Source organism: Zosterops lateralis, assembly GCF_965231275.1.
Source record: "Zosterops lateralis genome assembly, chromosome: 28".
Lineage (NCBI taxonomy): Eukaryota > Metazoa > Chordata > Aves > Passeriformes > Zosteropidae > Zosterops > Zosterops lateralis.
The window spans coordinates 6,303,554-6,441,321 of NC_139788.1; the positions used below are offsets into that span (position 1 = coordinate 6,303,554).

Below are 137,768 nucleotides of genomic sequence, written 5' to 3' on the forward strand. Positions count from 1 at the left end.
AAGGGGACGCCTACCCCGGTTTTGTGGCCGTGGATCACGTCAACGTGAACCACGTCAACCAGCCCTACGCCACGGTGAAGGCTCCCTACGGGCTGCAGTTCAAGCAGCATCCCACGGTGAGGCAGATCCTGGCCTCGGAGCTGTCGGAGCGCAGCCGCACCATGCCCCGCACCGTGCCCGGCTCTGCCATGAAAGTGGGGTCTCTGGAGGTGAGCGGGGGTGGGGGGCGGTGTGCTGGTGCCCGTGTGGAGAGGGATGAGTTTGCCAGGAATGTGTAGGGTTGCATGAATTCCCCCCGTGCTCCCCCCGGCCATCCCACCTTTGGTGGGATGACCTCTGTGTCCCCATCCGGGCATGGACTGGGGCTGGCATGAGCCCCTAAACCGTGTTTCGCTTGATCCCGGCAAAGACCTTTCCCTTTTCTTCTCCATCTCGTCCCCCTGCTCCTGCCTGTGCCCCTTCCAGAGGAAGAGGTTGCGGTACTCTGACCTGGACTTTGAGGTAAGTGCTGCCAAGGAGGTGGCACTAGTGCCATCGTGGGGGACTGACCAGTTTGTCCCCACTCCCTTCACCCCACTGGCAGCTCCTGAGCTCAGAGGGATTTAGACTAGGCAGTGAAAAGCGTTGGATTAAAACACCGATGATGAGCATGGAGTGGGCTCTTCTGCTTGTCTGAGATGGCCCAGGAAGGCAGGGATGGGGACAGGGACAGTGCCAAGGGACAGTGGGCAGCACCGATGGCCACAGGCTCTGCTCTGCCCCCGCAGAAGGTGATGCACACACGGAAACGCCACTCCGAGCTCTACCACGAGCTCAACCAGAAATTCCACACGCTGGACCGGTACCGGGCTCCATCCACCGGCTCCTCCAAGGTGAGGAGGCCCCATCCTGCCCTGGTCTACACCGTGCAAACCCTTTACCTCCTCCTGCATGGACTGTGGCACCCTGGGGAGATTGAGGGCACCCAGGGGCGCTGCTGAGGCTCAGGGTTCGGGTTTTTCCGCAGCGAGAAAAGCGGTGGAGCGTCTCGTCAGGAGGAGGGGACAAGAGCATGGGCAACGTAAGTCCTGAGGGTTGTCCCTTCCCATCCTGGAGAGGGCTGGAGGTGGCTGTGCTCCGGGGCTATGGGACAGAATCATCCGCAGCTGCCCCTCGCCCCGCAGGACGTGACCAGCCCCGAGGAGCAGCGGCCGAAAGCTCCGGCCGCGCCTCCCAAGCCATGGAGTACATTCAAGGCGATGACGCTGGGCTCGCTGCCCAGCGCCCAGCGGGACCGGCTGGAGCTGTGCCGGGCAGACTGGGACAGCCCCTGCGCCGGCCTGGACGGGGCCGACGGCGATTTCCAGACGGAGGTGTGAGCCCCGAGCCCCATCGCGGCCGCCTCCGCCCTGTGCGCAGCCCCGCCGAGCCGACACACGCTCTGGGTTTGCTCCGTGCTTCGGGGGCAGCCGGGGGGTCCCTGCCTGGCCGGAGCCTATTGTTCCCACCCTGGGAGAGCCGCCTCCCACTCGTCCTCGTGCGGTTCCTCTTCCCGCCACCCGCCCCGGGACGCGGGTGTGGAGGGGACCCGCCCCCTCTCCTCCCCGCTCCCCAAAATGCTCACCCACGCTCACGCCTGCACCCTCCCCCCGGGGGCAGGACCGGCCGTCGAGGCCCTCAGACCTTCGTTCTTTTCTACCGGGATGTTTCTTCACACGCCGTGCACCGTGTGCACGCCAGTGGCCGCCCCCTGGGACCCCCCCTCCCCAAAACCCGGGACCCCCGCGGCCGCCCCCTCCCTCCCAGCCCTCCCCACCGTCCCCACCCCACGGGGCAGGTGCTGTCGTTGTTGGAAATAAAAGTTCACTCTCTGTGGTGCCGTGGGGCCGCGGCCACCGCCTCGTGCTTCACCTGGGGGTGGCTGTCACTGTCACTTCCCCACCCAAAAAATTACGCCCCAAGCAGGGCTGACCCTGCACCCACGTGCTGCAAATGAGCACCTGATCACAGGAGCCTGGAGCAGTAATTATGTAGTAATTAATCTGTGAGCAAATGAGGAAATTTGGAGGCCAGAGCAGCTCCAGGTGGGAGCTCCAGGCATCCAAAGCTGAGGGATGCAGCCTCTGGAGATGGAACTGGGGCAGCAGGAGCAGCAGTTGTGATGGGAATTCTTGAGCAGGAGCTGTGTTGGGACAGTGGTGCTGGACAAGAGGACATCCCTGCACACCTAGGATGAGAGATTTTGGATCAGGGCACCAAAACCCTCTTGCCATGAGTGCTGTGGCTGTGCCATGGTGGGATCAGATCCTGCTCGTGGTTGTTCCTTCCCTCTGGGAAAAGCCTCCCAGGCTTCCTGAGGGCTTCCCTTGGACAAGACAGGCTTGAAAGGGCAAAGCCCAGTTTGGGCTGGTACCTGGTTTGGACCATGGGACGGGACAGGAGATGCTGCTCCCATCCCCAGTGCACCTGTTCTGGGGACACTGGGACACAGGATGTCACCCTTGGAGTGGGGAGGCCTCTTCCTCTCCCCACCATGGTACTTCCAGTTAAGATGGAAGTGCCAATTTCATAACCCAGTTCATCCCAGCAGCACCCAGTTCAGGTTCGGGGCATGGGAAGAAGTGATTTGGGGGTTCCAAGGTGGCGATGGGATTGAAGGAAGGAGCCAAATTATTCCACTGCCACCTCCTAAGGGGACCCAGCTGCATGGGGATGAGCATGAGGACTTTGGCTGCCCATGCCAGGGGTCAGGCAAAGGATGGTGGGTGACAGGTCCTGCACAGCCAGGGGCTTCTGTGGGGTTCAGCCATGGGTCCCAGCCCCATGGAGGGTCAGAGGCACCGTCCCCTCCCTGCAATGTCTCTAATTCTGGTGGTAAAGGTAGCCACATCCTCAAGCTCTGGTTTCTGGGATCCCCTCACCTCCCGTTTTGGGGGATCCGGGGCCTGCTCCAGCTCCCCATCTCTCCTTCCCAGCCAAACACAGCCCTGAGAGGCAGAGTCGGGGTTTCCTGGGGCATCTGTTGGCAATTAGCAGCTTTTATTACTCATGGAGATGCTGGATGGGGCAAGGGAATGGAGCCCAGGCGAGAGACACAGGCTCGTGGTGTGTCCCAGCATGAGGGGACAAGGGACAGCCCCCAGCCCTGCGGGATGGGGGGCACAGGGTGGGTCAGAGCAGATTCCAGAGCTCTGGAGCCATTTTCCATCTGCAGCTTCCATCAGAGCCAGGCTGTGTCCCCCCAGCGCCAAAAATGTGCAGTTTGAGGGGGCGGAAATGATGGAGAGGAGGCTCTGAGGCTGCACAGGGGGACGAGGAGCTCCGGGAAAGAAATTTCACCAAAAAGAGGCAAAAGTGCTGTTCTAGCACTGTGGACACAAATGGCCCAGCGAGGCTGGAAAGAATTCCTGCAGGCAGTCTCCTTCCTGGCTGGAATTAGGCGAGGAGGAGGGGTGGAATTGTGCCTGGATTGGTGCAGAAATTAATGCTGAACCGCTGAAATCCTCACCGCAGGAATTCCCTCCTGTGCCTCATCCAGGCCAGCAGCTGGATGAGCCAGCGTAGTCCAGACGGTGTCATCCCAACCCTCATTCCCTGGATTTGGGGAGCCTTTGGGGGGTTGAAGCTGAGCTCGGAGTGAGAAGTGGAGAGCCCCAGGGTGACACAACCACCGTGGTGACGCTTTGGGCTCTGAGACAAAACCATCTCCAGGCCAAAAATTGTGGGGCTCTGCTCTAGCTCGTGTTTCTTGGCAGGCGGCGCGGCAGTTTCTTGGAAGCACAGCATGCCTCTGCTTTTTCTGTGCTGGGATGGTAGGCAGGGGCTCTGGGATCTGCTTTCCATCCCCCAGCTCGGCTCTGCTCCAAGCCGCAGTTCTGGAGAGGCGGGATCCAGCTTCTTTTTCCCCTCTGGAAATGCCGATCCCGTGCACTGGAAGAGCAAGGGGAAGCACGAGCTGTGTGGAGAGGAGTTTTCCACACTGCTGTCACCCCTAGGGCTATCAGGGTAGCTTTCGTGCCTCAGAGTTGGGGACAACCAACCCTGGGAACTGAGGGAAACTGAGGCACGGGAAGAGTGCCCCCATTGTAATCCTTCCAAAGTGTTCTGCAGATGAATTGAGGAGCTGGAGAGAATATGATAAGGCCGCTCTTCATCCCTGCTCTGCTGTGGGGTTAGGATGGGATGTGACGGCCAGTTTTGGGGCCGTGTCCCCCCACCCACAGGACACAAAAACCCCCAAACCCCCACCAGCCCCAGGCTCATTGCTGCTGGATGGCCCCAAAGAACAACTGAAGGTGAACAATCATCCTAAACGCTGGAACGAGAGAAGTTTTGCTGTGTTTTCCTTCCCACTTGCTTTAATTACCCTTAATTACCTCAGCGGGCACCTCGCGGGAGTGTTGTCACCACGTCGTCGAGACACTGGCGGGGCAAGCAACTGGCGGAGCCGAGCCACTGGGGTTGCCCATGACAACTTATTTACTGCCTCTGCCTCAGCAGCAGTTGTTAATTAGCGAGTTTATGAAGATCGGTGCGTCCCTGACGCGTCTGAAAAGCTGCAGCCTAAATAGATCCATCACAATTCGGGAGAAAACGCAGCTGGGAGCCATCCTGAGGGTCTTGTGCCATCCCAGTGCTGGGATGCAGCCGTGCAGATGCCACAGGATGCTTTGCACCCCTCAGACCCAAATTTGCTTTGAGCTGGGCTCATTCTTTGCCTGATTTTTGGGGGAATCAGGGCGGCCTGGCACATATGGGAATGGGAGGATGGAGCAGAAAGGGGCAGCCAGGCCCCAGGGCAGCATTCCAGGCCCCGGGGCAGAATTCCAGGCTGGCACATCCCATCTGCGCAGGGCTGGGAGCCGGGATGGGCCCCGGATTCCCCCAGGGCTTGGCAGGGCTCTAGGAAATCAGCATCTCTGCTGCTGCTGCTGGGGACGTGGGAGCAGCAGTGGTGCCAGCGGCAGGGAGGGTGGTGGCGGCGATCCCGTCTCAGCGCTCTGAGCCCCGGGCACCTCGCCCTGAGCCAGGCTGTCCCCAAGCCACCTCAAGACGCAGGGAGGAAACTCCAGTTCCGTGTCACACCCAGAGGGCTGGCTGCCCCCATGCCTCGGAGCTGCTCCTGGGGGTGCTGCCAGTGAAGGAGCATCCTTGAGGGACACTCTCCTTCCGTAGGGGACAGGACATCCTGGCATTCAGCGATGTCACCACCGGTGCCAGCACTCGGGTGCCCTGTGGGGAGGGACAGTCGCTCCTCAGGGATGGCAGCCAGGGAACGGGCGACACCCCAGCCCCGGGATTGGGGTTCCCCTTTTCTGGTCCGGGATCCAGTGTTGGAGGGGGAAGGAGGGTGGGGAGGCGCCCGGGGGCGGAGGAAGAGGAGGAGGAGAAGGGCGGGGATGCGAAGGCGGGCGGTGGCCCGGCCCCCCCGGCTTGGGGGGGGGTGGTGCGGAGGGCGGGCAGCGCTTGGGGGGGCGGTTCGGGCCCCCTCCCCCGGAGAGAGGCGGGGAAGGGCGTGGGCGGCGCGGCGGCTCCCGGTGTCCCGCGGCGGAGTTCCCGGTGTCCCGCGGCGGAGTTCCCGGTGTCCCGCACCCCCCCGAGCCCCGCGCAGGTGAGCCCCGGGCAGCCCCGCGCCGGGGGCGGGCGGAGCCTGGCAGAGCCCGGCCCTGCAGCGGGACGGGACGGGCCGGGCCGGGCCGGGACTAGAGGGGAGATTCCCCGTTAATCACCGGAGTTAATCACGCCCCGGGGCCGCGGGGACCCGCCGGTGCGAAGGGTGCGGCGCAGGGAAGACGGACAGCGGACGGGGGGAGCTGGGGAGCGGAGTGGGGGGCGTGGAGGGTGCAGGAGTGGGAGAAGGGCTGGGTGTAGGCAGTGCCAGGCCAGGGGAGCCGGGTGGCAGCTCAGGGGACAACCGCTGAAGGGGCTGTAGTTGGGGACAGGGGGTCTGGGAGCCTGGGAAAGGCTGGGGGTGCGGGAGAGGCCCGAGCAGGCAGGGCAGACCCCGCTGCCGGGGGATGAAGAACAGGGATGCACGTCCCGCTTTGGCAGCAGCCCCTGGAGCCGAGTGTGTCCGGTCTGTCCCGGCTCCCGATCTTGCCTCGTGGCAGGAAGCAGGAGGGCGGCCGGGTCGGGGTGACCTGCAAGGACACCCCGGGATCCACACGGGACCGGGAGATAAAGCGGGAGGCAGCGACACCTCTGTGGGTGGGTGGACGCAGGAGGTGCCCGGCTCCGCTCTGGGGAAGCTCAGCCACCGCATTTCCAAATGCTGGGAGTAAATCCAGGTTCGACACCCAGGGATGTTGAGGCTCGGGGTGGGTGTGGAGCAGATCCATTGGGGGCCCCACTGACCCCCCAAAACATCACTGAGCCATGGCCAGGAGGGTCAGTATCACTCTATGCTGGTGACTTTCCTGGTGTAGGCCACCTCACGGGCTGGTGGCCACCAGGTGCCCACTCCGCTGCTGCCCGGGGTCTCTCCCTTGCAGGCCCTGAGCCTTTGCCACGGGCACCATGAGGGGTCTCTGGGCCCTGGCGCTCGCCGGGCTCGTCAGCGCCTGCCAGGGGAAGGAGCTGCTGCCAGCGGAAGGTGAGGAGCACCGGGAGGGAGGAGCCACCTCCATCCTTTGCCTGTCCGTGAGACGGGAAGGGAACGGCTGGGTCAGACCCAGGGGTAGCAGAGCAGGTCATGGACACACCGTGAGCTGTGCCAGGTCCCCACGTGCCAGGAGTGGAGCGGTGGCTGCGGACTGAGCACGAGGGCTTTGCTCAGCATCCCCTGCGGGCAGGGGGCTGGGGAGAGCTGAGCAGGGTGAGCCCGGCCGGCGGGAGCCAGCCGGGGACACCCTGGCAGCGCCCCCGAAGACCTGGCCATCAGGGAGGGATAGGGACACTGTCCGGCCCGGCCGAGGGACACTCGGTGACAGCTGTCACCCAAGGGTGGAGCCGGGGCCGGGCGGGGTAGGTGAGCCAGTACTGCTCCGGGCACGGTGAGGATGCACAGAGCTCCCGAGGGAGGTTTCGCCTCCATCTGCGAGTCGGGAGGAGGTTTGGCCGCGATCCACACGATGGTGGAGGGCTAAGAGGTGCCTTAGTGCAGATAGAGGACGATGGCTGAGCCCAGCTCTGCCGGAGTGTCCCCGCTGTGGGATGAGCTCCGGGGTCCAGGGGAGGAGCCGTTGGAAGCGACGCCGGGGTTGCATCAGGCTCGGTGGGGGTGGAGCGGTGGCTGGGCCCGGGTTTGCCATGGAGGGGACTCTGTCACCCGCTCCTGCGTGGCCTCCCGCGTCCTGGCCTTTCCTGAGGGACGGAGAGTTGGACACGCGAGATTCTCTTTTGGGATCAGCAGCAGGGCTGCCAGAGGCTTCAAAAGGATCACGCTGAGGTGATTGATGTGTCCCCTGCCCTGCCGAGGGTGATGTCAGCGGGGAGGGGAGACTGCCCCCGGGCTGTGGCATTCACAACTCCCGCTGCTGTGGCCGTGTCTGGGGTCCCCAAGGCTACAGCCTGTCCCCACACCTCTGCTGGCCCTGTGGGCAGCCTGGGTGATGCCAGGCTCTTGGACAGAGGTGGACAGGGGCTTGGGGAGGCTCAGAGACCTCCCCAGGAGCACCCAAGGTGGGAGAATCGTTGGTGCCCATCCTCCTCCAGGGCCGGTTTGTGCGGAGACAAAACAAATCCCTCTCTCTCTCCCTCTTTTATCTCGCACCTCCCGACATCTGGCGCATCTGGAGGTGGGTCGGTGCTGCGGGGGTCGTGATTTATCCTCACAAACAGCGGCAGCACCGCCGTGACCGCTCCTGAAACGGCATTTCCTGCGCCTCAGCCTCCGGCTGGATCTTCACTCTTGTCCCCGAGGGCCGCCAGCTCTGAGCTGTCCCCGCGCTGGGACAGGAGCGGACAGCTCCCGGTGGCACTGTGGGTGTCCCTGGCGCCCCGCCGAGTTTCCTGATGCTGATTCCAGCCGCGGGCTGTCTGGAGGGGAAACGCCAGAGCTGGGGAAAACATTTCACCTGTGGGAGGCAGCAAGGCCAGCTCTATCCCCTCCGAGCTGCTCCTGTTCCAGCTTCACTCCTGCCGGCTGCCGGGAGCTGGGGCTGCCGTGGGAGAGGGGTTTGCTTGGTCTGTGCTGCCTCGGGGGATTGGGCCCAGCTCCTGGCAGCACCCCAAGACCCTCCTGGGCTTGGGGAGCTCCGTGTGGTCCCACCCTGCTTGTCCCACCGTGCCTGGGGACACTGCAGTGACACTGGTGTGCTGGTTTGCCTCACAGGGGAGCTGTGCCCGCAGCTCTGGGATGAGGATCTGACTGGGGACAAATATGAGAATGTCACAGGTAAGGAAAGACCCTCTTAAGGATCCCCTGACACTCCAGGATGAGCTCTGTGTCCTGCCTGGGGACTGTCACCTGTCCCAGGTGCCAGATCTCATGTCCCCCGCTCTGTCCTGCAGGTTTTAACCTGATTAAAAGGTTCGACCTGCTGAAGATCTCATCTATCAAGAAGATCCAGAGCTCCCGGGGGCCGGCAGTGCTGCGCCTGGGCACCGTGCCCCTGGTCCAGCCCACGCAGTGAGTGACCTTGGGTGACCCAAAGGGTGGCCTAGGGTGACCCCTGAGGTGGCCCTGAGTGAGCCTCGGGTGACCCAAAGCTCCCCCAGGCACCATCCCCGAGTTGTAAACTTGAGGTCTGGGTAAAGCTGAGTGGGCTTCACCCTTAGCTCATGCCAGGGGTGCCAGGCAGCTCTGTGTCACCCTTGGGGACACTGGGGACAACCCCGGGGCTGCCCCAGCATCTTCCTCCTTGAAAGTAAACCCTGGGTTGCCACGGTTCTTCTGGGTGCTGGCCAGACCTTGCACAAGCAGGGCCCTGTGGCTGCTCTGTGGTTGCTCTTGGCAGAGCCCAGACAAGCTCCAGAGGCTGCTCAGCCCCAAGCAGCAGCACTGTGGGGCTGCTGGGGGGGCACAGGGGGGCTGGCCCTTGTCTCCTCCATCTCAATGCCCACAGTGCCAGGGCTGGCACGGGCAGTGCAGCGTGGCAGAGTGGGACCTGATCCACATCCTCGGGACATCCCTTCATCCCCACATCACCCTAGGTGCTGGCACAGAGCTGAGCTGGGCATGGGGCTCTCCAGAGGGCCAGGACATCCAGCCTGGGCAGCCAAATCCTGGGATGGATGGACTGTGGATGCTCCAGGCTGGTGTTGCTCTTGGCCATGGGGTTCTGGAATCTCAGATCCAGCCTTGGGGAGTCTGGATGTGGGGACAGCCTGTGAAATCCTATGGGTGCGCACCCACCTCAGTGCCCAGTCAGGGTGTCCCCGTGCCGCACGGGGAGCAGAGGGGACCACTGGCCTTGTCTCAGTCCCCATCCCTCGGTGCAGCTCCAGAGCAGTGGCTTGGAAAGTGGTGGGTGTGAGTCAAGGCCGGGAGTGGAGCAGAGCTCAGAGCAAATATTTCCAGTGGTTTTATGGGCTGTGGGCTGTGGGGAAGGGCTGCCACAGCTGCCTTGGGGATGATGGATGCATCTCCTGGCTTCCCAGGGACTAAATTTTGGGATAAGAGCATGGCCCTGAGTGCTGCAGCCACTCCAGCAGGGGCATCTTTGGGGTGCAGAGTGTGGGGCAAGAATCCACTGTGGTGGCATTTGGGGTGACAGATCATGGCAGGACAAACGGGGGGTTGTTGGGGTGATGCTGCCACCTGAAAGTGCCCTATGCCTGTGCTGTGGGGTTTGGGGTGCTGTAGATTTTGGAGTGCCCTGGGGTTTGGGGTGCTGTGGGGTTTTGGGATGCTCTGGGGTTTTGAGGTGCTGTTGGGTGTTGGGTACTGTGGGGTTTGGGTTGCTGTGGATTTTGAGGTGCCCTGGGGGTTTGGGTACTGTGGGGGTTTGGGGTGCTGTGGGAGTGTGGGGTGCTGTGGAGTTTAGGGTGCTGTGGGGTTTAGGGTGCTGTGGGGTTTGGGGATACTGTGGATTTTGGGGTGCCCTAGGGTTTTGAGGTGCTGTGGAGTTTGGGTGCTGTAGGTTTAGGGTGCTGTGGGGTTTGGGTGATATGGGGTTTTGGGGTGCTGTGGGGTTTTGGGTTCCGTGGATATTGTGGTGCTGTGGGGTTTGGGTTGCTGTGGATTTTGGGGTGCCCTGGGGTTTTGGGGTGCTGTGAGGTTTTGGGGTGCTCTAGGATTTTGTGGTGGTGTGGGGTTTTGGGGTGCTGTGAGGTTTTGGGTGCTGTGGGGTCTTGCCCTGGCCACCAGCCTTGGTGCCATCCCCAGAGCACCCCACAGCCACCCCAACACTGTCCCCACAGACAAGTGTTTCCCCGGGGGCTGCCCCCCGCCTTCACCATGGTCTTCACCTTGCTGCTGAAGAAGAACAGCACCGGGGAGCACTGGTACCTCTTCCAGGTCACCGACCGGCAGGGATACCCGCAGGTAAATCCCGGGAATGGGGCGGGACACCTCAGGGGACAGCCAGGAGGATGTCTCTGAGCGCGGCGCTGTCCCCTCTGCGCCCAGCTCTCCCTGTCCGTGCACGGCCCGGAGAAAAGCCTGGAATTCCAAGCCAGGGCGCCGAGAACCGCCTTCATCAGCGCCGTGTTCGCGGGCAAAGCCGTGGCCTCGCTGTTCGACGGGCGGTGGCACAAGGTGGTGGTGGCCGTGCAGGGCCACGCCGTGTCTGTGCACCTGGACTGCTCCTCCATCTCCTCCAAGCCGCTGGGACCACGCCGAGCGCTGGCCCCGGAGGGAAACACCTTCCTGGGGCTGGACGCCGTGCGGGGCACCCCGGTCCGGGTGAGTGAGTGGCGGCCTCGGGATCGGGGCAGCTCCGCCCCGCCCGTGCCGGGGCCGGCACTGACCCGCCGCCCGCTTCCCGCCGCAGTTTGACCTTCAGCAAGCTCAGATCTACTGTGACGCCGAGCTGGCCAGGCAGGAGGGGTGCTGCGAGATCTCGGCCAGCGGGGTGAGTGTGCCCCAGGTGTCCCCTGGGTGTCCCTGGGTGCCCCTGAGTGCACTTGAGTGTCTCTGGGTGTCCCTGAGTGCCCACCCCAATCCCGGCCGGATCCTGGAACTGCCCAGTGCACGCTCAGGGATTTCCTCACAGGGGACACTGAGGTGCAGGTCTGTCCCCTTTGTGTTACCTCCTCGTGCTGCTTGTCCCCACGGCTGTCCTCCGGCAGCCTCCTCGCCACCCCGTTGTCTCCCCGCAGTGCCAGACGGAAGCGCCCAAGACTCGCCGGCAAGCGGAACTGATGCAGAGCAGCAACCTCATCGAGATGGTGCCGCAGCCCGAGGGCAGGGTGTTCACCCGCTGCTTCTGCCTGGAGGAGCCGCTGGGCAGCGTGAGCTCCGGCAGCGCCACCTCGGCCCCACCCCTGGCCCCATCCCTGGCCCCATCCCCACACCCAGTCCCATCCTGGTCCCATCTCAGTCTCCATCCCCATCCCTGGCCTCATCCTGGTCCCCATCCTCACTCCTGACTCCACCCCGGGCCCATCCCAGTCCCTGTCCGCATCTCCATCCCGGGTTCCCATTCTGGATCCCATCCCATCCCTGTCCCTGACCCCATTCCTATTCCCATCCCGGTCCCCATCCCGTCCCCAACCCCATTTCCATCCCCATCCCATCCTGTCCTCATCCCTGGCCTGGTGCAGCCACGTTGATCCAGCCCCTGGAAAATGTCAGCCTCACTTTTCCCCCACCTCTGTGCAAGGCTCGGGAGGGAGGTGTGGGTGCCTGGAGGGAATAAGGGGAAGGAGGGAAAGGCTCCTGTAGTCCCACCGCTGCCTCATCCCTGGATGCCCAGGCAGGAAAACCCAGGATTCATGGACAGGGAGCACCCAGGGGTGGGATAACCCAGGGAGGCACCACCCTGTGCTCTTCCCTCCCTACAGGAGCCGGGGAGACCCTCGGGAAGGACCAGCCTGAGGGATGATCCCAAGGACAAGGTGAGGGTGTCCCAGTGTCCTGGAACACCCAGATCTGCTCCAGTGCCATCCCAGAGTGCCACCAACTGTCCCAGCCTGGCTGTCCCCGTCCTGTCACACTCAGCTCTGCTCCAGTGTCACCCACTGTCTCAGACCTGGCTGTCCTGGTCCTGGCACACCCAGCTCTGCTCCAGTGCCACCCCAGGGTGCCACCCACTGTCCCAGCCCCAGGCTGGCTCTGTCCCTGCCGCATTTGGGAACTCCCAGCTGCTTCCAGGGCTGCAGGGACGCTGGGAAGAGTGGCTGCTCCTCTCCCCCGAGCAGGAATTGAGGCCCCACTGGCTCAGTGCTGCTGCTGGAGCCATCCCAGCCGTGGCCAAGGGCCTCTTTGTTCCCTCCGAGCATCTTCGGGGCATTGCCAGGAGCTGGGGAACGTCTCCAGCGCTCCTGTTCCTCATCCTTGAACATCTCTGGGATCCGTCATCCCAACCACGGGGACTCACTGCAGTGTCCCAGGGGTGCAGATCAGGGATCATGGGGACACAGCCACATCCTGCCTGTCCCCACTGCCACAGGAGCAGCCTGGAGAGGTTGGGCTGGCCATAAACCTGCAGGGAGAGCCGGGCCAGCACCTCGGCACCTCCCCAGGGGGGAAACACTGTGGCTTTTCCCTCCTCCATTCGGGAATTCCCTGTGCCCAGGGAGCTCCAGGGCTGGGGGAGCAGCTGCTGGGGAATCCCCATGGTTGCGGGGTGCCCAGAGACTGTGGCTGTGGGGTTTGGGGTGCTGTAGGGTTTTGAGATACTGTGGGGTTTTGGGGTGCTTGTAGGGTTTTGGATGCTGTAGGATTTGGAGTGCTTCAGGGTTTTGGGTGATGTAGGGTTTTGGGTGCTGTGGAGTTTTAGGGTACTGTGGGGTTTGAGTGCTTTGGAGTTTTGGGTGCTGTGGGGTTTTGAGGTGCTGTAGGGTTTTTGGGTGCTGTGAGTTTTGGGTACGCTGTGGGGTTTTCGAGTGCTGTGGGGTTTAGGGTGCTGTGGGGTTTTAGAGTGCTGGGGATTTGGGGTGCCACGGGCAGTGCATGGAGCTGCTGCAAGCTTCCATCCCTGTCTCTTCCAGTGCCCTCCCTGCTCACCCCAGATGGCATCAGGAAATGTGAGTGTGGCACTGGGCATGGGCACCCTGAGCTGGCTGAGCTGGGGGGATGACAAAAGCCACCCAGGTGCTGTCACCAGCCCCCCACGACCCCATAGCTCCTCCTGGCCCAGGGCCCTGCAACATCTGGAAGGCCCCTGATCCTTTCCAGATGTGGCCTCATTCCTACAGCACCCACCAGCTGGGGGCTGGGGGGGATGGCAGGGGGGTGGCAGGTGTTTGGGATGCCTCATGGCCTCTGGTGGCACTTGGGGACAGAGCGTTGGGAGGATGGGGACCGTAGTGGGCTCAGGGCTCTGGTGTTTGAAGCCCCCATGGCCTCTGGGGACACTTTTCTGCTGTCTCCACAGGTCACCCTTGGTCCCCCAGGCCCAAAGGTAGGTTTGTCACCCCCCAGGTGACAGCGGGAGTGTGGGAATGCTGTGACAGAGCATCGCTGGCAGGAGCTGGGGGCACACACGGGGACATGGGGACACCCTGTGGCCGTTTGTCACCCACCCTTGTGGCTGTTTGTCACCCACGTTTGTGCCCATTTGTCAGCCATGGTTGTGCCCCTTTGTCACCCACCCCGTGCCCCTTTGTCACCCTCTCTGTGCCCGTTTGTCACCCTCCCTCCTCTCTTGCAGGGCACCAAGGGCGAGCGGGGCCTCCCTGGCACTGCTGGTGGCAAAGGGGAGAAGGGTGACCGTGTGAGTGTCCCTGTCCCTAGTGTCCCTGTCCCTGGCCTGTCCCCTTCTGCTGGGAGGCTGCTCCATGGGGCTGCTCCTGTCCCCCCAAACCCCCCAACACTCATCCCTGAGCCACCTCTCCCCTCTCCGCAGGGCATGGACTGTGTGCGCACCCACCCTGGCAGCCCCATGCAGGTGAGATGCCCCCAAACCCTCCCCAAATCCCCTCTGCCCATCTCTGCCTCGCCTCTCACCTCTTCCTCCTCCTCCTCCCAGTGTGCCGAGGGGCCGCGGGGTGAGAAGGGGCAGCGTGGGCAGGTGGTAAGTGACACTCAGCTGTGGGGACAAGGTGTGAGGACACTGTGGTGGTCCCCCTGCCCTGGGTTGGCCATGGAGGGTCCAGCTCTGTGGGTCCAGCTCCATGTGGGCATGAAAGGAGCAGGAGGTGCCCACCTGGGCACCTGCAGGAGCCCCCCTGGGCACCCACTTTGTTTTTCCTGTGCAGGGACTCCCGGGCCCAGCTGGCACCGAGGGGCAGAAGGTGAGTCCACCCCACCTGTGGGTCTTGGCATGGCAGCAGGGACACCTGGGATGGTGGCAGAGCTGCCAGGACCTGCCAGTAGCAACCTGACTAGCTTGGGTGACACCGTGGATGACACCTGTCTGTCCTGCAGGGCCAGAAGGGTGACAAGGGTGACGGGGGACTGCAGGGCAAGCCGGGGCGCCCTGGGCGTGATGTGAGTAGTGCTGGGCACCCCCTGGGCATCTCCCAGGGCAGGGGGGTCTGGCCACAGGAGCCTTCACCTTCACCTTCATCTTCACTTTTATCCAGGGCCGGCCTGGAGAGATCTGCGTGGTGGGGCCCAAGGGCCAGAAGGTACCTAGGGGGGTTTGGGGGTGATGGGGTGGCAGATGGGGCACCTTGTGGCACTGCCATCACTGACACACACCCCTCATTGTCCTCCAGGGTGACCCTGGCCTCGTGGGACCCGAGGGACTGGCCGGTGAACCAGGACCCCCAGGCAAGCCAGGCTCTCCAGGGATTGGCCTTCCAGGGAAGCCGGTGAGGAGCCATGCACCAAGGGGGTGTCCCCATGGTAGGCATTGACACCCTACAGCCAGAGTGGCTGAGCAGGGCTAACACCATCCTCTGTCCTTTTCAGGGTGACCCTGGTGGCCCCCCAGGTCTGAAGGGAGAGAAGGTGAGTGGAGGGAAAGGGATCCTAGCTGCCAGAATAGAGAATTCCACCCATTCCATCCAGGGCTGAGCTGGAGCCACCAACAGCTCAAACTCCCTCTGGGTGGCCCAAGGACCTGGCTTGAGGGGCAGGAAACCCCCCTGAGGGGACAGGGATATCACGCTGGGGCCCAGGCCTGTGGTGTTCCCCCTTACTGAGCTCAGGGTTTCCCATCTCTGGCTCCAGGGCAGCCCGGGAGCTCCTGGACCCGGAGGATCGCCTGGGACACCCGTGAGTAGCGGGAGGCAGGAGCCAAAACCCGGGGTCAGGGCCGGGTTTCTTGGCTCGGGGTCGAGGCTGCTTGGCCAGAGAGGTGACTGGAGCCAGAGGGCTTTGAGAAAACCGGGAGCCAAGAGGGATTTGGGAAAACCAGGAGCAAAAAGGGATTTGGGAAAACTGGGAGCAAAAAGGGCTTTGGGGGAAGCCAGGAGCCGAGAGGGATTTGGGAAAAGCGAGAGCCAAGAGGGATTTGGGAAAACCGGGAGCCAAGAGAGATTTGGGAAAACCGGGAGCCAAAAGGGATTTGGGAAAAGTGGGAGCCCAGAGGGATTTGGGAAAAGCAGCAGCCTCGCTTGAGGCCAGCAGCATCCTGTGACATGGCTGGTGGCCTATTGAGAGGCAATGGGTGGCATTGATGAGACACTCCGTGGCCTCCCTGAATCAACCCCGTCCCCACTTTCATCCTGCAGGGTCCCCCCGGAGACCTCGGGCCGAAAGGAGACAAGGTGGGTGACAGGGACAGGGTGGGTGCTGTGACATGGTGGCCTGGGGTGTCCACGGGCGCATCCCCTGCCTTGGGGCTGCCTGGGGGTCACCTCCCAGCCCCCCAGCCTCTGTCTCACCACTCCACCGGGCAGGGTGAGCCGTGCGAGGCGTGTCCCACTGTCCCCGAGGGGATGCTCGGTGCCGCCGGAATTCCCGGACCCCGGGGAGAGCCTGGAGCGCCTGGCAGGGACGGGATCTCGGTGAGTCTGACCCCAGGGATCTGCGGGGTGAAGGTGTCACCTCACTATCCCTGATGTCCCCTCTGTTTCCTCCTTCTCAGGATACACCTGGCCCCGTGGGACCCAAAGGGGACAGGGTAGGTGACACGGGGAGGACTGGGTTGTCCCCAGCTGGAGCTGGGGGGACACCGAGCACTGCCCAGCTCCTGCTTTTCCTTCCCAGGGAGATCCCGGCATCCAGGGGATGAAAGGGGAGAAGGTGAGTGTGTGACCCTCCGTGCTACCCACCTGCGCAGCCACTGCAGCCCCTGAAAAACAGGGGAAATCCTCAATTTTGGGCAAAAAACCCCGAAATTTGGGAGCTGGTTAAAGCGCCTGTCTAGTAAACAGGAGATCATGGGTTCAAATCCCAGCGGTGCCTTTTACCCTGGCACCCCCTTTTTTTCGGGGGGACACCCCTCCTTTAACGGGGAACACTTCATTTTTGGGAAGAAAATCCCGAATTTTGGGGAGAAAACCCCGACTTTTGGCTGGGAAAAAAACCCTGAATTTTAGGGGGGGAAACCTCTGAATTTTGGGGAAAGAACACCTGGATTTTAGCAGTTTATTTGGTTAAAGTAAACCAAATAAAAATCCCCAAATAAGCTGGAATTTTGTGTCCCTCCTGCCATCCCAGGGGGACTCGTGTCTGTCCTGTGATCTCCGTGTGCTCGCCGCACTGCACCACGGCCCCACCGAGGGGGAGCCGGTGAGTTCCGGGGCGGGGCCCCCTGTCCCATGTTGGGGTGACGCCCAGGGGTGCCCTGGGTGCTATGGGTGAGTGACCATGTGGGTGTCCAGCAGGGTGAAATGGAGCTGTCCAGGCTGGCTGGGGTCAAGGGCGAGAAGGTGAGTGACCCCTCCAACCCCGTCCCCTTTTCACATCCCTGGGGATGGATCGTCCCATGGGGTTGGGGCAGGCTTGGCTGATCCTGGCCCTGATTCTGGTCCTGGCCCTAATTCTGATCCTGGCCCTGCTCTGTTTCAGGGGGACAGTGGCCGTGTAGGACCCACAGGCAGACCGGTGAGTAGGGACACTGCGGGGGCTCAGGGGGTGCAGGAGGGGTTTGGGGGCTCAGCCGAGTTTTAGGGACTGCGGTGTCACCTCTGCTGTGGGTTCTTGGTGCAGGGAATCCCGGGACAGAAGGGAGATCCAGGCGTGCAGGGGCTCAAGGGAGAGAAGGTGAGGCCAGCACTGGGGACACCTCTGTCCCTGTCACCTTCCCAGCTGAGCATGGGACAGCGCTGAGCTGGGGGGAACAGGGGGCTGTGAGCCTCCTGCTCCTGCAGTGTGGCGGGCCCCAAAGCCACCTCCCAGCCGGGATTGTCCCCATTGCAGGGCGAGCAGTGCGGGCAGTGCCCTCCTGCCCTGCAAGCCCTCCAGGGAACAGCGACAGTGGTGGCAGTGCCGGGGCCGCCGGGAGAAAGGGGTCCTGGTGGCCCCGCGGGCAGAGCGGTGAGTGCTCCCCGTGCCACTCGTGCCCGCTTTTTGGAGGCAATGCCCCACCCTGACCCATTCGTGCGTTTCCTCAGGGCAGACCCGGCGACGCTGGCGAGAAGGGACAGAAGGTGACAGGGGTTTGGGGGTGGCTCCCAGTGGAATTGGTGGTGGCAGAGGGCACTATGACCCCTGTGTGCCGTGTCTCCGTGCCAGCTTTGTCCTCTCTTTTCGCCAGGGCGACGCTGGCAGCCCCGGGGACCCGGGCACCCCGGGCATGGCCGGTGTCCCCGGGCTGTTGGGTGAGCCTGGCATCAGGGGACCCACTGGCCCTAAAGGTGACAAGGTGAGACTCCAACATTTTGGGCAGCTGTCACCTGTCACCACGGTGTCACCCCCCCTTCTACTGTCCCCTCCCCGCAGGGTGACGCGTGCCAGCCCGGCCCCGCCGTGCCCGGGGATCTCTCGGACGTGTTTGGCATCCCAGGAAAACCCGGGGACAAAGGGGACCAGGGCCCGCCGGGCATCGGCCAGCCAGGCAGACCCGTGAGTGTCCCCTCCCCATGGTCACAGCGCCCTGGTGGCACCATGTCCTCGGGGTGACCCTGCTGTGTTTTAGGGGAAGCCGGGGCTGCCGGGAGTGCAGGGCCCCGCCGGGCCCAAGGGGCTGCAGGTGAGTGAGGTGTGGGTGTGGGGTCCTGGGACACCTCTGTGTCTGTAATGGGGTGCAAGGACCAGGTGTGGGGTCCTGGGGACACCTCACTGCCTCTCTGTGTCCCTAGTGGGGTGCAGGGTGTGGATTTGGGGTCCTGGGGACATCTCTGTGTTCATAGTGGGGTGCAGGGTGTGGGGTTTTGGGGACACTTCACTGCCCCTCTGTGCCTGTAGTGGGGTGTGGGGTTTTGGGGGACACCTCACTGCCCCTCTATGGGGTGCAGAGGTTGGGTGTGGGGTCCTGGGGATGCCTCACTGCCCCTTTGTGTCCTTAGTGGGGTGCAGGGATGGGGTGTGGGGTTCTGCGGAGACTGCCCCTCTGTGTCCATAGTGGGGTGCAGAGTCTGTCCTGGGGGTCCTGGGGACATCTCTGTGTCTATAGTGGGGTGCAGGGTGTGGTTGTGGAGTCCTGGGGACCCCTCACTGCCACTCTGTGTCCCTAGTGGGATGTGAGGTTCTGAGGACACCTCATTGCCCCTCTGTGTCCCTAGTGGGGTGTGGGGTCCTGGGTGTGGGGTTTTGGGAACACCCCACTGCCTCTCTGTGTCTGTAGGGTGAGCCAGGACCGCGAGGGATCGGCCAGCCAGGACTGCAGGTGGGTTTTGGGGTGCCTGTGTTGTCCCCTGCTGTCCCCATGCCACCAGGGTGGCTCTGGTGGCTTTCACACACTCTGCTTTTCCCAGGGAGACCCCGGTAGCGCCGGACCCCCTGGACCCCCGGTGAGTTTGGGGGTTTGGGTTGGGGTTTTGGGGTGCTCAGCCCTGGGTGATGGGGCAGCAGTGGGGTCACACCCCTGCCACCCCCTGTGTGGCTCTGGGGACAGTGTTGTCCCCTCACTGAAGGGAACCAACACCCTGTCCTGCCCCCAGGGCCCCCCAGGACCTCAGGGACCCTCGGGGATGGCGGCAGAGAAAGGAGCCAAGGTAAGGGAACATCCCCCAGCCCTCGGCATTCCCCGTGCTCCCCATTCCTGCTGTCCTTCCTCTGCAGGGATCTCCGGGCCCCAAAGGTGCCACGGGACCCCCTGGACCACCAGGGAGCAGCGTCACGGGGCCACCGGTGAGTCCTGTGCCCTCCAGCATGGGCGATGTCACCCTCCCACCACGCCACCTCAATCCCGGTCAAACCAGGGAGTTTCCTCACCCTCCTCTTCCTCGCAGGGCCCCGAGGGGCAGCGGGGGCTCCCCGGGTCCAGCGGGCAGCCGGTAGGTGCTGGGAGGCACCGGGGGCTGTGCCAAGGGCTGGGGGTGATGTTGTTGTACACTATAATGACACAAAAATTCTGATTTTAGAAGGCTGAAAATTACTTCTTTATTTTTGGGATGTGTCCTTTTTTTATATACTATTTTATATATATCTAAAATGATATATAAAATATACTGTATAAAAAATACATATTTTATACAGACCAATTTGATTGGTGACAAGAAAACAAACTTCCTCAATCCCTAGAAGGTGACATCAAAACTAGAGGGACATTAAAAAAATATATATCTCTCTTCAACAAAAAAAGTGTAAACCAAGTTTACAGTTACCAAAACATGTTTCTTGTTTACAGAAAATTCCTTGAGAAAGGAATTACAGAAACCAAAACGTGTCAAACACGAACTAAAACAGCATGTGGGTGGTCACGCACGGTGGGTGGGGGGCACCGGGGGCTGCCCTAATGCCCATCTCCGTTTTTTTTTTCCTCTGGCAGGGAGAAAAGGGCGCCCGGGGAGAGAAGGTGAGTGTGGGTCCGGGTGGGGCTGTGCCCCCCGTGCCACCCCCTGCCCGCCCTGCCCTCACCCCCTGTGCCCACAGGGAGACCCCGGGGAGTGCTCCTGCCCCTCCAGCCCCCGCCAGGACCCCAATTACAACGGGATGCCGGTGAGTGTCACCTCCCCCGGCTCTGTGTCACCTTCACGAGCACCTCCTGGCCCCGTTTCACCCTCCCGAATCCTCTTCCCTGTCTCTCCTCCCCAGGGAGCCCCAGGATTATGGACCGGGATGTCCTGGCAGCCCCAGCCTGGCCCGCAGGTCAGTGTGACCCCCGCCGTAACTCTCTCACCCCCACCCCGTCACCCCTCTCCTCTCTCTGATTGTTTTTTTGGGTCTTGCAGGGTCCCCCCGGAGCTCCCGGCCCCCCTGGCCCGCCCGGTGCCCCCGGCCGCCAGGTGAGCAATGGGAAAGGGGAGGAGCAGCAGAGGGAGAGCGGGGCCGATCCTGATCCTTTAGGGCAGGGTTTGAATATTCCCTGTGGGGTTTAGGGAACGCCGGGACACAATGGCTTGCCCGGACTGCCCGGACCGGCTGGAGACCTGGTAGGTGGTGACAATTCCCATGGCGATGTCCCCTGTCCTGCGGATAATCCCTCCCTCCTTCCATCATTCCATCCCTCCCTCTTTTTCCAGGGACCTCTGGCCGTCATGGCCGAGAGGAACATCGAGGTGCTGAAGGTGAGAGGGTGGGTTTGGGGTCACCCTCCTGCCCTGGGGGACCCCTCGGGGCACCCCTGACTCCCCTTTCCCCTGCCCCCAGATTCTCTGTGGGGACTGTGCCCAGCTGCAGGCAGCCCTGGAAGCTCCTGAGGGAGTGGAGAAAGGGGATGGGGGCATGCCAGGTGCCCCTGGCAGCGAGAATTGTGCCCAGGTGAGTAATCCCACAGCTCTGGGTGGGAATTCCAGTGCCCGACATCCCCCGAGCCCTGCGGGGGAGAGGTTGGAGAGACACTGCCGAGTCTGAGGGAATTGGATTTTGTGGGATTTGGGAGAAGAACTGCACTCTGGGGGCTCTGGGAATGCGGGCAGGCTCCCGGGCACAGCCCCAGGGGGATCCTGAGGAGGGACAGGCTCGTCCCCTGTCGCAGCCGGGTGACTCCGGGGTTTTCTTCCAGTGCTTCGCGCAGTTCCCGAGGGCAGAGGAGGCTCGGGTGAGTGTCCCTGGTGTCCTTGTCCCCAAGGATGGTCTCTGCTGGGTACCCAGGGCTGTCCCCCAGCTGTGGGGGCTTTGGGGAGGCTCAGCGGTGGATGATGGGCCATCCCGGGGTCCTGATGTGTCCCCACTCCCCTCAGGGTGACAGCCCTGACTGTGCCGGCCATCCCGGGCTGCTGGGAGCACCAGGAATCCCAGGAGAGAGAGGAGAGCAGGTAAGTGAGCTCCAACCCATACCATGGACCCTCCCCTGCCATCCCAGCCCTTCCTAGGGGCTGTGGCAGGTCCCGTAGTGCCCCTCGGGGCTGTCCCCACCTCTGTGGTCACACCTGTCACCCCCCCAGGGGTCACCAGGACTGCGGGGACCTCCAGGACCACCCGGACCCATCGTGAGTACCCCAGCGTGGGGTGGGGGGGTGGGGTCCTGGGTGGCTCAGAGCCCCTCAAAGCAGGTTGCCAAAGAGGCCTGGCACCCTGCCCTGAGGCCGTGGTGACGGGCAGAGGGACGTGGCCGTGGCGAGGCACAGCTGTGACACGGCATATAGCATGGATGTCCCCACGGAGGCTAGAGGAGGAGGTGACAGTGCTGCCAGCCCGGAGGTGGAGCAGGAGCTCTGTGGCACACCCAGGGCTCAGCCCAGGGCCTTTTTTCCAAGCTGTGACCTCCGTGTTTCTCCCCTCAGGGCCCCCCAGGCTTTCCTGGAACTCCGGGCGCCCCTGGACTGCCCGTAAGAACCCAGCACGGCTCTGCTCTGTGCCCCTGTGTTGCTGCCGCTTGGTTTGGCTGTGTCCCTTATCCCCTTGTCCCCGCCGGGAGCAGCCGCAGCACAGCTGCCTCTCCCTTTCCACTCCATCTCCATCCCGCCATTCCCTCTCCTTCATCCCAAGGCAGGACCCAGGGTTTGATCGTCCTCGGCTCAGGGAGTTGGTGCTGGCACTCGCCACCTGCCGGGTGCCCTCAGCACGGCAGGACCTGGCACGGCTCCGCGGCTCCAGGAGTGCCAGGGACACGTCTGTGACCTGTCACAGCTTCTCTGATGGTCACCAGGGACAGTCCTGGTGGGGGCCATGAGGATCCCGTGTGTGGCCGGTGCTGCCTGGGCTCATCCTCCTCCTCCTCCTCCTCCTCCTCTGGTCACTCCTCTGTGGTCACTCCATCTCCACTACCATGTCCATCATCATCTCCATCTTCATCCTCATCTCCACCTCCATCATCTCCATGCTCCTGCTCCTGCCCTGCTCCCCACAGGAGCTGGTGGTGGGGCTGTGCTGGTGGCTCTCAGAGGATCCCACGCTCCTGCTCGTGTCCCCTCATCCACTAATGTCACTGTCACCCCACGGGCTCTCTGGGGCTCTCTGTGGGCCATGCTCTGCAGTGTGCCAGCGTGTCCTGTCATTCTCTGTCACCTCGGCATCACGTCATCCCACTAACCCACCCCACAGGGATGTCCCCATGGCGCTCCAGACTGTCCCTGTGTCACCCTGGGAGGAGGACGGGGGGCACCAGGCTGGAGCTGAGGGCTGGAGCTCCCCCAGGGCTGAGCCTTCCATGGCCCCAAGGTCACAGCACCAGGGTTTGAGTGTCCCCACCATGCCTGGGCACTGACCCCGGTGCCTGCAGGGGTGCAGGGAGCCCAGGCCCGGTCCCAGCAGGCTGGCAGAGGTCACAGACCCCAGGGGCTGTGCCCAGCTCCTGCTGCCAGGTGGGCACAGCCCAGGAGGGGCTGTAGGAAACCCCCCTGCATCTCCTCTCTTCTCCCCACCAAGGGTCTCCAAGGGGAACGCGGCCCTGCTGGGCTGGCCGGAGCAAAAGGGGAGCCGGTGAGTGCTGTGGGATGAAGGTACAGGGGGACATTAGTGGCCCATGGGAATTGGCATCTGCCTGGGGCACCGTGGGTGGCTCAGTGTCATCATCCTCACACACAGGGACCTCCAGGACAACCCGGATACCCCGGCGCCATGGGGCCCCCTGGCCTTCCCGTGAGTACTGGGGGGACCAGGCAGCCCCTGCCAGCCCCCTGTCCCCTTGGGGGTCCCTGTGGCCCTCCTGGGGCTCACTGAGACCCCTCATGTGGCAGCTGGGGGACCCTGGCAGGCACAGAGTACTGTGTTCCTGCAGGGCTCATCCCTGTCCTGTCCATCCCATCCCACCCCACACATTCCCAGCGCCCTGTTCATCCATGCCACGGCCATCTGCACCCTGAGCGTGCTCTGTCTGTATCCCCATGTCTCCTCTTCTCTGCCCCAAATCCCATCCATGCCCCAAATCACATCCATACTCACATGCCACCTGTGCCAAATATCCCATCCCTGCCTCATATCCCATTTATGCCCCATGTCCCATCCCTGCTCCAAATCCCATCCATGCCCCATATCCCATCCTTATTCCAAATCCCATCCCTGCCCTAAATCCCCTCCCCTCCCCTCCCCATATCCCATCTTGGTGCCATGTCCCATCCAAAGGCCCAAATCCCACCCATACCCCAAATCCCAACCCTGTGCCCTATCCTGTCCATACCCCATGTCCCATCCCTGCCCCATGTCCCACCTTGTCACCTCCCTTCCCCAGGGCGTCAAAGGCGAGCGAGGGTACGTGGGCCCCCCTGGAGAGAAAGGGGAGCTGGTGAGTCCCTCAGGACCCTGCTTGGGGTGCAGTGGGGCTGGGGGCTACCCCAGCTGCCCCCTCCCTATGGGGCTGGAATCCTTCCAGCCCCATCTCTCTGATCCTATTCCCATCCTTCCCAGGGACCCCCCGGCATGGATGGGCTGCCCGGTCCTGTGGGGCCAGCGGTAGGTGCCCACCCTGAGGGCTGTTTGGGGCTGTGGGGGGGCTGTGAGGTACTCCCACCACCTCATCCCATCTCTCCACAGGGTCCCAGGGGTGAGCGGGGGTTCCAAGGAAGTGCCGGAGAGAAAGGGGACCAGGTGAGTGTCCCCAAAAGGAGACAGGACCCTCCAGGATTCCCACGGGGCAGGGGGTGGCTTTGGGGTATGGCTCAGCTCTTATCTCTCCACAGGGTTTCCAGGGCCAGCCTGGCTTCCCAGGACCACCAGTGAGTGAAACCTACTGGGAATTTTGAGTGCATCCCACTGGGATTTCCAGCTGCTGGGAGATGGTGTCCATCCCTAGCTATGTGTCCCTGTGTCCCCACAGCACCAGAGATTGGGGGACAAGGGGGACACAAGTGGGATGAGATGCAGGGAGCAGTCTCAAATAAATCCCATTAAAATAGGCTGGGAAAGAGCAGGATTTATGGGATTTTTGGGATTTATGGGCTGGGCCCTTCTGCTGGGATTCCCCCCTTCACTCAACACCCCTCTTCCCTTTAGGGTCCCCCTGGTTTCCCAGGAAAGGTTGGTCCAGCTGGGCCACCAGGGCCTGTGGCTGAGAAGGTGAGTGCCAGGGACAAGTGCCACTGGGCAATGGCCCTGTGGTGTCACCACTTGTCCCACGGGCTGTGCCGGTGACCTCCTGTGGCTCTGCAGGGCAGCGAGGGCATGCGAGGCCCCACGGGGATGCCAGGACCCCCTGGGCCCCCTGGACCCCCAGGAATCCAGGTAAGATCCCCCCATGTGTCACCCTTGGGTGCTCCTGGGAGTGCCACTGGCTGTTCCCATCCCTGGGGACCTGTTCCCATTCCCAGGGATCTGTTCCCATTCCCTGGAGTGCCCTGAACTCCCCAGTGCAAACCTCCCTGTGACACTGTCACCTTGTGCCCACAGGGCCCTGCTGGCTTGGAAGGATTGGATGGCAAGGATGGGAAGCCAGGACTGAGGGTGAGGCTCTGGAGCTCTCCAGGATTTGGTGGGGGGCAGCCACCCCAGGACACCCCCAACCCATTTCTCTTTCTCCCCAGGGTGACCCTGGTCCCCCCGGGCCACCAGGGATGATGGGTCCTCCGGTGAGTGACAGCCCTCCTGTCACCTCTCCCTAGTGCTCCGTGCCTGACATGTCCCTACAGCCAACATTGGGGTCCCCTGAGCTGGGATTGTCCCCCCACATGTTCCTGGGGACACTGAGCTGCGGGTGGTGGCCCTGGACCAACACTGCAGGGTCACAGTCACCTGCTGTGCCACTCTGGCAACCCCACCTAGCTCTTTTCTCTCTCCAGGGCTTCAAGGGCAAGACAGGACACCCAGGGCTGCCAGGCCCAAAGGTGGGCGATAGTGACACTGGGTGGTGACATCTCCAAGGACCTCGGGGCTGGCCAATCTACTCATTGCTCTGCCCTTGATGTCCCCTTTTCCTTTTAGGGTGACTGTGGCAAACCTGGCCCCCCAGGGAGCACGGGCCGGCCGGGAGCAGAGGTGAGTGAGGGGTGGGGGTGACGCCTGAGTGGGTTGGACACTTGTCACCACCCTGCCTTCCTTGTCACCATGCCCCCTCCCTTTCCTCCTCACCTTGCCTTCCTCAGGGTGACCCCGGACCCATGGGACCCCAAGGCCGGCAGGGACCCCCAGGGCTCATCGTGAGTTGGAGCTGCCCCCCATGTCACACCCATGGGGGGGTCACGACGGGGACTCCCTCCGGTGCAGGGAGTGGGGACATCACCGTGACCCCCAGCTGACCCCCCCCTCTTTGTCCCCAGGGTCCCCCTGGCAGCCCGGGACAGCCGGGTCCCGCTGGCCTGGCTGGTGTGGTGAGTACTGCCAGGGCTGGACCCCTCCTTTTGGGATTTGAGGTGGGGGTGAGCAGGTTTGGGATCCCCCATTCCCGCCCCGCGCTGACCCCGGCGCTCCCTCCTGCAGGGAGTGAAGGGCGAGCGCGGCTCCGTGGGTGAGCGGGGTCTGCCGGGAATGCCAGGACAGCCGGGACCGCCGGGACACCCGGGACCACCGGTGAGTGCACCCTGTACTCTGGAGCAATGGTGACACTGAGGGGTGTTCCCGTGGTGTCCCCACCTCACGCTGCTTCTCTTGGACCTCGCAGGGAGAGCAGGGACCAGACGGACCCGTTGGGAAAGAGGTAGGAGCGGGGTTTTCTGGAGCTTTCCTGCCCCACTAGTCACAGGGATGGATTGTGGCATCCCCTGGGTGTCCCCAGGGTGGGGACATCCCTATCACGTTGCTCCTGTTTTCCAGGGACCTCCAGGAAAACCGGGCATTGCGGGACCGGCCGGACAAAAGGTGAGGGGAGCCTGGCTGTGCCACCAGGGCCACCCGGGTGTCCCACAGCTGTCGTGCCCTCCCAGAGCTGAGCCTTTCCTGTCCGCAGGGTGACGCTGGATCCCCCGGCGAGAGGGGGTACCCCGGAGAGAAGGGCAGAGCCGGGATGCCCGGGGGTCCGGGGAAAAGCGGCTCCATGGGGCTTGTGGGACCACGGGGACCCGCGGGAGAGAGGGGACCCCCGGGCTCACCGGGCCCCGCGGGCAGCCCCGGGCTACCGGGACCGCCGGGGATGATGGTAAGGACAGGTGGCCGTGTGTAGGGGCAGGGCCCTGTCCCTGTGGCTGGGCGCGGTGGCCGTGTCCCCTCGCCTGTCCCCTCGTGTGTCCCCGCAGGTAGATGTGGTGAATTACGACGAGGTCAAGAGGTTCATCCGGCAGGAGCTGAACAAGATGTTTGACGGTAACGGGGGCGGGGTGGGGACGAGGACCGAGGTGCCACCCGTGTGTCCCACCACGTGTGTCCCCGCCGGCGCTGAGCTCGGTCCTTGTCCCCGCAGAGCGGATGGCGTATTACACCTCCCGGCTGCACTTCCCGGTGGAGATGGTGGCAGCCCCGGGCAGGCCCGGTCCCCCCGGCAAGGACGGGCTGCCCGGCCGGCCGGGACCCCCCGGCTCCCCGGGGATGCCGGGGCAGATCGGCAGAGAGGGCCGGCAGGGTGTGCCGGGTATGCGGGGTACGTGCTGCTCCCTCAGGGCGTTCCCGGTGTCCCGGAAGCATTCCCAGTGTCCTGGGAGCGGTCTCAGAACGTTCCCGGTGTCCCCAGTACATTCCTGGTGTCCTGGGAGCATTCCCGGTGTCCCTGGGATGTTCTCGGTGTCCCGGAAGCATTCCCGGTGTCCTGGGAGTGTTCTCAGAACGTTCCCGGTGCCCCTGGGGTGTTCCCAGTGCCCCTGGGCTGTTCCTATTGTCCCCATCATGTTCCCGGTGTCCCTGGAGTACTCCAAGTGTCTCTGAGTGCTCCCAATGTCCCCATCATGTTCCCAGGGTCCCCGTGGTGTTTTCGATGTCCCTGGGGTGTTCCCAGTATCCCCAGGACCTTCCCGGTGTCCCCGGGGAATTCCCAATGCCCCTGGGATGTTCCTAGTATCCCTAGGTCATTCTCGGTGTTCCTGAGATGTTTGAGGTATCCCCGGGACAGTCTCAGTGTCCCTGGGATGTTCATGGCGTCACCAGGACATTCCCAGTGACCCCGGGGCATTCTCAGTATCCCCAGGACATTCCCAGTGACCCCAGGATGTTCCTGGTGTCCCTGGGATGCTGCAGCTGTACCAGGCTCTCACCTCTCTCCATCCTCCTCTCTCCCAGGTGAGCCGGGTGCCAAAGGAGAGAAAGGAGAGAAAGGCGTGGGGCTGATGGGGGACAGCGGCCCCCCGGGACCCCCAGGTGAGCCCCCCTCACCTCCTCATGGCCCCCAGCCCCACGCTGGGCTTTGCTGACACCCCATCACCCTATCACCCTTCTTTCTTCCCATCACTTCCAGGTCCCCAAGGGCCACCAGGCTACGGGAAGATGGGTCCCCCGGGCCCCGTGGGGCAGCAGGGAATCCCCGGCATCCCCGGCCCTCCCGGTGCCACGGGGCAGCCGGGCAAGACGGGGCACTGCAGCCCCGCCGAGTGCCTGGGGGCTGTGCCCATGGAGCAGCCGCTCTTCCAGCCCAAGAACGTCAAAGGTCCCTTCGGCTGAGGGGCCCTGCTCCCCCCTCCCCCGTGTCCCCCTCCCCGAATTTGCTGTTAATATTGTTAATATTGTTTCCCCACTGTGCCGGGGCCGTGCCCGTGGCGGGGTGGGGGGGACCGGGGGTTGTTGTACAGCTGCGTGGCAATCGCGGGGGTGGGTGGATCCTGCCCCAAAAAAATACACCTGTGCTGGTGCCTCCACGCCTCCCGGTTCCGTCACTGGACACGGGTGGGGCTCTGCCGCCTCCCCAGCCCTGTCACCGGGGGATGATGCTCGCACTGGTTCTGAGGCCAGTCTGGCTGGGGGACGTGGTGACCCTGAGCTCCCCGTGACCCTGGGACTGATGGGGGAATCCCAGTCCTGATCTCAGCGGATCCTGGCTCTTTCTCAGGGGCAATCCTAGCCGTGCTTTGGGGATATCCCAGCCCCACTCTCATCCCAGCACATCCCTGGATCTGTGATCTGGTAGGATCCCAGTCTTCCCTCTGGAAGAATCCCAACTCATTCCCGCAGACGTCCCAGCTCTCAGCTTGTGGAGATTCTCACCCTACTCTCAAGCTGATCCCAGCCCTGCTCTTGGGTTGAACCGGATCACGCCTGGGAATCCCAGACCACCGTCACAGCCCAGCTCCTAGAGGGATCTCGCTCCTGCTCCCAAGGGAACCCCAGGCGTCATTTTGTGGGGTCACAAGCCCCACTCCCAGGCTGACCCTGGCCGCAATCCCGGGCTGATCCCGGATGAGCTCCCGGGGAATTCCAGCCCCATCCCGGGAATCTCCCGGCGCCATGCCCTCCCTCACTGTGGACTCCACGTCCCCAGACGCCACTGCCGCTTCAAGGCCCCTTCGGGCGCGCGCTTCCCGCGCGTCGCCGCTCTGCCTCCGCCCCACCCGGGGGGCGTGGTCACCGACCAGTGTAACCAATGGGCTCTGATTCTTTCTATGGCGTCACCTGGGCGTGACCGGGGCGGAGGAGCCACAATGGCGTATCCGGGGCAGGTGCGGGACGGGGACCGGAATCGGGACGGGGACCAGGAGTGGCGGCGGGGAATTGGGACCGGGACAGGGACCGAGACTGGGACTGAGACCGAGACCGGGACGGGGAATAGGACCGGGACGGGGAATGGGATCGGGACCGGAGGACTGGGAGCGGCGGCGGGGAGCCCAACCAGGACCGGAAGGCGGGGACTGGGGACCGAAGAAGCAGCGGGGAGTGGGACTGGGGAGCGGGACCGGAACCCGGAGCGGCGCCGGGGACCAGGAACCATGATCGGGACTCTGACCAGGACCGGGACTCTGACCCGTGGCCTGGATCGGACCAGGGGCTGGTCTGGGGATGGCGGCCAGGGGAGGCGCGCAGAGGGTCCCGGCCGAGTGACACGAGGTCTGTCCCCGTGCCCATTTCGGTGCCCGGTGCCCGGCTCACACCGACTGTGCCCCCTCCCCAGGGCTTCTCCGGCGCAGGACACCCCCCCCCGGTTGGCCCCTACCCCGGGGGTCCCTACGGCGGGGGGCCACCCCCAGGACCCTACGGGCAACCTCCGCCGGGAGGTCCCTACGGAGGTCCCTACGGCGGCCCCCAGCCCGGGCCCTACGGCGGGGCGGCCCCGGGAGGTGAGTCCGGGGGTCTCCCGGGGCAGAGGTGGGGAGCGATGGGGTCCCTAGTCCGACACCCGGAGGAGTTGAGGGGGTCCCCAGTTCAGCAGAAGCCACCAGGAGAATGAAACTCGATGTCCCAGTTTATTACTTTGAAATCCTGGAGGAGGAGGAGGAGAAGGAAGAGGAGGAGGGAAAGGAGAAAGAGGAGGAGGAAGAGGAAGGGCCAGGCAGCCCTAAAACTTTACACCCCACATCCATCTCCTGGTGCTGCCGGCTTTGTGGGGCAGCCCTGTGCCTCTCTTTCCATTCCAGAGCTCCACCAGGCTCTCATTCCCATCCCATTCCCAGCTCCAGCCTCTCCGTGCCTATCTCAGCCCTTCCTGCCCTGTTTTCCCGGGATTTTTCCGGGGCTGTAAAACCCGTGGGAGGAGAAGCTCTGCCCGGCCCTGGGAGCCACTCCCTGGGCTGGGGCTAGCCCAGCCCGTGGCCTGTCGGAGGGGAAGGTGACAGCGCCGATGGCCTCTCCCCACGCAGGGAATGCTCCCCCAGGGGTGGATCCCGAGGCGTTTTCCTGGTTCCAGTCGGTGGATACGGATCACAGCGGCTTCATCTCCATCAAGGAGCTGAAGCAGGCGCTGGTCAACAACAACTGGTCCTCGTTCAACGATGAGACCTGTCTGCTCATGATCAGTGAGTTTGGGATCTCCTTCCCCTCTTCCTGCTGTTAATCTGGTTTGCTTGGGTTTTGGAGTCAAGCCCATCCCGGTAGAATTCCCCTTTTCCCCAGGCGTTGCTCCCAGCTGGAGCTAGAGCTGGGCAAACTAAGCAGCTCCCAGCTCACACAAGTGAGGGGCCCAAAATCCTGCTTGGAAAAGGAAATTGCAGCTCTGCACAAGCCCCAGATCAAAAAAAGACAGGGAAGAAAGGGAGGGAAAACCCAAAAAATGCCGAGACTGCCCCAGAGCTTTCCCCATCCTCAGCTTTTGGTGCCGTTTCTTACCAGCCTTGGGGTTTGAATGGTCCCAGTCAATCACAGCCCTGGTGAGGGGGGATTTTTGGGATCAGAGCAGGATCTCAGGGAGCTGTGGGGTGAATCCTGAGCTGTCTGGAAGTCTCTGCAGCGTTTCCCACTCCTCCCTGCCCTGTTGCTGCTCCTCCCTGCCCAGACATGTTTGACAAGACGCGGTCGGGGCGCATCGATGTCTATGGCTTCTCTGCCCTGCTCTGCTTCATCCAACAGTGGAGGAGCCTCTTCCAGCAGTATGACAGGGATCAATCTGGCTCCATCACCTTCAGTGAGCTCCAGCAAGGTGGGTGAGGACCAGAGGCACCAGCCTGACCTGTCCTGATTCTCCCTAACAGCCACTGCCTGGATCTATTCCCAGCTGGAAACTGGAATTCCTCCTGGAGTGGTCCAGGCTGGGGGGCTCTGAGATCCTTTGGGACACTTCCAAAGCAGTTTGGGAATTATCCACTGGCATGAAACTTCCCAGGGGACAGGAGGTGATGAGCTGCAGCAGGGCTCAGGCACAGACTTCCTTCAGGAAGCCCAGAATTCCCCCTCAATGATGTATGGCTTTTTTGGGAGGAGCTCTTGGGTGTGTGTAAAGGGAAAAACGCCTGGAATTTGTTTGGTTTGATTCCTCTGGAGAGCCCTGCTCATGCACACCCTGAGTAGGAAGTGTGGGAAGGGTGGTGGGAGTGGGAGATGGGGCGTGTGGGACACGGGGGAGGAGGACACACCTCACCTTTGGGAAGGGTTTAATCCAGATTTTCCTTGCTCCCAGCTTTCTCCCAGATGGGCTACAACTTGAGCCCGCAGTTCAGCCAGCTGCTGCTGGCCCGGTACTCCCAGCGTTCCCCCAGTCCCAATCCCAGTATCCAACTGGACCGGTTCATCCACATCTGCATGCAGCTGCAGAGCCTCACCGATGCCTTCCGGGAGAAGGACACAGCTCTGCAGGGAAACGTCCGCCTCAGTTACGAGGATTTCCTCTCCATGGTGGTCACCCGGATGCTCTGACATCCCCACTGGGCATTTTGGAGCTCTCCAGGAGCTTCAGTCATCCTCATCTTCCCTCTGGGATATGGCTGAGCCCCCCTCTGCTCTCTGAGAGTTCCCCCCACCGGGGCCAAATTTCCAGCTTGATCCACACCCTGAAACCTGGGGTTACCCTGGGTTGGATTCCTTTGTCTCCAGTCTGTGGGAGTGGGAATGAATCCCATGCCAAACTGGGGCAGCTGAACCAGCTTAGATCCCGTGCCAGTCCCAAATTCCAGCTTCATCTCGAAGTGCCTGCAGCAGAACATCCCTGTTTCGGGGAGGAAAAGCTGAGCCTTGGGTTTGGAAGCAGGAGGAAAGGGGAGAAAGTGAGGACAAAGCTCCTTCCTTCCCTCCCTGAGCGTCCTGGGATCACATCCTGCCCCTGGGAATGCTCTCCTGGGGGTCTGGGATCACATCTCACCCCTGGGAATGCTTTCTTGGGGGGTCTCATCCCTGTTTCTCCAGGGGCTGCAGGAATGGGATGTGCTGCTGCAGCCCCATGGGGTTGTCGCCTTGCTGTTGCCAATCCTGAAGCAAAATCCAGACAAGTAGAACTCAGTTTTCCCAGCTTTGGAATAAAAGGCATCGTGCTCTGACTGCTCTGTGGTCTCTGTGTCCAGGGTGGGGCACCAGGGGACATCAGGTGCCTCCTGTCCCCCTTGGTGACACCAGGGGACAGGTCCTGTGCCTCTCACCCTGCTCCCAGGGCTGGGCAACATTCCCTAAAATCAATTCTCTAGGAATTTCATGTCAAAATATAAAAAATGGAGAACTGGGGGGCTCCTGAGGCACAGAAAAATCCAAACAATGCCAAAGTTTTCTTCCAAATAGACATCCAGGGCACGAATCTGGAATTTGCCTTGAGGAAACTCCAGGGGATTTGAAGGAATTCTTATGGAATAAAAGGTTAAAAAGTCTGAGATCAGAGGGAAGAGCCCAACCTCGATGTTTTCTGTGACCTCGGTGTTTTCCAGCCCCAGGCAGGACTGGCTGTTCCCATCCATCCTTGAGCATTCCGAGGATATTTCTCCCCCGAGCATTTACAATATTTCTGTTGAGTCAGAGCTCAGCCCAGCTTGGGCTTGAGGCAGAGGGAGCTGTAAATATATCTATAAATATATAAGTACATATTTTAGACATATATTCTAAATATTTTATACATATATATATTATATATGTATTATATATAAAAATTATATATTATATAAAAATATGTATAAAATACATATCTGTAATATATATACACAGGCATATTTATATATATATACATGTACATATATATACATACACATAAAAACTGTTTACATGTAAATATATATAAAGGCATGTGTTTAAATATATATGTGTACATGTAAATACATAGACACACACGTATATATTATATATATATTATGTATAATCTATAATATTTTATAGATTATATAATTTATATATTATGTATTATTTATATATACTATATATTCTATATAGTACATGTAGTATATATTAAAAGGATGTGGTTACATGTACAAAAATACACATACAAAAATATATGCAGGGGTTTTTTTGCCTATATATCAATATACAGCTATATATACACATACAGAGATGTGTATATATATGTGTATATATATATATTGATACATACATATATATATATATAAAGGGGAGTGTTTATGTCTGAACACAAACAGGCACATATATATATGTGTATATATATATACACACAGACATATCTATACACCTCTATATCTCCATCTATACATATTTTAAAATATCTATATCTCCATCTATACACATTTTAAAGACATATAAAAATATATTATAAATAATATATATTTTTATAAATATATATTTTATATATTGCTATAAATATATATATTTAAATATATGCACACATCCCTGCAGTTGCAGGAAGTCACCACCAGGTGGCATCGCACTCCGCATTGTGTGTGTGTCTCCCTCGGGCGCCGCGGGGGGACCCGAGGATGACGTGAGGAAGACAACATGGAAAGGGACAGGGAGGGCCAGGAAAAGGCGACAACAGCCCGAGCGCCACCGCAGGCATGGCAGGGGGTAGCTGCAGGGGGACTGTTGGTGTCACACCTTCATGTGGTGGCACATCTCAGTGTGGTGGCCGCGGTGGCACACCCGGCTGCACGGTGGCTGTAGTGACAATACCCGGCTGTGGTGGCACACCAGGGTGCGGTGGCACGACCGTGGTGACCCCCCTGGCCGAGGTGACGACCCTGGTGGCCCGAGTGGCTGCGCGTGCCTGCGGCGTATCCAGCGCTGGCCTCAGTGACCGGAGCGGCGGGGCCGGAAGGTGGACAATGAGCGGGGCCTTATCTCACCCTCCAGCCCTTCCCGAGGCCACATTGGGCTCCCCACACGGGGGTGACAAGGGGCCACGTGTCCCCCTCGGAGCACTGAGTCCACCTTCTTGGGCTCTGAGGCTTCCATAACTTTATTTACAAAGAATAAAAAGCAAAATAAATACAAAAAAGTCTTAAAAGTACAGCCCTTGGTTGGGGGGGGGGGGGGGGGGGGGAAGGGGGGCTGTGCTGGCTGCGTGGACCCCACATGTGGCCCCACCAGGATGGGGACCACGGGGCTGAGCCCTCCCTTGTCCCTGCTGAGCCCAGGGGGGTGGCAGGGTCATAGCACCATAGGGACGGGCTTGTGGGGGGGGATGGTGGGGACCCCATCCTGGTGACACCCAGCCTTGGGGGCTCAGGGGACCCCCCCCGGTGGGTTATTACACACCCCCAGCTCCAGCACTGCCCTGCTGGGGGGAGCTGGTGGGGCCAGGACGGGCAGGAATTTGGGGGTCCCTTCCCAGCCCCATCTTTTGGAGAAGGGGGGGTAATCCCACAGTGCCCGCTGAGCTGGGGAGGGGTGCAGCTGCCTTTGAAGAATCCCCCGCCACCACCGCAGCCCAGCCGAGCCCGGGACAAGGGGGGATTAGTTGGTAAATCCCATTGGGAGACCGGAGCTGCCCCCAGGGCATCCCCCACACACGCCCCACTGCACCCAGCCGCTGTGTCAGCACAGCGGGGACAGCAGCCCCCAGCCAGGGGACACGGGACAGCGCCAGCTGCCCTGGCCAGGGGACAGAGGGGACACCGCCAGCCTCCCTGCCCGCCGTGCGGTGGGGCCCGGGGAGCTGGGCCGCAGCAGGGACAAGTGACATCATCACTTGTGGGGCATGTCCTCCATGCTGACGCGGCCCCAAACGCCCACCACGAAAGTCTCCACCTCACACTCGTTGACGCCACGGGCAATGCGAAAGTGGCCGCCTTCGCCCCATGCCGTGCCCCACGAGTTGGCCGCTGTCTGCAGAGGGGACAGGGGACACTCTCAGCATAGTGACACTCCCCAACACCAAGCTGGACCCCATATGGGAGCAGGGAAGCTGCAGCACCCCATGGCTGAGCCTCCCCAAACTCACCCCGAACACTCACCCAGTATTTTTGGGTCTGGCCATCAGGCAGCTGCTCCTCTCCCCACCTACAGTGGGACAGGACAGTGAGGGGAATCGCCCAGGCACCCCAAAACTGTGGGATTCCCCCTACCCAGCACTCCGTGGTGGGATGGAGAGGGTGTTGACCCTGCTCATTTCCTGCCCCCGGCACCTCCCCAGGGCCAGGCCGAGGTTTTGACATCCGCTCCAGGAACAGGGGAAGGAATATTTAGCCACGGTAGGAGGAAGGAAACACCGGCACAGGGTCAGCCGGCCCCGCTGCCCTCCCCGGGGTCTGAACTCAGACCCAACCCCCTTCTTCCAGGTGCTGAGCACCTCGCTCATGTCACTTGTGCCACCACCATTCTCCTTCCTGCTTCCTTTCCCAGCTTGGGGACATTTCTCTCACCCAAACCAACCCTCTCTGCCTCTCCCTGGAGCCCCCTCGGGCCACTCCCGCTCCTACCCGGTGATTTTGACCGAGTGTGTCCCGTGTCTCTGGTGCTTCGGCCCCTTCCCCTCCGCCACCGGCGTGTGCCGGTAGATCCCGCTCTTGTACATGAAGAAATCTTCGTGCACCTCCAGGATGGCTGTGGGGAGAGGGAGAGGGTTTGGGGACATTGCCACCGTCCCTAAGGAAGGAGAGAACATGGCCACAGAGGGGCACGGGGGCATCGTATTCCCAGCGGGAGGGAAAGGTGGCAGGCGGATCCTCCCCGAGGCGATGCAACAACATAAAAAAAAAAAAAAAAAAAAAAAAAAAAAAAAAAAAAAAAAAAAAAAAAAAAAAATCGAGTTAAACAAACACGGCTGCCAAGACGATGATTAAATCTCAGGAGTTAATGAGCAACCAACCCAGTGCCAGTGCCCGCTAGGGTGGGCAGCGTGACGGGCACTGGGGCAGCACTGCCCGGGCATGCAGAGGGAGCAGCTGAGGGGTGTTCTGGCTCCCACCACAGCTCCCCCAGCCCGGACTGAGTGTTTTTTATTCCCAAATTGTTTCCCCAGCATTTTGGGGCGCACAGAGGGGTGCCTCCGCCAGCCCCTTACCTTGCACGGGGCCGTTCTCCAGCAGCTCCTTCATGATCTCCTTCTCCTGCAAGCACAGAATCAGGTGGCACCGGGGGGCAGCAGGGCCGGGACCCTCGGGATTTCCCTCCCCACCCCCAGGGATGCAGCAGAGCTGCTCCAGCACCCAGTGGAAGCTGCTGTGCAGATGCCAGCTGCAGGAGCCGCTCCCCGCTGGCTCCGCAGAGAGGTTTTCCCAGGTAAAGCAGTCCGAATCAAGCCCCTTCTCCCTGCTCCCCGCTCCGCCCCTGGGCCCGGCGCTCACGCTGGAGGAGAGACGGTAGGCGGGGGTGGACTGGTAGATCTCGTTGGAATGGGTCTGGGGGTTGGGGCACCGCGCTGTCGCCTGACGCTTGCCCCGGCCCGTAGAGCGGCTGTGCATCATGCAGGGCGGGGCCGCCGGCTGGCTCTGCTGGCTCGTGAACGGGTAGCACTCGTCTGTCACCACCCTGAGCACGGGGACAGGGATGTAGGAGGGGAAGGACCACCCGGCTCCATCTTCATCCCAAACTCCACTCCCATCCCCACACTGAAACCCAATCTCATCCCCATCCCCATCCTCATCCCCATCCCCATACTGGACCTACTCTCCATCCCCACACCAAATCCCTCTTCCATTCCCATCCCAAGACCCACTGTCAACCTCCTCTCAATCCCCACTTCCATCTTCTCCCCAAACCCCACTCTCATCTCCACTCTGATTCTCACTCCCACCCCGATCCCAAACCCCACTCCCATCCGTATCCCAAACCCCACTGTCCATCCCTGTCCCAAACCCCACTGTCCATCCCTGTCCCAAACTCCACTCCCATCCCTATTCCAAACCCCACTATCCATCCTGCCCTGACAGCCCCCAATGCCCACCTGTCCAAGGGACAGGATGAGCACGGGGATCTTTTGGGCTCTCCCCAGGTGACCAGAGCTTCAACTCCCCTTTATCCCACCCCACCCCACTCACCCCCTCCTCCTCAGGTACCACCAGGCGCCGTCCAGGCGCCCCCCGCTGCAGCCGCGCTGGTTGCGGGTGTCACAGGACAGGAGGTTCTGCGGGGACAGCGCGGGGGTCATGTGTCCCATGGAGTGGATGGAGATGCGGTCCGAGGCCACGGCTGCGGAGGGGCGGGAGGTCAGGGGGAGGCGGTCCCGTCCCTGTCCCCGCTGTCCCCGCCCAGCCCGCCCCGTCCCCGCTCACCGGCCGTGGAGAACGCCCACGAGCCGGCGCAGTTTCCCTGGTCCAGCGGCTCGTGGATCATCCCGGGCCACTTCGCGGCGGCATCGAAGTGACGCGGCAGCACATCGTTGGAGTCCATGCTCATCTGCGGGACAGAGCCAGGGAGGGGCGTAGCCCACAGGGACCCCCCCCCAGCTCCTCCTATCCCCTGAGATGGTCCCCAGCCCCACTGTGGGACCCCTGTTCCTCCTCCTGCCGTCCCGGGGTGTCCTCTGACATTGTCCCTGGTGTCCTCCAGCTGCACTGTGGGACCCCATGTCCTCCTCCTGCCATCCCAGCCATCCCTGCCATCCTCTGAGATAGTCCCCAGCCAGCTTTAGTGTCCCCAGCCCCACTGTGGGACCCCTGCTCCTCCTCCTGCCATCCTAGCCGTCCTCTGAGTAGTCTCCCCACCCAGGTTTTGTGTCCCCCAGCCTCACTGCGAGACTCCTCAGGACAGGGACGTCATCATGAGTGACAAAGATTTGGGCTCCCTTTTATCCCAGGAAAGCCACACCCCTCAATTTTCCCTAAATTTGAGCTCCACAGCCCCACCAGCTCCTTAGAGAACACCAGCACGGAGTGTCCCATCCCGTACCCCAGCAAGGCCCTCAGTGGCCACCCCGAGCTGTGGGTGACACAGCCCCTCACGGTGGCCTCTGGCCCAGCCTTTCCGTTCGGGACCGGGGACTCTGCCCCCGCCCCGGCCTTCCTGGGGAGGAGGACACGGCCACAACTCCCCCGCTTCTCCCAGCTCAGGAAGTGTCTCTAAAATTAAACCTCAGGCTCTGGAGCGCGGGGCTGGGCGTGCACCGAGCTCTGCCAGCCCCCCAGGGACCCCCTGGTTTGGGTGCCCACCCCGGGTTTGGGCACGGGCAGAGGCAAAAGCGCTGGAGCAGGTGGCTCTGCTGAGTCAGCAGCGGCGGGGCCGCCGTTCCGATGGGAAACGAGCACGGAGGAGAGGGGGGAAAAAACAACACTGGCAGCCCGGGGATTGTCCGGGGGAATTTGCTGAGCTGCTGTCTCCAAACACTGCTGTCTCTTTCCCTGCCTCCCCCCCTGGAAGCCCCTTCCCAGCGATGGGGAATCGCTGGGACAGCCAGGGACAACCCTTGGCGTGCCTCAGTTTCCCTCCCCCGCCTGGGGGGGGACTCACGTGGATCTCGTTCATGTTCATGACGGTGGGAGAGGGACGGAAGGTGCCCAGGCGGTGCCGGATCCCGTTCTCCAGAGTCATCCCCCAGAAGTGGCTGTAGTTGGCGGCTCTCCAGCTGCGCAGGAAGAGGGGACATGGGTCAAGGATCACCCTAAAAAAAGCACCGAGCGATGAAACATCCCTTCCCCACCCTGGCGGTACCCGGTCCTTACCCGTAATTGCCTCTATTGATGGCGTCGATCAGCTCCCCGTCCATCAGGCAGGCGTGGTCCTCGCACTGCCACTGCCCTCCAGGCCCGCAGGTGCTGCAGAAGGGACAGCCAGTGACAAATGATGTCCCCAAAGTGACCAGGGGGACCCTGAGTGGGCACTGCTCCTCCCAAACTGGGCAACCAGCCAGCGGCTCAGGGCTACTTTTGTCTAAGGGCTTGACACCTTAGAACGGTGGGCAGCCCTCTGGGTGACCCTGAGTGGCCCTTGGGTGACCATGAGTGGCCTCTGGGTGGCCCTGGGAGCTGTGCCTCCGCCGCAGGAGCCCCGAGGGCAGACAGGCCATGGGACAGAAAATCAGCTGAAAAGTTGCCAGGGCTGCAGACATCACAGAGGGGTTTGGACACCAGCCCGGGGCCGGGGGTTGGGGCTGGGTGACCCCATGAGTCACCCACTGTGACCGGGTCACCCCACAGGAACAGCCAAGCCGAGGGGGACTGTGGGGACGTGTGGCAGGTCCCCCGGGGAGCCCTGAGCTGTGCTCCCCCCGTGCAGCCAGCAATGCTTGGCATGTTCTCTCCTGCACATTTCCCTTTTATGGAGCTGAGCAAGGCCGCAGCCACGGCCCAGACGTCCCCATGCCAATTCCGCCGGTAGCACCTGGATTCCAGCATTCCGTCATCCATCCCTGAGTGCTCCTGGTGCTCTGTGTCACATCTGGCGATCTGGGAGCACCTCAGGGTGCCACCAGCTGGGTGCTCACACACTCTGTGTCACCTCACCAAGGTTTTTTGCCCTCTGTCACCCCCCTCAATCACCGCGGGACCCCCGCAGGGATGGGGAAGGGGTGAAACTCTGCAGGAATTCCTGTTCTCCAGGTGCCAAATGCGGGGGAGGAGGGTTTGGAAAAGATTTCCCCCCTCCCCAGGGCTGGTGGGTCAGAGATGCTCCCCCAGAGGCAGGGACATCCATGTGCATGGCTCAGGGACAGGAACGGGGACGCCCTCCATCCCTGAGCGCTCCGGGAACTCTATGTCACACCTGGGAGCACCTCAGGGTGCCATCAGCTGGGTGCTCACACACTCTGTGTCACCTCACCAAGGTTTTTTGCCCTCTGTCACCCCCCCAACCACAGCAGGATCCCGGCAGGAATGGGGTAGGGGTGAAACTCTGCAGGAATTCCTGTTCTCCAGGCGCCAAATGCGGGGGAGGAAGGTTTGGAAAAGAAGATTTCCCCTTTCCCCAGCTCGGGTGGGTCAGAAATGCTCCCCCAGCAGCAGCGACATCCACGTGCATGGCTCGGGGACAGAGACATTCTGCCGGGAATGGGGACACCCTCCATCCCTGAGCGCTCCGTGCCGCCACCCCGGAGAAACTCCAGGCTGCCCCAGCGCTGTGGGGAGGCTCGGGCTGCCTTTTCACCTGCATGCTCGCACACACACACATGTTCACACACGTGTGCCCCTGCCCTCGCACACACGCCCCAGGCGCCGCCTTTGATTCCCGCTTATCTGCCGCATCGCCCCGCCGGGTTCAACCCTCGTCTCCGGCAGCTCCTCGCCTGCAGGTTCCCCTATCCCCCACCTCCGGATGCCAGCAATACTAGCATTCCCAGATAAACCTCCAGCAGCCAACTCCGCGGACTGCCGAGCGCGGCGGCACGGCCGGACTCTGGCACCAAACCCAAACATCTCGTCTGGCTTGGGCAAGCCGGACTGGGACCAGCGTGGCCAAACCCTCCCTGGGGGCTGCTCGTGGTCCCGCCGGGGCGAGCGGCTCCCACACAGGCATGCGCTGAAATTTGGGAGGGGCTCCAGGGCCCTCGACTCCGAATTTGTTGGAGCAAAGGCGTTCAGGCAGCAGCTCCCTCCACCCAGCTCGGGCTCCGCTCTCCGCCGAGGCCTGAGGTTTACAGGAGCCCGAGGGACCGCGACACCTTCCTGTGGTGACATGCTGGTGACATGCCACAGGTCAGTCACTCACCACAGGTTGCAGTTCTCCCGGTACGTGGCTCCGGTGGGATAATTGAGTCCGGCACGGGCACAGCCTGGATGGGAATGGGAGAGCCCCTGGTGAGGGCTTGGCTGTGAGGGTCCCACTAGCACCCCCAGATTCCTGGGGGTACAAACCAAAGGGAAAACCAACGCGGTTCTTCAATCCAGGCAGGTGACCGCCTGCCCCTTGGCACCTCAAAATTATTCTGGGGGTCAGTGGCCGCCCCACGGGGCAGGGTGGGAGCGGGGCTGGCTCGGCGCCGGGAGGGTTAAATGTTCTCAGCCCGGCGGGACGGGGATAAAGGGGCCAGTTGTGCCCGGAGCTGGCTCCGCTCCGCGGGGACTTCTGAGAGCGCCTTGTGCTGTGAGATGGGGGCTGCCCGTGCCCCCTCCTCGCCCCTGGCCGCCCCAGCTGCCCGCAGGGCTAAGCCAGGGCCAGCATCTGCCTGCCCCAGACGTGACCGGGCAGGCTGGGATGGAGTCCCCGCATGTCCTCTCACGTCCCTGCTCTGCCCACAGGCGCTGCTGGAGCTGCTGCTTCCCCTGTGAGGTCACGAGCTGCTCCCACACCTCATTTTCTGGGAGTCCATCCCCATCCTGGGACACTCTGTAGGAGTTCCCACAGCCTTGCGGGATCCAGAGCAGCTCTGCAGCGAGGGCAGGAACGCGGGATGCCACATCCCTCACCCCAAAAAGCACCAGCAGCATCACACAGCACATCCAGCACCTCAGGGCCGCCCCCCAGCCCCCACAGCCGGGCTGGGCACTCCTCACCTGAGGCTTTGGGGAATGGGGCCGGGATTCCCAGACAGTATTCCCAGAAGTCGGGGCAGCAGTCGGACACGGTGCGGTTGCAGAAGAGGTCGCAGTAGCACAGAGTGTCGTGGTAGGGCACGGTGCAGCCGTCGTCGCGGCCGTGGCAGCACACGTCCCCCCGCTGGCAGTAGGAGCCCCCGGCGTCGTAAACCCCGTGCTGGTATAACCCTGGCCCCAGCTCCCGGCGGGTGCGGACCCCGGATGACAAGGCTACCTGGGCCACCTGGGCCACCAGCCAGAGGCACAGCAGGGCCCGCATGTCCCCACTCATGTCCCCACACCTGCGGAGGGAGGGCGGTGAGGTCGCTGTGGGTGCTGCTCCCACCCTGCCCAGGCTCCTCAAAAACATTCCGGTTTTGTAACTCCCCTTGTGACCGCGCAGCTCAACCTCCAAAACATTCCCCAGCATCGGAGTGGCCCCGTGCCCGCCCATCCCTTCTCCACCGGCTACAAAAACAAACCCCCCACGGGAAGGGGCTCCCCGGGACACTCGGGGGAGTTTCCCGGGTGCTGTTCCCATCGCCACCCCCAGTTCCCATCGCGGCCAGTGTGATGAGCTGCCAGATCTCAGCCCGCGGAGCCGAGGGGGACAATCCGGTGGGCACACGGGGAGGGACCCCCTCCTGCCGGGATCCTCCCGAGGCCGTGCCCGCCCCGCCTGCAGCGTGGGGACTCCCAGGACCCCGGTAAAGCGGGGAGAGGCTGACCCGGGAACCCACGCAGCACCCATGGGGATCTCACAGGGTGAGACCCCCTCCCCATTCCCTGCAATACCTGCCGCGACCAGACCCCGGGAGAGGTGCGTGGGGTACGGTGCTGAGATCTCTCACGGAACTCACGAGGCGGGACCCCCTCTCTAATCCCTCCTGGCACCCCCCAGCCCCACCCCGTCCCCCCCCTGGAACTGGTGCCATACCTGCCGCGCCCGCCGCTCCGCCGCCCCGCGCCCGCCGCCGGCCCCGCCGCTCCTTATAACCGCGCCCTGGGCCGGGGGGGGGGGCGGCCCGGGGAGGCGCCGGGGCAGCCGCGACCGGCCCGGGGCGGAGCGCAGTGGGACGGGGGTCGGGCCTGAGGCTGTAAAGAAGAGCCCCGAATTTATGGCCCCGTCGCCCGCAGTCCTCGGCGACATCTCTGTTCCCGCCGGTCTGGGGTGTCCCCGGGTCTTGATCCCCTCCCGGCGGCCCCCCGGCGCTGCCCTCGCCAAATGGGGGGTCCTCGCCGTCCTGAGGGGTTTTCCCGTTCCCCAAGTGTGGAGAGCAGGGGAAGGGCTGGGGAGGGGAGGGGGCTGCGTTCCTCCCCCTTGCAGGGATGTGGGCACAGCTGGGACAGGGACACCCCAGCCCAGGGTACGGAGTTGGTGTCACTCGGATCCAGCCCCAGCCACGCACTCAGGCACCAGAACCGGGGGGGTCTTGGCCACCCCCCAGGCTCCGGTGCCTCCCCCCGCGGCAACAGCACCTGCTGCGGGACCTCAGCCGCCCACACTCGGGGCTCCTGCTGTCCCTGCCTCGGCCGGAGCGTCTCCCGGCGCTGCCAGAGGATTATTCCTCGAGGATTCCTCACGGCAGCCAGGACGGGAGCACTGCAGGACACGGGCCAGGGGCTCCCGGCTGAGCCCAAGGACGGGACGCCCCGGGCAGGGTGGGCTTCACTCGGTGGAAGGGAGTGGAAACCCCCCAGATCCCGCCGGGTACGGGGGTGCCTGCTCCCCGGGGTGCTCTGGGGCCTGAAGGAGGGTCCTGTGGAGCCCCATCCGCAGCGAGCCCCTCGTCCAAGCGCTCTTGGAAGGGCCTTTTACTGTGAGCACGTCCTTGGGCAGCGCAGAGCTGGAGGCTGGAGCGCCGCAGGAAGGAACTGAGTCCAGCCCAGAGTCCGAGCGTCTCCAGCATGACTGGACTCGTAGGAATCCGCAGTGAGTCACGAATTCCCTCAAGACCCCCAGAGAACAAAGCAAAGCCACTGGCACAAAGGACATCCCTGGCCGCTGCTCTGTGTCCTTGAGGCCCCGCCAGCTCCCTGACAGCTCAGAGGAGCTGCCGCGGGGCGCTGCGGGAACAGTTGACCATTCCCGTAACAACCCTGTCCCCCTGCCAGCTGATAAGAGCCGCCCGCGCGGAGGCGGCAGCAGCGGCCACAGTCCAAGTGTTTGGAGCATCATCCCCTCACCCCGTTCCTGTGGCTGGGCTCCGGCGGGACGCGGCTAGTTGGCCCTGCGAGGTCACAGTTCCCTCTGTGTCACTCTGACGCTGTCCCTTGCGCGTGCGTCCCCTCTGCAGGGAGTGGCAGCCTGGGCACACGTGGGGCGGCCAAGGTGGAGGGGGGACAAAGTCCTGCCGGGGCACCTTGTGCCCATGTGACGGCCGGAGGCAGAGCCGAGGGCTGGCACACATCCCCCGCCCTGCCCTGCCACCCTCCCGCCGTGCTGGGCGAGGGACAAGGTGCCAGGACCCTGTCCCCACTGCTCGGGACCGTGGGGTAGCCCCACACCCGGCTGGGCTGGCCCTGAACACACATGGGCTCTGCCCCTGCCACCCCCGAGGGGTGAAGGGTGATGATCCCACTGTTAAAGGGACGAATCCCTCGAAACCCACTCCGCAGGGAACCTCGCGATAGGCCTGTACAGCGCTGCTGTAGATTTTGGGGTGCTGCAGCGCCCCTCAATGCCAACCCCCCAGGGATTGCACCCCACACATCGGGCTCTCCGCGGATCCGGGGCGCTGGAGTCCCCACCAAGGGGACTCGCCCCTCCCAAGGGACGGTGACATCGGCGAGGTGTCTCCTCCTGACCTGCCGCTCCACTTCGACCACGCGGCCCATCATGCTGAGCTCGTCCACCAGCTCCGCCTCCAGCGCCGCCTTCTTCCCTTTCTCCGCGGCTCTGGGGCGGTGGGAGCGGGACAGGGAGGTTCTGAGCCCTCAGCTCTCGGCTTCGAGACCATCCTGCAGCGAGTTTCTTGGCAGGAGGCAGCCAGGAAAGGCAGGGGCCGAGCCGCGGCCAGCCCCGTCTTCCTCCCGAGCCAGAGGCACGGGAAAGGGCCACCTCAGTCCCCGATGTCGCAGGGTGGAGGACGTGTTGTCCCCGGGGCGGGGGGGGGGGTGGGGTGGGGGGTGACAGCTCACGGCCATGGGGTGAAGCTCTGCTGTCTCCAGAGGGGTCTTGGGGGGGCTCCTGGGGAAGGTGACTCCACCCTCCCCTCCCTGGGGTGGCCTTGGGGACATCGCAGCGTCGCCGCCGTTTTGGCGGGGGGAACACCAAACAGGCCGGCGGGGCACAGCCCTTCCCGTGGCAGCGACGCTTCCCGTTAAGGTGCCAAAAAAGCGGCGCGCGGGTCCTTCTGTGGCGACATCAACCCTGAACCTGCCCCCACGCACAGGATGGAGCTGGGGAGGGCGAGGGCTGGGATCTCAACCCCATCTCGGTGCGTTTCTGAAGCTTAAGCGGTCAGGGAGGCGTCCGGACATTTGTGTCCCCTGGGCGCGACTCAGTGACAGGGCTGTGGTGCCACCTCTCGGGCGCTTCGGGACACAGACGGCAGCAGGCGGGCAGCCTCTACTCCAAATTTTAATGAAACAAATAAGTTAATCGAATGAGGTAACTACAGCTGGCTCGGGAGGAGGCCTGCGGGGACCAGCCAGCCCCGGAAGGGGGGGTCCCAAGGCTTAATTCCTGCGTTCGGCTGCGGGCAAAGCTGTCACATGCACCACGGCCACTCAGCCAGCGCTGTCCCCCCTTGTCCCACCCCGGGGTGAGGGGAGGGTGGGACCCCGGGGGGGTGCAGGAGGAGGGTGGGGGGCTTCAAGCAGCTCTGGCACGGCCCGCGCTGGCCACATGCACCAACGGGGAGAGGAAACGAGCAGGGTCGGGGATTCCCACTGCCCGGAGCAGAGGCAAGGGGAAAAGGGGGTGTGAATCCCACGGTCCCAGTCCCGGAGAGGGGCAGTGAGGGGAGCGGCGGCAGCAGCCCAGGATGGATCCCGGCGCTCTGGGGTCACCCCCGAGCCCGCCCACGGAGCCTCGGCTGCAGCCCCAGCCCGGCGACTTGGCACGACTCCAGGAACCAGCGCCGGAAGGGGAGCGGGGGCGGTGCGGGGAACTGGGGCAGCGCGGGAGCTGTCGTGGCTCTGGTGTAGGTGACATGCAAGGACACTGCCCTGTCCGCACCAGGCAGGTCCCCTCCAGGCCCGGCCCGTGCTCCTCGGGCCGCAGAGGAGACAGGGACACGGGCAGGGACAAACCGAGCACGGGAGGGAATCCTCTGAGCAGGAGCAGGGACACAGGGAGAGGGGACACTCCTTGGGGACAGCACCTATGCCTGTACCCCTGCCATGCCCACAGCCTCTGCTCAGCTTCCTGGCTCCAGGGCCACCCTCGGGTGGGGATTTTCCCCCTCAGGGCCTCCAGGGCCCTCCTGGGCAGCACAGTCCGGCCCTGGGAACTGGCAGGGGGTTGCTTATTGCCTATGGCCCCTGGGGTTGCTCTTCCCATGGGTGTTGCATATTAAGATATTATTGCATAAATATATATATATATCTTCTATATATATATTGCCCTGGGAGCATGCACGGGCAGGCAGAAGGCTCTGCTGTGCTTCTGGAGAGGTGCAGCCTGGGGAGGGGGGACAGTCCCCTGCTCCGCCCACTGGGCATCCCAAGTGACACGGGTAAAACCACCCTGGATCATGCCCCCACACCCCTGCTCTGGCAGCAAGAGGGAGATGGGACCTTGCATAGCCGGTGGCGGCCCCGGCTCAGCTCTGGAGGACCAGGCAGGACCTGTCATGAGGGCTGGAGATGGGGTTCAAACCAAACCCCAGGGGATGGGGCCAGCCTGGAGCATCCCCAGCACAGCTGGGGAGCGCCCAGGAGCCTGGAGCTGGGGGGTGTCATCCTGCAGGAAGCCAGGAATATCCCAGGAACACCTCGGGAACATCCCAAGAGCATCCCAGGAACACCCCAGGAAAATCCCAGGAACACCCCAGGAAAATCCCAGGAGCACCCCAGGAAAATCCCATCCCAGGAGCGTGGGCTGGCCATGCTGACAGTGCCACAGGCACAGCCGTGTCCCCACAAAGGACGACTCGGTTAAAGTACCACGCAGAGAGACAGCGAGGTGACAACGAGGTGACAACACCACGCCTCTCCCAGTGCCCCATGCCGGGCGGGTGGGGTCGGTCCCGCCGCCTTCTGTGCTCAGTCCATGTTGGCACTGGCCGACCTGGAGATGTTGAGGGTCTGCGCGGACACGGAGATGTCCTCGGGCTCCGCGGGGCTGTGGTAGTCGGAGGTGATGTCGGGCTCCCCGGGCGGCGCCCGCACCGCCGCCAGGCTGAAGGAGTTCGTGGAGCCCTTGCGGAGGCACTGCGAGTAGAGGCCGAGCAGCAGGTCCAGCTTGTGCTCGATAGATTGTACCTGCCGGGGGAGCAGGGAGGGGCTGAGCCGGGACCATAGCCCATCGTGTGAGGCGTCCCGGGGTGTTATATTGCACTAATAAGTTAGTCCGTTTTGCACTGGGTGTTTCTTGGTTGCACTTTCCCATGAACTTTTGCATCCCCTTCACCTGATACCCCCTATCTCTCCCCTCGCCGTGCATCAGCCCCCATTGGTCAACAGACCCCTCTACCCTCCCTCTCCTCATTTTTCCCCTAGGGATTAAACACCACCACCACCCCCCTCCAGCACGGGGAGTCGCTCCCTCTTTCCCTTCATGGGCTCCAAGGTGTGGGTTCTGCGTTAAAGTTGTGGGACTGTGTCCTGTGAGGTTTAAGAGCGCACTTTGTCTTTCATCTTCGTCCTAGCCCAGATTTCCCTCCGTGGTCCATAGCTAGCCTGGGTTGGATCGCAGGGGACAGGGAATTTAGGGCACCGAGGGGCTCGGCTCGCCCCTCCCAAGGGACGGTGACATCGGCGGGGTGTCTCCTCCTGACCTGCCGCTCCACTTTGACCACGCGGCCCATCATGCTGAGCTCGTTCACCAGCTCCGCCTCCAGCACCGCCTTCTCCCCTTTCTCCCGAATTTTTTTGTCCGCAGGGAGCGCCCGATCCCTGCCCACGATCTGGTCCACGCTGGGAGAGACGGAAGGACTAGAGCCCATCCATCACTCCCAAAGGCTCGGGAGCCCACCAGGGAATGTGGGAGAAGCCCCAGGGTCACCTGCAGGGCACCTCACCGCGTCTGCAGGCTCTTGATCCTGCCCAGCATGTCCAGGTGTCCAGCCGAGTACTGCTCGATGACATCCTTGACGTCGTAGGGACGCAAGGTCTCCTTGAACTTCCTCTTGGCCACCAGGAACTTCAGGATCCTGCAGGGACAGCCAGGCTAGAGGCAGGAATGGGGTGCCTGGGGGGATTCTGTGTAGGCTGGGGGACATGGGAGGGGACCGCCTCACCTGACTGCTCGGATGAGGGTCTTCACTGCCGGCATGATGTCCTCGAAGGTCAGGTCGCAGGGGGAGCTCCTCTCCTCTCCACTGTCCTCTGGAGGGCAGTCAGCTGTGGACACCAAGAGTGGGTGGATGGCACACCCCGAGGACTATCCCCAACCCTGCAGCCCCCCCACCCCCAGGGGCTCACCCTCAGCCGAGGTGCGTGGCTTGAGCCTCAGGGACGCTCGGAACCGGGTGCGGTCGTTGAAGCTCCAGCTTTTCTGCACCTTGGTGGGGCTTGAGGCCTCGGCCACATCCTCAGTGCTGGGGGAGCGGTGAAGGGGTGGCCCCAGGTGCTGCTGCCGGCGCTGAGAGCTGCCCTGGCGCTGGGAACTGCTCAGGCGGATCCGCTCCTTGATGCCCATTTTGTTGCTGTGCGGGGACAGCGGGAGGGTGGTGTCAGGGGCATGAGGACAGGGACAGGGACGGAGAGGTCCCTGGGGTGAACAGGAGTGGCTGTGCTGAGCTCACAGAGAGCCCCCAGCATGTGATGGGCGTGAGCCAGGCCAGGAGCAGGGCCAGCTCTGAGGTTGCTCCTTTAAACCCCTTTTTTGGGCCCCCAGAGCAGAGAAAGGAGGTGACAGGAAGAGAGGGGACAGATAAGTCTGGCAGCAGAGGACATGAGGTAGAGCCACCTCTAAGCTGAGCAAAGCTCTGCTCCTGCTCCATCCCTGCTGGCACGGGGTGTCCAAACCTGGCCAAGCTGCTTCATCCTCCTCCTCCAGACTGCACCTCCCAACCCAGGCTCTGCTCCTGCCCTAACCTAAGTTCTGCTCCCAAACCCAGCTGCAATTTTGGGTTGGGAGGAAACACCAGGCATTGTTTATGCAGGACCCACACAAAACTCCCATATTTTGCATGATGAGAGGCCCCAAACAGAGCTCTAGGGGACACACAGGGAAGGAGACTCCAAAGCTGGGGAGGACACAGAGTGAATCCCTGTCTTGGGTTGCAATGTGAAATGTAACCAGAAGTATTTGTTCTATAATCATCTGTTGAAACCAGCTCAGGAGGTGTTTTTGTCTCTTCCATGACCCATTCCTGGTGACTCTGGGAGGGGAATGGGGTGGATGCCTTCTGTTAATAGGCCAGCTGTAAAACCAGCTGGGGCCATGTTCTTTATCCCTTCTAGGATCCATCCTCCCTCCAGGGGATATCTGCTGCTCATGGGCCATTGAGGCTCACTGCAGATTCATCATCCCATTGGGAGATGCTCCAACCAGGGGAAGGAGCCCAGCATTCCTACCTGGATCAAACCTGAGATTCAGAACACCAGCACAGCCTGTTTGCACTGGATTCCCAGAGGGAGAGCAGACCCATCTCAGCACCACTGGACCCTTCTACAGGATCATCTCTACTCCAACAGAACCACATATGGCACTGCAGGAAGACTTGACTGGACTGCTCCCAACACCCTGACAAATGGGGTTTCGGGTCATGTTCTGACTCTGTCAGGGTTTTTTGTACTACTGCATTTTTATTTTTAATATTCCTAGTAAGGAACTGTTATTCCTATTGCCATATCTTTGCCTGAAAGCCCCTTAATTTCGAAATTACAATAATTCAGAGGGGGTGGTTTGCATCTTCCATTCCAAGGGAAGCTCCAGCTTTCCCTGGCAGACACCTGTCTTTCCAAACCAAGACAATCCCACACCTGCTGCAGGACAAGCTCCATGAAACCCACGTGTTTGGGAACATTCCTGAATTTCCTCAGCAAGAGCATGGCAGGGATCTAAGCAGGGATCCAGGCAGGGATCTAAGCAGGGTCTAGGCAGGAGAACCAGGCAGGGTCCAGGCAGAGATCCAGGTAGGGTCTAGGAAGGTCACAGGGCTCCCAGCCCTCCCCCATGCTGGCAGGGGGGCTGCCACACATCGCACACATCCAGAAGGGATGGGAAGGGCTGTGTTGGGGGAATCAGGCTGCAGCACACAGCTGGGATGGGATTTATGGGATTTATCCAGAGGCTGGAGATTGTTGCCAGCAGCCCGGGCTCATCCGTGTTGCAATGGGGAACAGAGGCAGTAAGGGACAGCCAGCTCAGCCCAGACCATGCACAGGGACCCCCAAATCAGCCTCCACCCACTGTTCGTCAGCCCCAGCCATGTCCATGCTGCAGGCACGCAGGCAGGGAGCGCAGGCAGGGAGCTCATCCATGCATCTCGAGCTTCCCAGGGCTGCTCTCCGGGCCGGGCAGGACACGGTACCTCCGTCTCCATGTGCCCCACGTCAGCAAGAGCCTCCTCTTACCACTAAAGATGGGGCTGGAGGGGCAGGGCAGAGACACAGGAGAAAAGAGAATCAGCCACAGCTGGCGGGGAGCGGAACATTGTCCTCGGGCCACCTCCTTCCCGTTCCCCGCAGTGCCACCGTGAGCGCCACGTCCCCGCCCTGCCAGGGTGGGATGTTTGTGTAGGTCCTGCATAAACACCTGGGAGGTTTCTCAGCTCTGCCAGAAGGATTTTAGGGATGGTCCTCGAGCAGAGCGACCGTGGTGGCCCCGCAGACCCCGCCGGGCTCTGGTGGGGGGCTCCCTGTGGACAGGGGCAAGCGTTACCTGAGGCGTAAACACCTGTGGGGCTGCGCGTCCTCCTCATTCCAGCTTGGGGGTAGTGAGGGCATGGCGGGGTCGGGGAGAGGGCGGAGGGACGGAAAGGAGGAGGAGGGTGAGCGGGAGAGGGGAGGAGAGAGAGAAGATGAGATGTTATGAGAGGTGATGTTCGTGGGGAGGGATGGGCGGGCTCAGGCCCCACCCCCCCCCGAGATGGGATGGTCCTTCCCCTGCTGGTTCCTGCTTGGTCACCGAGCCCAGGGAGGAGCCCCCTGAGCCCCGAACTCACCTGGAGGAGCAGGTCCTGCTCAGTCCCACACCTGCAGCCTCAGCCCTGCTGATCATGGGCGAAACTGAGGCACGAGGCCTTTCCTCACCTAACCCTGGTGCTGGCCCCATGTCCAGCATTGGTGACACACTGGGATCTCCTCTCCAGGCAGAAGGGACAAGGGACATGGGGCAGAGAAGCCGCCACCAGCAGCAGGGCAGCCTCAACCCCTCTCCCCTCTCCTCGTGGGCACCGGGAGCCATTCCCAGCTCCAGGCTCTGGGATTTGCTCCTTCCCAGACTCTGGGATTTGCTCCTTCCCAGACTCTGGAGCATTGCCCACAGCTCCATCCTGCCAGGATGGCACCACTGCCCTTGCCAAGGGATTTCCTGCCATGCTCACTCACCCTGTGCCACATCCTAGGGTCACTGCCACATAAAAAGGGGAGTGAAGTGACCTCATGGGGGTACAACATCCCAGAGTGTCCCTCTGGAAAAAAATCTGCCCCTTCTGGAGCTGGAATGGGGCTGGGAGCAGCAGCAGGAGGGATGCCCAGCAGGAGTAGGGAGCAGGACCAGTTTAGGGTGGTGGCACCTCAGGGGCTGGCCTGGTGGTGACAGTGACATCTTAGCAGGGCACAGAGGAGCAGAAGAGACAGAACAGAGAGGAGGGAGAACTCAGGGGCTGCCCCCTCCTACCTTTCCCCTGAACACACAGCCAGGCTGAAGCTTTTCTGGGCAGGGGTGAAGGAGTGATAGGGTGGTGGGGCTCTGTCAGGCCATTTTTTCACCTCTGAATTCCTAAATCCTCCGTTGCGAACCCGGTACAAATGCTCAAACATAAGGACCAGCTCTCTGAGGTCAGGGTGAAATAAAAAATGTGGAGAAATTAAAATTCCTGAAGCAAATGAAACCAGCAAAGTGAGGCTGAGCAGCCCTGGGTCCTCCTGAGCACAAGCCAAAGCAAAAACAGAGCAAAACAAAATGAAACAAAACAAACAAACAAAAAAAAATCAGCATTTTTGTTCAAAAGATGGTTTCTTAATTTGGGCTGATGGGGCTGGGGAAAGGTCCTAGGATGGGATTCCACAGAAGGAAGGGTTGGACGTGCTGAGAGGGATGGATCAGGCAAGGACAAACCTGGGACGGAGTGGGGACATGGGGACTTCACCACCACCAGGTCCTGGGTGCTGCTGGAGCAGCCAGAAGGGGAAAGCTCAGATCCAGCAGGGATGGAATCTGGGTCTGTGTGAACTCCACTGCAGGGAAAAGAGCTCCTGGCACAGCAGGAGGGGCAGCAGAGCCCCCAGTGATTCCCAGTGATCTGAGGTGATGCTCGGGAAGTTGGGACTCGGGGCTGTGGCTGTTAAAAGCCTGGAAAAATTAAGGATGGGACAGAGGGATGAGTTTGTCACATGGCCAGAGCAGAGCAGCACACTCAGGCAGGAGGGCAGGGATGCTCACAGGGATTTGGCAAACCCTCAGGATCTGGGAGAGACGTCTGGAAAACTTTTGGGGAGCCTTTGATCCACCCACAGTGGCAAAATCCTGGGGATAACAGGAGGGACACACTCAGAAACAGGACATGAGGGTCCCAGTGGATCACCCTTGTGCCCAGCTGGGTCCACACTGGAGCCAGCTCCTGTTGGGCTGCAGCTCCACCACCACAGCCGTGGGGTTCCTGAGCCATCATCCCATTCCCTGTGGGGCTGGAGGAATGCATGGATGGGGTGAGAGGGGATGGGATGGGGGCTGTGAGGATGATGAGGATGAAGGAGGGTCCTTCAGCAGACTCCCATGCTAGGAAGGTGTCAGTGCTGCTCGACCTCACCAAGCCCCTGGGGGTTCCACAAGGTCCTTCCTGGTTTCCCAGGCTGTTCATCCCCATGGAGACCCCCGCGGGCTCCACAATGTCCCTCTCGGTTTCCCAGGCTGTTCATCCCCTCGGGGACCCCCAGGACTCCCCAGCCCTCACCCCGTCAGCCCGTCCCCCCTACCTGAAGGCGGGCAGGAGGCTGTCGTAGTAACACCATGTGGCCGTCAGGTAGCCCCGGCTGACATCCGTGGAGTACAGGCGCCAGGCAGCCTGCAGAGGAGTGAGATTCCCGGGAATCGGGATCAATCCGGATGGGAGAACCCTCCCTGGACCCCTCCATCCATACTGGCCGCCCACAAGCAGCAGCGACCAGCCCAAAGGGTCTCGGCGCTGGGTGTGGGGCCGGGTTTTTGGAAGCTTTTGCAGACGAGAGGACAGCAGAGCATTCCCGGGAAAGGACGGGGTGGGACACGCCGGTCCCGCCTTACCTGGATCAGGTTGGCCGCCGGAGTCCTCCTCTTCTCAAAGTGCTTCTGCCGATGCTGCTCCTGCACTTTGAGGGCGAAGCCGGAACCCAGGATCCCCTGGGGACGGGAGGGGATAGGGCCGTGGGTGCCGGGCCCCACCTAGAGGCGGCTCTGCCCCTTTCCTCCCCTATTTTAGCAAAGGGGAGCCCTCTCCCGGCCCTACTCACGGCGGGCAGGGCGAAGAAGGAGATGCCGAGCAGGGCGAATCCGGCCGCCAGCATCCGGCCCAGCCACGTCTGCGGCGCCTTGTCCCCGTAGCCGATGGTGGTCAGGGTCACCTGCCCGGGAACACAGCACGGGGGGGGCCTGGAGGGAGCTCGCTTCCCCACCACAGGCTCGTCCCACCCTCCCCTCCCGGGGCCGGGGAGGGGCCGTGGGGTGTGGAGCCCCTTGTGCCATTAAAGGAATTTCCAGCTGCCCTGCCCTGGGAAAGCGAAGATTAAAGATACCCCTCCCAGGTGTAACAAAAGACTTCTCCCCCATAGGTCCTTGCAGACATTGTGCAGTCTTCTCTCTGGGTTTGGCAAGTGCCTCACCCATCCCTTTCCCTGTTTCCCCATTGGCTATGGGGCCTGGTGTCCTGTTCCTCTCTTCCCTATGGCCACTTGCCCCCTGCCCTGCCCCCTGTACCAGCCACGAACCTCAGACCCTGTATAACTGAAAAAAACCCGCATGGTCCCTCTCTTTTGCTCCGGATTCACCTTCAGCACATGGAATAAACGCTTGCTGGAAATTGATCTGGGGCCTTCTGCCTCTCTGCTGAGTGAGCCTTGTAACGTGTGTGGATGTGTGAGCTTGAATTGCTGCCTGAATTCTTCTCAAGCAGTTTCTCTAGGGAGAGGCTGACTGGGATCTAGAAAGGCCTTAGCTATTCCCGAAAAGACATGCTGTCACAGTGGGGGGGGCCGAGCTTACCGTGCCCCACCACAGGGAATCAGCGTAGGTGGCAAACTGGACGTTGGCATCCTTCTCAGCCAGGTACACCAGGAAGGAGGCAAAGATGAGCACCAGGAAGCCGATGTACCAGGCAGTGATGAGCTCCTGCAGGGCATGGAGGGTCAGAAACACTCAGGGGCACCTCAAGGGATGCACCTGGGTGATGCTGTTTTACATCACAACGGCACAGACTCTGAGATTCAGAAGGCTGAAAATGATTCTTTTATTTTTGAGATGTCTCCCTTTTATACTATTCTAGACAGACCAGTTCGATTGGTAAAACAAAGGCAAAACCTCTTCAATCGCATTGGTCAGACCAGAAGGACATCTAGAAGAAGTCCCTCCTAGGAAAATGAATGAATAACATAATACAGTTACAAAACACTTCTCTTGTTTACAGAAAACTCCTTGGGAAAAGAATTTCAAAAAACTAAAACACCTCAGGCATGAAACCAGGGCTACACCTGGGTAGACAGGTCCTCCACAGGTCGTGGCAGAGCCACTGGGGACACATTTTGCCCCTAGATGGTTGCATGGAAACATTGGGGAGCCCAAGAGCTGCCGTGGGGCTCGGTGCCAGCTCTGCCGCAGCACTGCAGCTTCTTAATTAAAGGCAGGGAGGGAGGCAGAGGGTGGCCCTGCACTGTGAAGGGTTCTGGTGCTGCAGGAAGGGGACCAGAACTCCTCCAGACTGCCCCTAGCATCACTGCCACCCTGGGGACCTGCCAGCAACACCTGGGAAGTGTCAACCTCTGGAGACTCTTGCGCCATTAAAGGAATTTCCAGCTGCCCCGCCCTGGGAAAGCGAAGATTAAAGATACCCCTCCCAGGTGTAACAAAAGGCTTCTTCCCCATGGATCCTTGCAGACATTGTGCAATCTTCTCTCTGGATTTGGCAAGTGCATCACCCACCCCATGGTATCCCCTTTCCCTGTTTCCCCATTGGCTGTGGGGCCTGGTGTCCTGTTCCTCTCTTTCCTATGGCCACTTGCCCCCTGCCCTGCCCCTTGTACCAGCCACGAACCTCAGACCCTGTATAACTGACAAAATTCACGTTTGGCCTCTTTGGCCTCCGGAAATCACCTTTGGCACAGGGAATAAACGCTTGCTGGAAATTGATCTGAGGCTGGGAGCCTTCTGCCTCTCTGCTGAGTGAGCCTTGTAACGTGTGTGGATGTGTGAGCTTGAATTGCTGCCTGAATTCTTCTCAAGCAGTTTCTCTAGGGAGAGGCTGACTGGGATCTAGAAGGGCTTTAGCTACATCCCGAAAAGATACACTGTTACATCAACCCAGGGGAAAAAATCCCCAGGAACATCTCTGGGGCTGTTCCTTCTTGAGTGCCAGGTCCAGGCACACGAGGAACTTTGGCCAAACAGCTTTTCCTCACCTTGCTGTGGGCATAGACGACGGAGCCCAGCAGCTTCCAGGTGCCCCCGCGGCGGTCCATGCGCACCATGCGCAGGATCTGCAGGAAGCGCATGCTGCGCAGAGCTGATGTGGCGAAGATGTTGCCTTGTGTGCCCGCGGCAATGACGGCCACCGAGGCGATGAAGACGATGAAATCTGAGGGGATGGCAGAGCTCAGGGAGGGGCGTGGGTGATCCCAAATCCTGCCATCCTCGGATCTGTTGTACTGCACTGAGTAATTAGTTAGTTTTGCGCTGGGTGTTCTTGGTCACACCTTCGCATGCACCTCTGCACCCTCTTCACGTGATATCCCCTATCTCTCCCCTCCCCCAGGGTCAGCCCTCATTAGTCAACACACCCCCTCCCCCTCTCCCCTAGGGCTTAAAACTCCCCACACGGAGGGGTTTCACCCTCTTTTTTCTCCTGGATCTTGTGAGTTCTACATTAAACCTGCGGGATTGTTTCCTACAAGGAATAAGAGTGTCTTTTGTTTTTTATCTTTGTCCTAGCCCAGGTTCCCCCTGAGGTTCACAGCTAGCCAGGGCCGGATCCTAGGGGTGTAAGGAACTAGGGCAGGATCCTGTCAGAGTCCAGGGCATCCCTTTGGGCATCCTGGAGGGTCAGGGACCTTGGCAGAGATTCTAGGACCTGAGCAAGAGGGTTTGAATCCTGGCGAGGTGGGTCTGGGGTCTGTCCAGGGGGGTTGGAGACAGTGACACAGAGCCCAGGAAGACACTGGCTTTGATTTCAGTCCACGGGAAAATCTCCCAGCATTGAAAGAAGAATTGCAAGTCTCAAAAGTGTGACAGACAGTAGTGTAGTTTATCACAAGGTGGAAAATTTTGTAGTTTTGGGGTTCTTAGAATGGAGGTGAATGGGGACAAGATGGAGGTTTTAGGGGCCCACTGGGGCACCCAAAACAACAAAGAACCAAAAACTCTCCAGCATCACCCCTGCACCCCACTGGGGCACCCAAAATGGCACCTCCTGTACTGGCCTGGGGGGTCTGGCAGGAGCGGGAAGAGGGAAAAAGGAAAAAAAAACAGCAGGAAAAATCAATGCAGCATCGCTTCAGAAGATGGAGGCTAGGGAGAAGGAGAAGAACCCAGGGCACCACCCGAAATCCTAAAAGTAATTTAAAGGGATTGGGATTTAGAGGGTGGAGGATTGGGTCAAAGCAGAAATGACCCTTTTAGTATAGGTAATGGATTTTGGCACGTAAATGTAAATAAGAGACATGTAATTATCTGTATAAGAGGACAAGGTGCCCCATTGGCGGGAAGTCACCTCATGTCCTCATCACTGTCCAGATCTTGGATAGGCACAGAGAAAATTGTGAGATACAAAATAACAAACAACACGAGAAACATTGAAAAACAAGACCTTGAAGACTCCGCTTCTTTCTTGCGATGCAGCTTGGGGCTTTCAGAGGGCAAAAGACTCTTGACCATCTGAATCTTGGGTGAAGAAGCAAACCTCAGAGGACCCCAGCCCGTACCTATCACGCAGAAGGGTTTCCTGGCGAAGCGGAAGCGGCCGCGCCAGCCACGGTAACGGCAGCAGCAGCCGGCAGCCCAGACGCGGATGATGTACTCCATGCCAAACACCACGATCATCACGAATTCCTTATGAGGGGGGAAAGGGTTGAGAGGGGCAGGGAAAGGGTGGAGGGGCTCAGATTTGAGGGGGTGCAAAGTGAATCGGGCTGAGCGCAACGCGTGGTGTCCCCAAAAACCACTGGAGATACACCAGAGGATCAGGAACCACACCCTTCGGGGCTGCCTGAGGATCTCTGCTCTCCTCCTCACCCCGAGCTGGGTCCTTTTCCTCCTCTGTCAGCATTGTCCTCCTCCCTCTCGCACAAACAAGCCCCCATTCTGCTTACTTGCAGGAAAGTCACAAGGACTTTCCCAATTTAGTCCCCATCACTCGGGAAAAGTCCCTGTGTCAGCTCTTCCTGACAGTTTGGGGGAAAGTTGCCTTTTTTAGCCCCTCATGCCCTGGCTCTTCCAGTGGTTGGGACAATGGTGGGATGGGCCACCCCCGAGCCATGGTGACACCCACAGCCAGGCCACCCCCAACGTGCCATGGGATCATCAGTGACATCCCAGCTGCTGGTGGGGTCACAGGGGTTCTATCCGTGGTCTTGCCAAATTTTTTTAGGATATAAAGCAAGAAGAGGGAATCCGAGCCCCAGCTCCGCTGCTGCATCACTCACCAGGATGAAGAGACACTGGTTGGCCAATTTTTGGTGCTCCTGGATGGTGGAGAAGACCGACAGCACCAGGCAGCTGAAGACGAGGAGGAATCTGCAAGGACAAAGTGTAGGTGGGGGCACAGGGACAGCCAGGGAACCCCAGCCCCAGTTTTACCTCCACTCACAGCCTGAACACCCCAGTCATGACCTCCACAGGTCGTGGCAGAGCCACTGGGGACACATTTTGCCCCTAGATGGTTGCATGGAAACATTGGGGAGCCCAGGAGCTGCCGTGGGGCTCGGTGCCAGCTCTGCCGCAGCACTGCAGCTTCTTAATTAAAGGCAGGGAGGGAGGCAGAGGGTGGCCCTGCACTGTGAAGGGTTCTGGTGCTGCAGGAAGGGGATCAGAACTCCTCCAGACTGCCCCCAGCATCACTGCCACCCTGGGGACCTGCCAGCAACACCTGGGAAGTGTCAACCCAGGATAAAAGTCTCCAGAAACACCTCTGGGGCTGCTCCTCCCTGAGTGCCAGGCCCAGGCACGAGGGGCTTTGGCCTATTTAAAATAAGGAGGGGAATTAAAAAAAAAAAAAAAAAAAGTCGACTCTGGAGCTGAAGCAAATGAAACCACCAAAAATACTTTTTTTTCCCCTGATCCAGCGATTCTAAAAAAGGAAAGTGGAGGGCTTGTACCACCACCAGCCCACATGACGGCGAGCCAAGGGCCACTCACTGCTCTGTCACCATCACCATGGCTCTGTGGTGGCATTGGGGGCTCTGGCCACACCACGCTGTGTGGCACTGGCACAGCCTGGCTGAGCCCTGGTGGCACCTTGTCCTCAAGCTGGTGGCACCCATCTCACCCCCAGTGCTGTGGTGACAATGCCCAGGGGCGATCCACGGGGCTCAGGAGCTCATTCTCATCTCTTTATGTTGTTGATGTGGAATTTTTGGGCAGGACCAGCTGGGGCCTGGGCCATCAGAGGGGTGAAACTTGTCCCAGGTGTCCCAACTATCCCAGCACCACTGGAGAGGCTCCAGGGGACAGAGCAGAGAGGGGACAATGCTCTGTCCCTCAGTGGGACCATCCAGAACCCCTCCCCACTGACCCCACAGCCCCATGTGGGGCCGCGGCTCTCAAACCCGGGGCTGGAGGACAAGTGGGTCCCCTAAAAGGGACACGCGGATCCCCTTTCCCCCAAAATGCTGCTGGAGGCGAAACCGACAGAAAAAAATCCCTGGGAATGGGAAAAGGGCTGGATGCAGAGCAGAGAGGAGGGAGAGCTGGAGCCAGGAAGGGGCCAGAGGTGCGACAGCCGTGTCACCACCCTGGACAGCCACAAAGGGCGATGCTGCTCTCCCGGGCACTCCCCACCCTCAAGGCAGAAGGTTGGAGCCAGCTCCTTCTCCCTCTGAATTATTAATGGGAGTTTTTTCCTCCCGTGCAGCAGTTCTGGAATTAACCCCCGCAGGGAACGTGGCATCCCCGTGGCTCGGGCAGGGAGCACCGGGCCCTGGGTTGAGGAGGAACAAAACACGGCCCAGGACCCAGCTCTGAGCTTTGTGCATCATCAGCAATAAAAGATTATCCCAGCAGGATTTAGCAGGCAATTACACAGGCAGCAGAGCACAAAGCAGAGGAGAAGGCAGAAATCTCCCAGCCTGCAAAAGATTTGTGCCCCTCTCTTCATCCAGCCAGCAGGGAGGGGGTCCCTGGTGCTCAGGGGGACCTGCTGTGGGTGGCCCTGACTCTGGACCCACACAGGCCACCCACCGTTATGGAAATCTTCCCTCCCGGAGAGGTGGGGAAACCTCCCAGCCGGCATCCCTGAGGATTTGGGGAAGGATGCAGGCGTGAGAGGTCCCACGGGGCTGGCTGGGAAAGGAACTTTCTGAGAACACATCACCTGCTAAGAATTAACTTGTAAAGCCTGGACAAAAGCCCCGTCCCGGCTGCCGGCAGGGCTTAAGCGGCTTAGGGAAGGGTCAGATGCCTGCAGGCAGCCAGGGGAGCCAGGAATCAGCATCCCTCCATCCCTCCCGGGCAGGAATTTTGCTCTCAGCCGCTCTACCAGGCATCCAAGGGGATTTTCCACCCTAAGCCCTCCATCAAACACCCCTGGGGATGTCAGACATGCCAGGCTCCCATCCCGATTCGATGCTCTTCCCACCCAGCAAGAGGAGATGAAAAACCGAGGGATGCTGCCAGGGAAATGGGAAAGGGTCAGGGAGAGTGGGACAGGAGCTTCAGGGCTTCCTCACTGCCCCGCTCCAGATCCCGGGGAATGGAGAGAGCAGAGGCTGAGCCGGTGCTTCCCTCTTCCGAATAAATTCCCATCTGCAGCCCCGTCCCTGTGGGGTCCTCCCCCACCTTTTCCAGCACATGTCACAGCACAGACATGGGGACCAGCAGGACCAAAGCCTGGCCCCAGCAGCAATGAAACCTCCCCAAAACAATAATGAAAACGCGGCGGGAAAGGCAAAATCTCCTCAATTAATCTTCATTAGGGTGGGCTTTGCCATCTGCTGCCGCCTGAGCCAGCAGAGGAACTGGTGAGCCAGGAAAGCTGCTGAGGTCAGGGGAAGCAGGGCCAAGTCGGCCTCCCTGGGTGGGCAGGAGGGCACCAGTTGGTTCCCAGAGCCCCCCAGACACCCCTGGGAGAAGAGGGTGCACTCCAAAACAGCTGACGGACCGGGATCCTTGGAGCTCATGGGGTGGGATGGGGATGGAACAGCCCAGCTCTCCCAGGATTTGTCCCCCAGCCTTTGGGATTGGCACAGGGGTGACACCAGCACTGGCAGGGCCGTCCTGGTCCCTCTTTGTCCAAATCCCCAGGATTGGCACAGGGGTGACACTGGAAGGGCTGTCCCGGTCCTGCTTTGCCCGAATTCCCGAGATTGGCACGAGGGTGACAATGGCACTGGCAGGGCTGTCCCTGTCCCTACTTTGCCCAAACCCTCAGGACTGGTTCAGGGGTGACACCTCGTGTCCCTGTCCCCGCTTTGCCCTCTCCCTGTGGGGATGTCCCGGGGCACGGTGATAACTCAGCAGAAGTAAAACACCACGTGCCGCAGGATAAACAGCCCAGCCGTGGGATGAGCGAGCAAAGAGGCTCTGGGAAGGCACAGATCCCTTCCCTGGTGGCATCACAGGGCCTCAGCCCGACCCTCCAGCTGTGCCACCACTGGAAATTCGGGATTTGGACCAAAGCTGCCTGAGCAGCGGGGATGGGGATGGTGTTTCACCCTCCAGGCTTCCCATGCCGCGAGGTTCAGCTCCGTGTGCAGCTGTATAAACACCATGTCCCATAAATCCCCGTCCCTCGGCCCCGCAGCCCTTCAGGAGAGGTGGAGCAGGCAGCCGGGGGATATAAATAACCGAGCTGTAGCCGCCCTGTTTGCGCCTGTAACCATGGCACGGAGCGTCCCACGCCGCCCAGAAGAGAAGCAGAAAAGCGCCCAGTGTTTCCCCTGAGGACAGGGAAAGCGCGGTCGGAGCCAGGAGCCGCCGGAGCCGAGGCAGAGGCATCACGAAACCCGACACACGCTCAGAGCCCGGGCCTGACCCTGTTATCAGCGCTGTGGGATCAGGACGCTGCTCTCAGGGCCCTCCAGTCCCAGCGGTGAGGCAGCACGGGATGTCTCCGGCACGCTGAGGAAGGCTGGAGGCAGAGCTGGGATGTTGAGCCTCTCCTGCACCCCAGGGGTGACACCCAGTGACATCCCACAGAGCACGCCAGCCCGTGGCCCCAGAATTTTGTGGTTTTGGGAGATGAATCTTGCTGTGGCATCACCCCATGGCACCCGGCACCCCCAGCCCAGCCGTGCCCAAGGGGAGCACAGTCACAAGGCTCCTGAGGCCGGTGCCAAGAGGCTCACAAGGAGCAGCCGGGATAGTTTTGTTCTTGGATCATCTGGCAAGGAGCGGGCTCGAGTGGAGGGGGGGAAGGAACTGGAGTGTTTTCCGAGGCACCTCAGTACAGGGATTGGGGCTGCCACCCTCCCCCATTGCCCAGAGAGCGAGGGGACATTTGTGGCACAGGGATGTGAATGGCCCCAGAAGTCACCCCAAAGCCCCTCAAAGAGGGGAGGGGAAGTTTGAGATCACTGTAGAGGGGGACAACCAAAAACTCTCCAGCATCACCCCTGCACTCCACTGGGGCACCCAAAGTGGCACCTCCTGCACTGGCCTGGGGGGTCTGGCAGGAGAGGGAAGAGGGAAAAAGGAAAAAAAAACAGCAGGAAAAATCAATGCACCGGTTCATGTTGCGCCGAAGTTGCTTAATTTTATGCCCTGGTGACACCACATCGGGCTGGGGAAAGTGCTGTGCCGGCTTCTCCTCCCGCTGGCATTGCCCCTGCCGCAGCTCCCCTTTCAGCCCCGGGCAAGGTGGCCCTGGGGGCACAAAGGGCACAGCCTGCAGTCCCTCTGGTTGTGGCCGTGCCACCACCCCAGCTGGGAGACACACAGGTGACAGCGAGTTAAAAGCCTGCAAAGAGCTAAATTCAAGGAGGTGGAAGAGTTAAGAGTTAAATTGAAGAGTTGTTTAAGAGTTAAATTCAAGAGGCTTAAGAGTTAAATTCAAGAGGTTTTTCCAAGCAGGTGGTGGAGAGTGGGTTCCGAGCAGGGATGGAGGGATCCTCCTGCAACTCATCCAGGGCTCCAGGCCTAGGAATTGCCCCGGGGGTGTTGGCAAGGGCTGGGCACTGACCGTGATGACACTGCCAGGATGGCAGGGAGGTGTTTTCCAGCTCTCCAAGCAGTGCTGGAGGGAAGTGACAAGGTCAGGGAGTGGCGGGGGTGACAGCCCTATCCTGCCCTCCACACCTGTCTGGAACAGGGATGCTCCAGGAGGGACAGGCTGCCACCACCCTGGTCCCTGGCCCAACGGGGACACATCCCAGTGCCACCATCCCATGCCAGCCAGGATTTACCTCTGGAGGCCAGTCCTGTGGGATTTGTGCCTGGCATCCCTCACCCAGTGCCAGGGCTGCCCTGGAATTCTGCTGGGAGCTGCCACCCCTCTGTCCCCGCAGCCACACCAAATACCCCACATGGAAAAGGCTCCTGTCCCCTCCCTGCCTCGGGGAAATTCCTCTCCCACACGGGAAATAAACCCCAAGAGCAGTGGGCAGAGAGCTGGGCTTGGCACGGGGGACGCTGCTCCAGGTGGGAAATTGCGGCTGTTCCTAGTGCTGCTGGCTCAGTCTTCCCTAATTTGCTCCAGGTTAAACTGTTCTGGATGGAAATGTTCCTCCAGGACTGGGAAAAGTGCTGAGCTGAGCTGCTGGTGCACCCAGCGGCTGTTTCATAACCATCAGCACCAGCTCTCAGAGCCTGGGGAGCCACTGGGAATGTGGGGGGCTGGAGGGTGGGCAGGGATAAGCCAAGAACATCTGGGATTGGACACCTGGACAAGCCCGTAGAGCAGCTCCAGGCTGCAGGAACCCCCTGGCAGGGCAGCCCCTGCCCACGGGACGTGCAGCCCCGCCCGTGCCAAGCCTGCAGCAGCTTTGCCAGGAGCAGGGAAGAGCCTTCCCCGCCGGCTAACGAGGAGGAGATGGCAAAAGGGAAGTTCTTATTTCGCCTCCTGGCTCTAAAGCCTCTGGCTTAAAGCTCTGGGCTCCCTCCCGGATTTACTCCGTAAGCTCCGGGGCTGGGAACTCTCATTCCAAGCTTGGTGAGGCCGGCCAGTGCCTCTCTTCCAGGTCAGCGTGGGGCTGGAGGGGCTGAGGGAGACTTCGGCATCTCGGATTTCCACCTGCACGGGCTCCCCATGTCCTCACCATCCCCTTCCCGGGGCATGGGAGCGTTTGGGGACATCCATGAGACCCCAAAAGTGGCTCCCAGCCTTCCCAGCCCCCCAGGCAGAACTGCCAGAAGAAGGGAGAGCTGCAGGAATGATGCAGCCACCAAACCACTGAGCCCGGAGCAGGAGCTGGGATAAGATTTAGGATCAATTCACCGACAGAAAGAGGCTGAAGTTGGTCAATAAACGCTCCGCGGATGCGGGAGGGAAGTGCGTCACTTCTCAGCGAGTATTTTAGCAGTTTTCAGCCCTGTCTCGGAGCCAGCCTGCCCGGGGGAAGCAGCGCAGCCAGGGCTCAGGGGACAGGTCCTTGTCACCAGCACTCGTGCCGGGGGCTCCGTGCCCTCCCATGCCTCGGGGTGGGAGGGAAAGGGAGAGGGTAACACCTTCCTCCTCTTTTGTTAAAACCCGAGGATTGCGGCACACAAATCATCCCCGACAACTTCAGCGCCGCTGCAACAGCTTCGCAGCTCCCATCTGGTGCGAGAGAGAGAGAGGAAAAACCAAAAAACCAAACCAAACCAAACAAAAAACAAAACAAAACAAAACAAAACAAAACAAAAAAAAACCGCCCCAAAAAAACCCCACAACTTGGAAGAAGCCAGAAATGAGCAACATTACGGGAGAGGCTTCACAGAACAGATGTCCACACCTTGCACCCACTGCGGCGTCTTCCCACAGGATTCAGAGGGTCCCTGGCAGGACTCTGCCCTGCAGCTGCCTCAGCCCTAAAAATTAAGCGAGCAAGTGAACAAAAAGCCTCCCCAGCAAAAGCTGGAGACGTTTGGCTCCTGCTGCCGGCGGCTGCACATCTTGTGGAACAAAGCCCAGCACCCAGGAGCTGCAGGCCAGGGCTGGGGGAGCTTGGGGGGCTCTGCAAATGGGGCAGCTTGTCCCATGTGGTTGTTTTTGGGGTAAAACGGGCTCGAACTGGAAGGAAGAACTGGTGGAGGGTGCTCAGGGATGGAGATCCCAGCTGGGAGATGAGCAGGGGCACATCTCTTCCACATGCCATGGGTGTGTACGCTGTAAATCCCCATTGCCTCCTCTGGCAGTGGTTTGGCCGCCTTTCCCTGCAGGAGCAGCTCTTCCCAGGGTGGGATTTTCCACGCAGGGATTCTGGCTGTTGGGAGCCCGCTGTGGAGGTGTAGTTACAAATGGGCCCCGGGCTCTTGTCCCGGCTCCCTGGGGAGCTCAGGTGCCCTTTCATCCAGTGACAAATCCCTGCTGCCAGCTCGATGTGCTAACTTAGGCAAGACCCATTTTCCTGCCTCTTAACGAGCTCCCGGCTCCCGCACCCCAGAAACGACGCAGCCCCGCGGCACCGATCCAGGCCAGAGGGAAGGAGGAGGGAGGTCTGTGCCCACACCTGGGATAAGCGAGGCAAAGAGGGAAAACACCTCCTGCCCCACGGCTGCCGTTGCACTGTCCCCGCAGTGTCCCCAGCAGTGCCACCGGGCCCTGGCTTGGCACAACTCCTCAGAACGGAGCTCCTGCTCTGTCCCTGCAGCCTCCAGGTGTTTTGGGGACCCCCCAGCTCCCTGTCACAGCCCCCTCGAGGTAACAGCCCCGAGGAGGTGAAGCTGTTCTGAGCCCTGAGCTGAGCCCACACCAAGAGCCGTGGGATGCTCAGATGCAGCGAGGGAAGCTGGAGCAGCTTAGGAAAACACACGGAGCAGGGGAAGGAGCAGGTGTGCTCCCGGGAGCATCCCCTTGACCCTGGAGAGGGATTTTCAGGGCTGGGGATCGATGGTGACTCAGGAATAGGCGCAGATCTCGGGGTACAGCAGGGACAAGATCACCCCCGCTGTTCCCATCCCAGCCGGTCATGGCTCTGAGATGGCACTTCTGCCTTGTCCCGGCACTGCTGCAGCTACAGGACAGCAGAGGGTCCCCCGTCCCACCCAGACCTGTCACCCCTCGCGGGTCCCCTTACTTTGAGGGTCCTCAGAGACCCCGGCAGGGCGGGACAGTGACGCGGCTCCCTGCGGTGCCACCGGGAAGGGGCTCTGAGCCACCCCGGAGGTCAAGTTCCATCCCCGGGGACGCGCTCATCTCCTCGTATCCCGCCCCTCTGCCACGGACCCACCACGGGACTCGCTCCCAACGGATGGCGGATCACGGTACTGGCACCGGGACCGGTGGCAGGAGCGGCACCGGCGCGTACTCCCCCTCCGAACGCGGCGGAGAAACTTCCCGGTGGAGCCCCGCGGCACTCCCGATACCCTCGGTGCTCCTTCGCCGGCAGCGCCCGCTCCCCCGCTGCCCCGAGACCCAGCGAGCAGCCCCCCCCGTGCCCGGTACTCACATGAAGACGTGGTAGATGAAAGCCCAGCCGCGGGGCCGCTCCAGCACGTTGTACAGGCAGTTCTGGAGGCGGCGGCGGCAGCAGCGCGGGGCCCCGGCGGGGCGGGGAGTGGCCCCGGGGCGCGGCCTCGCCAGCAGCCCCCGGCGGCGGGGAGAGGGAGGAGGAGGCAGGGTGGTCCCACTGCCGGGGCCGGGGGTCTCTGAGCCTTCGGTCCGCACCGCCGTCAGCGCCGCCCGCCGCTCCCCGCTCGCCGCCGCCGCCCCGGCCATGGCCGCCCCGCTCAGGCCGCCGCCCGCCGCATGGCCCCAGCCGCCGCGGGACCCCCGAGCCAGTCCGGGGCCGCTCCCGGAGCCACCTGCCTTTAGCTGCCCGCCGCCGCCTCCGGGCCCTCCCCCGCCGCCGGCCCGGCCCGCCCCGCCGTACCTGGCCCCCGCCTCCGGGGCTCCGCCGGACGCGGCGGGCGGGGAAAGCGCCGAGCGGGGCGGTGGCACCGCGAGTGGAGGGGATGGGGTGGTGGGTGGGCTGCTGTCACCCCTGGTTTGGATACGGGACCCTGCTGGGGACGGGGAGAGTCCTGGGGCATCCTGAGAGTGAGGATCCCGCACCGCGTCCCGACTGCATCCCAACCCACATCCTGAGCCGCGTCTCGACTGAATCCTAAATGCATCCCAAACTGCACCCTACACCACATTCTGAACCGAATCACATCCCAAAACATATCCCAGCTTCATCCCAAACTGCACCCCACACCACATCCCAAATGGAATCGCATCCCAAACCATGTCACTGCCTCCTGAACTGCATCCCAAATTGCATCCCACACCACACCCCAGGTGTGGAGCATCCTGGAGTGAGAGTGAGCCTGCCAACCGCCACGGGATGGAGCATCCCCGGAGATGATGGAGCATCCCTGGAGAAGATGGAGCACCCCTGGAGGAAATGGAGCATCCCTGGAGGAAATGGAGCATCCCTGAAGAAGATGGAGCATCCCACCCCAACCCATCCTCTGCAGACTCAGCCTCTAGCCAGGCTCTAAAGATTTCCCAACCAATGTTCTCAGCCCTTTGCTCTTCCACATCTCAACCTCCCACCAACACAGCAGGGAACTGAGGCAGGGGACTGGGAATTCCCTTTCCAAGCTGGATCCGTGTGCTCTTGCACCTTTGGAGAATCTGAATGCCACCCCAACCCCTTCAGGTTCTCCTGGAGCAGAGAGGAAGTTCAGGGGTTTTGGCAGTGAATTACTTAGTGGCAGTCGGAGATCCTGGCACAGCCTGGGCCCTCGTGAGCACTGTGGGACTTAGGAGGTCTCAGGAGTCACACACAATAAATAGACAGTTTTATTTCCTCGGAGGAAATGGTGCTGGTAAACCCACAACTCCCCTCCAAGGATGCCACAAAAACCCCATACACAGATGAGATATGAGGCTGAAATCCTGCAAATCCAAACGAAATTCTCCTCTCCATCCATCCCTAACTCCTGCATCCCCCCAAAAAGTGCTTCCTGGAGCATCCCCCCAGCTCGTCTGGCCCCTCTCCCAGCAGAAGCCCCAGCAGGAGCACCCTGACCTTCATCCCACTGCCTTTGGAGCAGCACATTCTCCTCGTTGGAGGTTTAGGTTTCACCTGGGATTGATTAAAACCTCTGGAAGCTGTGGAGGGGACAGGGTTGAGGTGACCTGGAGAGGACTTGGATGTTGAAGGGGCAAGTGGGAATTGGGTTATTCCTGAGGCTGGAGGTCACTACACGCAGTTGGCAGGTCCCATTCACACCTTGTCACCTGCCCAGATCCTGGGAATCTCCGTTGATCTGGGAGCTGGGAGCTTTTAGGATGGAGCCAGACAGTCTGAATCAACACGGCACCAACTCATCTGCCAGCAGCAGTGGAAGTTTTGGGAAGGCATCCCAGGATTTGATGACTTTGCCCCACACCTGCCTCGCTTTGGGGAGCCACTCGTGTTCCCTGCCCTGATCAGACTTTAAAGAGGATGCCAGAGGCCGGGAATAGTGAGAGGGAGGCCTCTGTGCTTGGAGGCTGCTGCTCTCTTGGGATTGCAGCTCAAGTTCCTGGCACGGCCCGATGGCCAGGATTTGCATCCACAGAATTTCCAGTAAGTTTTGCAAGTTTGGAATGCAGCTGCAGAGCTGCGGGGCTGGGGACAGGGGCTGTGGGACCAGAGACAGCCGGGACCTCTCACAGGGACATGGGGACCAGGGCAAAGCCCCAGTTTGGCTCCCCTGATGGGGGATATTTGGGGGACGTCGTGGAGGGGAGGATTCATTCTTGTGAGCAGGGGAGAGCCTGACTGGAGTGACTGGGATGGGCAGAGGTGGGGACAGTGGCCTCGGGGGTGGCATTTTCCCGGTGGGGCGAGCGCTGGTGACAGCGGTGACAGCGGCGCGGGGAGCGGGGAGGGCAGCGCAGCACCTGCTCCAGCCAGAGGCTTGGCCTCATCCCAGGGCCATTAACTCCTGGCACTGTTCGCTGGGACAAACCAGCCCTGGGATAACCCGGGCTCCTGCAGAATGGGGAACCCTCCGGGCAGGGGGCTGGGGGCTGCTCTTCCCCAAAGCCGCCCTACAGCGTGGTCCTTCGCTGTCCCCGAGCTGGGAGTGACTCCAGCGGCACCGCCCGGAGCTCGGGCACAGCCCAGAGCGGCCCCGCGGGAGGAACAGGGAGCGGCTCCCATCTGCTCCACAGGGGAGCGGGACGGGGCAGGGGCTCAGCTCCTCTTCCCAGCTCCGGAGGCGAGGAAGGAAGGAAGGAAGGAAGGATGGATGAGGCTTCCGAGAGCTCTCTGTTCGCCGGCGCTGGGACAGTTCCCAGCCAAACCCTTCCAGTCGTGCCAGGTCCTGCGGAGATGGAGCAGCGCGGGGAAGAGCCAGAGCTGATCCCCGAGGGAACGGGATTTTGATGACTCCAGAGCCTTCACCAGGAGCGCCTTTCCCTACTCTGATCCTGGACCCACAGCGGCAGCGTTACCTTCACCAGAGTGAGTTTTCCTTGGGAAAGGGTGGCTGGAGGTGGCAGCCCTGGAGGGGGGACAGCAGCCCTGGGGAAGGGACAGCAGCCCTGGAAGGGGGGACAGAAGCCCTGGACGGAGACAGCAGCCCTGGGGAAGAGACAGCAGCCCTGGAAGGGGGACAGTTGTCAGCAGCCAAACTCGCAGCAAACTGAGCGTGGCACTGCCTGAGTGCCAGCGGCCGGTGCTGAGCTCAACACCCTGAGGATAAACGGGACTTCGAACCGCTCGTTGGCAGGGAAGCGCTGCCTCCTCCTCCTCCTTCTCCTCCTCCTCGGCTTCATCCCGGGTCCCTGGGGGTGTGACCAGCTCCGCTCCTGTCGCACTCGCCCCGCAGAGCCCGCAGAGTGGTGACACTCACACAACGACCGATGTCACTCCCGCGGGTGCCGCCGCTGGTCCGGCCTCTCGAGGGACACGTGTTTGCCTCTTTGTCAACCCACGCCACCCAATTTGTCACCACGGTCCCCTCAGCACATGAAAGGAAGCCGTGAATCTTCTGCAGGGAAGCTCTGGCTCCTGTCAGTGTCCGGGGTTCCAGTCTCTGTGACAAACGATGCTGGCTGTCCCTAAAGCACCCGTCCCTGTCCCAGTCTCCTCTGGGAGGGCAGGCAAAGCTTTACCTCCGTTATCAACTAAATAAAAAATAACTTTTGCCCGATTAAGGCTTATTTCAACCCACATCTTGTATATGCTAATGAGGTTAATTAAATACACACTCTCACATCCAGGATTAATACTCAGCTCTCTGCCCAGATTCGTGTCCGAGGAGAAGATTCCATTCTGAAGGTGTTTCTGTGCCTTCAATAAACCCTATTTTTGTCCATCTGATCGAGAAGCTGTTTACTGGACATGAGCACACTTCTCGTGCCCAATTCGACACAATCAGGAATTAAAATAATCAGCCTGGCCAGCCCCTCTGATCCCTCAGAACTCAACAGGGTTTGTTTCCAGCCGAATTTAATTCACTTCATGCAACAGCTGGAAACTCCCTTCGGGAGCAGCATCTCCCTCCCATTTTCTGTCCTTTAGGCGATTTATTCCCATTCAAATTTAAACTATTTCCAGCAAACTCGTCTGCTGTGGATAAAGAGCTTTTCCTCAGCAGAGCCTCGGCGGCCGCCGCTGCCAGGGGCTGATAAATGTGAGCAGCGCCTGTTCCGCTGCCCAGCTCTGCCTTCCAGGGCTCTCTTCATCCCCACAAGCGGATTCCTGGCTCTCCAAACCCAAAGGATGCTTTTCCAGAGGTGTTTGGAGGGGCACGGGAGGTCACTCATCTCCTCTGGCTGCGGGGAGGGCGCTGGGACAGCCCCCGCCGGGTGGGATCAGCTGTTGGGATCGGAGATCCAAACCCCCATCCCGGCTGCCCCGTCCCGGCTGTCCCATCTCGGCTGCCCCATCCCGTTCCAGCCCTTCCCGCGGCAGCCTGGAGCAGAGACAGGGATGCGGCTGCCGGGAGAAGGGACTTCCGAGCCCCCAAATTCCAGGAAAGGGACCTCCAAGCCCCCAAATTCCAGGAAAGGGACCTCCAAGCCCCCAAATTCCAGGAAAGGGACCTCTGAGCTCCCAATTCCAGGGAAAGGGATCTCCAAACCCCCGTCCTGGCTCTCCCATCCAGCTCCAGCCCTTCCCGCGGCAGGGTGGAGCAGACAGGTATGAGGCCACCGGGAGAACGGACCTCCGAGTCCCCAAATTCCAGGAAAGGCATCTCTGAGCGCCAAAATCCAGGAAAAGATCCCAGAGCCCCCAATTCCTGGGAAGGCACCTCCGAACCCCCATCCTCGCTGTCTCGTCCCCGCTGTCCCGTTCCCGCTGTCCCATCCCGCTGTCCCGTCCCCGCTGTCCCATTCCGCTCCAGCCCTTCCCACCGGGGCCCTCTCGTGGCCGATCCCAGGCTCGGAGGTTTCCCAAAACGTCCTTTTCCTCTCCCCAATTCCATCTTTTCCCAGCCCAGGAGATGCTGCTCCAGCCTGGCACATCCCGGCTCTGCCTGCGGTCAGCAGCGATGCTCCGGGAGCTGCAGCCCTCCCTCCCGCCCAGGAATCGTGGGATGGGGAAAACTTCGGGAATCGGGAAAAAGGACATTCCCAAAAACCAGCAGGCGTCGGGAATTCTGCTGGGCTGGAACAGCAAGGCCCAGATCTTGCAGCAGCCAAATGCTGAGGCAGAGCTTTGGTAAGGGGACACCTGGGCCAGGTAAAGGGACACCTGTGCCAGGGTGAGGGGACATCTGGGATGGGATAAGGGGGACACCTGAGCCAGGGAAAAGGGGAAAACTGTGGCAAAAAGGGGCATCTGTGCCATGACAAAGGGGACACCTGTGCCAGGGTAAGGGGGACAATTATGCTGGGACAGGGGACATGCTGTTACCGAAGTCCCTGCCCAGAACATGCCACAGGTAAAGGAGGAGGGAGATGAGATTGGAGTCAGGTGGGATTTGGGCTCTGCTCCCCAGGGAACAGGACAAGGAACGGCCTCAAGTTGTGCCAGAGGAGGCTTAGGAGAATTCCTGCATGGAAAAAGTGGTCAGGCATTGGAAGAAAGTGCCCAGGGAGGTTTGGAGGTGTCCAAGGATCACCTGGATGTGGCACTGGTGACAAGGTGGCATGGCTTGGACTCAATGAACTTGGAAGGATTTTCCTACCTTGATGAACCTGAGGGTAGAAATTCCACCTGATTGGGAGGAAGACTCAAAATGACCTTGGAAGGACCTCCTGTCCCTCCTCCCAAATCTTCCTGACAAGATTTTGAAGTGGCCCAAAATCTCTGACCTCCGCTGGAACATGGTGGGGGGGGGGTCTTTTTGTGCCAAATTTCACTTATTTACTCCAAAACCTCTCACATCACCTGAGCTCTTGGCCACCCCGTTGTCCAGGCATCCTGTGGCTGATTTCCCTGCTCCAGGTGTAACATTTCCAGGGATTCAGGCTGCTCCTGGCCCTGGATCTCACAGACAGCACACACAGGATGTGACAAAAGCAAATTTATTTCCTTTTATGAAGCTTATATTACATGCATGGACCAAAGCCAGGACAACAGGTAAACAGCAGGGCTGCAGTTTTGTCCAGATTCCATCAGTTTTTCTGGAATCCAGAGGCCAAATCCAAGGAATTTTTTTTTCCCTTAGAAAATACAATCATAATAATACAAGGAATGTTTGGGGTTTTTTTTAATTTTGTTTCGCTTCAATTCCTCCTCCTCCTATTCCCTGCATATAGCAAATGCTCCAAAAAAAGGAGGCAGGAGGGAACAATCTAAACCACACACATTCCCCCCACCCCCCAAAAAAATTCCCTAAAACCCACTGAGATGGGAGGACCAAATCAGTGGGCTCTATCCATAGAAAAAAAACAAAATACAAACAGAACAGCAGGAATAGAGCTCTGACAGGAACAGTACCCTCAGGATTTTCCTAGAAATAAAAAGCATTTCCCACATTTGTTCAATGGAGATGCTCCAAATCCCTTTGGATGGGTTCTCTCTGGGGTTTGGAAAAGCAGCTGGATACACAAAGGTTGGTTTGAAAAATAAAAAATATTGCATTCTTGGCAGAGTCTGCTGGATATTCTGGATATTCCCATACCCAGCAGAGCGAGGTGGAGATGGCAGAGCCTACTGTAGACTCAGTCTCAGGTGTGTTCCTCAGCCCAGGTGGGTCTGGCAGAGGTGCTGGGGGTTGGATTTGGGGACAGGTCACCATGTCCCTGCTCAGTCCCCTGTCACCTGCGTGGCCTGGGCGTCTGAGCTCTGGTTGGCAGACTGGATGAACATGGGCTGGGTGATGTCCTGGCCCGCTGGCATTGTCACCTGCTGGATCTGGTACAGCTGCTGCAGACACACAATGGGATAAAAGAACCTGTGTCAGTGCTCAGCACTCCCAGAACCCCCCAGATTGGGTCCCTCTGAGCTACCCCAAAACCATCATGAGCTGCCGCCAAATCTGCTGCTAATTCCCACAAAGTCCTGGGAATTCCTGATGCCCAGGCCCTTCTGCACATTGACTTCCCAGAGAAGCTGTGGCTGCTCCTGGCCAGGCTGGCCAGGGCTTGGAGCATCCTGGGATAGTGGAAGGTGTCCCTCACATGGTTGGAAGTGGATGAGCTTTAAGGTGCTTCCAATCCAGACCATTCCATGATTTATGAGACTTATGAAACATCCAGATGTTAAAACCTTTATTCCTGAATTGGTCAGGATTCAGGATTTCATCTGAAGTGCCAGGGACTGGATAAATTCAGAGCAAAGGCAGCAGAACATTAAGAATTCACCTGAATTTAGACTGGCACAACATTCCCTTATCCTGCTGCACGCCAGGAGTGCTTGATCAGGAGGAACATGCAGATTTAGGACAGTCCCTGTGCCCCTTGTGACCCCCAGTTCTTACCTGTCCATCCGTGAACTGGCTGAACTGCTGCTGCCCCTGCTGCACCTCTGTCTGCGTTATCTACAGAGATAAAAGCAGCTGATCACTGCCAGCCCTTCCCTGAGGATCACAACCCACCAACACCATCCTGCTGTTTCCTGGGGAGAGCTTTTTAACATCTCAGCCACATTTTCCAGCACCCCGACCGCGAGAGGAACGGCAGCCACGGACACCTCCAGACCAAACACCACCTTCCAGACCAAAACCAGGTCCTTCCAGACCAAAACCAGGTCCTTCCAGACTCCAAACCAGGTCCTTTCAGACCCCAAACCAGGTCCCTCCAGACCTCAAAAACCTCTCTGCCTCCCCTGAGGAGAACGTGGCCTCCGGGCCAGCAGGAAGGCAGAGAAGGATCCCTCAGCCTCAACGCCGCTCCCGATGTTCTGCCTTTCCTGCACATGGCTCCTCCCTCACCCAGGCAAGGAGGAGAAGGAAAGAAAAGGGTGATGAGCCCAAAATGTTACCTGCAAGCAGCTCAGAAGCAGCAGGAGCTTCACCCAGAGCCACACACACACACAGAGAAGCTTTGCATGCACCTCTCACAGACACCTAAAGGAGGTTTCTGCTACGCTCCTTCTTTTTTTTTAAAAAAACAACCCTGACAAAACAGGAAGAAAAGAAAAGCAGGAATCCTAACCCAAAGAGGTGGTCAAAATCCCCTGGAATTCGCAGCTTCAGGAGCTAGGGAAGAAGCCTTGGAGGCAGCCCTGTGGAGTGCATACCTGCTGTGCATTTGTTGCAAGCGTCTGGATCTGCCCCTGGACTACCTGGGTGCCTGACACGGGTTGGGCTAAGCGGATATACTGCAGCTGGCCAGCATTCAACTGGACCTGGAGACAGGTGGAGGGGGGGCAGGGAAAGAAAATGAAACAGGTCACTCTGCACCCTGAACACACAGCAAAATTCCCTGCTCAGTTCCACCATGGGAGCTGGAGTTATCAGAATCCAGGGAATTCTGAAGGATTCCAGGCAGGAACCACCACAATGGACACTAAAAGCAAAACCCCAGGACACAGAGCTCCTGGATATATCCCTGAGGCACCACATTCCTCCTTTTTTTTTTTTTTTTTTTTTTCAAGCTGGGAGAGGTCAGTTAGTAGCTAAAGCATATTAATTAATGGCTCCATTTTTCAGAGATTTTGGGAGCATTTTTGGTTACAAGAATTAACCAGCAGCATTTCACATCAACTGTTACCAGCTGGCAGCACCAAATCATATCCTACACCCCTATCGTATCCTGCACCCCTATTAATCAGATCCTGCCAAAAAATTAAGGAATAAACAGGATTTTTTCCCCATAAATAAAGCCAGCAGAGATGGCAAAGGCAAATCTCCAGAGATATTTCTGGAAGCTTTGAAAGCAGCTCTCTGCCAACACCTGTCAAGCCCTACCTGGCAGAGGCTCAGCTTTTTGGTGTCAGTGCTTCATGTCAGAGATTCAACCCCAAATTTATTCCCTAAATCCCCCTAATTTTGGGAGGTTGGATGCTTGGGAATGTGGGACATGATGAAAACACAAGTAACACTGTTAACACACACCTGAGAGCAATAAAAATGTCACAGATACTACTGCTGGATTTTCCTTCTGTTATTTAACTTCACAACACTGAGATTCACAGTTTTAAGGGTAATTTTATACCAAAAAACCCATGTTTTGAGGTGTTTTTTTTCTTCTTTTTAAGAAGGGGAAAGAACACACAGAACACTCTAAAAAACTGCTGACTGATGAACAAGTGCCTGGAATGTGGCCCTGGCATTTCCACAAAAGCCATCAACTCCCCCCTTTGTGTCTGAAAGCTCCAAAATTATTTCAAGAGCAAATAAACCCCTCCTGAGCAACAAAATTTAACTAAAAAATTGGTTTCTGCATTGAGATCTGCAGGGAGGTCAAGTTTTCCATGCTGGGGGATTAAGTTTTAATTACACCATTAAATGATGGTGGAAGAGATTTGGGAAAAGTTTTTCCAGAAAGGAAAGGAAGCTCCAAAAGAACCTGCCCAAAATGAGGTCTGGGTAAAACAAAGATTAAATTTAACATAAAATTCATGTGGCTAAACAATTATCACTTAATTGATGGATTCACTTTCAGCTTTTCTCTGTTCAAAAATAAAATTCACTTTTCCACTTCATTTCTGGAATAAAGAGCAAGAGGGAGTGTGCACAGCACCAGGAACATGTGGAAAACCAGGAGTAAAACGCTCCCTACACTCCAGAGGCACTTCCAGTTTCAGGAGTTTCCAATTCTATTTGAGTGATCCAAGATTCTTTGCTGAGCTCTCAGAGTGCATAAAGCTGTCAAAGATGGCTCTGACTGTGCCAAAAGAGAAAGGAAATGAGGGAAAAAGAAAAAAAAAAAAAAAAAAAGCAAAAAAAAAAAGCAAAAAAAGGCAAAAAAAAAAAGCAAAAAAAAAAGCAAAAAAAAAAAAAGCAGGAAGTGCAGAACAGACCATGGACTGGAATTTTGTGGAGCTAAATCCAAGTTTTTCCCCAAGTTTTATTTTATTTCATTTGCTGGAAGCTCCTTCAGCATCAACCGTGGTTCTTCAACAGAAGAATCCTCCTGGTTGCAGCCAAACAGGATCTCTGCTGGATGGGGAGCTGGGAATTGGGATTATTCCATCCCACACTGCTCCTACGTTGCTGGTTTGCAATCTTGGGGCTGTCAGAGATCCAGGTATTCCTGAAAAGGTTCCTCACTGCAGTCCCTGGCAGCTCCAGAGGAGCAGCCACAGCTCCCTGTTCTTCCCCAGTCCCAAGAAAAGGGAGGAAAAAGCAAATTCCTGGTCAAAACCAGACCCTAAAACCCCTCTAGTCTGTCCAAAAACACAGGATCACTTCCCAAAGGAGCCCCCTGGTTTTCTTCAGCAGGTTTTGGCCCCGAACAGCTCCTTTATAAGGAATTCTTTCTCCCAAGAAATGCCCAAGCCCTTTTCTGTAGTTCCAGCATTCTCTGGAGACAACTGGGGACAAATCTCAGCTATTCTTTTCTTGCTGAGGATCCACTGGAGATCTCCTTCCACAATTCTTTGAGGAACAAGTCTCTCAGAGAGATTTTTGCAAGGGAAAGAGGAGAAGAAATGGAAAAGAAGAAGAAAAGAAATGGAAAAGGAAGGAAGGAAGGAAGGAAGGAAGGAAGGAAGGAAGGAAGGAAGGAAGGAAGGAAGGAAGGAAGGAAGGAAGGAAGGAAGGAAGGAAGGAAGGAAGGAAGGAAGGAAGGAAGGAAGGAAGGAAGGAAGGAAGGAAGGAAGGAAGGAAGGAAGGAAGGAAGGAAGGAAGGAAGGAAGGAAGGAAGGAAGGAAGGAAGGAAGGATGGATGCAGACAGAGAAGAAAAAGCATTCCTTGTAGTAAAAAAGGCAATTTGGGAATTTTTTCCTTCCTGATCAACACCTCAAGGCAGCAGGAATGAGCTGAAGACTCAAGAGATGAAAAGAGCTGGAAAAATCAAAAAAAAATCCCCCAATCCAAACCCTTTTCAAGACACTCTGGCACAGCACGAGCAGAGGGAAGCTCAGCAAGGCTGGAAAGGCAAAAGCTCTGTGAAAGCTCCAATTTCACAGAAAAACTGAAATCCAAGTGAAATGTCTGGCCCTGGGTGACCTTAGGGTTCTGGAACACAGAACTGACTGATTTTTATTTCTCTTTTTTTCTCTAACAGGTGTGATATTTCCCAGCTGGGAACCAAAAGCCACAGCTTTGTTGTGATTCTAAGTTAATGTGACTTTTTTGACCTCTGTATTTACTTAGGACACATTTCAGAAAGTTTTGGTTATGTTGGGCACCCAAAATCCTTTTTTTAAGGCTGATGGAAAAGTGAGGAGGTATCTCCTGGTTCCGCAAAGCTATTTCTCCAACCAGCTCCAAATATTTTGGAGGAATATTCTTCTAACATCAAAGTTTATTAATAACTCCCAGATGGCACCTTTCCCACTCAGTCTGCCAGGTCATGACTTCAGATTGCAGAGGCACGACCAAGTAAAGGCAAAAGAAATGAATTCTCCTTTATTCAAACCAGGCTGTGGTGAAGAACTGAGGTTTAGCCAGGAAATATTTGATTTACTGCTTCCTAATCACAACTATTTCACTCAGGGGAAGGTGTTTGGGGTGGGCAGTAAGTCTGGACTAAATGGGTTAAGATTTATTTCCCCCTTCATGTCACACTTGGTTGGTTTTCCTAAGTGCAGGAACCACACCACTCAATCCAAACTTCCTCTGCCAGTTAACAAAGCAAACAGAAACAAGCCTCATGCTCACAAATTTGCTCAGGGGGACTTTTCCACCTTTCCTCCTGGCCAAATCTTACCGGGATTTGCTGGATTTCTCCAGTGTTGGTGATGATTTGCTGCATCACTTGCATGGTTTGCCCTGTGCCGCTCTGAGGCTGCTGGGTCTGGCCCTGGGGCTGGGCCTGCACGATCTGGACCTGCTGCCCCTCTCCCACCTGCATTGTCACAGGGGTGGTCTGCACAAAAAAACCCACAAAAAAAAACAACAGGGATGAGGATCCAGGAGGTGGAAAATCCATGAGATGTCAGAATTGGGGCGGACTGAGCCTGTCCTACACCCATGCCTTGTGTCTGGGATTGGGGCAGGCCTGTCCTACACCCATGAATTGTGAGGATTAAACCACGACAGATGGAGCTCAGAGCCTGGGTGAGGCACTTTCCTGGGGAATCTGACCCATGACCAGCATCAAGAACCACATTTGGCTTAGGAGAGTTGAGGTTGCCCCACAGAAATGTCTAAGGCAGGATAAGGATTGGAACAACTTTGGACAGCGGGTGGCTCCTGATAATGGAACAGGAGGAGATTTAAGCTCCTTCCCTCCCAACCCATCCCATGAGTTACACCCACGATTTCCATGCTGTCACTGATGTTCCTGAGCAATCCATCCCTGAGGACTCCCCTGGCTCACCTGGCCCAGCTTGTTGCTGGGGTTGGGGCAAGTAGCCTGTCCTAGACCCAGATTAAATTCCCACAGATGGAGCTCAGACGGTGGGTGAGGCACTTTCCTGGAGGATCTCACCCAAGACCAGCACCAGGAACCACATTTGGCCCAGGGAGAGCTGAGGCTGCCCCACAGAAATGTCTAAGGTAAGGCAGGACAAGGATTGGAACAACTTGGGACAGTCCTTGATCATGAAACAGGGTGAGATTTAAGTTCCTTCCCTCCTAATCCTTCCGATCCCATGGGTTAAACCCTGATTTCCATGCTGTCATTGACATCCCTGAGGATTTCCCTTGGCCCTCAGGCCTGGCTCACCTGGCCCTGCTGGGGCTGGGCAATGATGATCTGGCCCGGCTGGATGGTGGTGGTGGCCGTGGTCGTCTGCTGGCCCTGCTGCTGGCCCTGCACCTGCACTGCTGCTGGCTGCTGGGCCAGGGTGAAGTAATACTGCACAGGCTCGGCCGGGGTGACGGCCTGGCGCACCTCTTCCTGCAGGGAAACACCGGGAATTGGGATGGGAACACGGCACCTACCCGCCCCACTGCTGAATTTCCACCCCTGCCAAACACATCCTGTGGGAAAGGAGCTTCAACACCTCACTCAAAAGGATGCCTTAAGTTTTAGATTTCACGTATTTCAGATTCTGTGCTGACCAGGGGTGCAGCTCTGCGCCTCATATTAGAGTGTTAGTCAGCTCTCTTCACAGACAAAACAAATCCTTTTCCTGCTGGATGCCAAGGACAACAAGGACAAATTTTCAGGCCCAAAAGCACCAACAAGGGTGACTGAAAGGAGGAACAAGAAGGATGGGACTTCATAACCTGAAGCTGTAATTCAACCCAATATGCAAATGGACCAAAACTTATAAAAGTGTTGAGACCTTGTGACCATTTGTCCATTTTGTGACCATTTTTTGTCCACCTTGGGTGTAGCCCTGGCCAGGCTCTTGTCCTGCCCAAGGTGTATCCTAAAGGCCTTTCAATAAATATCTACTTTATTCTTCAGCTCTGTCCAATCTCTGTTCCAGGTCAGCCTTCCCAAGGCATCAAGAACAGTTCAACTAAGTCAATCTGAGCTGATAAAACCTCGTTTATTCAGCTCTGTGGAAATCAGGAGCGTTCCCAATAAAGTGTGGATAATGTGGAGTTGCCACTGAGGTGGAGTCACCGTGAGGAGGAGGAAATGAATAAAAATTACCAGAGTTGAAAGCCATGGAACTTCCACATGCATGAATTCCAGCAAAGGAGGAATTGCAAATGCCCCAGGAAAAGTGACAGAGTCTCCTCCGTCCCTCAACCCCTCTCCTGAGCTGCCTTCCCAACCCTCCACCAAGCTCTGATATCAAAGCCCTAGGAATAAAAATCACAGATTTGATGCTCACTGTTGTGCCTGGAGTTATTTATCTAAATCCAGCTTTTCCAGGCTGACAACCGTTCCCTGCTGTGGGAGCAGGGATATCTCAGCAGTGGGAAGAACCAGAGCCTCTGCTCTGCCTCCCTGGCAGCACCAACACCGCTTTCTTTCATCTCAGGAGAGAAAAGCCTCTCATGATCAACGATATTTCAGGATTTTCAGAGATTATGGGATGCAAATACTCCAGGATCAGAATTCCTGAGCTCCCCAGAGCAGTTGGATGAGGGCAGATGCAGCTCCCAGACGTTCACTCCATGGCAGAAGGCGTAAACAATCCTCTCCCAGCCACCTCGAGTTCACAGCTGAGAGTGTAGGATGTTTACACGTGCTACAACATGGGACATTTCCCACTTCCAACAGCCTGCTGGAATCCCTGCTTTTCTGAGGCTTGCTCATGGATTCCCCTTCAGTTGATCCAGCTGGGCAAGAAAAGGAAAATTCACATTAAACAGGAGCATGTCTGGGTGGGCATTGGGCTGGAGTGAGGAGTTTGTTGGCTTAGAAGCTGTTTTTTGAGGAGCACAACAACTCAGGAGTTACTCCTGGGAGGTTTCCCAGCAGAAAATCACATCCCAAAGATTCAACTGACTCCACCTGGCTGTAAAAAAAAGACCAACTTTGAGCCTGGCTCTCAGGGCAAACATCATCACAAGCACCACCAAACACAACACTTCCTACTCCTGCAGCTCTCCGTTATTCCCCTCATTAATTCCTCTGAAGGAAGGAGTAATAATAAATTAAAATATATTTGCACCAGGGCAGGTCTGCAGTGAACCAGCAACCCACAGGCACTGAAGAGCTGGGGCTGCTTTAAGCCCAGTCCTTAGGTTATTTCTGGAGTGCTCCAATCCCCAGTTCCAGCTGAATCCTGAAATAATTAAGGCTACTGAGCCTCCTCTGAGCCTCTATTCCAGGTTCAACCCCGTTTGCCAGAGACAGGAATGGCTTTAAACCCAAATCTGCTTCCACTTCCTCCTGTCCCAGTGTTTGCCAACTTTTATTGCCAAGCCACAGCTGGAGTTCCCAGAGCAACACAATACCAGGATTTCATTCCCAGCTCTTCCAAGAATCAACACTGCCTTGTCAAGTAAGAGATAAAATACAGATTGTAACACCAGCCAAAAAAATATTTAAAAATCCAGGCACAGGCAGCCACTTTTCCACAGAATTTTCCCTGTAAATTCTTAACCTACATTCCTAGGGGGCATCTAGTTCTCCATTAAAGTTTTCCCGCTGGAAAATGCATTCCTGGGGATCCAGCAGTGGTCACAGATGGGTGAGGAACATTTCCCCAGCCTCATTTCCACCCAAAATTCCTCAGGATTTCCTGGCTGGGATGGATCAGCAGGACAGATTATCCCAGATGCTCTAACACACTCCTGAAGTGCTCCAGGAATTCCTTGGATTTCAGAGCTTGGATGTTCTGTAATCACAATGTCCTCATGTGAAAAAAGCAAGGAGAAGACACAGGGAATGCTCTCCCTCCCAAACATGGGGCACTGCTAAAAATAGAAAAGTTCAGGAATGAGGCACCTCAAGGAAAAAAAAAACAAGAAGTGGATTTCCAATGCCAGAACAGAAATTTCAATGATTCCAGCTGAAAAAGAAACTCCAGTTAAAGAAGAGCAGCTGTGATGGCTGTCTTGTTTTTTAATTAACACCAAACTAATGAGTTAGGGAGAAATCATGAGGATTTATGTTGATATTTCTATTTTATGTTGAGTTCCCAGCACACCTGGCATGCTGATTTTAACCCCAGTGATAGCAGGATGGACTCTCCTAGATATCTGGGACACAGAAAAGTGTTTTCCATGTTTTCCAGACCTTCTGGAGATCATGATGGGAATTAAACCCAGCTCAGGGCACCATCCCAAAGGAAGAGGTGTGGATTCCCTATCCCCGCCCTTTATTGTCATTCCAGGAGCACCATGTGGACAACTTCCAGGCACAAAATCCAGCTCTAAACAGGAATGCTGCTCTGTACACTCAGAGCAGACAGAATTTTCCATGCTATCCAGGATTTAGAGTGGAACAGGGGAACAAAAATCCATGTCAGAGACAAACTTCCAAGTCAAGATGTTCCACAGGGTCCCAAATTCCCCAGTTTTTAGTGACAACTTGGATTTTTTTCACACTGAAAACCTTCAGAAGTAGCAGAAAGGAGATATTTTAACAATTATTTGATTTTTTTTTTTGATGGCAGGAGCAAGGAGCAGAATTATCCAAAGAGGGGGAACCCAGAGTTTTTATCCACCAGGGAAATTTGAAGGAAAAGGGGATGAGGAATCACGGCAGCTCAGCTGAGAGCAGCAGCCTGCTGCTGTAAACATCCGACTGAAAGCTCCTTCCAGCACCTTCCAGCTTCCAGTCAAGGATGTTTACAGAGGCACTGACTGCCCCAAAGGATGCAAGAGGGGGATTTTTTCAACACACAAGTCATAAAATGCAGATAAATACAATTTTTGTTTCAAGTTAAACTTTTCCTAGTGGCACCATTTGGGATCAGAACCCTCCAGGATGGGTTTGGTTTGTTGGTCAGACTTGTGTGGATCCTCCACTTAGGCTCTATTTCCACAAAAACCCAGTGGATTTTTATTTTTATTTATGATTTTTATTTATGATTTTAATTTTTATTTAACAACCTGAAATTTAAGAATTTAAGCACCTGAAAACCACAGTAAATAAACCAGAGAGAAACAACCTTCACGTTTAAATCTTTGTCGCTTCATTACCTCTTGTTTCCATTAGAGGCTGAAATCACGCTGAGGAAAGGACAAAAATTCCATAATTTCATGTCTCACCTGCCTTTTTGGAGGCTTCAGCTCATCCCTGGGGACAATATCAATTAGGAAATCAAACTGATCAAACTTGGTGATGGCCATGGCAATGTCATTCCTCTGGAACAACAAAGGGAAAAGCATTCCTCAGCTTCAGGAGGGTTTTGGCACTGGATAAATGAAGTTAGAGGTGTTTAAAGCTGAGGGAAAAAGAGGGGGAATGTCTCCTGCAGGTCCCAGCTGGTGGAAATTCAGTTTTGTGCTGAGCAAATTGTGCAATAAAAAAGGTTTTTGGCAACTTCAGCCCAGTTTAGTGGATATAAGTCATGGGCGCCCATCTCTAAAACAGCAATTCATGCCCAGGGACGGGAGAGCTAATGTGGGCCTGAATATCTCAATTTTTCCCCTGACCCAAGGGCCTGAATTAATGGTTGTTGCATTTTCCAGTAGTTCTGCCCAATATGTAAGACTAAAAGTGAAAACCTTCTCTTTTTCTCCATAAAAATACCTTAAAAAGTTATATTTTACTCTTCAACCATTAAAAAATGAATATTATTGAGGGTCCCTCAAGCTACAGCAGTCAACAATCTGTATTTTGTTGTATTTTTATTTTCACCTCCACACTTCCATCACCATAAATCAAACCTGTACAAATTTAGATGACAACTAATAACAACAAAATCAAACAGAAATTCAACAGCTGCAGCTGCACAGAGTTCTTCCAGTAGGTCACGATCAGCTGAGAGATGGGAAATTTGTGTTTGGGTGGGTTAATTTAATTAAATTAAGGAAAAAAAAAAAGCCTTTCAGCTGTGCAGTTCTGTGCTTTGTACACGGGTTGTTGTGTACAACACGCCTGGTGTTATGGAAACAAGGGGCTGGGAAGGGAGTTGGGAGCAGTTGGGATTTTTGGAAACTCCTTTACCTGCAGAGTCCTGCGTTTGTTGTCCTCTGTGTGGATCCAGGCTCGTAGGGTCAACTCGGTGATGAAGATCTGGGCAGCCTTGGCAAACAGCACAGGGGCTTCTGCACTGATCATCTGCCAAAAAAAGATTATTTTGGATTTCACCACTTGATTCTAACAGTGCAAAGAGGGATTTTGTCGCCTGAGTAGAAGTCGGGAGGTTAAATGTGGATTTGGGGGAAATTTCACCTCAGGATTTCACCTCAGGGTCTGACTGAGTTAAGGTCATGGAAGAAGAGTTTTGGGCATCTAAAATTTAGCTTGAAAGGCTCCTTCCTCATGGATTAAGGGCATAAAATCATGGAGTTGGATCATGGAATGGTTTGGGAAGGGACCTCAAAGCTCAGTTCATCCCAACACCTTGGACACCTCCAGGGATCCAGGGGCAGCCACAAGTTCTCTGAGCACCCTGTGCCAGGGCCTCAGCACCCTCACAGGGAGAACCCAATTTCTTCAATTATCCCAAATTTCTTCCTGATTTCTGCCCTCTTGCCATTTAAAACCAATGCAACAGTGGATATTCACCAGCAGCTTCTCCTGGCAGTGCCCTGGGGTGTCCAGAAAGGATTTGGAAACTGAGGGGGACACACTGAGGGCTCATTTTAAACCCAGCCCTTCCTTTGCTCTTTTAACGTTTAAATAATTTGAAATAAATGTGAAATGGCAAAGGAGGTTTGGAGTGAAGACTCGGCCTCACCAAATTACTTTTCCTTAAGAAACATCTGGCTCCAGTTTTACTCAAATGAAGCAGTTTCACTATCAGCTGCCTTGGCATTAATGCTTATTAATCAACCTGTAAATAGGAATATTCCAGACAGGTCAAACACTTTCCCTGCCTTAAAAATCTTATTTTTCCTTTTATTATCACAAATTTGGCATTTGTTTGGTTCAGACACTGAGCTGGACCCTCAGAGGTCTGGGATCATCCTTTTCAATGGAGTCTGAATAGAGAATTTTCAGGATCTTATTTAAATAAAGGGCTGTTCTGACAAAAAGATGGTGTCACATTGAGGGAAAAAAAAAAAGGAAAAAAAAAGAGAAAAAAGAACAAATAATTTTTTTCCCCTCAGGAATTAAGTGACAGTTTTCCAAAGGAAAAAAAAAAAGTGACAAGTGGAGCAGCACAGAGTCAAAAACTGCAGGTGATTCCTTTTTCCTTCTTTCTGTGTCAGGGAGTTTCCATCAATTTGTGTGTTCTTGTCATCAAAATCCCAAATACTGGGATCAAACCCAAGTTATCCACCTGAATTATTGCTTATTTTTACATAAAGAAATAAAATAAGTGGCACAAATTTAAGTCATGTCAATCTACTGGGATCAAACCCACATTACCACCTGAATTATTACTTATTTTTCCATAAAAATGGAATAAGGTTGCACAAAAAATCACTCTAAATCTTTGTGAGAGTGGAAAAAAACAAAGAGATAACTTGAAAAAAGACAGTTAAGCACTAGGGAAAACAGGAAATAGCCAGAATTATTTTTGTATTTATTATACTCTTAAAGTGGGATTTTATTATACCCTTAAAGTGGGATTTATCACAAGAAAACAAAACTGCAAAACTAAAATCAAAATCCCAAATGTTTCTGCTTTTCCAGCTCAGTTTAATTATACGAGGCCAAGGGAATTCTGCTAACAAAACACTTTAAAAATAATAATAATGAAAAGAAGCATGAATTTCAAGGAGTGACAGGTAAAATACCCAGGAAAAGGATCATAAATCCTTTTCCTTGGTCATAAATTCCAGGTAAAAACCCTAAATGTACCTTCACATCTTCATCCAGCTTCATGATCTTCTTAATCCGAGCCAAGGGCAGCTCTTGAACTCTGAAGTCTTTCTGCAGAGAGATTTCAGAGACTTTTTACTGATACTAAACTGAAAATAAAGGTAAAAAATAAAGCTAAAACAATAAGTGTTTTCTACATCTGAACTGGTTAAAATCAGATTTATTCTCTTTCAGGTGTGGCTGCTCTTCCTGAGGGCTGGAAAGTCTCTTTTTTGTGTTTTATACTGATATATTTCTTCTGTCAGACATTTATATTCATTATTTCACTTCCAAGCTGAAGTTTTCCTGAAGGACAGAATGTTTCTGATATCACACATTTATCCATCTATTTATATTTGAAACAACTGATTCAATTATGTTTCCTGGGTCCCAGAAACCACTGGAATTTACAAAAAAAATCACAGAAGAAAATGAAGGTAAACAAGAGCTGGATGAAATCCTGGATTTATTTGTACTTTTCTGTCACCAAATCCCAATTTTGGTGTTAAAAACCTTGCAAGAAGCTGGTTCAAAAGATCAGTTTAATGGTTTTAGGTGGATTTCTCCCTGTTTTTCAGTCAGGAATGGTGGTTTAGGAGCCTGGATTATCCTGCCATGAGATCAAATTTGCACCCACACATTCCCTGGAGAGAATTCCTGGGCTCAGGAAACCACCAAGAGGCCTCTCCCTTCTCTGAAGACAAAAAGTGGAATTAAAATAAATTAATTAATCCAGTCTATTCCTGCCAGGAACCTCTTAAAAAGGGGAGAAGAGCTGAGGCTACATCCCACTGCATCAGGAATGCAGAATTCCTACTCACAAAAGACTTCTTAAAAAAAAAGAAAATCATCTTCCCCTCTTAACAAAAATGTCATAATAAAGGGAAAGTCATTTCTCTGAGGAAAAAGCACTGCAGGATGTATTAGGGAAACAAAAGATGGGGGAAAATGATGAAAATGCTGGGTTTTATTCAGAATTCCTCTTCTGTGCTTCTTTCCAGTGAAGAAAAATGTGGATGTTGTGCATGGCCCAGCCAGCACTTCTGCATGGGCATAAAATTTAGTTAATATCCAGCACCTTTATAAATATTTATATACATATATATATAATTAAAAAGGCATTTTGTGCCTCATTCTGCAAAGAAATCTGAGTGTGGTGTTCCTGCTGTAAACCAGAATGAATTTATTGTGGGAGATGATGAATGTGGAATTTTGAAGGATTTTGGGCAATTAAAGGGCTGGGACCTGTCCTTAAACACACACCACATTCAGGGATCACCACATAAACAAGTGAAGGGGTTGCTAGGATATGGAAAAATACCCCCAAATGATTTTTTTGTTGTTATTCTTGGGGTTCTTTTTACCATTTTCCCCCTCAGGTCTTTCCTTTTTATAGGGCCTTGTTAACTTTGAGCATCATAAAAAGCTGAGGGGAAAATTTTTAATCTGCAACACTTCGGTCTTAATATCAACTTTTATAAACTCTGAGGAGACATGAATAGTTAAAATAGTATTAAAATATTTCAATTCAGAGAAAAAAAGTTTAAATTTTTTTTTTTTTTATGAAAAGTATTTTATTCCTTTAAGACAGCCAGGCCACGTCCCATAAATCAGAAGGAGCAGCGTGGTGGGGAAGGGAAGCAGGACTGGCCCCAAACCAGCAGGAAAAATCTCAGACACCAATTCCTCAGCTTTTCTTTTCTCCAAATTAGGGCTCGTTGTCTCCACAGGCCTCTTGTGGAGCTGAAATGCTGAGCTCAGCCTAGGCCTGGCTCTTATTTCTCCAGAATTCTGCTGCATCCTTCCCTTCTCTAAACACAGTTTATTCTTGGGTTTTTTTCCTGAATTTTAGCCACAAAAAACCCCCACAAAACCAGGCAGAAATAGCCTGGGATAAGGGGATAGGGGGGGATCAGGGGATCAACGCAGCTTTAACACTCACATCTACAGGAGCAATTGTAATAATAAACAGAACAAATTGCAGGATTTGATTCCACAGCGCTGGGTCATTTTCCTGTTATCCCTTTTCCTTCCCTGCCCTCAGTTCCCAAAACCCAGGGGACCAACACGTTTTTCACTTCCTGCTCTGCCCCTTTCACACCCACATCCACGGGAGCAATTTTGATAATACACAGAATAAATTTTCAGGATTCGATGATTCCACGGTGCTGGGATATTTTCCTGTTATCCCTTTTCCTTCTCTGCCCTCAGTTCCCAAAAATCAGGGACCAACACATTTTTCACTCCCTGCTCTGCCACCTTCACAGGAACAATTTTAGTAATAAACAGAAAAAAAAAATCAGGATTTGATGATTCCACAGAGCTGGGATCTTTTCCTGTTACTCCTTTTCCTTCCCCACCCTCAGCTCCATTCCCAGTGACTCCTGAGCTTGCAAAGCAACCACTGACAGTTCAAAATTAGGCTGCCTATACTTGATAAAGCTGCATAATAAAACCCCTTTCATGTGGAGATGAAACTCCAGCTCCCGAACACAAGAATTTGCTGTGCTGAAAGAGGAAAGTGATTAATTCTGGTTATGCATACAAATTTCTACATCTGTTCCTTTAATCAACTATCTGCACATGGGGGGGCGGGTAGCAGCTTATCCTTGTGGATTGGGGTTTTTTTACTTTGAAGAAACTGGTTTGGACTTGAAATTCTTTTGCTTTCAGTTGCATTTAAAGCACCAGGAGAGTGATTTTTCGATCACAGGAATCCATCAATCTCCCTTCAAAAGTCATTTTTATTACATGCCTCTGCTCCACACCTCTTGTGGGGATGGAAAAAAATAGAAGTTGCTTAGTCCAGTTGTTATTCTCAGTCTAGATGGGATTTTTTCATCAAATGTCTTTAATGTAATAAAGCAGCTGATAATGACACACTTAGCATTTGAGTGATGTGTGATGTCAACACTACAGCGTTGTCAAAGGAGGTGGTTCTGGACTAAGGCAGGAACCTAAACTCAAAAACTCATTCACAGAATTGGAATTAACAGGGAATTTAGAGAGGAGGGAAAAGCCTCAGCTGTATTTTAACAGTAAAAACTTGGTGTGGACAAGGGATTCCTCACAGGTTTATAATTCAGAATATGAACAGCAGCACAATGTGAGGTTTTATCCTCAAATCCCTCAATCTTCCCTAGAACAGCCTCTGGCAACTCCTTCAACACCTATAGCTGTTTTAAAATCCCACCTCTTTTCCCTCCCAAGAGGAATTCCCCAGGATGCAACCATGGCCATTCCTGAGCCTGATAAAAGAACTTTAAAATCACTTTTTGTGGTGCTGTTTTAACCTGGAAGGAGTTGCAGGTTTGACCGTTCCACCTCAAGAGAGGAAACAGTCCCTGGAATGTTCCAGGCCAGGCTGCATGAGGCTTGGAACAACCTGGGACAGTGAAAGGGACAGGGATAATCTTGAAGATCTTTTCCAAGCTAAATCTGATAAAAGAACTTTAAAATCCCCTTTTGTGGTGCTGTTTTAACCTGGAAAGAGCTGCAGGTTTGGCTGCTCCACCTCAGAGAGGGAACATTCCCTGGAATGTTCCAGACCAGGCTGGATGAGGCTTGGAGCAACCTGGGATAATGGAATGGACAGCGGTAATCCTGAAGATCTTTTCCAGGCTAAACCACTCCACAATTTTATAACCCTGCTACAATTCCATTTCTATCTCCATTTCTTTGGAGATCCCCCCTGGCTTAGGGGATTATCGCTCACCTCCTAAACCACCTTATTCCACAGAAACACCCAAATTCCCAGATGCCAGAGTTCAAACAGCTTTGACAGGAATTTTTCCCTGGTGTTGTTGTTTTTTTTTTTTGTTTTTTTTTTTTTTTTTTTTTTTTTTTTTCCCCTGGGGATGCTGACCACAGTGAGGTTCCTGATCTCCTCCATCACCCGTGGCCAGAAGGACTGGAGGCTCTGCTGGGCATCGCTGTTCCCTGCCGTGCCAAAGCCGCCGTCCGTGGACATCCTGGCAGCTGGGAAAGGACAAAAAAAACCAAATAGGAATCAGAAAAAAAACAGGAGGGAGAGCAGGATTAAAGGCTTCAAACTGATGGGTTTAGGATAAAGATTGGGAAGAAATTGCTGCTTATAAAGGATTGGGATGGATTTCTCAGAGAAGTTGTGGATGCCTCATCCTTGGAAGTGTCCAAGGGCAGGTTGGAGCAGCTGGGACAGGGGAAGGTGTCCTGTGGCAGGGGTGGAATGAGATGATCCTTCTCCCCAAACCATTCCACAACTCCATGTCCCAGGAATTCAGGGAAGGGCTAATCCCTCTACAAAACCACCAGAAGAAGAAATGCCAGCCCAGATCTCACACGCCCTCTGAGTTATTTTTAAATTATTTTTCCATAGGAAAACGTACAATAAACATTTGCTTCTATGGTTGTTTGACACTGAAGAGTCACTTTTTGTGGCTTTCCAGCAGTTTTCAAATCCCTCTTTTCCCTGGATAGGATCAACAGGAGGAATTAAGAGGTTGTAGAATGCAGGATAGCAAAAGCAGGAAGATTTAAATCCTAAATATTTTAAGTGAAGCTGTTTCCCAAAGAGGTGATTAGCCTGGGGTGTTACAAATCTGCTGATTATTCAATTTATTCCAGAGGATATCCATGCATCCAGAGAGACTGGGATCACTGCAAACAGCTTTATTTATCAAGAAGGAAGGAGGAAAACAAAGGGAAAACCACTGGGATCAGCCTCTCCCTAATCCATGTAAGGAGCCGGGACACTCCGCACTCCCTGCCCTCATCCTTGGTGACACAGTGACACTTCCAGGTCTGGCTCAGCAAATCTTCCCCTTCAATAAATCCCCGCATTAAGCTTTGGGACAAGGAACTCTTCAAGCAATTCCAGTTTAATATTAACACTGGATTGAAGAAATCCCTCGGAATCCCAGGAGCATTCCTGAGCTTCCTCTGTGACAGGAGCACACAGCTCCTGCAGGATTCCCGACAGCCTGGAAGGATTGGGAATTCTGGGAGAGCCACCAACATCAAACACCTGGAGCAGCTCCAGAATATCCAGGAATGATACAGATCCCAGGGATGGAAAATAAAACAGAAAGGATTTTCCATAGGGAAGGATCTCCAGGATATCTGTGTGGCTTTCTTCCATCAGGTGGTGACACACGAGCACAATCTCCTCTGGAAACAGGCACTGGAATAGGCCAGGAATTCCCAAATCTACTCCAGCCAGGAATTCCAGAACCAATTCCAGCCAGGAATTCCAGAATCCACTACTCCAAAGCAAAAAAGATCCCTAAAATGGTACTAAGGGGTCATGCCAGACAATTCTGCAGCCCACACTTCCTAAGGAAAACTTGGAATGGTTCTATTTTAATTCCAGACTTCCCAAGGAATTTAATTCCACGCTTCCTAAGGAAATCTTGGAATGGTTCTATTTTAATTCCAGACTTCCCAAGGAAACCAAGGAACAGTCATATTTTAATTCCAGTAGCCTGGGCTTGGGAAGAGCCAGAGGGAAAAAGGTCAGGAAATTGCATTTTCAGCCTCAGAGCAAGGCAGGAAGAATTCCAGGTGAAGGAACCTCTGGAATTCAGTGACTGACACATTTCTTGCCGACTCTTCCACAATTATTTGCATTAGAATGGAACCTGCCCACAGACTGAGATATTCCAAGTATTTACCAGAAAATCAGGGATAAAAATATTCTAATGAGGATTTAATTGACATTTGTCAAAAAACAGTTTAGGGACAAAAAACTCAATCCTTGGAATCTGGGAATATTTCAGTATTCCTGGAATTTGGTGATGCAATTCCTTTTGGACACAAGGAAAATCACTTTTAAAATATGAATTATTTGAATTTATCCCATTTAAATGCTGCACTGGAACATAACACTGCCCATAATCCCAGAAAATAACAGGTTAAATTAAAGGAAATAAAAGTTACAGAATCAAGAGGAAGAGAATTTCACCACCATTTAATTTCTTACATTAAATATTTGCCTCTAGACATATCAAATATGCAGATTTCAGGATTGGTTTATTCTGGTCATTTATAATATAAAAATCTGTTGATGGATACAAAAAAAAATTCCTATTTTTAAGTAAAACACAAAACTGATTTCAGGACAATGGGACAATTCCTGCTTTCCATGGCTGTTTAGGATCAGTTTATGATATATTGAGTAAAAGTAGAAACAGGAAAACCTACAAAATAAAATCACTATAAACCCCCAAATAAAAGTGAAACTGCTCAGCACATCACAACAATTTCTCCCAATTAAAATATGGATACAGAAGAGGTTTGGAGGTGCTGGAGAGGATTGGGAGGAAAGAGAAAAATCCTAAACTGTGACACAAAGTTCCAGAGAGAGAAACCTCACTCATGCCCCACTCCTGGGCAATGAGGGGAATTCCTTCTCCTCCTTTAAAACTCATCCCAGGAGTGGAGCCAGCAAAAAACTCACTTGGGGTGAGATGAGCTCAGCACAGCCAGAGGAATCCTTAGATTTCACACCTGAGTCTAAACCTGCTTGGGGTTTTTATTTGGTAAGTTTTATAGGGGAATTTTCAGCTTCGCTCTGCTCCATCCATGGTCCTTTCCCCTTTCCTTTCTTCCTTTCCTTTCCTCTTCCCTTTTTCCTTCCTCAGGATTCCTGAGCTCACCCAACAAAGGCTCCCAAGGAGTTTAAGAGGAAAGTGGCTACTCCAACCCCAAATTCTGCTGGAAAATAGGGAAAAGACCCCAGGGAAGGGCTGGAGCTGAGCCAGAAGGGATTTAGGTTGGATTTAGGGAAAGGCTCTTCCCCCAGAGGGTGCTGGGGCACTGCTCAGGCCTCCCAAGAAATGGGAACATTCCCAAGGCTGCCAGAACTCCAGGAATGTTTGGACAACACTCCCAGGGATGCACAGGGTGGGATTGCTCAGGGGTTGGACTGGATGATCCTTAAGGATCCTTCCAGGATATTCCAGGTGTGCTGGGATGAGATGAAATCTCACCCGAAATTGAGGCTGGGAGAATTCCAATGAGGAAGTTCATGGACGTGGCTTTGAGGGAGACACCAGAAGGAAACAACCCGTTCCCAAAAAAACCAACCCCACACAGCAAGGAATGAGGGAAAAGCTTTCCCAGAGAAGTTGTGGCTGTCCAGAATCCCTGGAAGTGTTCCAAGGTCAGGCTTGGAACAACTTGGGACAATGGAAGTTGAATCCCGTCCAATCCAAACCATCCCAGGATTCTGTAACAACCAAGAAAACTGGGATTCACCTCCTGGGATGTATCTCCAGGCAGGAAAACATTTTGTTTTTTCCAAACTGAGGGGAAAAAAGAAAAGCCAGGAAAAGCTGAGGCCTAGAGATGATTCCAGAGCAGATCCCCAGGAATATCCCGACAGCTGTCAGAGTTTTTCCGCTCACCAGAGCACAACATCTCTGGCAAACATCAAAATTCCCAAATCCTGCGACAGCTGACAAAAACCTGGGAAAGTTTCGCTTCGTGGAAGAGCAAAGGAAGCGTGAACACACCTCTAGATGGGGATTTTTTGGGTTTGTTTTTTTTTTTAACAAATGCTGTTTTCTGCTCTTTTTTGGGTGCTCTGGGAAGGGGGAAGCAGCCAAATGGAGCCATCTCCCTTTGAAAAATTCGCCACTTCAGCTCCTGGAAAACACAACCTATAGGAAAAACTGCAAATAAACCCAAAACCTCTGAGCCTGCAATTCCAGACTGGGGCAGAATCCAGAGTTTTTCGCCCGGAAAAACACCAGATACACATTCCCAGACATCCAGGTGAGATAGAAATGGGAATAATGTCCCCATCCAGCGAGGGCCATGTCACAATTTTCACTGGCTTTTAAATCTAATCTCATTTTAAATGTGATTTTAAACTTTTGCCAAGTTCCCCCTGAGTAAGAAGCCAAGCAAAGAGGGTGGAGAGCACCTCCAAAGGAAAATTTATCCAAATATTCCAAGGGAATTGCGAACAGGGAATGCCAGAGAGAAGGAATGAGGAGGAACTCAGCAGCATCCCACAGATCCTGGTGGCATCACAAATTCCAGTCCTTTCCATATAAAACAGCCACATTCCCACAATTATGGGGAAAATCCCATGGTTTTCCATGGAAAAAGCAGCACATTCCATGCAAGGATCCTAAAAAAACTGCTAAACCATGAAAGCTCCAAAGAAATGAGGCACAAATCCCCAGTGTTTGCCTGGACATCCTGAAATTAGAGCTTCAAATAAGGATAAAACACAAATATTGCTGGAAAAAATTCCCCACATCTTGATCCTACAACATGACAAATGCAGATTTAACAACTCCACGCTGACAGAGTTTAAAAAGTTCCCAATCCTTCAAAAAAAATTCCCATAAAACTCCTTTTAAAGTGGTTTTACAACAACCACTATCCCACAAAACCCCCAAATTATTTATTTGGGGAAGCAACATTACAGAAAAAAAGAAGTGTTTTTTTTTCTCGTTTTCTCATTTTCTGTGTTTTAAAGATGAAATTTTATCAGGAAAAAAAAAATAAACCCCAACCCCACGACACCCAGAAAACCCCTAAAGAATAAAATCCAAGCCCCAAAAGTGAATATTTAATTCAATATTATTCATGGAATAACAGCAAATCCATTTCCATGATGCTTCCAAACAACCTGGAGGCTGCTGCAGACACAAAGTGACAGAATTTGAGGAGTTTTTAGCTTTAATTTTTGAATTTTGAGCGTTTTTAGTGGCTTTGGGAGGTAGCAGCAGTAGTGGGGAAAGATTTCATTGTGTTGAGGATCAATGGTTTCTCCTTCCACCTCAAAATTCAAGTTTTGACTGCTCAAATATATAAAATTACTAAATTATAAAATATTTTGAGCCACTATAAGCCATAGGAGTTTTGCTGAACAAATCTTGACACGGAGCTCTAAAAAATTCAGATTTTTGCAGATTCTACTGAAACAGCTGGGGGAAAAAACAAAACAAAACAAAACAAAACAAAACAAAACAAAACAAAACAAAACAAAAACCAAACAGGATCTGGCTCTGCTGGAGTAAAAGGAAAGCCTCAGGCTTTGGCTCCTGATTTTTTGCAGGATTCCTTGGGAAAATCCTGGGAATGGGGCATGGAAAGAGCCAGGCTGGCAGGTGCCAAACCCTCCCAAGGAACACAAACATCCACAGGGACTCATTCCAGCGTGCCAAGAATGGAAAGTATTCCCTGGAAAAGCTCTGGGAGAGAAGGAGCCCAAACATCTGGGAAGGGATTTATAGGGTGGGGTTTGGGATCAACTTTAGGAAATCCCAATGCAGAAATGATGGAATGGTTTGTGTGGGAATTTCAATCCCATCCAGAAGTCATGGGATGGTTTGGGTGGGAAGGGAATTTCAATCCCATCCTTTTTGACGGATAAAGAGATTTTTCCCAATCCCAGGTTGCTCCAAGCTGCCCTCGGACACTTCCAGGGATTACGCAGCGACAGATTTTCTGGGAAATTCCATCTCAGCCCCTCATAATTTCTTCCCAAAATCCCATTTATCCCTGTCCTGTGGCACTGGGAACCCATTCCCCCTTATCCTGTCCTTCCACCCCTTATCCCAAATCCCTCTCCAGCTCCCAAAGTCATCACAAGAAAAAAGAAGCAGGAAAACTTTGAAAATTAAAGCAAATTAAGAACTGAGCCCACAGCATCATTCAGTTATAATTATTAAAACATAAAAATTCCCAGCATTATGGACAAGAAACAAATTTAAAAATACTCCAACAATTAAAACCAATCAGAATAATTAAGACTTTTTTACGTTTAACACTTGATTTATTTATCCAAAAAAGCTTCTATAAAATGATGTTATCAAATCCAACAGAGGAGTGGGGAAAGGGGATGGACACAAACTCAGGGGAGGACGAAATTTTGCTTAAAAAAAAACCCCCTTAAACCCCACCATGTTTTAAACTTTTTAACCCAAATTTTTAAGAGGTTGAAAGGCTATTCCTGGAATTAAATGCTGCACTGAGCAACTCAGTGAGGGTATCAGGGGGTTTAAGTTGCAAAACCTTGAGTTGATCTTGGAAAAATCAACACCTGAGCATTCCAGGTGCCTCCCAGCTACTTTTCTGAGCAATATTTTGGATTTTTCCACCTTCAAACTCCATAAATCCTCCAGGACATTCTCTCTGCTCCCATCCTCTGACTGAGCCAGCCCTGAATTTGGTTGGATTGAGTTGGATCCCAACTTCCAGCTCCTCATTCCAGGGAAATTTGGGACAAATAAATTATTTTAAGGAGCTGCAAGGCTCTGTATATTTAGAGAAAATCACTTATTTCTCTATCTATTGATAAATATCTATTTAATTCTATTATTTCATAGAATATTCAATATTCCTATGACTGTCTTCACTCAATTTTATAAATAAAATCATCCAATGGCATCACTCAAATGCTAAAATTAATTATTTTCACAAAAGTTTTTTTCCCTCCTGCTTAAATCAAGCCCAACCTGAAGTGCTCAATAGGCAGCCAGGAGGGTTTAATTCCTTTTTTCTCTTTTTTCTTTTATTTTTTTAATTGAAATAAAAATGCTTTGGTGTTACAAGGATGCAAATCTCTCACCTTCAAGGCATAAAAAGGGACAATTCCTTTTCTGATTTGAGCAGGAAGTGACCAAATAAACAGAAAATACAAGAAAAGCCCTTCAGCTTCTGGGAATAACTCCTCTAAACAAATCTCCTTTCTTAACTCTCAGGATGCTTTGGAGATGTCCTGAAGTTTGCTCTTGCTGTGGTTTTTAACCCTCTGAAATAAAAGTTGAATTATTCCTGAGCATAATTAAATAGTTTAACTAATTTAAGAGCTTAAAAATTTTAAATAATTCTCGACTTTAGGTTCAAAACTCACCAAATTTAATTCACTTACAACACAACAAACCCTGAAACGAAGAAACCACCTCATGAGCCAACATAATTAAAATACAGATGTCAGCCCCATTATATAAATACAAGATATTAGCCTGATTAAATTAAATAAAACCCATATTTAGTGGCTGAAAGGTGACCTCCTGTGGGCACCCAAAGCCCTGACATGCTCACTGAGGTGGCTCAAGCTGGGGACAGCAATGTTCCGCCCCCCCTCCCCCCCAATTGTCCCCAACACCTTCACTGCTTGCCTTGGTGCAAAAAAAAAAACAAGGGTGGAAAATCTAATTTTAAAAAATATATTTTTTTTAAATGGGTTGTTTTCCAAGCTTGAAGTTCCAGGTTAAAAATTTTAGTAGAAATGACAAAATCAAATTCACAGGAAAAAGCCTCCCAGAAAATCAAGGTAGAAAATCAAATTTATAGAGAATAAAACTTAAAAAAAAAATCAAACTCATATAGAGAATAAAGTTAAAAAATCAAACTCATAGGGAACAAAACTTTAAAAATCAAACTTCTAGAGCATTAATCTAAAAAATACAACTCATAGGGAATAAAACTAAAAAAATCTAATTCATAGGGAATAAAACTAAAAATTCAAACTCATATAGAGAATAAAAACAGAAAATCAAACTCATAGAGAATAAAGCTAAAAAAATCAAACCCATATAGTGAATAAAACTAAAAAAAAAAAAAAAAAAAAAAAAAAAAAAAAAAAAAAAAAAAAAAAAAAAATCAAACTTCCAGAGAATAAAACTTCTAGAAAACAACAACAAAAAAAAGCCCTGGAGATCTCTGGAGCAGAAGGTACACACAAAGTTTACTCCTTAAAATGGGACCTTCCTACCTCTCCAAAGCTGGAAAAAAAGGAAAAAAAATCAAAAGGAACTGGAATAATTTGTTAATAAATTTATTTCCAGATTTCCTAGGCTCTTCCGGCTGCTCTTGACCTAGAAAGATAAAGCAGAACCAACTCCTGCCAGCTGAAGCCATCAAAATATGCCAAATATTGGGTGGAATCAAGATTTCAGCAGGATTTTTATTCTAATCTTTGGGTGCTGCAGGTTGTCCTTGTGGACTTAAAAGCTGGATCTACCCTAATTTCAAGGGAAATATATTAAAATATCTAATTTTTGTTTCAAGACACTGACAATGACCTTCAGGCTCACAGCAAATTCCCCCAATCCTGGCTCACAGCCAGCTCCAGAAGTTCACAAATTATTTCAAAGGTGATTTTTTGGGACATTTCTCCTCTTATTCCCTTTCCTCACACTGAAATTGCGACAACGCCAAGAAGTTGAACAACCCTAAGATGAAGTGCTGAGAGTCTTAATTTTGAATTAAATCGCTCCAAATCACATCGGGAACGAAGCTGGAGCCCGGAAATCCTGACAGGAGGCGAAGCTCAGCTTCAGGGGCCTGGAGCTTTCTAAAACCTTTACAAGAAATTGTACCAGCCAATTATCCTTAATTTCCCAAAACAAGCGCTTTTAAGGTGAGCAATCAACGACGAGAGAACAGGGGAAAAAGGTGTTTTTTCCACCCTGAAAGGGAAAAAGCATCTCGGAGGAGCAGGAATGTCTGCGATGGGCTCGCCGAAACCCAACTTTAATTCTAATCTCCCCAACTATCCCCTGTGTCCTTGATGCCCCCGGCCACCGCGAGCAGCTCCGGGTTTTAGTTGTTTGGTTGGGTTTTTTCCCCCTCCCTAATTTTTTTTCTTTTTCTTTTCCTTTTTTTTTTTTTTTTTTTTTTTTTTTTTTGTCCAAAGTGCCGCAAACAAACTTTGTCCTTCACAGCGGCGGCTCGGAGAGCTGGGATTTCAAGGTCACCACTCGTGCAAGGCCCCGTTCCAAGTTGGGGCGGCGGGCGGTGACGGAGCGCGGCTGGCCTGGGGCTCGGGGGAAGAACCGGGGACCCCTCAGCTCCCGCCGGGCTGCGAATCTCTCGCTCCCCCCAGCCCGTCAGCGCGGCTCCCGTGACCTTCGGCGCTGAGTTCCCGAGTGAAAAAACCACAACAAAGGGCTGCCAGCACACGCCGGGGTTTTGAGGGTGTCGTGGCTCCGCTGTGCCCTCTCCCCTGTTCCGCGGGGCCAAAGGTACCGGGGGAGTCCCCGCCGTGCTTGGGGCGCCTCAGGGTGGGGGACGGCTGTTTTGTCGTGTACCCCCGCCCCCCCCCCCCCCCATCACTGCCCTCACGCTGTTACCGGCGCTGAGGGTGGCTCGGCGGGGAGCACCGAGGGTTTTACCCCAAACCCCGCACCGGGCACCTCCCGCCGCGCTCCCCCACTTCCCGCACCGGGACACACGATCCCCCGCCGCCGCGGCCTGTCCCCGGCGCACGGGCCGCCCTCCCCCGTCGCCTCAGCAGCGGCGGCGCCCCGGACTCACCGCCGGCCGTGCCCGCGGCCGGAGGTTCCCCGCCATGGCTGTGTCTTTGAGTGACCCCGGGAGCCTCCGAGCTCCCCCCCGGACCGGGCCGTGCCCGCGGCCCCTTTAACGGCGGCGGCCTCGCGCGCCCCGCTGCGCGCGCCCGGCCCGCCCCGCGCCCACGCTCATTGGCTGCGCGCCTCTCGGCCGCACTCTCCCATTGGCTGCGCGCCCTGAGGCCCCGCGCTCCCATTGGTTGGCGCCGCGGCGCAGCCTCGCCGGCCGCTTCCTGCTTTAAAGTTACCTTGAGCGGCGGCCGCAGGGGTCAGGCAAGCCCCACCCCCTAGCCCCGCCCCGATTGGCCGCCTCGCCTCCTATTCAAGCGCTTCAGGAGGCTGGCGGGGGGGGCCGCTGATTGGCCCGCGCGCCTGTCAATCACGGCGGCTCCCGCCACGCCTTCCCGGCGGGGCGCGGGGCCGCACGTGCACGAGGCGCAGCGAGAGCGCGCGCGGCCGGATCCCGGAATTTCAGAAATTTGGGGATTTTTTTGAGATCTCCCAGTTCAATCCTACTAAGCCAGGGTGACCCGGAACAGGTGATGCAGGGACAGCTCCAGGTGGGGTTGGGATGTCCCCAGAGAGGGAGACTCCAGCTGCTCCCGGGCCGCATGGAATGAAGTTCTTCCTCAGGGTGAGGTGGAACTCGCTGTGGTTTAATTTATGACCACTGCTCCTCGTCCTGTCCCTGAACAGAGCCTGGCACCATCCCCTGACACCGCTTGGGGACGTTTTATGGATGGATGGGATTCTCTCCCAGCCCCCCCTTCTCCAGATCAAGCTCCCAATTCTTCCTCATAAGGATCCATGAGAGCTCCAGCTTGGACAAATCTTCTAATTATTCTCAGGAATAATTAATTCCAGCAGGGCCACAGCCAACCCAGCTCCCGCTGTCTCTCCTCATCAGGGAGCTCCTCCAGACCCCAAATCCTCTCTGGAACCTCTCCAGCAGCTCCACAGTATCCCAAAACTGGATCCTTTGTGGCCACAGTCCCAGGTTGGCGCTTCCCGCTGGGAACAGGGACATTCCCTCCCCGCCGTTATCCCCGGGAGCCACAGGGAACAAGGATCGGGATCCCACAGCCCTCCCACGAGGCTGCACCGCCCCACAAACATTCCATAGGATAAGGGAAGGAAAAAAAGAGGCGTCTTTTCCAACTTCCCTGACACAGCCCCAGAGCCCTTGGCAGGAAATTCGCAGCAGGAAGCGCAGGTGGAGCCTTCACCTCCAACACCAATAATTTCCCTTCGGTTTTACTCACACATAGCCTCACTTTGCCCCCTCCAGCAGCACATAGGATGGGATAGGTATTTGGGAGTGTTGTGGGTAAAGAATAGGAATGATTCACAATAAAAAGTTTGTGGAAACCAGGTGATATTTTAACCTCTGGATGCACGAATCCCAGGTTTATCAACACCCAAATTGATTTCGAGCTGTAATTCCAAACTATAATTTCCTGCTGACAGGATTATCCAGGGGGGAAAAATATTGGGAAGCACAGCCAATATTGACCAGCCCTGCAGCTTAAATCACTTTGAATCTGATAGGAGAGATTAATTTATAAATAGATCTTGCTGATGATTTGGGGGAATGGAATTGGTTAAAACATGGCCTTAAAAAAATACACTCTGTTCTCTTCCTGTGGCATTCCTCAGATAAAAAACAGGGCCTGGAAGCTGTGGAATTCTGACTATTGGAATTATGTGAGGTACTCTGGGTGGTATAAAAAACAAACGCAGCACCTTTCCTGCAGAACAGAGGAATGCCTGGCTGGAATTCTGGAATTCCGAGGGGTTCTTACTGGCCAAACACATTCTCCTGTGCCTTGTCACATCCCAAGGCACCCTAAAGTTGCTCTGCCACACTTGGGAATGATGGGAAGAGCCAGGGGAATGACCCACAGCAACAGCTGATGATCACAGAGTGTTTAAAAATTTGTTACAATAAAAACTGGGTAATTTTGGTAAGTTTTACAGTAGTGGGTTTATTTGTGGGGGGATAAAAACCCCAAATTAATTTTGGGAAGTTCTACAATAAAGAGTTTATTTGTGAGGGGGATAAAAACCCCAAATTAATTTTGGGAAGACCTACAGTAACAGATTTATTTTTGGAGGGATAAAACCCCCAAAGTTTGGAAAGTTGTGCAACAAAGGGTTTATTTGTGCGGGGATAAAAACCCCAAACTGATTTTGGGAAGACCTACAGTAACAGGTTTATTTGTGAAAAAACTTAACTGAATTAATTTGGGAAGGCCTGAAGGGTTTATTTCAATCATTGCAGCTGTTCTTGCTCTGAAATCACAGAGGGTTTAGATGGGATTTTGGGAAGGAATTCTTTCTTGTGAGGGTGGGGAGGGGCTGGGATGGAATTCTCAGAGAAGATGTGGATTCCCTGGATCCCTGGAAGTGTCTAAAGCCAGGTTGGAGCAATCTGGGCCAGTGGGAAGTGTTTCTGCCCATGGAATTGGGTGAGACTGGATGAGATTTAAGGCTCCTTCCTACTCAAACCATTCCATGATTCCATGAACTACAGAATCACTGGGAAAACACCAGGAGAAAGGAATGTTTTGAGCCCTGTAGCTGTCACCTGCCTCTCTCTGAGGCACTTCTAGGAATCCACCACTGCCCATGACTTCTGCGGGGCAGGAAAACGTGCTTGGACAACCAGGATTTCTTTTGATCAAGCACAAACCTAATAAGGGACAGACCGGCCAGGCAGGAAAAATGCCCGGCTCAAGGTCACCTGCTGAGCACAACCACTGTTGGGATCACACCTATTTCTGCCTGGAATGATTCTGATGGATCCCACAATCATGCAGTATCCTGGAAGGATCCTCAAGGATCATCCTGAGCAATCCCACCCTGTGCATCCCTGGGAGTGTTGTTCAAATATTTCTGGAGTTCTGGCAGCCTTGGGGAGTCTGGGCAGTGCCCCACCAACAAAGATCCCAAAACCTTTCCCTAAATCCAACTTAAATACCCCCTAGAACAGCTCTGGCTCTTTTCTGGGGTCTTTTCCCTGCTTATGCCAGAGCCAGGTGTGACATTGTTGTCACCACGATGCCCAGGTGAGCTGAGGTTATCACAGAGCACCAGGACAAACAGACCCAGCAGAAACAGCCTGAAACCAGAACCTCATTTAAGGAAAAAAACTCATTTAATGTTGCCAAGGAAGTCTGATATTTTGGTTTGTAGGACTGAAGGAAAAGGTACACAAGCTCATGGGCTTTGAATTGTCCATGCTCAAACAGCAATGGAGACAGGGAAGCTTTATTCCCAAATCCATGGAAAATACTCCACTCATCAAGAGGAATGTTCTCAAGTCGCATTTCAGAAGCAGGTTTTGTTCCTTCTTCTGTGAACAGCTTGGAATCTGCCAGAGCTCCACGGTCTGGAGGTGGCCCTGGGACACACCTCAGCCACCCCAAAGATGCCCTGACAGCCCTCAAACACCTGCATGAGGAACCCTGAATGAAATCCCACCCAGCCCAAGAGTTCCCGGTTATCCAGGCCACACCCACACTGCTGCCAGTGCCCTGAGATTTACCAGTTACCTGGGGACATTTCTTTTATTCCCTAAACTCAGGAAAAACAGGATTTAGGGACACCAGAGGTGTTCCCACAGCTTTTGCTGCTTTTTGAGTAGAGATTAAAAACCCAAGACAATACCAGAAACTCTTGACTGCTTTGTTGCAGTTTTCCTGCCAAATGCCTGAAGAGGCTTCTCAAGGCTTGGATGGCAAAAATTCCAAAGACTGGTAAAATAGAATCAGGGGATGACAAAAATGTTAACGGTTGGAAGGGATCTTAAAAAGGGATCACAGAGTGTCACCCCCTGCCATGGGCAGGACACCTTCCACTGTCCCAGGCTGCTCCAAGCTGTCCAACCTGGCCCTGGACAGTTCCAGGGATCCAGGGGCAGCCACAGCTTCTCTGGGAAATCCAATCCAGCCCCTCACCACTCTCATAGCCAAAAATTTCTTCTTAAAATCAAATCTAAACCTAAACATCCAAGTTTCTCTCTTACCCCTCCCACTCCTTTCTCAGACAGGTCAGGATCACAACCAGGAACGGTCTGGGTCATGAGACCTTAAAGCTCATCCCATTCCACCTCTGCCATGGGCAGGGACACCTTCCACTAGACCACTTTATTCAAGGCCTTCTCCAATTTGGCTCTGGACCCTTCCAGAGATGAGGCACCACAGCACATCCCCTGGGGCAGCCCGGCAGATCCCACCCGGGAAAACACCGGGAGGCCGTGTTACCCACCGGCCGTGAGGCAGCGCGTTCCCCGGGTTCTGTCAGCCCCGACCAGCTCTGCCTGTCCCGAATCCCGGCTCTGAGGCCGGGGGTCCCGCGTTTCGCCAGCCCCGAGCCTGCCCGGGCCGCCTCCGGCGGCGGCGGCGCCGCCCCCCCTCAGCCCGCACCCGCGCGGGACAACGGTCCCCTCTCTTTCCTCTCCCCGTCCGCACCTCGCCAGCCAATCAGCGCCCGACTCCCCGCGCCCGCCTCCCCCGCGCGGGCCAATCAGCGCGCGCGCGCGCCGCGGCCCAGCCAATCGCAGCGCAGCCGTTAGTGAAGGGGGGGCCGCAACGACCCCTCGGGCCGCCCCCGCCCCGCGCCCCCTTACGGGCTGCCGTCGCCGCCTTCCCCCCGCCGCGCTCCCCGCGCACTCACCGGGGCGGCCGGCGCCGCGACCTCCGCCTGCTCCGCCCGCTGCACGCGCTGCCTCCGGCGCGGCCGACGGGAGGCGGAGGGGGGGAAAAGGGGGGCGGCCGGAGCGGAGTGAACGCCGAGCGGCCGAGAAACAAGATGGCGGCGGGGCCGTGAGGCGGTGGGGCGGAGGCTCCGCCCTCTTTTTTGTTCCCCCCCCCCCTCTCCCCCCGCTTCCCCTCTCCCCGCTTCCCCTCTCCGGGCTGGGCCGTGGCGGCGCGCGCGGGCGCGTGACCCGCGGGGATCTCGCGAGATATGCGGGGGCGGAGCCACCGTGAGGGACCTTGAGGGTACGGAACAAACCGGGACAAAGCGGAATGGATCTCAGGGGCGATTGTACCTTGAGGGGCAGCCAAACTCTGGCTCTGGCACAGATCTGCCCTGTCCTAAACCCTCGTGTGTCCAGCTTTAGACCTTGTGTGTGGAGCCTTCCAATGTTTTTCCTGTTTTATTAAAAAAAAAGGAATGCTGCGATGTTTTCCAAGCTTGCTTGCTTCTCTTTCAAGTGTCCTCGAGTGTAACAAATTGGGTGGTAAATAAATCCGTTATGGATGTTGGATAAAAATTGTTATAAATATATATAATGCTTAGGGTATGATGAGTTGCAATAAACTTTTCTCCACACCAGGATTTGGCATTTTCTGGGAATTTTTTTTTTAATAGGAGTTCGTTTGAAACTGAATTTAAATACATCCAGTGTTCCTGAGTTGACTCGTTCTCACAGTCCCATTGTGCAGTTCAATTATATGTGCCCACGAATGAAGAAAAATAACTATTTTACATATCTGGGAGACCACAGAGTACTGATTATTCACATTGTGGGAGAAAAAAAAATCCTGAAATTTACTTAAATAGATACAGGAATTAAAGATCTTTTTTTGCTCTGAGTGGAGACATGAGGCAGCTGATAATCAGAAATAAAAAACACCCCCAAAACCCCAAAAGCAGCCCCAAAGGGAGGGGAAGCAAAGGCTGCCTTGACATTCCTTTCAAATCCTTCAGTTCTGGAACAATATCCAATGGGAATAATAAGGAAAATTAGTGAGGGGATTTGTGTTTTCATTGGAGATGGCTTTTTTTACTATTTTTAAGCTTTTCCTTGAAGACACAGAGGGCTGGAGCTGCACCGGGAGCTGCTGCCTCATTTCCAGCTCCTCATCTGGGAATTGCCACCTCTTTTCCTGCAAGGATCCCATCCCCCTGTGCCAGTTTCATCCTGTGGATCCTCACAATTCCATGGAGAAACTCAAGGAACTGATTCCCACCCCTGGATGCATGTATGTAATTATCCATGGTAGGATATACCATGGATATCTCAGGAATTCTGCTTTAATGCATTAGTTATGCCAATTAACAGAGCAGTAAAGTAGTTTTCTATTGGAATTTTTTTGCATTTCCACCAGATTTTTTTTGCCTTTCTGCACATCCATTTAACAGCAGCTTCACTCCATCAGGATCTCCCTGGCAGTGCAATCCCAGGGATCATCCAGGGACGTTCCATTGAATCCTGGCTGAGCACAGGAAGATTTTCTCCTGCCATCCTGGAGCTCTTTCAAGCCAAAGTCTGTGCCCTGCTCCCTCCAGCTCTCCCAATTTTCAGCTTTCCTGGCTCCAGGACACACTGAGAAGTGACTCACACTCCCTCAGGATTTTTCCCATTTAAAAAAAAATCCCTTTTCCATTAGAGTGACTCCATCTTCTTTGCCTCCTCATTGTCCTTCTGGTGGCCCAATTTCCAGCCCTGGCCAAGTATCTTTTTTTAATATCGTTTTTAATATCATTGTTCAGGTTATAAAAATAAATCCCTTGAAATGTTGTTTGGGATGAGAAAGGAAAGTCGGATCCCCACAGGGCTGCTGCACTTCCAGTCACCCTTCCCAAAACTGATGGCTGGGTCTGCCCTGCCAGAGGACAAAACCCCATTCCCTGCAAGCACAGGGATTTGGGATTTTTGGGGAAGAAATGGGACAAATTTTGTATGTCCTCCGTGGTTTGGGAGCTCGGCTGCCCCGGAGGCTCTGTGCTGGCACTGGAGTGGGAAATGTCTTGCAGCAAAATTCCTGCAGTTTTATTGGAAGTCTTGAGACTTTGAGGGCACTTGCAAGGCAGTCAAGAGAAATAAAAGTTGGGATCATGGAGTGGTTTGGTTTGGAAGGGCATTCAGGATCCTCCAATTCCTCCTCCTGCTATGGACGGGGACATTTCCCACTATCCCAGGTTGCTCCAGCTTGGAATTGAATATTTCCCAGGATGGGGCAGCCACAGTTTCCTTGGGAAATCCATTCCCCACCCTCACGGCTGCTCCACTTTGGGGTTGTTTGTTTGTTTGTTTGTTTGTTTTTGTGGTGGTTTTGTTGTTGTTGTTGTTGTTGTTGTTGTTGTTTGGTTTTTTTCAATTCCTGAATTTCTGAGCCATTTCCTTCTGTTTCAGCACTGAGGCCGACCATCCATCCCCACAATTCCCTGGAAAACACCTTATGTATTAATTAATTATTTACCCAGGACTGCTGCTGCTGCTGCCAGGCCCAGCTACCCAGGCACCCAGATTGGATCTAGCCCCTCTCCAGAGATTTCTGGACAATCCCCTCCTTGCTCCTCCTCCGCTGGATCCTTTCGTGTTTCCTCCGTTTCCTCCTCACCTGCTCCCTTTTTTCCGGCAGCAGTGGATCCATTGTCTGGAGCTGCTCGGCTTTTCCCACAGGGATTGCAGCTCCACAGAGATCCCTGTCAGCCTTCCCGGAATGTGCAGGAGCCAAGGAAAACAAGAAACAGGGAAGAAACAACAACAACAACAACAAAAATTAGTAAAAATAAAAAGGAAAGGAGAAAGTGCTTTTGCAGGAATTTGGTGGTGCTTTGATGAGTTTGGACTCACCCAGCACCTTCCACCTGCTCATCCCTCCCGCACTTCCCACTGCACCCCAGACCTGGATTTGGGAGCCATGGATTCATTTGACACTGAGGAAAATGAGCTCAGAGCAGCAGGGACAAGGCTCAGCCCTTCCCAGCTCAGCTCCCACCATCCCCTGGGGATTCCTGTTCCAGCAGGACTCTGGATTTATCCCAAACAAGCTGTTGCTTTGGGGCAATAGTCCAAGGCATGGGTAAACCTGGACATAAATTCTTCTCATTCCCAGTATTCTCAGGAGATTTTCCAGTTTCTCCACACAGCTCCTGCTCCTGCCGGGAGTGGGACACGACCTCCAGCAGGGAGCAGGGAAGGAGCTGACCCAGCTCCTTCAACTGGGCACTTCCAAAGGGGCCAAGGGCTCATCCCACATCCAGAGCAGGGTTATTCCTAATCCTGCCATAAACCAGCCTGTTTCCAGAACCCTTCTCCAGGTGCTGCTTTTCCTTCCCTAAATGCAGCTCCAGGACCTCGAAAGCAGCCTCAGAGCCTCCAGGACAGTCCCAGTAGCACCCTGGGAAGCTCCAGGATATCCCAGGACAGCTCCATTGATCCTTCTGGGAAGCCTCAGTCCTCTGGAAAGCTCCAGGAAGCTCCTGAGAAGCCCCAAAATCTCCTGGGAAGCCTCAGGATGCCCCAGGACAGCTCCAGGATCCTTCTGGAAAATCTCAGCCCTCTGGAAAGCTCTAGGAACTCCCAGGCAGCCCCAGAATGTTCCTGGGAAGTTCCAAGGTGCCCCAGGGGCCCTCCTGGGAAGCCTCAGTCCTCTGGAAAGCTTCAGGATACTCCTGAGAATCCCTAGCACCCTCCTGGGAAGCCCCAAAATCCCCTTGGCAGCCCCAGGACCCTTCTGGGAAGCCCCAAAATCACCTGGGAAGCTCCAGGATGCCCCAGAGCATCTCCAGGACTCTCCTGGAAGCCCCAGTATCCCCACAGAAGCTCCGGGATAGCCAAGAACAGCTTCAGAACCTTCCTGGGAAGCCCAAAAATCCCCTGGGCAGTCCGAGGACCATCCTGGGAAACCCCAAAATCCCCCAGGCAGCCCCAGAGCCCAAACATTCCCACCCTATCCCCATTCTCTCCCCCTCTCTCCAGCAGTGCCCACTCCATGGGCAGTTTTCCGCCCTATCCCAGGGAATTTGGCACGTGGCACCCACGGGAGGGCTGCAAATCCCAGGGTGACCGTCACAGGGACAGCTCTGCCAGGCTCCCCCACATCCAGCAGGATCATCCCTGTGCACACACCCTGCAGCCCAGCCCCAGGAATCCTCTTAGGGGAGTTTTACCAGGATAATCGCGTTAAGCTGCCCCAGGGGGCCGGCACAAACACAAAAGGGAAAGAAGGCTCCGAGGAGCCGGCAAAGCCGAGCTCCTTATGGAATTAAGAGACATCAGAGATGGGAGAGCTCTGATGGGATCTCAGGATGAGGCTGAAGCTTGGGGTTTGTCCATCCAGGGAAGCAGTTCCCAGGAAATCGATGCCACAAAGCCCTAGCCTGCAATCTGCAGCACCCAAGCCTTCCTAAATCTGAGGTTGGTGATCCCAGAAAAAAGAAAGGAAGCAAAAAACCCCCTTCCAATGGAACTTAGAACTCCATTGCTGTGAAGTTTCCTATCATCAAAAAGCAGCTGAGAAAAAAAATCCTTTGGAGAACCTTTTAGGGACGTTGTTTTCATTATCTCTTCCCCCCTAACAATGTGATCCCAGGAGTGGCACTTCCTCCACAAAGCTGGAAATTTCATGGAATAGTCTTCCCCGCTGGGAGAATTCTAGCTGGTTTTCCAAAGTCTTCCTCACCAAGGCTCCTCTGGACAACCTCCCTTCTCCCTGAGTTTGTTTATATGCTTTGAATCCCATTAGGAAACCATCTCCCTCATTCAAGCTCTGGTTTCTCCAAGTTTCCATATTTAGTTCTGTTATAAATGATCAAGAGCCAATCCAAAATAAAAGAATTTATTTAGCAGTTTTCCAAGATCAAATTAAAAGGCCACAATAAAATCGGACAACATCGATCGAATGCTGGGTGGACAGGTTAACAGCAGCAACGGTGCCATCCAACCTTGCCCACAAATGCTGGGTCTCGGCGTACAGCTTTTATACAGGTTTTCTGTCCAGAGGCTATGTCTATTGAAAAGTCCGACTACTCATGTATTTCTTTATTCCCGAGTTAGGTTTGAAAAGATTTCCTGTAAGTAAGAAAGCAGTCCTAAAAGTCTTTCCGGACTCCTCCTTTGGGGTGCTGATGCTGTCATCCTCCGGATCCTCCACCAAGATTGATATCAGATCTTGAGTAGCTGTGAAGTAGAAGTCCATCCTTGATGAATGGGCCATCTCCAGCCAGGCCCTGTCATTTCTGTTGCAAATGTTGTGGTTTCACAGTTGCACAATGGGTCTTGGAATCCCGGAGATGCCCCCGGTTGCTTTTAATAGTCTAAATTTTTAATGCAATATTTTTTATACGCAAATTTATATACTACATATATTACAGTCCCTCACCTTTTTGTTTACCCATTAAATTTGGTTTTATTTATACCTTTTTAAAAGAACAACATTTGGAATACCATCTATCAGAATTCCTTCATTCCTCTGTGGTATCCTAAACCCCTTATTTTTATTACCAATCATCCCGGGACCTATCGTACTCATCCCAGTCTTCCTGTGTTATTTCACAGTATGTTTGGAAGCCTATATTTTTTTCCTTGACCTTGTTCTCAAACTTTTCCAAAGCTTCTGCCGCTTTGTTCTTTTCTTCCAATTTCATCAACTTGGATACTTTGGAAAACTGACCAGCTTTGCCTCTGGCTAGTTCAGGGTCAGTGAGCAGAGCTGCAATTTGCATGCCTTGTACCACTGAGGGAATTGACTGAATGAGACAAGAGATTAAACAAGGTAAAAATACAATTCCAGGTATTGAGCATAAAACGAAAAAAAACTACCTTCTTCCACCAGGTACCTTGCCCGAATAGCTGGTCCCACCATGAGGCCTGAAGTATAGAATTCCATTTTTGGACAGGCACGTGGGCTACCTTTTTAATCTCGTCTGCCAATCCTGTTATTGTTTCTCCACAGTCATCAGTCTCAATGCAACACTCTGATTCATTGAATTTGCCACAGACTCCCCCTTCCTCTGCCAATAAGTAGTTGAGAGCCAGTCGATTTTGATAAACAAATGCCCTCATTTGGGAGTGCTGTTTGGCCAGTAATTCCAAAGCATCTGAGGTGTGTTTGGAGACTATTTCCACAACTGCCTGTAGTCTTATTAGTCTGTTTAAAAGATAGATGAGGGTTCGATACCCCCAACTCCCATCGTTGGCCCAGGTTGCAGGACCATAGTATTCTATTATTCTTTCTGCAGGCTATTCCGCATTTCTTCATTTTTGACTCCCTCCTGCCAAAGGCAATTCCTTTTTCAAGTCTCTTTTCTGTCTGTCCAGGGTCTCATATAACAGGGCTCCTAACACATTACTTTCTGTCCTGGGTAAAATGAAAAAGAAAGGCCTAATCATTCCTAAGGTGCAGAACCCTTTCCATTTCCTAGGTAACTCACTGTAGGCTTTCTTTCCACACACCCAGTAGATACCATCAGGGGCTTCCCATTTTATGTTTACCTTCTCAGGCTCTTTCCAATACTCTCTCAAACCATTAAGGGACTGGTAGTGTTGCCATAAGGCCTCCGTTAGCAGTAGTTAGGCTAAGGAGTTGGTTCCTGGTGCAGGCCCATGGGAACCAAGCCTGAGAAATGAGGCCTGAGAATCTGCTGATGCAAGGAACAATGTTTAAAGGATTTAGTAGAGCATGTAGTACATACAGATATACAGATTACTCGTGAAATATGGTTACATTGTTACCCATAAAATGTTTTCTATGGTGGGAGTTAAGCTTAGAAAATTAACCTTAATTTTAGCTAAAGCAAGCATGCAAAATTTATAACCGTTAGAAAGGTTATCTAAAAGATGAATGTGAATGTTTAAAGTAAAGTATGTAGGAAACTGCACGTAGGCTGATGAAGTAAGACTTGTAACAAAGGTATAAAAGATGAGCATCTTTTGTAACCAGCTTGGGACTCTGACTTGGGACGCTAGTCCTCAGGTCCCCAGGGCCCTCGAATAAAGCACCGCATAAACTGACACTCTGTTGGTTTGTGTTTTTCTCTCGGGATCGGGCGACAGTTTTCTGGCGACCGCGGCAGGACTCCGGAGGTGGCTGGGGCGGTTTGCAAGCTGATCAACTCCATGCCGGCACCAGGTGATTTCTGGGGAGTCATCAACCCACACCCGACCCCGCGCCTTACGGACAACTGTGGAAAGGTAAGCCCAAAGGTGCTTTATTCTTTTAGGTTTGGGTGCCTGCCTAATAAGACGGGGCCGTGATCCCCGCAAGGTTGGACAAAAGATGTCTGTGGTCTGGGAAGCCTAGGCGCCGACCGTCAGACGAGGCGAAAGTCTCGCAGGATCGGCACTTGCCCCTCGCGGCGACGAGAAGTGGCAAGATTGGTATTGGTATTGGTATTGGTATTGGCACTGGTATTAATATTAGTATTAGTGTTTGGGTCTATCTATATTTAGTGTGTGTGTGTGTAAGCAACTAGAAGGAGTGAAATATGATGCCATTTAAAATCTTTAAAGCTTTGGTACAATCCAATGATAAAATCCCCAGGAATTCCCCCTTGGGATGTTTACTGGGAAGGTGGAAAAGGGAAGGATTCCACCAAGAGTTACATAAAGGTAAAATGATTGATTACTGTAATCATTGGTGGCCACAATATGAAACTGGCGGCCCAGAATGGCCTTTGAATGGATCTGTTAACCCTGATGTTATAACCCCCTTGATGTGCTTCTTACAGAATAATGAGGAATGGGATGAGATACCTTATCTTGATTTGTTTTATGCTCTCAAAAACAAACCAGAGTGGCAAAAGGAGTGTGGAATTATGATCTTGCAAAAGACAGAGAATGGAGATGGTTGCTTAGGATGTAAAAATAGAAGTAAATGTGATGAGTGCATAAGTAAGTTAGCGAGTATGGAGGAAGACATTTTGTTGCTTGTATCCCCTAGTGCCCCCCCTTTAGAATCCTCTGAAGAAGAGGTGGAGCAGAACGTGGGGAGGAGGAGAAAGTGGTTTCCTGGGACTCGGGGAAAAGTGATACTCAAGGGTCACCTGCGAGAAAGGTGAAAGAGAAGCCAAGAACTCCCTTAGCTGAAAGAACTAGAAAAGGGAGAAAGGATCCAGAGGAGCCTCAATTGATGGCCCCATTGAGGGAAGCTATGGGGGCGCAAGGAGAGAAAGTAGTGATTAAAGTTCCATTTTCCCCAGGTGATTTGATGATCTGGAAGCAGTCAGCAGGGTCATATCGGGAGGACCTGGAAAGAGTGGCTCGCGTGGTTAAAATGGTGACAAAAACTCAGAACCCGGATTGGAATGATTTACAAGTTTTACTAGATACATTAATAGACTCCACTGAAAAGGAGATGGTATTACGGGTCATGACGGAGAGAGCTAGGGAAATGGTGCGGCTGCAGCTGGCTGAGGGAACTTTGAATGATCTGGTGCCAAGAGAGGATCCTGGGTGGGACCCAAACACAAACAGGGGTGGGAAAAGGCTTAAAGACTACCAAGAGTTGCTGATTGAAGGAGTTAGGACTGGAATACCTAAAACCTTAAATTGGTCTAAATTATATTCTGTAAGGCAGGATAAAAACGAATCTCCTTCTGCATTTTTAGAATGGCTGAAAGAGACAGCCAGGAGATATACTAATTTGGAAGTGGAAGGAGAATCAGGAAAATTATAATTGGCTTTGATTTTTATGGGGCAATCGCGGGAAGATATTAGGAGAAAGTTACAGAAATTAGAGGGGGAAGACACAAGGAATTTAGAGAAGATGTTGGAAGTTGCTTGGAAAGTATGTAATAATAGGGAGAAGGAAACAGTAAAAAGGCATCAGGCTAGCATGTTAGCAGTGCTACAGCAGGCTGTGGGGGGTGAAACTAGAGGAAGGGGGCGGGGAAGAGGGAGAGGAGGTATTGGTCGCGGGAGAATTCTACAAAGTCAGGGAAGAGGAGGAGCTGGGAATGTGTTTGGGGTCCAGGGAAGGTTGGATATTAATCACTGTGCCTTTTTTTAAGCAGATGGGGCATTGGAAAAACGAATGTCCAGTGAGATTGGGAATGGCGAACTCGGGAGGCTCGACTACTATGGGAAATATGGGAATTTTCGCTTCAGGGACAGCAGATGTTGCTCAAGCATTTGTTTTAGGAAACTATCAGAATCAGAGCTGACTAGACCGGGATCTCAAGGTAACTTTGAAAATTGGGGGACAAGAGCATGAATTGAGGGTAGACACTGGGGCGACGCATTTGGCACTGAATACGAGATTAGGACCATTAAGTGATACTAAAATTCAAGTTGTGGGGGCTATGGGAAAAATTGAAGAAAGGGCTTTTCTACAGCCCCTAGATATTAAATTTGGAGGGAAGGCGTTTGATCATCAATTTTTATATTTACCTAACTGTCCGGAGTCTCTTCTTGGAAGGGATCTATTGTCTCAATTAAATGCAAAAATAATATTTGAAAAAGAAAGAGTTAAACTGGAAATACCAGATGAACAATTGTCCAAATTATTTGTAATTAAAGAAGTTGAACCTACCCCCCTCCCAGAGGAAATAGAACAGGCAGTAGTACCTTGGGTTTGGGAAACAGGAGTCCCTGGAAAATCCAAAGCAGCCCAGCCAGTGGTAATTGAATTAAAGGAGGGAGCACAACCTGTTAGGGTGAAACAGTACCCCATAAAGTTGGAAGCCCGGAGAGGGGTAGCCCCTTTAATCACTCAGTTCACTACGCTAGGGATACTACAGGAATGTGAATCCGAATTCAACACCCCCATTTTTCCTGTAAGGAAGCCAAATGGTAAGTATAGACTAGTGCAGGATTTAAGGGCAATAAATAACATTGTAAAAGACATTCACCCGGTGGTGGCTAATCCGTACACTTTGTTGACATCTGTGTCAGAGAAATTCCAATGGTTTACAGTTATTGATTTAAAAGACGCCTTCTTCTGCATCCCACTGGCATTAGAAAGTAGGAAATATTTTGCCTTTGAATGGGAAAACCCGGATACCAGACAAAAAAGGCAGCTCACTTGGACACGGCTTCCCCAAGGATTTAAGAATTCTCCTACAATTTTTGGAAATCAATTAGCCAAAGAGCTAGAGGAATGGAAGACGACTCAGGTAAGAGAATCACCCTTCTCTTACGTTCTCCTCCAGTATGTGGACGACATCTTTTTGGCTACAGAACAATGGGAGGTCTGTTTAACCCTAACCATAGAACTGCTGAATATGCTGGGACAAGGAGGATATCGGGTTTCGAAGGAAAAGGCCCAATTAGTCCAAGAGAGTGTGATATACCTAGGCTGTGAAATCTCAAAGGGGGTAAGGAAATTGGGAGTCAATAGAGTTGAAGCTATCTGTGCAATACCCACACCCCAAAACCACCAAGAATTAAGATCCTTTTTAGGAATGGTGGGTTGGTGTAGACTCTGGATACCAAACTTTGGACTAATGGCCAAACCTCTTTATGAGGCTTTAAAGGAGTCTCAACTGCAGTGGAGCAAACCACAGGAGAAGGCTTTCCTAGATCTGAAACGGGCCTTGAAAGAGGAACCTGCACTCGGTCTACCAGACTTAAATAAAGACTTTCAGCTATACGTCAATGAGAGGCAGCAACTAGCCCTGGGCATACTAACCCAAACCCTCGGATCGTGGAAGAGGCCTGTTGGGTATTTCTCTAAACAACTGGACACTGTGAGCGCAGGATGGCCGGCATGCTTGTGGGCAGTATCAGCCACAGTAATACTGATCCAGGAGGCCTGAAAATTGACTCTGGGGAGAAAGATGGAGGTGTTTGTGCTCTATATGGTACTGGCAGTTTTGGAACAAAAAGGGGGGCATTGGATGTCCTCTAGCAGATTGTTACAATACCATGCATTGCTCAGAGAACAGGATGATGTTGAGCTCAAAGTGACTAATTGCATCAATCCAGCAGAGTTCCTCCGCAGTGAGCAGAATGAGGGTGAATTAACACATGACTGTGTAGAAACCATCAAACAGGTATACGCTAGCAGACCGGACCTGAGAGATGTGCCCCTGGAGGTGCCAGACTGGGAACTGTATACCGATGGATCCAGCTTTGTAGAGAATGGAACCAGGTATGCCGGGTATGTGGTGGTGACCCTCACGCAGGTGGTGGAAGCTAAGGCCCTCACTCCAGGAACATCTGCACAGGAGGCTGAAATTATAGTATTAACCAGAGCCCTGGTCCTGAGCAGTGGGAAAAAGGTAAATATATGGACAGATTCAAAATATGCATTTGGAGTTTTGCACGTACATGGGGCTTTATGGAAAGAAAGAGGACTTTTAAGTTCACAGGGGGCATCCATTCGACATCGGAATGAGATCCTGCTGCTACTGGAAGCTGTGTATAAGCCAGTGGAAGTGGCTGTGATGCATGTGAAAGGACACCAGAAAGATGAGGGAAAGATCTTTCAAGGGAATCGGCTGGCTGATTTGACAGCACGAAAAGCTGCCAGAGAGGTCTGGACTGAAATGGCGCTGATTCCAACAAAGGTAGGACCGGTACAACCTTATATGGGACAAAAACCCAGTTATTCCACTGAGGATGAGAAACTGGCACAGCTGGTCCAGGCCCAGAAGAATGCAATGGGATGGTATGTGACCGGGACTGGCCAAGTAGTGGTCCCTACCAAATTGATGAAGGTGATTTTAGAAACTGAGCATAATAAATGCCACTGGGGAGCAGAGGTATTGGTAAAATTTCTGAAGAGGCAAATGAACCAGATATTAACAATGGCTAAACGAGTGAATGCCATGTGCCCAGTGTGCCTTAAAAATAATCCAATAGTGAGGAAGCAGATACAACTAGGGAAGTTACAGGTAGGGGCAGAGCCAGGAGATTATTGGCAGATAGATTTTTCTGAATTGCCCCGATCACAAGGATACAGGTATCTGCTGGTGTATGTCTGCACATTCTCGGGATGGCCAGAGGCATTCCCTTGCAGAACTAATCAGGCCAAAGAAGTAGTGAAAACATTAATGAGAGAAATCATTCCGAGATTTGGGGTTCCATTGGGAATCTCTTCTGACAGGGGACCTCATTTTGTGGCAGGAGTGGTACAGACAGTTGCCCGACTGTTAGATGTTACTTGGAATTTGCATACCCCATGGAGGCCTCAATCCAGCGGGCAAGTAGAGAGGATGAATCAAACCTTGAAAGGACAGATTAAGAAAATCTGTCAGGAGGCCAAAATCCAGTGGCCTCAGGCCCTACCATTAGCCTTGCTAAGAATTAGGATTAAACCCCGGGAGAGGATAGGAGTAAGTCCATACGAGATACTGTATGGCAGACCATATCATGCTACAGTATTAAAGGGAGACCCTCATGTAGTAGGGAATGATGTGCTCTTTAATTATGTGTTGTCTCTGAACAAGGTACTCACTGCCCTAAAAGGAGCCCTGCAATGGAACAGACCCCTGCCGCTGGAAAATCCTGTCCATGACATCCAGCTGGGAGACCAGGTCTATGTGAAGAATTGGAACACAGACCCCCTGAAAGAAACATGGGAAAGCCCGCGACAAGTGATCATGACCACCTTCACTGCAGTAAAAGTCAAGGGGATCGACAATTGGATACATTACACCCGAGTCAAGAAGGTGCCGGCCCATTGGGAAGTGCAACCGTTAACCTCCACTCGAATGGTGTTCCGGCCCAAGGTTGGATTCTGACAGTTGGGCTCTTGCTGATCTGCTTATTACCTTTAACCAATGAATTTGTAGTTATCACAGAACTCGAACCCAAAATAGTGATAATGGAAGGAATGAATGTGTCTATGACCTGTCTGTTTACGGACAACCAGAAAGCTGGATCCGAGGAAGTCAATGTAAGGTGGAGGAAACAGGGGGCAGAACAAATTCATACAGGTATAACTATGGTTTGGGATAAGGATGAGCAAAAGGGAAATACCACCCTGCAACTATCCAATGTCACGATAAATGACAGCGATGGTTATCGTTGCGTAGTCTGGATAAGAGAAAGCTTTGATTATGGGAATTTCAAATTGAAGGTTTTACCATGGGATACTGGGAAAATAAGTGGAGAAACTGTAACTGTAAATGTAACTCCAGTCTCAACTCAGGTGGATATGTGGGACAGACCTCCTTTGAGAATAAATTGTACCTTCAAATTGGAAAAGAAATGTTATCAAGATATCCAAGTCAAATGGTGGAAACAGAATAAACATCAGCAATGGGAAAGACAATTGGAGAATATAAGTTGGTGGACTCTGGGGACTTATGGGAAGGGGTGGCTGAATTATACTGATCCAAAAATAGAAGAGACAGAAGGTATATATTTGTGCATAGTGTCTATTGGAGGGAAAGGGAATTTTGGGTAATGAAAGGTGGAGGCAAGGGCCCACTTAGGCTCTGAAATTAAGGCCCAACATGGAGTATACCGGGTAACCAAAGGGAAGGATGTGATTCTTACTTGTGAAGTTAAAGAAGGCCAGCATTTTTCCGAGTATGGATGGTGGTTTGGGAAAAATTTAACATCTGGAGGAAAGTATCAGATAGAAAGAAGATTAGGAGAATCGATTATCCTGATAGTAAGAAATGTGCAACCAGGGAAAGATGAAGGCATTTACTGGTGTTGGATAGCACAGGATGATTGGTGGGCACATGCAAGAACGGCAACGTACCTAGGTGAGATGAGGGTGACTCGGCAGGTAGATAATGAGGTAGTGTTACAAAGAAACTCTAAACAGGAAAATCTGGTAGTAGGACTGATACGAGACTTTGGAAAAACTCAGAATGTATCATCCATAACTGCTTGTCTACCTTTACCCCATGCAGCAGGTGACCCTATACCTTGGGGAATCATCCCAGTAGGAAACCTCCCAGAGGCATTTGTAAATACCACATGGAGCTGCAGATTAGTCCCCAAGAGAACAGTAGAATGGAAGGAAGGATGTAAGCTAAATAGGAAACTATTGGAAAAGGAATGTAAAAAGGTCCCTGGGTATCATGCATGGATTAATACGAATGAATGCATAGTAATAGGACCAGTTAGGGAACCATGTAATAAGGTAACAATAAAAGGAGAACGAGTAACGAATGAGGAAGTTTGCCAGAACATCACACAAACCACATCTCTGGAAGATACATGGGGCACAATTTGGGGTCCAAGTATCTTAGAAACCTACAGCTATTTAGGACCAGTACAGTGGTGTATACAATGGGTAGGGAAGAAGAACCAAACACATCCCTGAGTATTAACTACCGAGACAAGCCATAGAGTTCTAACTAAGCAAATGGACATGTGGAATTGTTTGAAGATTATCACTTGTGATACCCCAGAAACTTAGATAGGATTAATACCAGTTAGGGTGTTACTCAAGTGGGGATGTGAATGTAGAGGATACAACCACTCTATAAAAGGAGAATTAAAAGGGCAAAAGCAGGTGAATTGTAAAACTACTACCATAAGGAGTCCAGGGCATCTAGTATGGGTCATGGGACATGGAATGTGGACCACACATATACCTATAGATGGATTGGTGACCCAAATAACACTGGGAGTGCCCACATTATGCCCATTCTGGAAACAATCAAGATTGACAAATTTGGACATAGGAGGGAGGAATAAAAGAGAGGTCATGGAAGGAATAAATCCAGAAGATGAGTGGCATGAACCATCAGGAGGGGTCAAATTAGGTTGGATGTTAGAATCATTATTTGCTCCCATATCGACCTATAGAAATAGGGAAATGCTTTACCGGCTTTTGGGACAAACTGAGAGATTAGCATCAGCCACTAAAAAGGAGTTTAAGGATTTGAATTTGCAGCTACAAGCAACTAGTAGGATGGCTATACAGAATCAAATGGCATTGGATATGTTGTTATTAAAGGAACATGGTGTCTGCGGGTACCTACATGATAGAACAGATCATTGCTGTATCCATATCCCAAACGTTACAAAGGAAGTAGAAAAAGACATAAGTCAATTGGACGATATAGAGTCTAAGATACAGGAAACCAAAGAAGATGCTGAACACAATTGGATTGGAGCAATATGTAGCTCCTTAGGGATCCAGGTTTCTGGTTGGTTATCCTCTGTTATTCAATATGTAATAATGATTATAATCTTGGTTGTGATTATTTTTGTAGCATATTGTTGTTTCTTAGGAATGATCTTTAGGGAAAGAATGCATACGAGAAGAGTCATGAAGGCCATGACCCGAAATGAAGTCATGACAAGAATTACTCCACCACCATCTTATATGGAGACTGTTGCATGAAGAAGAAAATTGAGCATCCTTGCAACTGGTTGAAGAACGCTCAAAAGGGGGGAGTTGTTGCCATAAGGCCTCCGTTAGCAGTAGTTAGGCTAAGGAGTTGGTTCCTGGTGCAGGCCCATGGGAACCAAGCCTGAGAAATGAGGCCTGAGAATCTGCTGATGCAAGGAACAATGTTTAAAGGATTTAGTAGAGCATGTAGTACATACAGATATACAGATTACTCGTGAAATATGGTTACATTGTTACCCATAAAATGTTTTCTATGGTGGGAGTTAAGCTTAGAAAATTAACCTTAATTTTAGCTAAAGCAAGCATGCAAAATTTATAACCGTTAGAAAGGTTATCTAAAAGATGTATGTGAATGTTTAAAGTAAAGTATGTAGGAAACTGCACGTAGGCTGATGAAGTAAGACTTGTAACAAAGGTATAAAAGATGAGCATCTTTTGTAACCAGCTTGGGACTCTGACTTGGGACGCTAGTCCTCAGGTCCCCAGGGCCCTCGAATAAAGCACCGCATAAACTGACACTCTGTTGGTTTGTGTTTTTCTCTCAGGATCGGGCAACAGTAGGGGTTAGCTCCAGGACTCTTATATCAACATAATCCAATAGATTCAAACCATTCACAATCATTCTTTTTTTTTTTCTTGGCTCCAGAATCCAGCTGAGGGTTCAGGCTGCCAGACTTTTGAATTATTATTTGAATTTATTGCCAGGGTGGATATGCAAGGAGTATAGCCGACCAATTCTGTGTATTCCTTACCTTCCCTGCTGATACAAATAGTTCCAATGATCCTTTTGTCCAGAATCCACCCCTTGGGTCTCTGAATAGTCTTTGAGGTCAGAGTATTATCCCATTTTAAGAGTTGGTCCGGAGTTAACCCCTCACCTTTCCATGGCCATTTCTCGGCTGACTTCAACCCTCCGCAAATCCAGGAATTGGACAGACCTAATTCAGTGGCAATCTCCTGCATCAGGTCTATGAATAGATTTTGATTTGGGGCAGGCAGTCCCCAGTCCTTATATTGTTTCTCTAATTGCTCATAGTGTTCACTTAATGTTTTTAATCTTTCCTGTTCAATTCTTTTTCTCTTTGCCTCTGCTTCCTGTCTCCTTAATTCTTGTGTTAATATCTGCATTCTACTTTCAGGGTGCAACCCTTCCTCCTTTTTTGAAAAACAGAAGGTTTCATCAAATTGTAAGCATGCCCTGTCATCATCGTGTCTGAGGAGATTCAATACTATAGGTTCATTTCCTGAAAGCATCTTACCCTCATGTTTCAGGTTCTTTCCTACCCAGTACATTTTTCCACCCATAGTACACATCTCTAATTTGTTTTTATCATAACATAGTCAATTGATTTGGTAATACCCCAGAAAAGTAGATTTCTTTCTCCTGCCTATCCACACAGTCCCACACAGTCCTATTACATTGGTCACAAACGGGGATAGTTGGCATCCTTTCTATCTCCCGTTTGTGGATTTCATGTGCTCTGGACTGTTCGTTTTCAGCAATTACCCTTGGGTCATAGCACACCACCCCTTGATCTGATTCGCAAATTTGATACTGAGTACTGTTAAAGAAACAGTATCCCCGTCTCTTACCCCCTTGGCAATCGTAAGGTGTTTGATACTTCAGGCTTGCTTGTCCCTTCTGTGTAATCTCCAGGCATGGTTCACACTCTTTCATGGGGGTCAGCCTCTGCAGGTTCTTGGGATGGAACTCCCCGACTTGGCTCAGGACTAGGCTCAGGGCTGCGAGGACTTTCCACCAGAATACTCCTCTGCCTTTCCCTTTGCCCACAGGGTAGCAATCCGTGGCGGGGTAGCCCATGTTCTTGGCAGCAGGCATATGGTTCCCGAATCCTGTTGGTTCGAGCCGCAAACCTCCTTTTAAAGACACCCCACTGGGACAGCCTGACCGTATCTGAGAAGCAAGGTACTTTGATTGCCCTCTGACACTCAATATCAAGCACTTCTGCCTTGGCATCCAATTGCCCTTTTATTCCCTTTTTATATATTAAGTACCATTCTGGAGAATCTAACTCCAGCAGACCCAAGTTGGTGGCAATTACCAAAAAACGGCTAGTCTCTTTCTGTTCCTCTTCCAGACAATCAGTACACAGCCCACTTGGTCGACACCCCCCTCTACAATGAGCTACCCAAACCAGTTTACAGTATGCACAGTTAAAATAAACAAAAGGAAAACATTCACACTCCAGTTTTACACAACTTATCTGATCCACTCCGTTCATTTACGGTGGCGCTGTAATTTGATCTTCAAGTCTCCTGGAGATGAGGACGCTCTCCACTTTGGGACAATGCCTTGGGGCTCAACCTTCTTTACTCTTGAGGCATGTGTCCAACCTTTTTCTGCAGTCCTGATTGCTGTGTCTGTGATGAGAAGGACAGTGAAAGGACCTTCCCAATGAGGTGTCAGAGGGATTTCCCTCCAGGTTTTCACCAAGACCTCATCTCCAGGATTTATTTTGTGGATGACAAACCCCTAAGGGACACTTTGAGGAATGAGTCTCTTCTTTCGTAGGTCCTGTAAATTCCTGTTTATTGCAATTAGATATGGCTGAATCTGGGTATCCTCTATTTGAGGATGCCCAACTGGCATTCCGTGTTTGTAAGGCATCCCATAGAGCATTTCAAATGGTGACAATCTCGTTTCTGAATGAGACATGGTTCTTATGTTTAAAAGAGCTAGAGGAAGACATTTTACCAAAGACATTTTTGTTTCTATCATTAATTTGGACAGTTGGGCTTTTACTGTCTGATTCGTTCTTTCCACCTGCCCTGAACTTTGAGGGTGCCATGGGGTGTGATACTGCCATCAGATACCTAGGGCTTCTGCAGTTTGTTTAATAATTTTGGAAGTGAAATATGTTCCTTGATCAGAATCAATATGATCCACTATCCCATATCGAGAGATAATTTCTTCCAATAATACTTTTGACACGGTCTGAGCCGTAGCTCTTGCCCTGGGGTAGGCTTCTACCCAATGGGTTAATTTGTCCACAATTACTAGTAAAAATTTGTATCTCCCTACCTTAGGTAAATCAGTGAAATCTACTTGGATCCTTTCAAACAGTCGATAGGCCATCGGGCGTCCTCCTAAAGCTGTTTGTCTGGATCTGGCTTGATTGACCCTCTGGCAGATCATACACCCATGCACTTCTTGTTTAGCCAATTCATAAATTCCTTTGCATCCAAAAAATTTTAGAAAATGTTCTGCTAGAGCCTGTGGCCCCCAATGTATTTGCTTATGTAAACTTTTTAGAATTTTCCTGGTATAATCTTTTGATACCAGTTGTCTTCAATCAGGTAATTTCCACCTCCCTTCCTCTAGCTTACCCCCTATTTTCTCAAACTCCTCAATTTCCTTCTGAGAAGGGTATGAGGGATACTCCAGGGTCCCCTCTTCTCCAATCTCAGGTATAATTACCGTGAGCAATGCTGCTCTTTTTGCCTCCTTGTCTGCCAAATTATTACCTCTGGTCTGAAATTGCATACCTACCTGATGCCCTTTGACATGGACAATGGAGATTTCCTCAGGTTCTCTGATTGCTTCCAGGATTTGCTTTATTATTTCCTCATGAACTAACCCTCGCCCTCAAGTGTTAATTAAACCTCTTTCTTCCCATATTTTTCCAAAAGTATGTGCAACCCCATAAGCATATTTTGAATCAGTGAAGATAGTGCCTCTTTTTCCTTTTAACCTTTTGAATGCTCTCAGCATTGCAAATAATTCACAGGTCTGGGCAGACCAATTTGCATTCAGAGGCCCTGACTCCACTTCTTCCCCAGATATGCCATCTACTATGGCATATCCTGATTTTCTTCTTCCTTCTATTACCCTTGCTGATCCATCTACAAACCATTTTTCTCCTTCTTCCAATTCTTCCTCTCCCAGATCTGGTCTTACCTTCGTTTGCAGTTCCACCATTTCCGTGCAGTTGTGAGAGGTTTCTCCCAGTGACTCTCCAAACAAAAATTGGGCTGGATTCTGGGCAGCTGTGGTCTTAAGTTCCAAACCATGCTAGTGTACCAAGATAGCCTCATATTTCAGGAGCCTGGCATCTGTAAGCAATTTATCCGCCTTCTGTTGCAGAATGCTCCTCACATTATGTGGTGAGTATGCCACCAGAGGAGCCCCAAATGTTACCTTTTTGGCCTCTTCCACCAGCAGAGCCACTGCTACAATGGCCTGCAAGCAAGTGGGCCACCCGCTGCTCACTGGATAAAAGTTTAGAAACATATCCCACAGGTTTCTTGGCCCCTGCCCAATCCTGAGTCAGAACCCCATGAGCTGTGTGATTGCTAACATCCACAAATAACTGAAACTGCCTTTTTACATTGGGCAAGCTCAACACAGGAGCAGTCATCAGTGCCTCCTTCAATCTCTTAAATTCCAATTCATCCTGTTCAGTCCACTTCACCCTGTCTGTGTTCAGCCTTTCATAAAGGAACTTAACCTTTTCACTATATCCTTCAATCCACTGTCTCCAATATCCCAGTAGCTCCAACATTTGCCTGATTTCTCTTTTTGTTCATGGAGGGGGCAGGGCTATAATTCCTGCTATCCTATGAGGATCTAATTTCTTTTTACCCTTTGATATCCAGTGTCCCAGATATCTTACCTCTGACTCGGCAAATTATAACTTTGATTTGGAAACTTTCAATCCCTTCTCTCCCAGAAAATTCAACAATGAGATAGTACATTCCCTGACCTCTTCCTCCTTTGAGCCAGCCACCAGTAAATCATCAACATACTGCAACAACTTAGTCCCTTCCAGTGGTGCAAATTGGCTTAATAATTGTTCCAGAGCCTGACCAAAGAGGTTAGGAGAATCCACAAATCCCTGAGGCAAAGATGTCCATCTAAGTTGTTGTTTTCTAATTGTTTCAGGGTCCTCTCATTAAAAGGCAAAATAATCCCGACTTTCCTCGGACAGAGGGCAAATCCAAAAAGCATCCTTAAGATCTAACACACTGTACCAGACATTCTCCAGGGAGACCCTATTCAAAAGGGTATAGGGATTGGCTACCACGGGAGACCTTGTTTGTGTTCTTTCATTTACTGCTTGGAGGTCTTGTACCAACCTGTAGGTCCCATCCGTTTTTCCTGACTGCCAGGATGGGTGTGTAGTGCCTTGACATACAAGGCTCCAAGGTTTCCTTCTTGATTAAATCATCAATGACTTGTTTTAACCCCCTCCTCCCTTCCATCAATATAGGGTACTGTTTAATTCTAATAAGTTCTTTGGGTCTTTCTATCTCAATTGATATAGATTCGATTTCCAATCTCCCCACCTCCCCTTGAGAATACCAAACTTTTGGATTTATTTTGCCTTCATCCCTTGTGGTCAGCTTGTATAGGCTTACCACCAATTGTGAGTTTTTTACGGTCAGATTTATTCCAAGAGCTATAATCATGTCTCTCCCCAACAGATTGTATTTCACTTCTTCTACCAGAAGCAAATTCCCCAAGCAATTTTATTATCCGATTCTATTTACACATTTTTAATCATGGGTACCTTGAACGGGTCCCCTTTTGCACCTATGACCAACATTTTTCCTGACTTCTAAAACAACCTGGAGGCAGCTTTTGCACTGTGCTCCTTCTGCCCCTGTATCCACCAAAAAAGTTACTACTTTCTTTTGGGGACCTACCTTTAGTTTTAACAAGGGCTCGTTTGATGTTCTGGTCCCCAAAATAAAAAGCCTCCGACACCCCTACTTCTCTTGAAAGATTTTTTCATCCCTTATCCTCTTCCTACAGTCCTTTTTCATGTGCCCTTTCTTTTTGCAGTAGAAACACTCCAGAAGTTCTTTTTTAGACCCTGAGTTCCTGTCTGAAGTATCTGTTAGTCTCCTCTGTGTTGTTTTTACCCAGTCCCTGTAGCATTCCTGCTTTTGCACTTCCTTAACAGCTGCAACCAGTACTTTGGCCTGTATCTTTTGATTTTCCTTATCCCTTCTCATATATACCTTTCAGGCTTCCCTTAGTAACTCCTGCAAGCTCTTCTTTTGCTAATTATCTATTTTCTCCAGCCTTTTCCTTATGTCCTCTCAAGATTTTGCAACAAATTGTGTTTTTAACAACACTTCCCTGATGGATGAATTAGGATCCGTTCCGGAATAAACCTGTAAACTTTTCTGGATTTGATCCAGCCATTCTGAGGGAAACTCCTCTTTCCTCTGGCACTCACCAAACACTCGACTGATGTTTCGACCCCTCGGTACTGCCTCCCGTATACTCTGGATTATGGTATTTCTGAGATCTATCATATTTCGCCTACCTTCCTCAGTCTGGGAATTTCATCCCGGACTTTGGCTAGGCAACTTCTGGTCTCCGGGTGTACCTTGGGGGTTGCGGCGTTCCCAATCTCTGATCCCTGCTTGTCGGATCATGTCCCTTTCCTCTGTGTTAAATAGTGACCTCAAGATGGACGTAAGGTCCTTAAAAGTGTAAATACTACTTCCCAAAAATTCATCCAACCTTTCTGCTACTCCAAATGGATCATTTAACAGTCGACCCATTTCCTTTTTGAAGGCTCTTACATCCCCAGTATTAATTGGAACATTCACAAATCCAATAATTCCAGGTGCTGTAGGTACTTCCTGCAGAGAGAAGAGATTGTGTTTATCATCCTCCTTCTCACTCCCCTCCTCGTTCATCTGTTTCATCTTTCCCCTGGTTCGGCTTGCTGGAGGGGAACTCACCGGGGCTGGTTTTCTGGCTCCCGTGGTTTGTGGGACTGGCGGGGGCAGAGAAAAAAGTGACTGAGGGGCAATCAGGGTTTGTGCCAGGGGAGGGGATACCTCCAATGGTTGCGACGAAAACAAAGATGAGATTTGTGTGGAGGTCTGCAGTATTTGCAGTCTCAAAGCTAGCAAATGCAATGGATTTTGAGGAGGCAGCGCCAGGGGTTTTGGCAGGACCACAAGGGGCATGAGGAGAGGTGTCTGGTCTGAGGGCCCGACCGGGGGTAGGGGTAGAAGTGAGGGAGGCAATTGCGGTGTCATTTTAGAGTTTGGGGAAGAGAGAGATGCGGAAACTTGATCTGATCCCGTGGCTGGAGCCCTGGTTGAAGGACCCGGTATCAGTACAGACTGACTCATGGGTCCCAGAGGTGCGGAAGGAGGTGCCTGAGCCTGTATAGACAGCAGCGCAGTTACAAGATATGGGGGTGGGAGATAATCAAGGGGGTTCCAATCGTCACTCTGAGCTGAGATCCCCTTCTTAGTTTTCATGCAAACAACTCAATCTTAACTCCTATCCAAAATTGAGCATTTTCTTTCTCCTCATAGTCCTGCGGTTTCTTGCTATTTATGTAGCTGCCTAATGCCTTGCAGGTCCATTTTTCAAATGTGCCGAATGTGGGCCAAATTACATGACTCTTTATTTCCTTGCCTCCCCAAACCTCTATACAGTAGTAAATAATTTTTTCCTTAGATTTACCTCTTCTCCAGGAGCACTCCTCCCAGTGTTCCAGCATTCATCCGAACGGGCTATCCCATGGGATTTCAAGAGCACTGCTCTCTTTTTCAAGGGTGTGCTTTTCATTGGGCTCCTTCCGATGTTTGCTTTTCCCCTGCCCCATTATGTTCTAAATCTTTATTTCTTAAAAAAACTTGCTTACCTTTCGTGAGTTTTGCACTGAGTCCCTCCTTGGCTTCCACTAAGAATCGAGACCCTCTGCCACAAACTGGGTTCTGCTTTTGCTAGATTACTTACCCTCTCAGCGAGCTGAGCTGTGGGGGTTTTCTGCCAGCGATGGATCTCCGCTTTGCGTCCTAGGCTTCACACCAAGCCCTTAGCTAAAAGGTTTACCAATTTCCCGAACTCAAAGAACATATCCTTCCCTTTTAGCTTTCCCGTGATTGGTTCCCAGAACTCCCCCGAGTCTGGGTTTTATAAGCGAAATGAGTTTTTTCCGACTCGCTTGCCCGTTGGCCAACCAAATCCCTCGCAGGAGTTTGGAGCTGCGGCCTTCAGGTCCACACTTGGGTCGTGACCAGGTCATGTCTCATTCACTTACCCAATCACACTCACTCTCACACCAATACTTACAGCTATTTCTTGCATGGAATCTTTGTGCACGGAGAAATTTTTGCGAGTGAAAAGTTTTAGCCACGGCTCTGAAAGACCCTTCTAGGTCTTTCCTGAGTTCTCTTCTTGGATCCAGAACCTCCCTATTATTGTGGCGTTTTGACCTAATTTTGGTTTGCAATACAATAGGTGCCACAGGGTTTCCCGCTTCGCTGGGCCACTGAAAATCAGAGGGGCACCTCCCAAATAAAGGGGTCCCGCAGCAACGCTATTGATCTGTCACGGAACCAATCTGTTATAAATGATCAAGAGCCAGTCCAAAATAAAAGAATTTATTTAGCAGTTTTCCAAGATCAAATTAAAAGGCCACAATAAAATCGGACAACATCGATCGAATGCTGGGTGGACAGGTTAACAGCAGCAACGGTGCCATCCAACCTTGCCCACAAATGCTGGGTCTCGGCGTACAGCTTTTATACAGGTTTTCTGTCCAGAGGCTATGTCTATTGAAAAGTCCGACTACTCATGTATTTCTTTATTCCCGAGTTAGGTTTGAAAAGATTTCCTGTAAGTAAGAAAGCAGTCCTAAAAATCTTTCCGGACTCCTCCTTTGGGGTGCTGATGCTGTCATCCTCCGGATCCTCCACCAAGATTGATATCAGATCTTGAGTAGCTGTGAAGTAGAAGTCCATCCTTGATGAATGGGCCATCTCCAGCCAGGCCCTGTCATTTCTGTTGCAAATGTTGTGGTTTCACAGTTGCACAATGGGTCTTGGAATCCCGGAGATGCCCCCGGTTGCTTTTAATAGTCTAAATTTTTAATGCAATATTTTTTATACGTGAATTTATATACTACATATATTACAGTTCTTTCAGCTATTCCTGTTCCTGAACCAGCTTTTCTGCTGCATCCCAGTTTTGCCCTTCAGCAGCTGCCACTGGGAGGGGAATTATCCCACATCCTCTCCGTATCGATGGATGCTTGCACTCCATGACCCAACCTGATCCCAAATCCCAGGATTGAGGAACTCTGGGCGCAGCCCCAGGTGCTCTCCATGGGATGAGGAGCAGGGAATTGTGGGATTTTAGGGAGGGACAGAGTTAAAGGCACCGAAGGAGAGTTTCCTCCTGGCATGTAGCTCTATGTCAGCTGGCAGAGGCAACACGGGGAAAGCGCCAGGAGGGAGGAATTCACCAGGAGCAGGGAGACGCTGCTTACAGGGAAATCGGTGTTGGGAGCCCTGCAGCTAAGGTGAGTCCAAGGGCAGCACTGGAATCGCCACCTCTCTGCCCAAACTTCCTCACTGGCCAGGATCCAGAGCACCGGGAGTGTCCTCATGGTGTCCTGTTCCCCCCAGGTGCTCAGAGCTGGGAAGTTCATGCCTTCCCAAACCCCAAAGGCTGAGCAGGATAGGCTCTGGCTCAGCCTGGAGAATCCCGAAATCTCAAGGGTCTGGCTGGGAACACTTGGGGTCCAGGTGACAGCCAGAGGGGTTGGCAGCTGTTCTTGGGGTCCAGCTGTGACAGAAAGGGCAGGTGGCAGCTCCAGATTAAAGGGGTGGCTGGAGGGTCCAGAGCTCTAAATGAAGGGTTTGAGGTTCGTTTGATGGGTATAGGGGTGAATTATTGGGTGTAGGGTCCAACTGGGATGCTTGGTGTCCCACTGGTGCATGTAGGGTCCAGCTGAAGGATCTTGGGGTCCCAGTGATGGGTGTAGGGTCTGGCTGTAGGTCCTTGGGGTCCAAACAAGGGGTCCAAAGTCCAATTCATGAGTGTAGGGTTCAGCCTAAAGTTTTTGGGGTCCAGTTGATGGGTGTAGGGTCCAACTGAAGGTTCTTTGCATAGGATTAATGGGTGTAAGGTGGAGATGATGCACATAGGGTGCAGCTGGAGCCTCTTGGGGTTAACTTGATGGATGTAGGGTATGATTGAAGAGGGCAGGCTCCATCTGGTGGCTCTTGGGGTACACTTGCTGGATGTAGAATGAATCTGAGATGTATGTGAATCTCAGAGTTCAGGTGCTGGATGAAGGATCCAGCTAGAGGTTCTTGGGGTTCAATTCCAGGGTGTAGGGTCCAGCAGGTGCCTCCAAAACTCAGCTTAATGGGTCCATATTCTAGGTACTTCATTTCCATGGCAGAGCTGTCACAAAATGCAAACTCTCTTTGTGAGAAAAGGCTGCAGAGAGAGCTCTTCAAAGCAGACCTTGCAGTTGATGACCTCTACCATGCAATAGAAGCACAGAGGCAGCAGGGCATTACTTCTGGATCCTGCAGACACGGGAAAACAGCAAGTGGAGCACGATGAGTTGCAGGCCACCTGGAGCTACCACCAGCTCCTGACAGGCTTATTTTCACTTGGAGAACACAGAAAACACACCAAGGTGCTGCTGCAAGCAAAGCTACAGAACCCCCCCTGAGAGGGCCCAAGCTCTGTGTGCAGAGTTGCTTTTCTTGGGAAAAGAGAGCTTGCAGCTGCTGTTATGTCTGCCATGGTAAAGAAGCAGGGAGGCAGCAGAAACTGGATTCTGGCTGCTAGAGACATGCAGAAAGAGCAAGTGTGGCAGAATGTGTTCCAAAGCAGCTGGAGCTACCACGGGCTCCTGACAGGCTTATTTTCACTTGGAGAACACAGAAAACACACCAAGGTGCTGCTGCAAGCAAAGTTACAGAAGTCCCCCTGAGTGTTGCTTTTCTCGAGAAAAGAGCGCTTTACAGCGCTTTCTGGCTGCTAGAGACATGCAGAAAGAGCAAGTGTGGCAGAATGTGTTCCAAAGCAGCTGGAGCTACCATGGGCTCCGGACAGGCTTATTTTCACTTGGAGAACACAGAAAACACACCAAGGTGCTGCTGCAAGCAAAGTTACAGAAGTCCCCCTGAGTGTTGCTTTTCTCGAGAAAAGAGCGCTTTACAGCGCTTTCTGGCTGCTAGAGACATGCAGAAAGAGCAAGTGTGGCAGAATGTGTTCCAAAGCAGCTGGAGCTACCACGGGCTCCTGACAGGCTTATTTTCACTTGGAGAACACAGAAAACACACCAAGGTGCTGCTGCAAGCAAAGTTACAGAGGTTTCCCAGAGTGTTGCTTTTCTCGAGAAAAGAGCGCTTTACAGCGCTTTCTGGCTGCTAGAGACATGCAGAAAGAGCAAGTGTGGCAGAATGTGTTCCAAAGCAGCTGGAGCTACCACGGGCTCCGGACAGGCTTATTTTCACTTGGAGAACACAGAAAACACACCAAGGTGCTGCTGCAAGCAAAGTTACAGAGGTTTCCCAGAGTGTTGCTTTTCTCGGGCAAAAGAGCGCTTTACAGCGCTTTCTGGCTGCTAGAGACATGCAGAAAGAGCAAGTGTGGCAGAATGTGTTCCAAAGCAGCTGGAGCTACCACGGGCTCCGGACAGGCTTATTTTCACTTGGAGAACACAGAAAACACACCAAGGTGCTGCTGCAAGCAAAGTTACAGAAGTCCCCCTGAGTGTTGCTTTTCTCGAGAAAAGAGCGCTTTACAGCGCTTTCTGGCTGCTAGAGACATGCAGAAAGAGCAAGTGTGGCAGAATGTGTTCCAAAGCAGCTGGAGCTACCACGGGCTCCGGACAGGCTTATTTTCACTTGGAGAACACAGAAAACACACCAAGGTGCTGCTGCAAGCAAAGTTACAGAAGTCCCCCAGAGTGTTGCTTTTCTCGAGAAAAGAGCGCTTTACAGCGCTTTCTGGCTGCTAGAGACATGCAGAAAGAGCAAGTGTGGCAGAATGTGTTCCAAAGCAGCTGGAGCTACCACGGGCTCCGGACAGGCTTATTTTCACTTGGAGAACACAGAAAACACACCAAGGTGCTGCTGCAAGCAAAGTTACAGAGGTCGCCCAGAGTGTTGCTTTTCTCGGGCAAAAGAGCGCTTTACAGCGCTTTCTGGCTGCTAGAGACATGCAGAAAGAGCAAGTGTGGCAGAATGTGTTCCAAAGCAGCTGGAGCTACCACGGGCTCCGGACAGGCTTATTTTCACTTGGAGAACACAGAAAACACACCAAGGTGCTGCTGCAAGCAAAGCTACAGAACCCCCCCTGAGAGGGCCCAAGCTCTGTGTGCAGAGTTGCTTTTCTTGGGAAAAGAGAGCTTGCAGCTGCTGTTATGTCTGCCATGGTAAAGAAGCAGGGAGGCAGCAGAAACTGGATTCTGGCTGCTAGAGACATGCAGAAAGAGCAAGTGTGGCAGAATGTGTTCCAAAGCAGCTGGAGCTACCACGGGCTCCTGACAGGCTTATTTTCACTTGGAGAACACAGAAAACACACCAAGGTGCTGCTGCAAGCAAAGTTACAGAAGTCCCCCTGAGTGTTGCTTTTCTCGAGAAAAGAGCGCTTTACAGCGCTTTCTGGCTGCTAGAGACATGCAGAAAGAGCAAGTGTGGCAGAATGTGTTCCAAAGCAGCTGGAGCTACCATGGGCTCCGGACAGGCTTATTTTCACTTGGAGAACACAGAAAACACACCAAGGTGCTGCTGCAAGCAAAGTTACAGAAGTCCCCCTGAGTGTTGCTTTTCTCGAGAAAAGAGCGCTTTACAGCGCTTTCTGGCTGCTAGAGACATGCAGAAAGAGCAAGTGTGGCAGAATGTGTTCCAAAGCAGCTGGAGCTACCACGGGCTCCTGACAGGCTTATTTTCACTTGGAGAACACAGAAAACACACCAAGGTGCTGCTGCAAGCAAAGTTACAGAGGTTTCCCAGAGTGTTGCTTTTCTCGAGAAAAGAGCGCTTTACAGCGCTTTCTGGCTGCTAGAGACATGCAGAAAGAGCAAGTGTGGCAGAATGTGTTCCAAAGCAGCTGGAGCTACCACGGGCTCCGGACAGGCTTATTTTCACTTGGAGAACACAGAAAACACACCAAGGTGCTGCTGCAAGCAAAGTTACAGAGGTTTCCCAGAGTGTTGCTTTTCTCGGGCAAAAGAGCGCTTTACAGCGCTTTCTGGCTGCTAGAGACATGCAGAAAGAGCAAGTGTGGCAGAATGTGTTCCAAAGCAGCTGGAGCTACCACGGGCTCCGGACAGGCTTATTTTCACTTGGAGAACACAGAAAACACACCAAGGTGCTGCTGCAAGCAAAGTTACAGAAGTCCCCCTGAGTGTTGCTTTTCTCGAGAAAAGAGCGCTTTACAGCGCTTTCTGGCTGCTAGAGACATGCAGAAAGAGCAAGTGTGGCAGAATGTGTTCCAAAGCAGCTGGAGCTACCACGGGCTCCGGACAGGCTTATTTTCACTTGGAGAACACAGAAAACACACCAAGGTGCTGCTGCAAGCAAAGTTACAGAAGTCCCCCAGAGTGTTGCTTTTCTCGAGAAAAGAGCGCTTTACAGCGCTTTCTGGCTGCTAGAGACATGCAGAAAGAGCAAGTGTGGCAGAATGTGTTCCAAAGCAGCTGGAGCTACCACGGGCTCCGGACAGGCTTATTTTCACTTGGAGAACACAGAAAACACACCAAGGTGCTGCTGCAAGCAAAGTTACAGAGGTCGCCCAGAGTGTTGCTTTTCTCGGGCAAAAGAGCGCTTTACAGCGCTTTCTGGCTGCTAGAGACATGCAGAAAGAGCAAGTGTGGCAGAATGTGTTCCAAAGCAGCTGGAGCTACCACGGGCTCCGGACAGGCTTATTTTCACTTGGAGAACACAGAAAACACACCAAGGTGCTGCTGCAAGCAAAGTTACAGAGGTCCCCCTGAGTGTTGCTTTTCTCGGGCAAAAGAGCGCTTTACAGCGCTTTCTGGCTGCTAGAGACATGCAGAAAGAGCAAGTGTGGCAGAATGTGTTCCAAAGCAGCTGGAGCTACCACGGGCTCCGGACAGGCTTATTTTCACTTGGAGAACACAGAAAACACACCAAGGTGCTGCTGCAAGCAAAGTTACAGAAGTCCCCCTGAGTGTTGCTTTCCTCGAGAAAAGAGCGCTTTACAGCGCTTTCTGGCTGCTAGAGACATGCAGAAAGAGCAAGTGTGGCAGAATGTGTTCCAAAGCAGCTGGAGCTACCACGGGCTCCGGACAGGCTTATTTTCACTTGGAGAACACAGAAAACACACCAAGGTGCTGCTGCAAGCAAAGTTACAGAAGTCCCCCTGAGTGTTGCTTTTCTCGAGAAAAGAGCGCTTTACAGCGCTTTCTGGCTGCTAGAGACATGCAGAAAGAGCAAGTGTGGCAGAATGTGTTCCAAAGCAGCTGGAGCTACCACGGGCTCCGGACAGGCTTATTTTCACTTGGAGAGCACAGAAAACACACCAAGGTGCTGCTGCAAGCAAAGTTACAGAGGTTTCCCAGAGTGTTGCTTTTCTCGAGAAAAGAGCGCTTTACAGCGCTTTCTGGCTGCTAGAGACATGCAGAAAGAGCAAGTGTGGCAGAATGTGTTCCAAAGCAGCTGGAGCTACCACGGGCTCCGGACAGGCTTATTTTCACTTGGAGAACACAGAAAACACACCAAGGTGCTGCTGCAAGCAAAGTTACAGAGGTTTCCCAGAGTGTTGCTTTTCTCGAGAAAAGAGCGCTTTACAGCGCTTTCTGGCTGCTAGAGACATGCAGAAAGAGCAAGTGTGGCAGAATGTGTTCCAAAGCAGCTGGAGCTACCACGGGCTCCGGACAGGCTTATTTTCACTTGGAGAACACAGAAAACACACCAAGGTGCTGCTGCAAGCAAAGTTACAGAAGTCCCCCTGAGTGTTGCTTTTCTCGAGAAAAGAGCGCTTTACAGCGCTTTCTGGCTGCTAGAGACATGCAGAAAGAGCAAGTGTGGCAGAATGTGTTCCAAAGCAGCTGGAGCTACCACGGGCTCCGGACAGGCTTATTTTCACTTGGAGAACACAGAAAACACACCAAGGTGCTGCTGCAAGCAAAGTTACAGAAGTCCCCCTGAGTGTTGCTTTTCTCGAGAAAAGAGCGCTTTACAGCGCTTTCTGGCTGCTAGAGACATGCAGAAAGAGCAAGTGTGGCAGAATGTGTTCCAAAGCAGCTGGAGCTACCACGGGCTCCGGACAGGCTTATTTTCACTTGGAGAACACAGAAAACACACCAAGGTGCTGCTGCAAGCAAAGTTACAGAAGTCCCCCTGACTGTTGCTTTTCTCGAGAAAAGAGCGCTTTACAGCGCTTTCTGGCTGCTAGAGACATGCAGAAAGAGCAAGTGTGGCAGAATGTGTTCCAAAGCAGCTGGAGCTACCACGGGCTCCGGACAGGCTTATTTTCACTTGGAGAACACAGAAAACACACCAAGGTGCTGCTGCAAGCAAAGTTACAGAGGTCCCCCTGAGTGTTGCTTTTCTTGGGGAAAAGAGCGCTTTACAGGGCTTTCTGGCTGCTAGAGACATGCAGAAAGAGCAAGTGTGGCAGAATGTGTTCCAAAGCAGCTGGAGCTACCACGGGCTCCGGACAGGCTTATTTTCACTTGGCGAACACAGAAAACACACCAAGGTGCTGCTGCAAGCAAAGTTACACAAGTCCCCCTGAGTGTTGCTTTTCTCGAGAAAAGAGCGCTTTACAGCGCTTTCTGGCTGCTAGAGACATGCAGAAAGAGCAAGTGTGGCAGAATGTGTTCCAAAGCAGCTGGAGCTACCACGGGCTCCGGACGGGCTTCTTTTCACTTGGAGAACACAGAAAACACACCAAGGTGCTGCTGCAAGCAAAGTTACAGAAGTCCCCCTGAGTGTTGCTTTTCTCGAGAAAAGAGCGCTTTACAGCGCTTTCTGGCTGCTAGAGACATGCAGAAAGAGCAAGTGTGGCAGAATGTGTTCCAAAGCAGCTGGAGCTACCACGGGCTCCGGACAGGCTTATTTTCACTTGGAGAACACAGAAAACACACCAAGGTGCTGCTGCAAGCAAAGTTACGGAAGTCCCCCAGAGTGTTGCTTTTCTTGGGGAAAAGAGCGCTTTACAGCGCTTTCTGGCTGCTAGAGACATGCAGAAAGAGCAAGTGTGGCAGAATGTGTTCCAAAGCAGCTGGAGCTACCACGGGTTCCGGACAGGCTTATTTTCACTTGGAGAACACAGAAAACACACCAAGGTGCTGCTGCAAGCAAAGTTACAGAAGTCCCCCAGAGTGTTGCTTTTCTCGAGAAAAGAGCGCTTTACAGCGCTTTCTGGCTGCTAGAGACATGCAGAAACAGCAAGTGTGGCACAATGTGTTCCAAAGCAGCTGGAGCTACCACGGGCTCCGGACAGGCTTATTTTCACTTGGAGAACACAGAAAACACACCAAGGTGCTGCTGCAAGCAAAGTTACGGAAGTCCCCCTGAGTGTTGCTTTTCTCAAGAAAAGAGCGCTTTACAGCGCTTTCTGGCTGCTAGAGACATGCAGAAAGAGCAAGTGTGGCAGAATGTGTTCCAAAGCAGCTGGAGCTACCATGGGCTCCGGACAGGCTTATTTTCACTTGGAGAACACAGAAAACACCCCAAGGTGCTGCTGCAAGCAAAGTTACACAAGTCCCCCTGAGTGTTGCTTTTCTCGAGAAAAGAGCGCTTTACAGCGCTTTCTGGCTGCTAGAGACATGCAGAAAGAGCAAGTGTGGCAGAATGTGTTCCAAAGCAGCTGGAGCTACCACGGGCTCCGGACAGGCTTATTTTCACTTGGAGAACACAGAAAACACACCAAGGTGCTGCTGCAAGCAAAGTTACAGAAGTCCCCCAGAGTGTTGCTTTTCTCGAGAAAAGAGCGCTTTACAGCGCTTTCTGGCTGCTAGAGACATGCAGAAAGAGCAAGTGTGGCAGAATGTGTTCCAAAGCAGCTGGAGCTACCACGGGCTCCGGACAGGCTTATTTTCACTTGGAGAACACAGAAAACACACCAAGGTGCTGCTGCAAGCAAAGTTACAGAGGTTTCCCAGAGTGTTGCTTTTCTCGGGCAAAAGAGCGCTTTACAGCGCTTTCTGGCTGCTAGAGACATGCAGAAAGAGCAAGTGTGGCAGAATGTGTTCCAAAGCAGCTGGAGCTACCACGGACTCCGGACAGGCTTATTTTCACTTGGAGAACACAGAAAAGACACCAAGGTGCTGCTGCAAGCAAAGTTACAGAGGTCGCCCAGAGTGTTGCTTTTCTCGGGCAAAAGAGCGCTTTACAGCGCTTTCTGGCTGCTAGAGACATGCAGAAAGAGCAAGTGTGGCAGAATGTGTTCCAAAGCAGCTGGAGCTACCACGGGCTCCGGACAGGCTTATTTTCACTTGGAGAACACAGAAAACACACCAAGGTGCTGCTGCAAGCAAAGTTACAGAGGTCCCCCTGAGTGTTGCTTTTCTCGGGCAAAAGAGCGCTTTACAGCGCTTTCTGGCTGCTAGAGACATGCAGAAAGAGCAAGTGTGGCAGAATGTGTTCCAAAGCAGCTGGAGCTACCACGGGCTCCGGACAGGCTTATTTTCACTTGGAGAACACAGAAAACACACCAAGGTGCTGCTGCAAGCAAAGTTACAGAAGTCCCCCTGAGTGTTGCTTTTCTGGGGAAAAGAGCGCTTTACAGCGCTTTCTGGCTGCTAGAGACATGCAGAAAGAGCAAGTGTGGCAGAATGTGTTCCAAAGCAGCTGGAGCTACCACGGGCTCCGGACAGGCTTATTTTCACTTGGAGAACACAGAAAACACACCAAGGTGCTGCTGCAAGCAAAGTTACAGAAGTCCCCCTGAGTGTTGCTTTTCTCGAGAAAAGAGCGCTTTACAGCGCTTTCTGGCTGCTAGAGACATGCAGAAAGAGCAAGTGTGGCAGAATGTGTTCCAAAGCAGCTGGAGCTACCACGGGCTCTGGACAGGCTTATTTTCACTTGGAGAGCACAGAAAACACACCAAGGTGCTGCTGCAAGCAAAGTTACAGAGGTTTCCCAGAGTGTTGCTTTTCTCGAGAAAAGAGCGCTTTACAGCGCTTTCTGGCTGCTAGAGACATGCAGAAAGAGCAAGTGTGGCAGAATGTGTTCCAAAGCAGCTGGAGCTACCACGGGCTCCGCACAGGCTTATTTTCACTTGGAGAACACAGAAAACACACCAAGGTGCTGCTGCAAGCAAAGTTACAGAGGTTTCCCTGAGTGTTGCTTTTCTCGAGAAAAGAGCGCTTTACAGCGCTTTCTGGCTGCTAGAGACATGCAGAAAGAGCAAGTGTGGCAGAATGTGTTCCAAAGCAGCTGGAGCTACCACGGGCTCCGGACAGGCTTATTTTCACTTGGCGAACACAGAAAACACACCAAGGTGCTGCTGCAAGCAAAGTTACACAAGTCCCCCAGAGTGTTGCTTTTCTCGAGAAAAGAGCGCTTTACAGCGCTTTCTGGCTGCTAGAGACATGCAGAAAGAGCAAGTGTGGCAGAATGTGTTCCAAAGCAGCTGGAGCTACCACGGGCTCCGGACAGGCTTATTTTCACTTGGAGAACACAGAAAACACACCAAGGTGCTGCTGCAAGCAAAGTTACAGAAGTCCCCCTGAGTGTTGCTTTTCTCGAGAAAAGAGCGCTTTACAGCGCTTTCTGGCTGCTAGAGACATGCAGAAAGAGCAAGTGTGGCAGAATGTGTTCCAAAGCAGCTGGAGCTACCACGGGCTCCGGACAGGCTTATTTTCACTTGGAGAACACAGAAAACACACCAAGGTGCTGCTGCAAGCAAAGTTACGGAAGTCCCCCTGAGTGTTGCTTTTCTTGGGGAAAAGAGCGCTTTACAGCGCTTTCTGGCTGCTAGAGACATGCAGAAAGAGCAAGTGTGGCAGAATGTGTTCCAAAGCAGCTGGAGCTACCACGGGCTCCGGACAGGCTTATTTTCACTTGGAGAACACAGAAAACACACCAAGGTGCTGCTGCAAGCAAAGTTACAGAGGTTTCCCAGAGTGTTGCTTTTCTCGAGAAAAGAGCGCTTTACAGCGCTTTCTGGCTGCTAGAGACATGCAGAAAGAGCAAGTGTGGCAGAATGTGTTCCAAAGCAGCTGGAGCTACCACGGGCTCCGGACAGGCTTATTTTCACTTGGAGAACACAGAAAACACACCAAGGTGCTGCTGCAAGCAAAGTTACAGAGGTTTCCCAGAGTGTTGCTTTTCTCGAGAAAAGAGCGCTTTACAGCGCTTTCTGGCTGCTAGAGACATGCAGAAAGAGCAAGTGTGGCAGAATGTGTTCCAAAGCAGCTGGAGCTACCACGGGCTCCGGACAGGCTTATTTTCACTTGGAGAACACAGAAAACACACCAAGGTGCTGCTGCAAGCAAAGTTACAGAGGTTTCCCAGAGTGTTGCTTTTCTCGAGAAAAGAGCGCTTTACAGCGCTTTCTGGCTGCTAGAGACATGCAGAAAGAGCAAGTGTGGCAGAATGTGTTCCAAAGCAGCTGGAGCTACCACGGGCTCCGGACAGGCTTCTTTTCACTTGGAGAACACAGAAAACACACCAAGGTGCTGCTGCAAGCAAAGTTACAGAGGTTTCCCAGAGTGTTGCTTTTCTCGAGAAAAGAGCGCTTTACAGCGCTTTCTGGCTGCTAGAGACATGCAGAAAGAGCAAGTGTGGCAGAATGTGTTCCAAAGCAGCT

The 137,768-nt window shown here is 53.9% G+C and overlaps 6 protein-coding genes across 10 annotated transcripts in view; 3 read left to right on the plus strand and 3 right to left on the minus strand.

The window, feature by feature from the left end:
* The window catches only part of ADGRB2 (adhesion G protein-coupled receptor B2), a gene marked incomplete at both ends in the record, with an annotated part of 23,105 nt that extends 21,747 nt beyond the window's left edge, over positions 1–1,358 (plus strand). The window contains 5 exons of the mRNA XM_083879635.1: positions 1–209; positions 466–501; positions 768–872; positions 1,007–1,060; positions 1,164–1,358. The exon at positions 1–209 is cut by the window's left edge and continues 459 nt beyond it. Coding sequence (XP_083735761.1) covers positions 1–209; positions 466–501; positions 768–872; positions 1,007–1,060; positions 1,164–1,358 — 599 coding nt within the window. The remainder of the gene's footprint in view (positions 210–465; positions 502–767; positions 873–1,006; positions 1,061–1,163) is intronic.
* A 5,137-nt stretch (positions 1,359–6,495) lies between these two features.
* Positions 6,496–28,004, plus strand: COL16A1 (collagen type XVI alpha 1 chain; the record flags this gene model as incomplete). Its single annotated transcript, XM_083879364.1, has 70 exons — positions 6,496–6,571; positions 8,252–8,314; positions 8,431–8,548; positions 10,282–10,405; positions 10,490–10,765; positions 10,854–10,934; positions 11,182–11,313; positions 11,866–11,919; positions 13,015–13,050; positions 13,401–13,427; positions 13,677–13,739; positions 13,872–13,913; positions 13,995–14,039; positions 14,224–14,259; positions 14,393–14,455; positions 14,551–14,595; positions 14,686–14,781; positions 14,882–14,920; positions 15,143–15,187; positions 15,646–15,681; positions 15,814–15,921; positions 16,002–16,037; positions 16,124–16,159; positions 16,577–16,648; positions 16,741–16,788; positions 16,928–16,963; positions 17,069–17,122; positions 17,279–17,395; positions 17,473–17,508; positions 17,616–17,723; positions 17,801–17,923; positions 17,997–18,050; positions 18,645–18,686; positions 18,775–18,810; positions 18,961–19,014; positions 19,082–19,150; positions 19,252–19,296; positions 19,791–19,817; positions 19,895–19,960; positions 20,057–20,110; positions 20,194–20,247; positions 20,341–20,394; positions 20,485–20,529; positions 20,612–20,722; positions 20,967–21,002; positions 21,145–21,219; positions 21,349–21,393; positions 21,688–21,732; positions 22,772–22,825; positions 22,931–22,984; positions 23,574–23,627; positions 23,750–23,794; positions 23,876–23,929; positions 24,022–24,057; positions 24,335–24,397; positions 24,491–24,562; positions 24,728–24,781; positions 24,862–24,906; positions 25,117–25,161; positions 25,259–25,312; positions 25,420–25,473; positions 25,594–25,644; positions 25,754–25,843; positions 25,935–25,970; positions 26,087–26,131; positions 26,220–26,408; positions 26,506–26,572; positions 26,670–26,846; positions 27,479–27,556; positions 27,654–28,004. The coding sequence occupies 70 exons, from the start codon at positions 6,496–6,498 to the stop codon at positions 27,854–27,856; spliced, it is 4,803 nt and encodes a 1,600-aa protein (XP_083735490.1). The 3' UTR covers positions 27,857–28,004.
* A 783-nt stretch (positions 28,005–28,787) lies between these two features.
* Positions 28,788–32,087, plus strand: PEF1 (penta-EF-hand domain containing 1). Its single transcript, XM_083879681.1, has 5 exons — positions 28,788–28,848; positions 29,298–29,463; positions 29,983–30,138; positions 30,615–30,758; positions 31,236–32,087. The coding sequence occupies exons 1-5, from the start codon at positions 28,792–28,794 to the stop codon at positions 31,469–31,471; spliced, it is 759 nt and encodes a 252-aa protein (XP_083735807.1). The 5' UTR covers positions 28,788–28,791; the 3' UTR covers positions 31,472–32,087.
* Positions 32,088–33,040: 953 nt separating this feature from the next.
* On the minus strand, positions 33,041–42,325 carry TINAGL1 (tubulointerstitial nephritis antigen like 1). Its single transcript, XM_083879626.1, has 12 exons — positions 42,305–42,325; positions 41,347–41,669; positions 40,562–40,625; positions 38,581–38,673; positions 38,369–38,483; positions 37,195–37,318; positions 36,961–37,111; positions 36,268–36,451; positions 35,985–36,030; positions 35,401–35,524; positions 34,936–34,981; positions 33,041–34,807 (listed from the first exon to the last, which is right to left on the minus strand). Exons 2-12 carry the CDS (start codon positions 41,657–41,659, stop codon positions 34,667–34,669), a joined length of 1,401 nt encoding a protein of 466 aa, XP_083735752.1. The 5' UTR covers positions 41,660–41,669; positions 42,305–42,325; the 3' UTR covers positions 33,041–34,666.
* Positions 42,326–46,578: 4,253 nt separating this feature from the next.
* Positions 46,579–65,897, minus strand: KCNQ4 (potassium voltage-gated channel subfamily Q member 4; the record flags this gene model as incomplete). The annotated part of the gene is made up of 14 exons (XM_083879625.1): positions 46,579–46,797; positions 47,313–47,451; positions 47,556–47,687; positions 47,775–47,877; positions 47,959–48,182; positions 51,326–51,481; positions 52,624–52,712; positions 52,931–53,026; positions 53,137–53,247; positions 53,885–54,010; positions 55,294–55,469; positions 56,812–56,938; positions 57,532–57,622; positions 65,629–65,897. The coding sequence occupies 14 exons, from the start codon at positions 65,895–65,897 to the stop codon at positions 46,579–46,581; spliced, it is 2,058 nt and encodes a 685-aa protein (XP_083735751.1).
* A 5,725-nt stretch (positions 65,898–71,622) lies between these two features.
* On the minus strand, positions 71,623–98,318 carry NFYC (nuclear transcription factor Y subunit gamma). 5 transcript variants are annotated; one of them, XM_083879529.1, is made up of 12 exons: positions 98,200–98,315; positions 95,792–95,822; positions 95,507–95,689; positions 88,805–88,917; positions 84,940–85,011; positions 83,134–83,247; positions 82,233–82,328; positions 78,334–78,507; positions 77,374–77,532; positions 73,795–73,902; positions 73,034–73,093; positions 71,623–72,480 (listed from the first exon to the last, which is right to left on the minus strand). In XM_083879529.1, the coding sequence occupies exons 4-12, from the start codon at positions 88,907–88,909 to the stop codon at positions 72,361–72,363; spliced, it is 1,008 nt and encodes a 335-aa protein (XP_083735655.1). In that variant the 5' UTR covers positions 88,910–88,917; positions 95,507–95,689; positions 95,792–95,822; positions 98,200–98,315; the 3' UTR covers positions 71,623–72,360. The 5 variants fall into 5 exon arrangements, with proteins under 5 accessions (XP_083735655.1, XP_083735657.1, XP_083735654.1 ...); XM_083879531.1 differs by lacking the exon at positions 95,792–95,822; XM_083879528.1 differs by lacking the exon at positions 95,507–95,689.
* Positions 98,319–137,768: the final 39,450 nt, after the last annotated feature.

What these genes read in the sequence shown, in the direction of transcription:
- NFYC (XM_083879530.1), bottom strand. Translation starts at nt 88,909, where the DNA reads ATGTCCACGGACGGCGGCTTTGGCACGGCAGGGAACAGCGATGCCCAG. An exon ending in CCCAGCCCCAGCAGGGCCAG is followed by an intron (nt 77,533 to 78,333) that starts GTGAGCCAGGCC and finishes TTTTTTGTGCAG; the next exon opens with ACCACCCCTGTGACAATGCA. An exon ending in GAGAAATCCAGCAAATCCCG is followed by an intron (nt 73,903 to 77,373) that starts GTAAGATTTGGC and finishes ACCTGTCTCCAG; the next exon opens with GTCCAGTTGAATGCTGGCCA.
- TINAGL1 (XM_083879626.1), bottom strand. Translation starts at nt 41,659, where the DNA reads ATGAGTGGGGACATGCGGGCCCTGCTGTGCCTCTGGCTGGTGGCCCAG. An exon ending in GGAGAACGGCCCCGTGCAAG is followed by an intron (nt 35,525 to 35,984) that starts GTAAGGGGCTGG and finishes CTCTCCCCACAG; the next exon opens with CCATCCTGGAGGTGCACGAA. An exon ending in CACTCGGTCAAAATCACCGG is followed by an intron (nt 34,982 to 35,400) that starts GTAGGAGCGGGA and finishes GTCCCACTGTAG; the next exon opens with GTGGGGAGAGGAGCAGCTGC.
- PEF1 (XM_083879681.1), top strand. Translation starts at nt 28,792, where the DNA reads ATGGCGTCACCTGGGCGTGACCGGGGCGGAGGAGCCACAATGGCGTAT. An exon ending in GACCTGTCTGCTCATGATCA is followed by an intron (nt 30,139 to 30,614) that starts GTGAGTTTGGGA and finishes CTCCCTGCCCAG; the next exon opens with ACATGTTTGACAAGACGCGG. An exon ending in CTTCAGTGAGCTCCAGCAAG is followed by an intron (nt 30,759 to 31,235) that starts GTGGGTGAGGAC and finishes CCTTGCTCCCAG; the next exon opens with CTTTCTCCCAGATGGGCTAC.